Source organism: Panthera tigris, chromosome F3 (genome assembly GCF_018350195.1).
Source record: "Panthera tigris isolate Pti1 chromosome F3, P.tigris_Pti1_mat1.1, whole genome shotgun sequence".
Taxonomy (NCBI): Eukaryota; Metazoa; Chordata; class Mammalia; order Carnivora; family Felidae; genus Panthera; species Panthera tigris.
Window position 1 is genome coordinate 15855657 of NC_056678.1, and position 121896 is coordinate 15977552.

The following is a 121896-nucleotide window of genomic DNA, read 5'->3' on the forward strand; positions in this document are numbered from 1 at the left end:
CTGCCACAGTCCGCCCAGAGTTACTGGGAGAATGTTGGTTCCTGACAAAAGAGGTTGCCTCTTACAGGCCCGGGAAGCTACAGACCGATGCAGCACAAAATGGAGCTGACCTCAGCGTGCACCACTCTGGAGACCGGCCATGCTCTGACTGAAATGTGAAGGAAGCCCCTTCCCATTCCTGTTTCCTTTGTCATCTAAGCCTTTTGCCGATAGTCTCTGTCTCCACAGGCTTAAGATTTACAGAACGGCTGGGTGAGCTTTTGGGGAAAGCAGGTAAAAAAAAAAGAGAGAGAAAGACAAGAAGGCACATAACACACATGATTAAATTCTTTCTATTCCCTACATTTTGCTCCCCAGGAGTTTCCATCTGTTCCAAGTTTCAGCCTTGTCCAAATAACAAAATCAAAAATACTTTATGCATATCGACCTTTGCAAATCAACACCTGCTTTACCCAACCCCTTTCTCCAACACAGCAAAGCTGTGATACCAGTTCAGGCCCAACCAATTGCCCTCCCTAACCAACCAACCCACATAAATGTGTCTGTGTGCGTGCGTGTGTGTGTGTGTGTGTGTGTGTATAAACACACACTGAACTAAAAACAGTATTTACCTCTGGGTGGAATTATGGGGGAGTTTTGTTCCTTTTTGATTATTTACGTTTTCTGTTTTTTCTACACAGGATATGGATAATTTATAAGTTTTTCTAACTCAAATTTTAAATTACACTCAAGGCCACACATATATTCTCTTTGGATGGTCAAACTAATGGGAAATTCTTTTTGTTTTTATGAACAAATGCGTAACAAATGCGTAAATTTTCCAGAATAACCATGATCCCTTTTTAAGTGAAAATGAAAATATAACACTTTACTTTTCTGAGATATTTCATTGTGGATTTTTCTGAGAGATTTAATTGTGGATAGAGACGTGAGGCAAAGGTGGGATTGGTTCTTAGAAGTTAGTGTTGAAATTCTGGTAAAGGATAAGGTCCTTTCAGAAAGAATAAACATGGGTAAGTTTGTTGGGAAAAGAAGTGGACTGGGAGGGGAGCAGAAGAATGAATTAGAGATTGGACAGGTGGATTGGGAAGGAGGAGGAAGACTGATTATGAAGACACAGGAGAGAGGTACCTGGGTGGCTCAGTAGCTTAAGCCTCTGACTCTTGATTTCAGCTCAGGTCATGATCTCACAGTTGTGGGATTGAGCCCCCAGCCCCAGCACAGAACCTGCTTAAGATTTTCTCTCTCTCTTTCCCCCAACATACCCCTGTGCACCGCCCCCCACTCACTCTCTCTCTCAAAAAACAGAAAAACAAAAAAACAAAAAAACAAACAAACAAAAAACACCAGAGAGACAGATGATCCATTGGTGTGGTTGCATACTTGCATTTTAGTGGTAAACTCCACTAGCAATCAGTCAACTTCAAAGTGAAGTTCTTGAATTTTACAACACCTAATAAAGCTTTACCTAGTTAGCCAGGATGTAAAAACCACAAGTAAAACACGAAGTTGAAAGGTATAGTTTTAAAAGGACAGCTGTGGTTTCCGTTCACAGACTGCAAGGATAGGGTAGGAGTCTGTCATTGCACTGTGACAGGGGCAGTTGAGATGGAAGTGAAAAGAGCACAAAGGAAAGTGCAGTCAAGAGGCAGCTCACTAGCGCCTGTCTCTTCTGCTGACGACAGTGACAAATTGCGGATGAAATGCAAAAAACAACAACCTAAAGCATCTGAAAAGTAAAGAAACCCAGTCATAGTTAGGAGGGGAGTCAAAAGCTGGAAAAGCAATTTGTACAGGGATGGAGCTCCCGTTTTTAAAAATTTTTTTAATGCTTATTAATTTTTGAGAGAGGCAGAGAAACAGAGTGTGAGTGAAGAAGGGGCAGAGAGAGAAAGAGACACAGAATCTGAAGCAGGCTCCAGGCTCCGAGCTGTCAGCACAGAGCCCGATGCAGGGCTAGAATCCACAAGCAGCAAGATCGTGACCTGAGCTGAAGTTGGATGCCCAACCAACTGAGCCACCCAGGCGCCCGGGGGGCTCTCATTTCATTTCCTGTTTTTTTTTTCACAGTGATGAACCAAGGGCAGTCATGCAACAGAGCTACAATGGTGGTACCACAGACAGCTAACACCTCAAGAAAGGACCCTGTGTCTGGAAAGACTGGGAAAGGCGGTGCCTTGAGCAAAGAATATGGGAGAGAATCTGGGTTTCTTTTCCTGTGTGTGTGTGTGTGTGTGTGTGTGTGTGTGTGTGTGTGTGAAAGAGAGGGTTACTGAAGGGGTTGTGGGAGGGGGGATGGGCTAAATGGGTAAGGGGCATTAAGGAATCTACTCCTGAAATCATTGCTTCACTATATACTAACAAATTTGGATATAAATTTTAAAAAATAAAGTTAAGTTATACAAAAAAAATTTAAAAAAAAAGAAAAAAGAACTATAGATCAATGAAATAGAATTGAGGGTCCAAAAATACACCCTCTATTTATGGTCAATTGTTCTTTGCTAAAGCTGCCAAGCAGTTCAATGGGGAAAACATGGTATTTTTTAAACAAATAATGCTGAAACATTTGGATATTCAGATGCAGATAAATGCATACACACATAAATGCAAAGATAGGCCTTCATCTATTCCTCACACCTTACACAAAATCAACTTGAAACGGATCATAGGCATAAATGCAAATTAATTTCTAGAAAAAATGTTACTTGCTCTTCTGCATATGAGTCTTTTTTTCCCCCTACAAAAGCCCTGCAATTACCTAACCAGGAGCAGATACCTCACAAAAGAGAGGCCGGCCACGTTCCTTAAAACCTACTCCAATCGCCCTTGTGGCCACTAGACCCATAACTTGGATTACCTTTCAATGTGTTCCAGTGGCCTGTTAGTGACAGCAGGTGCCTCTGCTGAGTCTAGCTTCCCAGATTTGCCCCTTCCTCCAGGGAGTCACTACTTGCTCTGCAGAGCATGTATGGGCCAAGATAATCTAAATAGCATGTCCTCCCTAAATATGAAACAGCCTAAGGTACGCATAGCTTCCATCTCTTGCCTTGTTTATTTTCAGTGGTTGTTTCCTCCTTTGACCCACAGTTTCTGGCTCCAATTTAGGACCTAAGGCTGAAGTACAAAACAAACGCAAGTTTGGAAAGGAAGGTGGAAAAGTTTGTTCTAACAGAATTCGTCCACCTGACCACTGAAATACCCAGCCTAGCTTCTTAGTTTTTATTCACTGCTGTCATTAAATATTTATTAAGTAATGACAACAAACTTACTGGGCAAGTAAAACAGATCACATGTTACGTACCTATAAGAAAATACAAAGCCAAAGCCCCACCCCCCAACCCTCAAGAGTCCATTCTAGATGAAGAGTAAACACATGCCTTTATGTCTTCACAGATTGTGCTTACTGGAGCATTCCCAAACTCTTTTCAGTGGGTGACACACCTCTAGGTGATGGAATTTTCCAGACTCCACGTGGGCAAGGTAGCTGTGCACACAGAATACCCTAAAAGTGCTTCTGAGGGAAGTAGGGGTTATCCTCATGCTGGAGGATGACAAAGGTAGATGATATTTGAAGGAGCAGATGGTTAGAGCATAGCGTCCAGACCCAGGGAATTGATCTCAGTAAGGCAGCTAGCACTGCTTATCACCCCCATGCCTCCAGTTGTCCCACAAGCAGGCATTGTTAGTGACTGATATAAAATGGAGTGTGGCCCATGATGGCTATAAGAACTACCCAAATCTTCCTGATTTGAATTCACTGTTTCTTAATAGGCAGCAAATTATTTTTATTATATGCTTGAATAACCATGTACAAGAGGGGCACATGAGTGGCTCAGTCCATTGAACATCCAACTCTTGATTTAGGCTTAGGTCATAATCCCAGGGTCATGGGATCAAGCCCCCATCCGGCTTCATGCTGAATGTGGAGCCTGCTTAAGATTCTCTCCCTCCCTCTGGCCCTCTTCCCCACTCTTGCACTCAGTCTCTCTCTCTCTCTCTCTCTCTCTCTCTCTCTCTCTCTCTCTCTCTGAAATAAAAATTAAAAAAAAAACATGTAAAAGAAAAAATGGGATAGGACAGAAGAAATGTTTAGAGGAAAAGGATGAAAAAATTGAGAAGTAAGGAAAAAGCATTACACTCTAAGTTCACTGAGGTCTTGTACCAACACCTAGCACTATGGCTTGCACATAGAGAGACAAATGCTTGCTGAATGGACGAACAAGTGAATGAGGAGGGGAAAGGGGAGAGACACTACATGTATGAATAATTTAACTTGGTAACTATTTATAAATATTCAATAAGTCTCTTTAAATAGCAAGTAAATCTGCTTTTATATAAAAAGCCAACACCAATGATATTCCCTTCCAGCTCTTCCAGTCAGAAGTGTGCGCTTCTGGAGGCGCCTGGGTGGCTCAGTCCGTTAGGCGTCCGACTTCCGCCCAGGTCATGATCTCGCAGTTTGTGAGTTCAAGCCCTGCGCTGGGCTCTGTGCTGACAGTTTAGGGCCTGGAACCTGCTTCAGATTCTGTGTCTCCCTCTGTCTGCCCCTCCCCTACTCGCACTCTGTCTTTCTCTCTCTCTGTCAAAAATAAATAAATGTTAAAACATTAAAAAAAAATAAAAAAGAAGTGTGTGTTTCTTACTGGGTAGCCTCTATTTCAAGTGAATCAGCCATATATCCCGCCCAGCTCCCTTTATGATCAAGGTATTGATCCCAGAGATAGGACCATGGAACAAAGTTAACAGGTTCCCAACTAGGCCTGAAGCCATGGTTTGGTTTGCCCTGGAACTGTATTCTTAACTAACATGAGATGGAAATGAAGGCTGAATGCTTATTGACAAGAACTGACTACATACCTAAGTGAGTATGCGAAACAGTAAACTTATCTGTCCACGGGGAGTCCTGGAAGAGGCAGTCACTGATTGAGTAGTACATGTAAAGACTTTGTTGATAAAGCCTTCATTGTCTAGCTCTCTGTGCAATGAAAGAATTTAGCTTAGCGACACTTGAGCTCAGTATCTAAGGACTACGACAAACCCACATTCCTTCTCCGTGGAACATAGAGAGCTTCTCTTTCAATGGCTAAATCCCGGCCATTTGCTAAAGATAACTCAGTGCTCAGAAAGCCCAGGAAGAACAAATGGCAGAGAAAGAGAGCACTGCCTCTGCTAAACACCCCATTCTGTATGTCCAGATTTATGTCTATATGCCACCTACATATCACACAAACAGTCTGAAAGTTAAGGAAGGAGACAAGGCTGACAGGTGTGGGACTGAAAACAGTCACCGTAGATGTGGCTCTTTAGGATGAATTCTTCTATGTAAGAGACTGAAAATTACTTCTCAAATTTAGTTTTTTTAATGTTTATTTATTTTTGAGACAGAGAAAGACAGAGCATGAATGGGGGAGGGTCAGAGAGAGAGGGAGACGCAGAATCTGAAACAGGCTCCAGGCTCTGAGCTGTCAGCACGGAGCCCGACGCGGGGCTCGAACTCACAGACTGAGAGATCGTGACCTGGGCCGAAGTCGGACGCTTAACCTACTGAGCCACCCAGGCGCCCCTCAAATTTAGTTTTCTAAAACCATGGTGTTGAAAGATACTGGTTGAGAATCTTGAGTCTAAGAATTTATTGAGGTTTTCCAGGCCCATACACACTCTGCGGAGCAAGTCGTGACTCTCTGGAACAAGGGGCAAATCTGGGAACCTGGGCTGGGCACCAGTTATATTGAGAGACCCACTGCCGCCACCAGGCCACTAGAGCACGATGAAATTGAACCCCGGCTGTGGGTCTAATAGCAATAAGGGGTATTTGGTATAGGTTTTAAGGAGCATGGGCATCCTCTCTTTTGTGAGGTGTTAGTTCCAGGTGAGGGGATTACAGGGTTTGGGGGAAGGGAAGACTCCTCAGAGACTCAGACTTCATGTGAGTCTCACCAGAACTCCCTATTTAGAGTGTGAGAGTCCTATTCTTTTCGGATATTTTCTGGTTCCCTTCACACTGGAAACTTGGCAAGGCTGTGAATTGAAACTGATGTAATTCTGCAACCAACAAAATTAAGTTTTGCATTTGATTTTTCAACTCTATCAGCCTTGTGGCTATAAGAAATAAAAAATCCTTTTAGGTGGGCCATAGACGCTCTCTGAGTCTCAAACCAAGAACTGAACCAAGAGTTCAGGGACCTGAGATTTTCATTTTTCTGCAACCACTCCACTATACGACCAACCTACACTGTGGCCCTTGTGGTGATCACCACTGCCAAGCGTGGCAGCTCCCGGGGCCCCCAAAGCACATGCTTCAGTTGGGATTTCATCCAAATCAACCATGTGTGATCATCTTATTGTGATGCCATCGAATGTCAGGTGTTATCAGCATTGTATTTCCCACTGGCAAGAGGTTCAGACCAAACCAACCCCAAAAAACAATCGCTGAGTTTTTGTCCTAGGACTATTCCTGGTACCAATTTTTATTTCAGTCAGCCTCCAGTCAAGAGATGGAAACCACCAGCTATTCAAACAGGGAGAGCATAACATAAAGAACTATTCATTTGGTTCAAAAGTGGCTAGCTACTGAAAGTGGTAAAAGAGAAGTTTATGGTGTAATGGAGGTGGCAACCACAGACTACAGCTATCATACTTAGGGCTGAAGGAATGGTAAACAAGGAAGAAACTTCAAAATATAGAGAAGGGATGTACCAGCCTAAGATTCAGGCCTCTCTAGGATGGCTTAGCCGCTAAAGAAACATGCCACCCATCACTGGGATTAAGAAGAAACCTTCCAGAGGACATGTAGTTGCTGGAGCCATGGGAGCAATCCATTACCACAAAGAATACTGTTGGGGCCAGCTGTGTGCTGATCCATTCATAGTCATGTGAAGGGGGGGAAAAAAAAGCAGGAAGAAAATAAGTCCCTTCCAACCTTGAGAATTCCTTCAGCACACCCCCCACCCTTACATGGAGCCTAACATCAACCCTGCTAGCAGAGAAAAACTATAGTTTGCAGAGTACAGGTCCGGGATCACAAAGTAGGTCAAAGAAAGGTGGATTTTTGTCTAAAGGAAAATAAATTAATAACTGAAACACCTAAATCCCAGGGCTGGGTGTAAAGATGGAGGGAGGTGAACAATTACAAGATACACATGAGAGGCAGAATCACTTGGACTTCCTCTTGGGAGGGGAGTAAAAGGAGTCAGGATCACTTTCTTTTGGAGAGAAGGAGAAAACTGGGGATGCTCAGTCTTGTATCAAATGTGTTTTCATGGGGAAGATAGGGAATTAAGAATTATATCTGGGGCAGATGTTGTATGTCTACGACACACTCAGGTCAAGGCGTCAAATGGGCAGATAGGTGGCAATACGAACCTGAGGTCTGGCTGAAGATAAAAATGAGCACTATCAGCATATAGAGGTTACTTAGGGTCACAGGTCTCACTGATATCGCCACCAAAGGAAATGTAGATAGACGAAATGGTCAAGGAATGTGCCCTGAGAAGCTCCAGCTTGTAGAAATCAGAGAAGAGATGAGGTGTCAGTAAAGCAAACAGAGAAGCCAGGAGAGAAGAGGAAAAAACCAGGAGAGTTTGGTATTATGGAAGCAAAGAAATTGGTTTCCCTAAAAAGTGATCAATTTTGTCAAACACATTGAAAGTGAAGACAAGCATCCACTGGATTTAACAAGATGAGTTTTAATGGATAGAGGAAGAGAAAAAGAGAGGATCAGAGAAATGGGTGATAGCAGGAGGAAATGTTGGGACTTCTAAACTGAGCTGTCTAATATGGTAGCTACGTGTCACAGGTGGCTATTGAGCACTTGAAATGTGCCTGTGCAGACTGAGAGGCACTGTAAGTGCAAATTACACACCGGGTTTCAAAGATTTGATACAAAAAATATTAAATATTCATTAATAATTTCTATATTAATTGCATATTAAAATGATTTTTTAATATGTTGCGTTAAGTAAACTACAATACAATTCATTTTACCTCTCTTTTTACTTCTTTAACATGGCTGCCAGAAAATTTTAAATTACAGGGATGGCTCACATTATATTCCTGTTGGAGAGAACTGTACTAGAGCATGCTTGCATGCTAACAGAATGGCCAAAAGAGAAGCCGAGATCGATGATGTAGAAAGAAAAACTGTAAGCAGAAGAGGGAAGACCTTAATAAGCTTAAGTAGTGGGAGGAGGGGTGCAATCAAGGGCAGACAGACAGAAAGACAGGTGTACATAGGTAGATATTTGTCCTATCCTTTAAACAGACACCATCCATTCTTTTTAAGTTGCCACTGAAGGTTAATAAACATTTATCAAAGCCTAGGTTGCAAATAAAATCTTGATATGCTTCTGAAGGTAGAGATCAAATTGCAATAAAATAAGAAATTAATAAGAAAAAGACAGCAAACCCAATCCAATTACATGAATATTACAAAACAGTTTTCTAAATAACTTCTGGGTTAAAATGGAAATCAACACTAAAATACAAAATGTTCAGAAATTAATAAAACCAACTACATTTCAAAACTTATGGGATACCACAAAAACCTTAACTGAAAAGAAAATTCAGAGCTTTTAGTGATCTTACTAATATATATAGAAGACTGAAAATAAATGACCTTAGCATTCAATCAAGACACTTAAAAAAAAATCAAATAAGCCAAGAAAATAGGAAAAAGAAAGTAATAAAAACAAAAGGAGAGATTAATGAACTAGAAAGCATAGCAAAACAAAACTGCATAGGCCCAGTAAATAAAATAATGGGTTGTTTTTTTTTTTGTCTTTGAATGCTATGGCACAAAAACCATTAGCAAGTCTGACCAAGGGGGAAAAGGGCAAGGAAACATAAATATATATAATGAAAAAGGGAATATCACTGAAAATAAGGAGTTTCTTTTTTTGTAATTCTAAGATTTCCAATATATGCCAATAAATAGATGATATTTACTTATTTATTTATTTATTTATTTAAACGTAAGCTCTACGCTCAACATAGGGCTTGAATTCATGACCCAGAGATCAAGAGTCACATGCCTCACCCACTGAACCAGCTAGGCACCCTGAAATAGACAGATTTTTTAAAAAGATAAATTACTAATATTGGTTCACAAAGAGAGAAAATTAGCCAAATAATCGAAGAACTTGAAAGTGTAGCAAGAGATCTAACTTAAAAAAAACACTAGGTTCAAATTACTTTACCAGAAAGTCTAACATATCTTAAAAGACAGCTAATTCCTGAGTTATTTAAGTTATTCAGATAATAAAAATCATGACAAGCTTCCCAATTTACTTTATGAAGAAGTTTAATCCTGATACTGAAAGCTAACAATGCCAGCAAAAATAAAATCTTGGGTCATTTTTACTAATGAATAATCACTTAAAAATCCAAAGTATAATATTAGCAAATCTAATGTATCAGACCATCAGATATGTTTGTGGCAAGTAACAGAAATACTGACTCAAATTCTCTTTAAAAATGAGGATATTTCTTGGGGCGCCTGGGTGGCTCAGTCAGTTGAACAGCCAACTCTTGATTTCAGCTCAGGTCATGATCCCAGGGTTGTGGGACTGAGCCCTGCATTGAGCTCCTCGCTGAGCATGGATCCTGCTTGAGATTCTCTCTCTCTCTCTCTCTCTCTCTCTCTCTCTCTCTCTCTCTGCCCCTCGCCCCTGCTTGCTCTCTCACTCTCTCTCTCAAAAGTAAAAATAAAATTAAAAAATAAGGATATTTCTTGACTCAGCAGGATGTCTAGAGGTAGAATAAGTTTCAGGGCAGGCTGTAGTTCAATGATGCCATAAAGAATCCAGATATTTTCCATCTTTCTGCTCTGCCACCCTTGGTATTCTGTCACTCCTAGGTTTGTAGCACCATAACTGCAATATTTGTAAGTATCCAGGCAAAATGTCCAGAGAAAGATGAAAAAACTGACTTTCTTTGATTTTCACTCAGGATCAAAAACAGTTTTGCCAGAAGTTCTCCTAATGGGTGTTATGTCTCATTAGCAAGAACTGGATTGAATGCCCGTTCTTGAACCGTAAATGGCACGGTACAATTTTAGTCCAGAGCATCAGAATCCCCTGGAAGACCTGGTAAAATACATACCGCTCGGTCCCACCCCCAAAGTTCCTGATTCGGCAGGTCTGGCATGGGGCTTGACAATCCGCATTTCTAATAAATCCTGCACAAAGGTAAATAGGCAGGAGGGAACAGAACTGAGTAGGGTTGTTTGCAGATTTCTCTAGTGCCTTCTCTAAAGTGGTAAGAGTCTGCCTCCAGCAACAGGAGAGCTTAGGCCCTGCCTTGATGAAGAAAAGGAGGTTTTTCTGACTTTGCCACTTCTTCATTGCCTTCAGCTCAAAATAAATTTTATGTCAAAGAGGCGTATTTGGGGGTGACATTCCGTTTCTTTGCACAGGTATGCAGTGATATTAAAGCTGATTTTTTAAACCCTTATAATAAATTCATTTAATTTGGGTCAGCTTGACTACATAAAATAAGATTTCTCTCTCCTTCCTTGTCTTCTTCCCAACTTTCTATATCTATTTAGTTTTTGTCCTTTATCCTCCTTTTTATCTTTTAATTTGGAAACAAACTGTAAATAGCCTCTAAACTAGGACAATATTACTTTCCATTTTCCATAACAAGAGACATCTTCATCCGTTATATTTTTTTTACCAAAAACATATCCTACCTTATTTGCATATTTTGCCTGCAGATTTTTTTTCCTTATTATTTCTAGTACTTTTAGTTACATCTGTTGATTAGAATTTTTAACTCTCAGGAACCCTAATATTAGTGAAAACTAGGAGGCTGCCTATTGTGAAGTGTTTATGATGCACCAATGTTCTGTAGTAGATTGGCAAATGTACAATAAACACATAATTTCATAATTTCTAGGAGCATATGCTTTTTAATAGACAATTTTTTCAGTGTGGCAAGAAGAATGTGTTATTAACAGACCCAAATATCATTTGCCTCTTTAATATAAGAAGCCAAAGTAGATAAATTTATATTTAGCATTTAATGTTTCAGCATTTTATCTGACTGGAAATGATCTAGATATTCAACAAATATCTAGTATGTTAATTTAGTTTAACTTAGTACAACTTTAAAGATACAACTTGCCAAAAAGATTTTGGAAACTATTTTTAAGCAGACATGTTTTATAAAACATAATCATTGTGGAAAAGTTCATTTCTTTTTTTTTTTTTTTAACGTTTATTTACTTTTGGGACAGAGAGAGACAGAGCATGAACGGGGGAGGGTCAGAGAGAGGGAGACACAGAATCTGAAATGGGCTCCAGGCTCTGAGCTATCAGCACAGAGCCCGCCGCGGGGCTTGAACTCACAGACCGTGAGATCATGGCCTGAGCCAAAGTCGGCTGCTTAAATGACTGAGCTACCCAGGCGCCCCAAGGAAAAGTTCATTTCTAAACTTATTCCACTTACATGTGTTTAATTCACGTGTTCTAAAAGATTATGTTTAGATTACTCATGAACATTTCATGACACATTAGACAAAGTTAGCCATAATCTTAAGTTATTTCTCTTGCTGATAATTTTTGTAACATCAAACATCATAGAAGCAAAGCATCTATAAAGTTAAACATGTGGCTTCTCACTCTCTGTCTCCCTCTCTACTTCTGTGCTTAACACACATTAAGCAATTTATTTTTATTACATGTTTTGTTCTTAGGATGATTTCAAACTTTTATAATCTTAAATATCTAATAGAGACAACATAAGCTCGTTTGACTAGTCTTAATTTTTGTAAGTGCCTATTTTTTAAGCCAATTAAATAGAGCCCTTTTACAACTTATTTTTGGTAAAATACCATCTGGAGGTAGAAAAGTATCACATATATATAACATACATATGTAGACATATATAAACATACGGACACAAACAGAAATCTTACAGCTCTGATTTGAACATTTTAGGAATGAGACAAGATAACACAGAAACTCACAAGTAAAAGAACAGTTGGATCTAATTGTGTTTCTGGCAGATGGAACTAGTTAGGTTACCCACTCAGATTGCTAAAACTTTTTTACTATTATTTATGCAGAAGACTTTTAGGATTTGTATTTGCCCTTGATATGTAATCTTATGGAGGCTGTGGACTAAATTTTGGGTAAGGGAGTTTTCATAGTAGTATGTTTTCTTAAAAAGCTTCCCCCTCCCAACCTTTTTTTGTACATGGTGTAAGTTAGGGTCCAACTTCATCCTTTTGCATGTGGGTGGATGTCCAGTTTTCCCAATGTCACTTGTTAAGAGACTGTCTTTCTTCATTGAGTGGCCTCGACACTCTTGCCAAAGATTATTTGACCATGTACGTAAGGGATTATTTCTGGGCTGTCTATTCTGTTTCATTGGTCTATACGTCTGTATTTATGCAGGTACCATACTGTTTTGATAACTATAGCTTTATAATATGTTTGAAATCAGAAAAGTGTCAAGATTTCCAACTTTGAGGGTGCTTGGGTGACTCAGCCGGCTAAGTGTCCAACTTCAGCTCAGGTCATGATCTCGCGGTTCATGAGTTTGAGCCCTGTGTTGGGCTCTGCGCTGACAGCTCAGAGCCTGGAGTCTGCTTCGGATTCTGTTCTCCCTCTCTCTCTGCCCCTCTCCTGCTCGCGCTCTGCCTATCTCTCTCTCAAAAATAAATAAACATTAAAAAAAGTTTTTAACGAAAGACTTCCAACTTTGTTCTTTTTCAAGATAATTTTGAGGCTATTCAGGGTTCCTTGATGTTCCGTATGAATTTTAGGATGGATTTTTCTATTTCTGCAAAAAATAACTTCAGGATTTTGATAGGAATTACACTGCACCTGTAGATTGCTTTGGGTAGTTGACATCTTAATAATATTAAGTCTTCCAATTCATGAATATGGGATATCTTTCCATTAATCTGTGTCTTCTTTAATTTCTTCTAGTAATGTTTTATAGTTTTTGGTGTACATGTGTTTTAAATTTTAAACACAAAACTTTCAAGCAGTCACAGGAAAATAACTTAAGGTCGGTTCCTTTACAATGACTGCGCTAATGTTATTTACTTCAAATCTACTATTTAAATGCAGTAATTATTAAATGCCAGAGTTATTATTAAATGGCAGAAACTGTGCTGGAAGACAGTTTGAACCACAATGAATCTTGAAATAAATGAGGTCCACGTATACAGAGCTGACTATATGATGGAGAGTTCTCCAAATTAACTTGTATGCAGAATACTTTTATTCCCCAAAGAAGAAGTAATTAAAATGTGCTAAGCTGGAACTTATGTATACATTCCTAAAACTCAACAAGAACTGAAGCAATTGTTGACAATTGAGACCAACATCCAGATTTTTCTAGGACTGTTTTATCACCAACATTGCTTAGAAGTGCCAGATTTTGTTAATAATAACAAGCAGACTGATCTTATTACATTTAAATTCCCAGGCGATGCATAACTTGATTCCCTGTCCCTGGGGAGGTCTTCTCCCACCACTGACCTTTAGTTCGCTCCTGGCACTAGGCCTCAGAGAGTTTGCCTTCGGAAGCTAGCAGGCCAGTAGTGACTCCGTGCTTATCTCCCCTCAGCATCAGTCACCTGCCGCTCTGCTTCTAGAGTGCCTGCCACTCTCTGCTCTTCTCAGGCCCGCGTCATGGCTTCTGCTTACTACCCTCCCTGACCATCTCTCAGCTTCTGTCCCGGCCGTGAACTGCTGACTGAATCTGCGCTCTTGCATTCCAGCCACCAAGAGAGGATCCCATAATAAAACACTTTGTGCCAGGCTCCCTCACGGGCTGCTAGCCAGTTTAGAGGTTGAACTGCCTTTGGGCCAGACACCCAGACCTGTGCAATCACCAATGGCCAGAGTGGCAGGACCATGTGGCCGGCTTTCCTGTGGAGGGAGGTCCAGGCAAGGCGGGCAGGCATCCAAACTTGTTCCTCTCCAAACTTCCCTTTCTCCTTGTTTTCCTTCTGTCTCCTCCCCACCAGCTCTTGTGACTTCTGTGCTGTCCGCTTTCTCTCTTTTCTCTCTCTCTTCCCCTTTCCCCTCTTTCCTCTCTATGACAGTTTCTATGGATCTCCAGATACGAAGCTTCACAAATTCATATTCACTGCCTGCTCTGTAACAGTAATAAATTCTTCCCTATATAGCCTCGGGCCCCTTATGCTCAACTAAAAGCAGATGAGAGAACTGGCTACCAAATAAACTTAAGTTGGCATGTGGTCTTTAGTTACCCATGATTGTATGACATCTCTAAACCTAATCCTTTAACCCTTTGTAACAAATACCCCCACCCCACCCCCACCAATCATTATCTGTGAAAACTTACTAAGGAATCTCTTTCAGGGTAAACGGTAAACTTTTAGGGTGCTTTACTTGGGAAAATAAGTGTCAGAACTTACTACTCCAGAGCCCTACTGAGAGTTATTCATCAGTCTAGCATTTTACAAGCTGTCGTCCTTTCATTTTCTCTCCCACATTGGTTTCTTTCCAGAATGCAGATGTCCTATAGCAGATACAGTAGGGGAGAAGCAACTGCGTTACACAAGACAAAGAAGGGCAGTGGAGAGATTAACAGCCCTACTCACTAGCAGGTGGACTGCACTGTCCTGAATAGTAGGAACAGTTTCCTGTGGGCCAGCCTTCTTTCTATTTTTATTTCTGAAAAAGACAATCAGATTTAACACGAGAGCTTATAAGAACTGCTTTTAAAAACCCAAGCCCACCTTCCTAACATTAATTTCAAGTTTTCCGTATCTCCTCCTACACGCATAAGAATTTTTCCCTAGCTACAATTATAACTAGGGACACATTGCTCTTTTATTTCCAGCTGCAGGCAGACAGACTTTGTTGGTGTGGCTGCAGGAGGTAGACAAATGCTTCTCCAACACTTTGTGTAATCTAGCCCAATGCCCACCGCATCTAACGGGTCACAAATGTTTACCAGTAAAAAAATATGGTCAAGCCTTTAGGAGTTCACAACCTAAGGAGAGAACGAGAGAGAGAAACGTAATGCACTATTGATTTTCCAAATGACCATTGTCAATTCCTTCACCTTTTCCTTCACTCTGTCCAAAGCAGTAAAGACAGAAGAGCCTATCAATCAGACAAGAGTCAAAGCCCTCTGAAAATCCCTGCAATCCCCTTCTTCCTGTCACCAGGGAGTTACTTCTAAGGACTTCAAGATTCTCCCCAACCCTGCCAGCAGCCTGACAACTTTTTTTCCCCCTGATATCAGAGCCTCTACCCCCTCTGCAAAGTAAATCCCTCCCTTAGCCTCGTCTCCTTTTTTTCCACATTCTGGCCTCTCCCTGGAATGTCTTCCTTGCCCTGCCTCCCTTCCTCCTTTTTCCGTGGCACTTCTTCCCTCTGGAATGGCCTCAGCCCATGAAGCATCCGCCTTCCATGTAGTATGGAAGTTAGACTAACTCCCTACAAGGGCCAGGTAGGACAGATGGTGTTCTTTCAACTTTGCACATTAAGTATATGGGAATATTCTTTACTTTGACAAAGATATGCTCTATCTTGTTCCTCCTGGAAACGTATGGCCCTTGGTCAACCTTTCATTTTCACAATTTTGATAGAATAGGGATACATTAGGATAGGATCCATTTTCCTCCTAATTCTACTCTAAGAAAAACAACAGTGCAAGAATGGGGTTAAAATGACAATAGGCACTTAACGTCAGTAAGTGGCGAAGGACCTTCTGAATAACAGGGAACATTTGTACCCTTAGAAGGCTTCTCTCCAGCCACTGTTCACCCACATGGAATACGGGTCCAGTGTGGCTAGACCTTCTGCCTTTCCAGGAGACAGAAATCCAGATATTTTTGCAAAAAGAAAGAAAGAAAAAGAAAGAAAGAAAGAAAGAAAGAAAGAAAGAAAGAAAGAAAGAAAGAAAGAAAGAAAAAGATCTATCTTTCAAATGTTGTCAGCTAATTCAAAAGAATTTAAAATGCTACAAAGACAAAGCAAATAAACATGCAGAGTGCATGAGGATTTCCGGGGTGCAGTCTCTGGAGCTATAAATGCTAACAGGCGTTTATCAGATTTTATTATACGTGCATTTGCTTAATTTACAACAGACAGTTCCATGATTATGCTTTTTATAGCGATCAGTAGTCTGTTTTTGTATTCATTCTCCATATTTGTGGTATATCTGTGTTTCCTATGCTATCTCCATGGTGTTATTAATAGTGCATTAAGATAAAATTACCCTCCTTTCCCTCCTCTCTTTCTCCCTCCCCCGCAAAAGGATTTAAGACATAGCACTTTCAAAACCAAAGCCTGGAATCAAATTAGTTGAGATATCAAATTACAGTAGCTTTATGGAGTTCTCTAGAGTGGCTAGAAATTTTACCAATAATCTTACTGTAAATCCTTGTTCAGAGGAGAACTGAGTAAATCCGGTTAGCATACACACACACACACACACACACACGCACGCACGCACCCCACACACAGCACTACGATGCAAACTAAAACTGCAGTATGTGAGTCACTTCTCTTAACACTACCATGTGCCTTCCTAAGGCTAAGGAGCTCCATGCAGAGGATTTTTCCCACTTCTGAACTCCAACCATTTGGCACCCTCTCCCATCAGCATTTACTCCATAATTTTATCAAAACTGCATGTACATCTGCCTTCCCTATAAGAGCAGGGACTGCAGTCACCAGGCCTGGCACAGTGCCATGCACATAGTTGGCAAAGCAAGATGTATTGCATAAGCCATTATCATCAGCCAAATAACAGCTACCATTTCCAGAGCACTTACTATGTGCTAAGTAGTTTACCTACATTATCCTGGAGGCTTTCCCAGACCAGACCATCCAATGCAAAGCAGCACCCCAGTCACCCTGTAGCACATAACCTTATTTTATTTCTCTAAATAGGATTTACTGCTATCTAATGTGTTCTCGTTTAGTTATGTCTCCCCCACTAGAATGAAAGCTCCAAGAGAACAGTCATTTTGTCTATCTACCTCGCACTTGGCACATAGAGAGCAAATAAATGAACCTAAACTTCCCACTTTCAGCTCACCAAACTCTACACCCGAAAAACAAGTAATCCAGTGAAGAAATGGGCAGAAGACATGAATAGACACTTTTCTAAAGAAGACATCCAGATGGCCAACAGGCACATGAAAAGATGCTCAACGTCACTCCTCATCAGGGAAATACAAATCAAAACCACACTGAGATACCACCTCACACTCGTCAGAGTGGCTAAAATGAACAAATCAGGAGACTATAGGTACTGGTGAGGATGTGGCAAAATGGGAACCCTCTTGCACTGCTGGTGAGAATGCAAACTGGTGCAGCCACTCTGGAAAACAGTGTGGAGGTTCCTCAAAAAATTAAAAATAGATCTACCCTATGACCCAGCAATAGCACTGCTAGGAATTTACCCCAGGGATACAGGAGTGCTGATGCATAGGGGCTCTTACACCCCAATGTTTATAGCAGCACTCTCAACAATAGCCAAATTATGGAAAGAGCCTAAATGTCCATCAACTGACGAATGGATAAAGAAGATGTGGTTTATACATATATACAATGGAATCTTGGCAATGAGAAAGAATGAAATCTGGCAGTTTGTAGCAACGTGGATGGAACTGGAGGGTATTATGCTAAGTGAAGTAAGTCAGGCAGAGAAAGACAGATACCATATGTTTTCACTCATATGTAGATCCTGAGAAACTTAACAGAAGACCAGGGGGGAGGGGAGGGGGGAAAAAAAAGTTACATAGAGGGAAGGAGGCGAACCATAAACGACTCTTAAATACTGAGAACTGAGGGTTGATGGGGCGTGGGGGAGAGGGGAAAGTGGGTGATGGGCATTGAAGAGGGCACCTGTTGGGATGAGCACTGGGTGTTGTATGGAAACCAATTTGGCAATAAATTATATATAAAAAAACCTTCCCACTTCCTTGGGTAGTAGAGTTGACTTGCATACAGCAGACCACAAGAAGTATGTTTTAAAATGCATATGTAGATTTCAGGATAATTGTGTTGAATATTTTATGGTTCATAATGAACTCTGGGAGAGGGGAGGGCAATAAAAGTTTAGTCACATTCCCCCAAGCACTGACTGACATATGTGCTGGAATTTTTGCTGCAATACGAAAGCCACTTCCTCTGACATAAGGTCCCTTACACGTCTGGGTCTTGCCACATCCTCTGATATACAGAGTTCGTGATGGCTAGGCTGGCTGGGGCGGTCAGGATTCCAGAAGCTCACACTTAAAGAGGGGTAAGTGGAGGGGTCAGGCGACCAAGAGTGAGCGTACAGGAGGATCGCGGATTCGTCATCCCCCACCCCGATTCTCCGCCTTGGGGCTCCCCTTCTACTGCGACCCGCTTCCTTGCACCACCAAAGCCCAGACGCACTGCACGATCAAACCTTCTCACCCCCAAGCCTTCAGGGGTCACTGAATCCCACGTCACGTGAGTGGAGACAGGCGCCGGCGCCCACAGGTTCCCGGCAGGTTCAGAGGCGGGAGACCAGGACCCAGAACTGACCCGCCCTTGCTCCGCCCCTCGCTCCGCCCCTTGCTCCGGCCTGCCCCGGCCGCCATCCCACCCGCGCCAGCAGCGGCTCTGTCCTTCGGCCGGCGGCCCGGTTCCGCCCCGCCCCTCGCCGTGCCACGGCCCCGCCCCGCTCAGACTCCGCCTCTGGCCCCGCCCACGCCGCTCGCTTCCCGCCCCTCGCGGCCCCACTTACTCTGCGGCCGGCACCCACACCGCCGGAGCCGGCAAGCTGGTGACTGCCGCTGCTGCGCGTCCTCGTCTTCCCGCGTCACTGCTGCCGCCATGCCTGGAGGTCTCCTTCTTGGGGACGAGGCTCCCAACTTCGAGGCCAATACTACCATCGGCCGTATCCGTTTCCACGACTATCTGGGAGACTCGTAAGTGGCCACCTCGTAGCGTCCTCGGGTTACGCCCGGCCTCGGAGGTGCCTTCCCTATTTCTTCTACCTTCCGTCCTCCCAGCTCAGCCCCCTGCTCGCCGCCCGCCTCCTCCCCGCACCGGTTCCTGCACGTGCCTCTGGCCGAGTGGCTCCTGCCCCGCGTCGGCCGAGCGCTGCTGGGGGCCGGCCCCTCGACCCCATTCCGCCGGCGGCCCCCATGTGGCTGAGCCGGCTGCGCGGCGGGAAAGGGGGAGGGGAACGAAATTGGGTTCCAGCAGGTACGGGCACCCGAGGCCGATGCGGAGGGTTTGTTGCCTGTATCACTCGGTTTGGTAAGGGGTGCAAGGAGCGTGGCCGAGTTGAGGCGGCTGGGGCGAGGGCCGGGCTGCATCAGGGGTCACTTCCCGGGACTTGTGCCCAGGGTCGCACTCCCTCCCTCGGTGCTGGAATTTGCTCCCTGGGGGAAGGTGAGTGTCTAAGGCCAGAGTCTGAGGACACTGCTGTGGGCGGAAGGTTCGGGACGGCCCAGCGCGCCGAGGACTTGCTTGCTGCAGTGGTATTTGCAGGCTTCTCGACACAAAATGTAAAAATTTAAACCACCAGCTGCCAAATAAGTGGCTGAAAGACTTTTTGTCCAGAGCCTCCTCCTGTGGCTGGGATATGATTTGATAACAGCTTTGGGAGGAACCAAGAACATTCTGTATGTAGGTGTGTCCTTCATTCCAGAACTTGCAACACTTGAAGTGAAGGGCTTTCTGAGGTTGCTCAGTTGCAATGGCCTGTTCTTGCCGCGGTAGGCCACTGCAGGCTCCTGGACCTCCCCGCTTTTGAGACCCTTTTGTTTCCCAGTCGTGTGCCCCTCACTGCTTCCTCCCCCCACTGCTTTGCTTCCAGCACGTGGCCTTGCCGGCGATAGCCAGATCTGGCCTGGCAGTCAGACCATTATGACTAGGAGTAAATTGGTGTTGCCCAGGTTTTACGTTTTACAGCCCCTGAATCAGCAAGCTTTTAAGTTGCTTGGTTTTAATCTGAAACCTCCCAGATATGTGTCATTATATTATGGCTCTGGAGTTCCAGTGGTCCCACCACACTGGTTTTCCCTTTTTTTTTTTTTTAATTATTGAAGTATAGTTGACACACAGTGTTATATTAGTTTCAGGTGTACAATATAGTGATTAGACAATTCTATACATTACTCAGTGCCCATCACAGTAAGTAGTCACCGTCTGTCACCATGCATTATAATATTATTGAGTGTTTCCCATGCTGTGCTTTTTATCCCCATGACTAATTTATTTTATAACTGCAGTTTGTACCTCTTAATCCCCTTGATCTATTTCACTCATCCCCCCCACCCCCTCTGGCAGCCACCAGTTCTCTGCATTTATGACTCTGCTCCTGGCTTTTTGTTCGTATTTTCTGCAGTGTGGTGTTCTGAGGCTTAACAAATCCTCCATGATTTGTGTCCTTATTTTATTTACAGTGTCCAGATATATATGTGTATAGACAGAGAGAGGGAAGTTTATGACATTCATCAATGACTGGACAGGGCTATGCAGAGAACCTGGGAGGGGTTCTTAGCCACTTAGGCCTCCACAGCCCTTTACACTCTCTTAAGTCTATTTTCCAGCTGCCAATTTAAGGGAAAAGCTAAGCTTTGTGAAAGAGAGGACTAGCCTAGAAAAAAGATGAAAAATGGAACATTCAGACCTTAAAGGCAGGGAGAGATATACAGACTGTGTCCAATCTCGTATTAGTATTTCTCCTAAAGTCCATGGGATTTTTAGAGTATGTTCCTTTCCATTCCTATCTACAGTCCTCATCCCCATAGAACAAAATCTTATCAGAACTCTGATTGTATAAAGATAAATATTGACATAAAACATTTATTATAGCAATAATTATAAATGCCGTCACTATTTAAGCTAACCCTACTTTTTTGGGTTTCTTGCTGTTGTTTATTTGCCCCTGGGTCTATCCTGATTTTATTAAAAGTGGTGCCTTCTCAGGGAGCCACCAGTAGGAAGATGAGAAAAATATCTGCATCTACAAACAAAAATATAACAAGTCTGCCTCAGGTCACGCCTGGGATTGTGTTCCCTCCCCTACCTTGAAAAGAAGTTTGAGCTCTTTTTATAATTATAATACATGGTTTTGCCTAATGCAATTTCCCCAGGGACTCTGTTCTGTGTGTGATCTCAATTCAGAGGTCAGCTTTTGATCTAGGTGTTTTTTGGAGGAAAAAAAAATAATAATTTCAAACATTGCAGGTATCTGCCCTACCCCTGACAACTGGAAACAACTAAGGGGTTTGGGTGCTTCATTTGGTGAGTTTAATGAGCTTTAGCTCTGTTTCTTTGTGTATATGGTAGAAGCAGCTTCTTTACAGTACATCTTCACCAAACAAAACTTGTTTTCCTGGGGTTTTCTGGGGGTTAGTGAGTGAGGACCCTTCCCTTAAAGGAGGAAACCTTTTGTCTTTTGAAAATGAGGAAGGAAGGAAATGGGATAATGTAATTGAACTCCTCTTAAGAGCACACACAGTTAGGGAGACTTAGAGGGGAATGCAGACCATAGTAAGACATCCTCAGACTTACCCTCTTCCTAGCCATGTGGCACACTGGAGTTTGGCCTCTGAGGGGGACAGGATGTGAAGTGGCTTAAACTGAGTTCCTTAGCATGATTCAGCAAAACCTTTTCGATGCACAATGGAAAGAGTGTGTCTGACGCTTCTAATTCATCAACCCTTTAACAACTCGGGAAGAAATGCCCTGTTTTTCTCTCAACTCTTGGAAACTTTCTCGTAAGTCTCATCTGACCCTTAAGCAGATCCTTTACCATAGAATCAAAGGCCTAGATTTTTTACCCATACCTAGATTATTTATATCACAAGATGTATAGCCTTCTTACTGTCCTTTATAAAAAAGTAAACATACCACAAACCTCCAGAATCTTCAAAATATTACCTCTCTCTTCCCTGTCTTGCCATAGGGCCCTCTATCCTCATTGTAGGAAGGCTTTTCCTTTCCTGAAGCCTTGGGAGTTGAGTGGCAGATGTAGGTGGGAGGGAGGTACCCTTGTCTCTGCTTTGTTCTTTGTGCCTCAGGAAACTTGGCAGATTTTGAGAGGTCAAGCTTGGCATCTAGACTGAGTTGAGTTATTTAGTAGTTTAGGATCCTGGTTTAACACAAGTCCAGCGGGGTGTGGAGAACCCGGTGTTAAATTTTCCTTTTCAGTCAGAAGAGTAGTTCTGTTGCCAAGGAGAAGGAAATGGTATTCCAAAAGTTCTTGGTGACTTTTAGCTGGAAATATGCTTAAAAATCTATATAAAGTTTCATCCTAGGTAATGATGATTTAGATATTCATGTTTACCTAAGAATCTGTAGTTGTCAAAATCTGTGTTGTAGGCAGCCAGTTTTCTTGCCTACTTGGACTAAAGCAAAAAGGAAAAGAAACTGCAAAGGAAGAGACAGGTAAAACTCAAAAGTGCGGTAGCTTCGTCAGGGTGCAGAGATTGGGTGTCCTGCTTGGCAGGCTCGGTAGCTTTACAAAAGTTTTTATATCCACTCACTACAAAGAAGCCAAGTGTCAGCTTTAATTTTACATATAAATAGAGGATAGAAGCCTATTTATTTGAGATTATGTAACCTGTTTATTATTGCAGTCAGGCATTTGGTTGGATTGGGGCATATTGGGACATCCATTATTATAGCCTAGAAAAAAAGTAGAAGTGGGTAAGAAGGGGGGAAAAGGTATTTCAGTAAGCTTGTTGGTTTGAGTAGCACAGATTTTATGAGCTGAAAAAGAGTCAGGGTGGCCCTGTAGTTATTTAAGGAGGCAACACCCTTAAATTACAGTCTCCTAAGACATTTATCATGTGGAATTTCATATGTTTGGTTGAATCGGGCTTTCAACATAGGCTTTTCTGGAAGTCAGAAGATCAAAAAGCATTCCTCGACAAAAATTTAAAAGTAATTGTCCTCATAAGCACTTATTTAAAAAGGAAGTCATTTTTGACATAGGATTTGTGATTTCTCATTCTACATGACGGTGATAATCCCTCCAATAAGCTGTGGCTTCCTTTTCCTTCATCTCAGATGGGGCATTCTCTTCTCGCACCCTCGGGATTTCACCCCCGTGTGTACCACGGAGCTCGGCAGAGCCGCAAAGCTGGCACCCGAATTTGCCAAGAAGAACGTGAAAATGATTGCCCTCTCAGTGGATAGTGTTGAAGACCATCTTGCCTGGAGCAAGGTATAGTACCAATTGGCATGTGCTTTGAGGTTATAAATCAAGGTATAAATTATGTAGAGTAGCTTGGGTTTTTTGAGGTAAAGGTACAAGTAACTTCAAGTTCAGACTTCACCTATTATTTGAAAATCTGACTTAAACTGCACAGTGATCTCTACCTTGCTAAATGCAATGCTCGGTTTTTAGCCCTCGTCTTTCCCGGCCCACTAGCAGCCTTCAACCCACTGGTCGTTGTATATCCTGGAACATTTTCCTCTCATGGCTTCCAGACACCACATCTTGAGCTATTCCTGTTTATGGTCAGAGTGAGCTTCCTCACCCCCAACTCCTAGTTATGCTAAAGTTGCCCTGAATTCATTTATTGGACACCGTCTCTTTTTATCTATACCCTTCCCCGTGGTGAGCTCATCCACTCACATCTAAATGCTGTGATTCCCGAATTTCCATCTCTAGGCCAGACACTGCTGGTTCCCAGCCTGCTACGACCACCGCCAACTCCCATCTCCCCTGGGATGTCCTGTCATCTCACACCTAGTATGTCTGACACTGGCTTCCTTTTCTTAATCCGAGATCTTACTCATCTTAGCTAATGGACACTGCGTTTTCATAGTTGGCCAAAATCTAGGCATCATCCTGAATTCCTCTGGTTTTTCCATATCCACGTCTGGTTCATCAGTAAACTTGTCTGCTCTGCCTTTAAAATGATGCAAAATACTATTTGGAAGACTTTCCTCAGGTAGCTTTGTGGCTTGTGCCTTTCCCGCTTTCAAGTCTTGACTCAAATGCTACCTCATCAAGGCCTTCTTCCATGGCCTTCTTATCTAAAATTATAACTCCCCTCCATGTTCCTTATCCCCCTGTCGTTTTTTCTTTAGCATTGTCACCATCTAAAATAAAATGTTCTGCACGTTGCTAGTTTCATTTGTTCATTTGTCCACACCCATCAGGCTCAGCAAGGCAGACTCCTATTTTGTGCTCTGCCAAACAGTGTTTGGCACTCAGTGTATCCTAGGCAGTCAGTCTCTGTGTGTTGAATGCACCAACGGAAGGAATTGTCTACTTTCAACAAACGATTTACTTGGACAATAAATGTGGTGGTCTAAACTTGAGGACATTTTGATGACTTTGCGACGATGTGCCACTAAAAAGTGATGATAGGTAAGCTCTGAAGGATGCTTACAATGTACTAGGCACTCTGTCAAGCACTTGTCATGCAACTGAATAAAAGATGTGGTACTGACTTGTGAGCTGGCCACCTGGGGCTGCAGCCCTTGGCCATTTCCTGCTAGTTAATTCTAACTGCCCGAGATTAGAAGCATCATATACAGGAGAAAAGAGAAGGGGATTTCTCTTGCTTATGGTGGCATTTTTTTCATCCCTTACATTTGGCTGCGACTGGTAAGTGCATTTCTGCACTATGCTCTCATGTTTGCCAGTGAGAATACTTTTCCTCCCACAGAGTTGGAGGGACTTGCTCAGGGTTGGCCGGCTAGGAAAGGATGGCAGTGCAATTGGAACCTCAAACCAATGCTGTCATTGATACTACATGATAGAGAGTAGGAATTCATCTGATTTAGGCTAGAATAAAGCCAAAGCATGTGGTTCTTTGGTGTTCGTGGATATAACGTAATGCCCATCAGGGAAGTGGCAGTGTTGACCGTTTATTACTGTACAGCAGCCATTGAAACTAGAAACCACCAAAGGAAGAGTTGATTGCCTCTTGTAAAACACCTTTTAAAGTAGCAGCATGCCCGGACTCATTTTAGCCTGTGAGCCTCTGCCTTGAATTTTCAGAATTGTGAGAGCACTGAACAGGAAACAAGTCCCACCTATCAGAAGCAGTGGCCAAACTTTGGCACTCAACTGGTTACATAGGAAACTTCAGGACGCCTCTAGCACAAAGCCTTTTGATTATTATTTAGTTGTGATGAGCTGATGGGGGGCCAGTGACAACAGAAAGGAAGTTAAGATAATAAAATTAAGGAACACGTCAAAATGTGTTGTTACCCGTTTCAAAGTTCACCTGTACCACTTCTGTCCTGTCGCATCTCTGCTGAGAAATTGACAGAGGCTCTATATCCGCCATGACCTCAACCCCTATGTTACTTTTAAGGCTCCACATAATAAACAGACCTTATTCCAACCTTAAATCCTCTCTCCCACTGCTTCCTAAAGCTCTACCCAGCTAAGTTACTCACTCTCTTCTCAGTTATTTATGCTCAGACCTGCCTGCATGTTTCATTAATACTGCTCCTCTTCCCTGTGAAAAATCTCATCCATCCTTCAAGGCCCCAGGTAGAATCTCTCCTGAAGTCTTTCCTAACTCAGGAGACCTATCTGTCAGTGGGGACATTAGTATACTTCAGCATTTACAATCTGCCATGTAAATATTAGAGTCTTGCATTTGCTGCTACTTCACAGGGGAATCATCTTAACCAAAGTAGAAGTTTCTTTGAAGGCACGTGCCACGCCTCACTCATCCACATGCACTTGCCCTCGTGCTTACCCCACGGGAAGTGCTATATCATTACTTGATCAAATATGGGAGCTAGATTTTCTTTTTCAAAGGCTTCTAGGGATAGGAAAAGTAGGAATGAATGAGTAAATGAGTGAAGTTTAGTAGGGGAAGAGAGTAGAATGAGGAGGAAAGTACATTATTGTCTTTCAGTTCAGACCTGAAATGCTTTGTTTTCTATGTGGATTTCACCCTAGTGTAAATTTACCTTGGACTTGTCCTTAAAGTATATATTCAACTCTCCATTCTTGGATTTGCTTCAAATTTTATGGGGTTTTTTTTCATTTCTTAATATCTGCTGTATAGTAGCTTAATGTCTGGGTCGGGGTTCTTAGCGGGCAGGGACCAGATCTGTAGAATTATCTTTGCATGTGGCATTACTTTTAGATGTGATGGACTTAATGAACACATTATTTCTGATGGTATTTACTTATTGGGTACTCAGAGGTACCTTAGTTTGGGATCTAACTCTACAGCATTCAACTTTTAAAGCATTTCTTTCTGCTTTCCGTGGGCAGTAAAATCATGCCAAATTTTAAGAGACCTGGGCACGAAAAGGGTCTGTGGTGATAACCTAAGTACTGTACTGTACTGTTATTTCTGTCAGTGAGTGATTGGGATGAGGAGTGTTCATTCATTTTTTTTTTTTTTTTTTTACTAAAATCGCTTAGAGAAAATTATGATTGTGTTCCTCTTCCCTATCTCGCAAGATGTTCATTGATTGAATTCAGAGAATGTGCCTGGTTTAGATTTTTTTTTCCCCTTTCACCTGCATTTCAGGATATCAATGCTTACAATGGTCAGGAGCCCACAGAAAAATTACCTTTCCCCATCATTGATGATAAGAATCGGGACCTTGCCATCCTGTTAGGCATGCTGGACCCAGCAGAGAAGGACGAAAAGGGCATGCCTGTGACAGCTCGTGTGGTGAGTTGTAGAAATCCATTAGTTGTCCTCATGACTGGCCAGGCTCCGTGTACAGCTGAGTGCTTACACCGACTCGAGGAATAGGGGAATATCTCCAGTTATGAAATAATTAGGGGCAATCCCACTGACCATCCGTACTGCTGAAGCAAAGTAAAATTTTCAGCTAAATTTGATAACTTTTGGAAATGTACATAAAATAAGTAGTTGATCATAAGATATCATCTAGAATTGAGGAATCTTTTTCCCAGCTCTCCTAACAGCCCTCTCTTTTAAAGTGGTGGGCCATAATACCCTTCTTCATAAGGCAACTGTGGCTGGGAATTCCTGTTTGTCCTTACCTACTAGAGAACAGACTTAATCCGTCATCTGCAAAACTATACAACTATTTGAAGACCAGTATCAACTCCCATCGGTATATTTTTTTAAAGGTTTTTAATGTTTATTCATTTTTTGAGAGAGAGACAGAGTGCGAGCGGGGGAGGGGCAGAGAGAGAGGGAGACAGAATATGAAGCAGGCTCCAGGCTCTGAACTGTCATCACAGAACCCGACACAGGGCTTGAACTCAGGAACTGTGAGATCATAACCTGAGCCAAAGTCAGACACTTAACCGACTGAGCCATCCAGGTGTCCCCTACCCCCATTAGTATATTTTTAAGGTAATCATCCCTAGTTAACATAGTACCTTCCTGAGGCCTTTCCTGGATTCAATTTGCATATCAGGTTTTCTTATTGAGACACCCAGAACCAAATAGAATTCCCTTCTAAGTTTAGAAAAATAACATGGAGGGGCGCCTGAGTAGCTCAGTTGGTTAAGCCTCCAACTTCAGCTCAGGTCGTATCTCGCAGTTTGTGAGTTCAAGCCCTGCATCGGGCCCTGTGCTGACAGCTGAGAGCCTGGAGCCTGCTTTAGATTCTGTGTCTCCCTCTCTCTGCCCCTCCCCCACTCACACTCTGTCTCTCTCTCCTTCAAAAATAAATCAACGTTAAAAAAAAAAGAAAAGAAAAGAAAAAGAACCTGGAGAAGAAAATTATCTACACTGAAGCCACCCAGATTAACAGTTTGATGTATCCTTCTAGATGTTTGCTGAGGGCAGGGGTGGGGGCAGGGTTTTGGGTTTTGGTTTTTTTCTACACCCTTGAACATTTCTAATAACTAAAGAGCTTTCAAAGAGGCTTTGATATCAAAAACACTTAAAAGAATTATTCCTATTTATGCATCTGTGTGCTTTGCAGGTATTTATCTTTGGTCCTGATAAGAAGCTGAAGCTGTCTATCCTCTACCCAGCAACCACTGGCAGGAACTTTGATGAGATTCTCAGGGTAATTACCTCTCTCCAGCTGACAGCGGAAAAGAGGGTTGCCACCCCCGTTGATTGGAAGGTAAAGACCTTAAAAGGGCAGATACCCAGCTCACCTTCAAGGCCTAAGGGGCCAGTCTCTAAATGGCTATCTTCTGGGTCTTTCTTACTTGGGGCTCTTTTTCTGGCACGCACACACACTGGCAGGACTTTTCCTTATGGCTGAGTTTCAGATTTACTATGAGGCCATTGTCAAGGTCTTCTTTGTATTTTTATATGAAATACAAACTCCCCGTATTGCTTTCTAACTTCCATATCACTTGATCAAATTAATTGGTCAGAATGATTCCTTTTCTTTTTTAAGTTTAGTTATTTATTTTGAGGAAGAGCACGAGCAAGGGAGAGGAGAGGCAGAGAGAGAGAGAGAATCCCTTAGCATGGAGCCTGGGGCGGCCCTCAAACTCACGAAGTGTGCGGTCATGACCTGAGCTGAAACCGAGAATCGGACACTTAACCAACTGAGCCACCCAGAATGATTTCTTAATAAAATAAAATTTTTTTAAAAAACCTTTAACCCTTCCCAAAACGAGCAAAATGTTGGCAAAATATTTATAGCAAAACTTAGATTGGCCACTTGAATCATGGCTATAAAACTATTTGGTGTATGAATGTCTGGAGCATTTCACTTCTCTTAAGCTTCAATTAGCCTTTCAAACCCCATGTAGAATTCTCAGACAGGGATAATATCACAAGGGCATCTTAACATTGCTACCTTTTTAAAATATGCTCACCTGAATACCAGGTTGTGTTGATTTGTTTTTCCTGACAGGCAAATCATTTAAAGTCTATCTGTCCATTGAACATGTGTTTATTGAGCCCAGGCAGTGGGCTCTGGGCTACAGCAATGGTGAACAATATAAATATTAATGTAAATAGGAGTCCCTGCCCTCAGAGAGCTTACATGCCAGTGGGCGGAGACAAACAGTATGCAAGTTTACCGTGTTTTAGGTGGCAATAAGTGTGACTGAGAAAAATCAAGCAGAGGTGGAGACAGTGGGAGCATAGGGGTGGGAGAGTAGGTTTTATAATTGGCTGTCAAAGAAGGCCTTTCTCTGAAGGGAACTTTGGGAAGGACATGAAGAAAGCAAGGGACCAAGTCGTGCTTGTTTATGAGGGAGGAAAACCAGCGTGCCTGGAAGAGCAGGAGCAGGAGGTGGGGCAAGGAGGCACGATTCATTCACACCGGGCAGCGGTAAGGACTTAGAATTTAAATTTTAAAGTGTGGTGCCAAGACGTCACTGGGTTTAAAACAAGACCATTTCTTGTTAAGATGGGGACATTGTTCTCTCAGCAAAGTGTCGAAGATCATCCTGTGAAAACAAAATTCCTCAGAGGGGAGAGAGTGGCCAATACTGGGTTAGTCTCATGAGCACCTGTAGCTACTTTTCTGAAGCTACTTCTTGGCCTTCAGGCTTCACTGTAAGAGTGAATTTCATTATTCTCAATGTCTTTCAATAGGATGGCGATAGCGTGATGGTTCTTCCAACCATCCCTGAAGATGAAGCCAAAAAAATTTTCCCTAAAGGAGTCTTCACCAAAGAGCTCCCGTCTGGCAAGAAGTACCTCCGTTACACGCCCCAGCCGTAGTCCCTCCAGGAGGTGGTTAGCACAGTGAGCCAGGGGGCGCCGGCTGCCAGTCATGTTCTCCTGCACCTGTTCCATAACAACATCCTGGTGTGATCACAGCCAAGGCCTTTAGGTTGCTATACTACTGGCTTATTAAACAAAATGGCACTAAAAATTTCTTGGGATCCTTTCCTCTGTGCCTTCACCAGCATTCTGTTCTGTTCCTGCACCGTAGCACTCTCTGCTGTCTCTGAAATGTAGTCTGTATGTGAGATTCAAGTCTTGGATGTCTACAGGATGTGGGGTCGATGAGGTAGTGTCAGTTGATGGTGGAGAAAGTCTGTTCTGCTCCATCATAGAATGACTGTCAGGTTTTCAGCTGTTCCAATCAAATCCAGAACTTGACGTTCAAATTCCCCTGTAGATACGAGCATATAACCCAAAAACCTGTAGAGATCCAGAAATTCTCCACTCTTCAGGGTTTTGATCGCAGCGGGGGCAACAAACTTTTGAATTCTATACTTTTTCAGTAGATAACTGGAGTGGGATGAGCGGGGGAGGAATCTTTAAATATTTTGCTATAACGAAAATTTTTCGAGAAATTTCTATTAAAAAAGAGAGGCTATAGAAGAGGCTCCACTTGCCTGCCTGCCAGGGAGGTGGGCCAGGAGGTGTGAGCGATGCGACAGTGCCATGTGCCTTTCATGCAGAGTATTTCCATATGTCTGTCTGCTCTACACTGATGGGCGCGAGCAAGAGCACAACTTGGGAAGAAAGGAGGAAATGATTGAAAATGTTTTGTTATAGAACTATTCTTGCAGTGAGGGGATGGGGCTGTTTTCTGAGTTTTGCTTTTTGGGGATCAGCAAATAAATTCTTTGTTAAAACTGGATCAGAGAATTCTGTTGTCACGTTTTGAAGTACTAGTTTAGACTCCTGACCCGAAGGGCAGAGCTTCGCTCGCTAGGATCGGCATCAGTACTTTTCTCCAAAGGCAGATACGTGGAATTTCATGTGACGAAAGTGGAGGAGCAGCTGACGAACAAGCAGATTTCACCACATCTCTTGGCCCACTTCGCTCCTTCCTGTTACTTCCCTGGGTCCTTGGGTTTGTGACCCCCCCTGCTGTAAAGAGCTCTCCTAACATATTATTTTAATTGGATTTACAAGGCTTAAGAATATGAATCTTGAGGAGAGTAGTACACCTGTGCGTTTCTGGAAAGAATACTAACTACTGTGAACTGATGGTCTCTCAGACTTTTGTTAGGCTGTGCTGATAAGTCCTGGGTTTAGAAAGAAGTGTCCCATACCTAGTATATTCCCTTGCATGTAGCCCTCCATATTTCTTTATTGAGTAGAATAATGTAAAACATGATGCCTGGTGCCATATGGTAGATGAGTCATTAAGTCTTTAGTTTCCTTGAATTTTCCACATGTAAAATTTGAGTGACACCAAGAAGGTTGGGAAGGTAGTGAAAATTTCAAGTTACCCAATATCCTGAGGAGTCCTGGTCTGAAAGACCCAAGAGGAATGTGTCTTGCTCTTACCTCTTCGAGTCACAATATACTTTGCCCTTAAAGAACCAATACCTGGTCCTCTTATAGGATATCTCCTAACTAGTCCTTGGATCTTCCGTCTCCTGTCACCTTTCCAACTATTCAGTTCCTTGCTGCTCTCTTTTCTTCCTTTGGCTATTTGATGCCTCTTGTCCTTGTCTCTTGGAGTCTGGCTTCAACTTTCTTTCATGGTGACAATCCAGCATCTAAATCTCCAACGTTAATTTTTCAGTTATTCAACACTTGAGTGTTGATCTTTATTGGCGGATGGAACGTGTGCCATTGGATTTGCAAATTCAAAATCAAATTCATCAACTTCCCCCAATAAATGTATTGCTCCCCTCATCACTCAGGCACCCAAACCCTGGTGTTTTTTTGGCCATCTCTACTCTGTCCACATATATGATGCCAATACAGAGACGCTGAAAAGGTTCAAAGAAAAGGCAGCCAGGTATCCCCAAATGGATTTCTGGCTCTGTCACCATGAAGCCATGAGACTTTGTGAAAAGATTCTTCTCCAGATGTAAAATGTGACATAATACGCATTTCCCGGGTTGAAGTGATCCTAAGTACATCTTCAGTGCCCTAGTGGGCATGGAGAATAGAGTTCCCATCAAGAGTTGCTGCTCTCAATTTTCATGGAAGAACAGAATAAATTGCATTATGTGTTCAAGATTTATTAATTGAAAGTGAATTCACATTTGACAATTGTGATTATGAGAGAAGCATGAGAAGTCCATGGGACTGCCTTCTCAGTCTTCTAAGATTCTCACAGTGGTAAATCTGTGGCCCCCTGTGTGGTCTTGCCACAAGTCTGATCTCGCCTCTCACCTCCACCCTAAGTGTAGGGATCTGCGTTGAGATACTCAGCAAAGGGGCAGGGAGCCAGAATGGCTGTGTCGTTTACTCCCATTTGGCTCCACCCCTTTGGGGCAATGCGAATTGAGGAAATACAACTTTAATTTTATTTTTTTTTAACTTTTTATTTTTGAGAGACACAGAGAGAGACAGAGCATGAATGGGGGAGGAGCAGAGAGAGGGAGACACAGAATCCGAAACAGGCTCCAGGCTCTGAGCTGTCAGCACAGAGCCCGATGCGGGGCTCAAACCCACAAACTGAGATCGTGACCTGAGCTGAAGTTGAACACTTAACCAACTGAGCCACCCGGGCGCCCCTGACAACTTTAATTTTAGCTTAAAGGGTGTATTAACTGGCCAAAAGGTCATTACCACTTTTCTTGGCAGTAACTGGTTCGGAAATGGGCACGTGATTCAATTCTTGAGAATGAGCCACAAACAGGATCATTGGAGTTTCTAGAAGAATTCTATCCTGACAGCAATTGGAGACCTTTTTTTTTCCTTTTTGTCTCACACAAAACATGATTGTTGCTAGCAGCCATCTGACTACCTGTGCACGGGGAACCACAGAATGAGGCTGGTCAACAGCAAAGTGGAGAGAAAAAAAATCTGATCATCATCTTCGCTGAGTCCATCAACCATGAACCCATCTTACCTCTTGACTGACACTACATAAAATAATACATGTCCTTAGGACATAAGCCTTTTTGAGTTGGGTTTAGGCCAAACGCATGCTAACTGATGTATGTGGGAGGAATTATGTCCTAGTTGCATCAGATATGCTAATGAGCCTCTAAGCAAGACTGTAGAGCAGAGTATCTCAAGTTTCAAATGCACTAAATCCCACAGGAGTGTGAAAATGCAGAGCCCAGGGGCCTACCCCCAGGGACTGACTCTGCAGGTGGCCAGCTGGTGTTCATTTGTAACAAGCCATGTGACTGGCGCAGAGCACAGCAGGTACTGCCCTTAACCCAGTATCCACTTACCCCTTACTTTTCACTAAAACCACCCAGATCATTATTAAGGGTGGCAGAGTGAGATGCCAGCCAAAAATTCATCTTAAGGTGAGAGGTTTAGGCACATGACCGTGCTGGCCTGGGATGAGGTCCATTCCTGACTCAAAGGCAAAACCTCGCAAAGAGAAAGCTCCTTGCCCTCCTGGAAAGCAAATAGGATGCCTGGAGGTACAGATGTCACTTTGCCACCCTGGGGATAAGGCACAGGCCGAGGATGAGGAGGCTGCAGCCTAGTCCGTGATAACTTACTTCCTCAACCAGCTGCACCCATCCCTTTCTGCCTATTTCTAGATGTTTTGTTACTATAAGAAAAATGAAGCCTTTAATTAGACTAAGTCACAGGGATGGAAGGTATAGTACAGGGAATATCGTCCATGGCGTTAGAGTAGCATCGTGTGGTGACAGATGGTAGCTATGCTTGTGGTGAGCACGGCGTGACGTCTACACTTGTCCATGTTGTGCCCCTGAAACTAATGTAACCATAGTGCATCAACTGTAATCAAAAAGAGAAAAAATGAAGCCTCTGTGGTTCAGTCACGGTGGCCGGGTTCCTACGTGTGCAGCCACATCCAGTATTTGCTGACACTCAGGTGATCCGCAGTCCACGCTGAAATACTGTCCTGTTATGGCAGGTGTCCAAAAGGTTCTAATAAATAGTTAGGCCTGACTTTTTGTCTTAACGTTTTCTTCTTATTCTTACCTCTCTTAGGGTTTTCCCTAGAGTAGAGCATCAAATATCCTTTCGAAATCTTGTTGAAATGAAAAGGCATAATGGATTCTAAATAATAAACAATCAGACCATAACATTCAACTTTATTTGACTTTTAAAAAGAAACTGAAAAGTGATATCAAAGAGTATTATGCAATGCAAGACTATTAACCTCTCCTAAACTTTGCTTTCAGCAACTAAGGTTAGAGAACATAGTTCCATTTTTCAACATATACTAAATTGGGGAGGGAGGGAATAACTTTTCACTGGAAAATGTTAGGGGGTCATTAACAACAAATCAAATTATATAAGTCGTATGCTTCAGTCAGTAATACATTAAGTGTACAATGCTTCTGATTACTTGAACTCTCATAAATGGCTCTATTTGGTTTCATTTGGTAGGCCATGAATTATATTATCATCCTGAAGAATTTTGAACATCTCAAGTATAATGCAACTGCTTAAAGTTAGAGCTTTTCCAGCAGCTCAATTGCTTGTGAAATAAATACAGCAGTATTTATTAGCCATTTCAGCAACTTCTGAGTAACCTCCTTGCCAGGTGATCCTTCAGCACGTGAGCCAGGATATTAGCTCAGTCTTTTACCTGACTCCACATATCACCTTAGCACCATTAGTATTCCTTTTTAAAATAGGGTCCAGTTTCCAACTATAAAGGAAAGTCAAAAGCAAAATATTAGACTATGAGCATTTCAGGAAAAAACATGAACTATCAAAATGCAATCAGAAAACTTAACTGAAAATTCACATTTTATTATCTGGAACGTTCCCTCTAAAAGATCTTACATATTAAGGGCTTTGAGAGATCAGTTACGAGTAAATACATATGCATCTCTGTGCTATCAAGCATCACCTTGGAAAGAGATACTACATTATTCACTAAGAGTAGTCAAACAAAGGTGCACTTCAGGAAAAGAGAAATGTCAGGAGAGTTGAATTCCGGGTAACTCTGTGACTGATTCCCAGGTAACCGGAAACTTTGTCCCTAAATCACAAGGAGAAACTTTTTAAAATAATGGGGCCTGGAAAAGAACAGTGAAAATGAGGAGTCAATGAAGCCAATTACTTGACCCCCCATTAGGTTTCCCATTTGTGAAACAGGGTCCTTTCCCATTTGTGAAAGAGGGTCCTTTCCCATTTAGGAAGGCTGCCTAAAAAGAACTGAGTTGCTCTCTTTAAAGGAACCACTAATCACACATTCGGTCAATGCAACTTTCCTTCCCCCAACAAACACTCTGCACACCACTCTGACGGTCATAAATGACAGTGCAGGCCCCGAATTTCTGTTAAAAGGGTCTTAGGAGGACTCCTTGGTTGGAGATGTGGTGGCCCAAGGGTCTTCTCTTGAAGCCGCGCTTACACAGCATACCATTTTCCCTTGGAAAACGTATTTACGTGGGGTGACTTCGCAGCTGGGAGACAGAGGGTGCTGGAGGCCGCTGAAGCCCATCCTTGGCCCCATTCGCTGCTCCCTGGCCCACCTCTGCATTCACCTAGTGCCCCGTCGCCCTGTCAGAACAACATTCTCCTCTACTGTGCAGGGGGCTTGGGCCCAAACGACCTCTGTTAGGGGCCCTGACAGCGACTCCTTGAGTAACTAGGCCTACAGACAGGTCCCCCACTCCCCAGACTTCCCTCCATTCTGTCCTGGCCTGATGTGACCAGCCCTCCCCCCTCCCATTCCAGACATGGACTTCTCAAAATTTTCCAAATTAGCCCTGATTGCTGAGGAGAGTAGGAAAAGATGTCAGGGCAAAACCTGAGTGACCCTCCATAATAAAATGGCCTGAAGTCTTCTATTTTATCTTAAAAATTCATGCAAATTTGTCATCCTACTCCATGTGTGTTTTAATATAAAACATTTTAAAGAATCTAATGGTTAAATGAGTTTCCTCTGTTTAAAAGAGCACCAAGTAAAACTGATACTCTAGGAAGATGCCCTGGATCAGCCTGTGGCTGCACATCCCCCGGGCACAGCACCCACATCCTCAGGGAATACACACTCCACACGGAGAGGCACAGGCCTGTGGATGCTAACATCTAGTTTGTGCGCATGGCATGACCCTCCCCATCCTTAACCCGTAGATCCCTACTACTGAGCTACTGGGAAGGAGGTGCACAGGGGGGAAACTGAGCCAGAGGGTGGGGGCAGCCCAGGGCAAAATCACATCTTCCAGAAACATTCTATCATTTTCATCTTTAAATAATTCAGGTGAGGGACACCTGGGTGGCTCAGTCGGTGAAGTGCCCGACTTTGGCTCAGGTCATGATCTCACAGTTTGTGTGTTCAAACCCTGTGCTGACAGCTCGGAGCCTGGAGCCTGCTTCGGTTTCTGTGCCTCCTTCACTCTCTGTCCCTCCCTGCTTGCGCGCTCTCTCTCTCTCTCTCGCTCTCTCTCTCTCTCAAAAATGAATAAACATTCAGGGGCGCCTGGGTGGCTCAGTCGGCTGAGTGTCCGACTTTGGCTCAGGTCGTGATCTCGCGGTTCATGGGTTTGAGCCCCGCATCGGGCTCTGGGCTGACAGCTCAGAGCCTGGATCCTGCTTCGGATTCTGTGTCTCCCTCTCTCTCTGTCCCTCCCCTGCTCACGTTCTGTCTCTCCCTCTCTCTCAAAAATAAATAAATATAAAAATTAAAAAAAAATTTTTAAATGAATAAACATTCAAAAAATATTTTTAATAATCCAGATGAGTTTTATCCCAATTTTTCTAAATTAATGAGCTGCCACTATGAATCTCTTTTCTTACCACCTACATTTTGCTACTTGGCTTCACAATTGATTCCAGCTATGTGGCTTAATATTCACAGTAAGACAAAATCTAATCCATGTGTCAAGTTTCTTACCTCCTTTTTTCTCTTCCAATTATATTCTCTGTGGGTTGTTCGAAGACCAGTGTTGACTGAACCAATCCAAATACATGCATCAGACAGAAAAACTAAATTAGGAATTTAAGAGTAAAGGTAGCAGAAGAATATTCTGAAATGTCAATTTGCTTTCTCTCAGTAGGTCTCCCTTCCCCCCCTTTCATATGAGCTCTTTACTTTCTTCCCTTTCTTCCCTTAAGGGCGTTTGCTCTTAGGGTCCCCAGAACCTAATGGAAGGGCCGACAAACTCAAATGAGAACAGGGAGGTCACATAAAAGAGGAAGCAGGCCATACCTAAGACAAGAGGGTGAGGTGTGGACTGTGGCAAACTGCACATTATCTGCTTCCCCCACAACCAGCTCTGAATGTTGCTACATACAGGAACGAGGCCCAAGCGTTAGCAGACTTTCTGAGTTTTTCAGGAAAAGCTCAAAATCTGGATTTTTTTTATGTGAAATTTGTCAATGTTCATCTTTTGCAACTTATTCTAGATTTTTAAAATTTTTTTTTAACATTTATTCATTTTTGAGAGTGAGAGAGACAGAGTGTGAGGGGGGCAGGGGCAGAGAGAGTGGGAGACACAGAACCAGAAGCAGGCTCCAAGCTCCAAGCTGTCAGCACAGAGCCCGGCGAGGGGCTCAAACTCATGTACCACGAGATCATGACCCGAGCTGAAGTCAGATGCCCAACCGACGTAGCTACCCAGGCACCCCTGCAACTTATTTTAAATTTTTAAAAGAAAACATATATGTGGGCCCAATCCAGTGCACTGACCTACCATTTATGATTCTCGTTCCAAATTCATCGGGAAATAAAGCATGATATATTACCCTCGGTCTAAAAGTGATTGCAGAGAGCCCGAAGAAAGAGAGAGGCCTACAGGCCCAGGAACAGAGGAGGACCTGTACCCTGCTTCTGGCAGTGCTAAGATCTCTGACTCAAAAGCCCTCGGGGTGCCCCAAGGGGGCTGACGCTAGGCTCTGAGCTCCAAAGCCTAGACCCCAGTGCCCCAAGAGTGCTGTGAAAGGCAAACCGAAGACACTGTGAGGGCTAGGGGTAACGACTATCTCAGTGTTAAGCCAGCTTGGACAGGAGAGCTGGGAACACAGAGAACTCCCCCAAATCAAGTGCTGCACGTGACCCAGAACAGGGCCTAGAAAGTAAGCTACAAGAATGCCTGAGGTTGAATTTGCTGCTAGGGCAGAAGTGGAATCACTTATTGAATGTCTGTCTCTCCTCCTCACAAGGGCAGACACCTGGTTTGGCTTGCTCACCGCCTAGCGCTTGGCACAGTGCCCAGCACACGATGGGGCTGCGTCTTACAAGAATCGTGCAAATGAGAAATGAGGTATAAAATATTAATAAAATGCACTTTCTGCACGCAGTTTGAAATCATGTAAGCCCCTCCCCCCGAAGTAACAATTCGTGAAGAACTGCATAACCTCTAAGCTAGCAGATCATGCGGGTCAGAAACACCAGGATGGTGCCAATTAGAGAGGCATATTAAGGCTGCCTGGTTCCGAGCTCGGGCAGTTGGGGAAATGAAAACACTGGGCTTGGCAAGGCAGGGATGCCGAGCACTACGTGAAAGATTTCAGCGCATTTTCTCTAGAGCAAGGCCTTGCTACCTCATCTGCTCAGTAATATTGCTTAGCACCGTGATACATGCAGCGGGGCACTAATACACGTTTAGCGATTGTAATTAGGTTGTAACTATGGAAGCGCACCTCAAGACAGCTGAGTTGTGGCTGTGACTGGTTTGGAGTAGTCAAAGAGCCTGGTTCAGGTTCCATATTCCCCTTGATTGTTGGGAACACACCAGCTCTCCACCCCTGGACGCACTGTGAGAAAGTCTATGCCCGCCCCATTCCTGCTTTACCCCCAGCAGCACGGTGGGTCTCCAGGCCGCCAGGACGGGAACAGAGTACCACACAGAAGCTGCTCTACACCAGCTGTGAGGGAAGGGACGGGAGAGAGAAAGGCTACCTCAGCGTCTGGAGGACTCAGGTGGCCTCCCAGAAGTAACATGGAGGCCAGGGTGGGCCCAAGGATGGAGACTGGTGATAAACCCACGCAATACCCTCAGATCATTTTCTTAGAATTAGATGAATGTTTCATGGTTTTCGTATCACGGAAAGGGCTACTCCTTACCCATGACTTTGGAGTCATTGGTATTTTTGGCAGGCTTGGATGCTTGGATAACCAGCAGCTTGCTTAAATCTGAAGTTCCCTGAATCTAAAGAAGAAAAGAAGTTAGTCAAAAGAGCAGACTTTGATCTCTAAGCTGGCTGCTTCCTAACCTTTTCAAAGAATATAAGAAATAAGCCAAAACTCAGAACTGGGCTTCAACCCTAAGCTCTCTTTTTCATTTCAAATCCCCTCTAACATGGTTTCATGAAGTCTTGGCCCAGAAAATTACCTTTTGCACATTTACAATTATCAGGAAGGAACTTTCCACACCTTACTTGTAACCAGCTGGAAATTCTGTTTGGGAAAACAGGGAAACCCCCAACATACACTCAATTTACTTTTATCCCTACATGGATGTCCAAGGGCTCAGGGCCCTGCCGTCCCAGACAGCAGGACTGTCTTCTTTTCTCAGAACTTTTGCCCTGTGTGTCCTCCAAAATTTGCCCTCCCAGAAGGCAAGTAGGTTGCAAGTAACAATTATAACTATCATTTCTAGATACCAGGTCCCCTCTCCCTGGATCCTCACAAGAACCTTAGGAGATGGCCTAAGGTTATCCTAACTTCACGAATAGGAAACTGAGGGTCAGAAGGCAGGTCACCTATGGCTCCCACACTGGTGGGCACAAGGGCCAGGCTTTCCACCCAAGTATGCCTGATCCCAAACAGCTCCTGCTGTTCCCTGCCTCAAAGCTAAAGCGATTTTCATTTTCTATTAGAAAAGCATTTAAATTACCATCATCCTCGGAATTGCTGAGAGGTACAAAATAATAATGTTGTGAAAGGGACGAATGCACTTTTTAGGAGGTTTACCAACTTCTCCAAGACAGAAATTTTTCATTTAGTTAACAACCTCTCATTTAATAAATGAACCGGCAGAAAGGGTCTCTCCTCAAGAGGAGAAACGTCCTACCCAATTAAGGACAGGTCAGCTCTTCTCACTCCCTCTTCCTCCTCCCCACTCCTGTGCTCCACCTTCCTGCCACCCCATCCTATCACACCCTTGGTGTTCACACTCTTCTCCCTCACAGATCCATGGAATGGTGATATCCAGGGCCCACTGTCAAGGTATGCTCACAGCCCCTCACGTGGCAACAAAGTGATGTGGCCCCTACTCAACTTTCTTCTTACTAACCAGTGCAGACCCCTTCAGAGCCACACTAGCATATGGTGTCATTTCCTCGGTGTGAACTAAGGAAAAATGTCTCCCATCCTTTGGGAAGTACAACCCTACTCCAGGGCAAATGGCTTGGCAAGCGGAGAGTAGGCAGATTCCAGCTCTTGGTTCCCCCCTTGGGCACACTCTTGTGTAGGGCCCAACCCTCACAACTGTACATGGGAAGCCCTCAGCATGCTCTGTTTTGTTAAGGGCGGTAAGAACTACAGGTTAAATTTCTTTTTAGGGTGGTCAGTTGAGTTTTAAAGTCACTTATGGGGCACCATGGAAAGCAAATGACTCTTTAGAAATAACGGTCCTTACCTGCTCACAGGTTTTAGGCAAAATGCAAGGTGCAAGATATTGTACCTCTGTCTTAGTATCAATCACACTGCCATACACAATAATAACGAATTTCATAGTCACATTATCGATGACCATTTCGTTATAGCTTGATAAAGTCTCCACATATGCCAGATTGGACGCCGCACACTTCTGAAACTCTAAGTTCTACAATAAAATGACATTTTTTCTATGAATCATACCAGATGACACATGGAATCAAGAAGAAAGCAAACTCACTGATTTACAGGCTTGTCAAAAAGCATATGGACCCTAAGACCAACAGAAATAATTTATTTAGAGTTCAGAATGGCCTCTGACAAGATTATAACTCAAGAGTTTTTACATCATTACTACTAGTGGCCCTGATTTACAGGCTGGCATGACCTCTCAATCAGCCTCAGCAGGGTGGTCAGCTATGCTTTGTGGATTCAGTTTTACCAAGCAGTAAGCAAACACCCCACTTAACAAGTGAACAAACAATAGCAAAAAGCTAAAACAAAACAAGGCAATATACTGAGTCTGAGTCATACTTCAAAGCTCAGAATTGTAGTCCTCAGAGCTGGAAGGGAGCTATTATGTATGGGTTGACTTGTGTCCCCCAAAAATTTGTATGTTAAAGTTCTGACCCCCGGTACATTAGAAGGTGACTTTGTTGGGGCACCTGGGTGGCTCAGTCACTTGAGCATCTGACTTCAGCTCAGGTCATGATCTCACAGTTCGTGAGTTCAAGCCCTGCATCAGGCTGTGTGCTGACAGCTCGGAGCCTGGAGCCTGTTTTGGATTCTGTGTCTCTCTCTCTCTCTCTCTCTCTGTGCCCCTCCCTGGCTTTCACTGTCTCTCTCTCTCAAAAATAAATAAACATTAAAAAAAATTTTAAATAAATAAAGAATGTGACTTCATTTGGAAATAGGGTCATTGCAGATATAATTGTTTAAGTTCACATGAGGTCATACTGGAGTAGGATGAACAACTAATTCAATATGGCTGATGTCCTTAGGGAGATTTGGGAGCTCCTGGCTGGCTTAGTCAATAGAGCATTCAGCTTTTGATGTCAGGGTCTTGAGTTCAAATCCCACTGTGGTTATAAAGCTTACTTTAAAAAAAAAAAAAGGCCAGGGGGAGATTTGGACACAGGTACACATACAGGGGGACTCCATGTGGGATGAAGACCGCCATCCCCAAGTCAAGGAGGAGGCCTAGACTAGATTCTCCCTCCCTCATACCTCTTAGTAGGAATCAACCCTGCCAACGCCTCGATTTCAGATTTCTCCTCAAGTACTATGAGACAATACATTTCTGTTGTTTAAGCCCCCCAGGTTGTGGTACTTTGTGACAGCAGCCCCAGCAAACTAGTACACCTGCTTAGAGGTCAGTCCCATGGTAGGAATCCCCTGGACAGTGCCCTCACTCCGTGCACAGCTATGTGACCCTTCCCTCAGACCTTGGTCCCTAATGGGCAGACTGAACACTTAACTGCTGAGAGCAGCAGCTCACCTGGGGCATGAAAAGCATAAGAAAATTAGCAAATATCCAAAATTTTACAAGGAGAAAATCTTTAAAAAATAAGCTTTTTGGTTTTTTTTAATGTTTGGTTTTTTTTTAAGTTTATTTATTTTGAGAGACAGAGAGTGTGAGCAGGGAAGGGGCAGAGAGAGAGAGAGAGAGAGAGAATCCCAAGCAGGTTTCACACTGTCAGCGCAGAGCCCAATGCGGAAGTTTGAAGCCACGAACTGTGAGATCATGATCTGAGCCAAGATCAAGGGTTGGATGCTTAACCACCTGAGTCACCCAAGCTCCTTATTTTGGCTGTTAAATGCATGTAAATTTTGAGTTCTATGATTTAGAGGAGGGTTTGCAGCATAAGCTTATCAGTGTTTCTAAACCTCTTTATATAGGTTCTAAAAGTCTTAATTGGCTAGTTCTTTGATGGGAAAAGACTAGAAGGAGATAAGCCAAAGTGTTAGATAGAGATTCTCTGGGGGAGTAAAATCAGGCTAGAAAGTTATTACTATTTTCTTATGTTTTGTATTTGTATTTTCTAATTTAGATAATAAATATGCATGGCTTTCAAATTGTTTTCTTAAAAAATGAAAGGAGGGGCACCTGGGTAGCTCAGTCGGTTAAGGGTCCGACTTCAGCTCAGGTCATGATCTCACAGTCCATGATTTCAAGCTCCGCATTGGGCTCTGTGCTGACACCTCGGAGTCTGGATCCTGCTTCAGATTCTGTCTCCCTCTCTCTCTGCCCCTCCCCCGCTCATGCTCTGTTTCTCTCTCTCAAAAATACATAAACATTAAAAACAAATGAAAGGACATTCACCTTATTATTGAGTCAAATCTGACTCTGTACGCTTTCAACCTATTGGTCTTAATTCTCTCCTCTGGAGTTTCATACTAGACCCTAAATGTGTCCACCTTCTCATGAAGAGGCAAAGCAAAAGGAAAGGAGAAGAATCTAACTCTTTTTGCCCTTCCACTAAAATTTTTCTGAAAATTATTGCCACATAGTAAAGAAACATGACTTCCTTAGCATGACATGCTAATTTTTAAAGAATTTTTTAGAGTGGTTTTAGGTTCACAGCAAAACTGAGAGACAGGTATAAAGATTTCACATATACTCCAGCCTCCACATGTGTATAATTTCCCCCACTATCAATATCCGGCACCAGAGTGGTACATTTATTACCACTGATGAACCTACACTGACACATCATAATCAGCCAAAGTCCATAGTTTTACTTTAGGGTTCACTCTTGGTGTTGTAAATTTTATGCATAAATGTGTAATGACATGTATCCATTGTGACAGTATCATGCAGAGTGGTTTCACTGTCCTAACATCCTCTATTTATTCGTCCTGCCCCAACTCCTAGCAACCGCTGATCTCTTTATTGTGTCCGTAGTTTTGCCTTTTCCAGAATGTCCTACAATTGGAATCGCACAGTGTGTAACCTTTTCTGGTGGCCTCTTTCACTTGGTAATATGCGTCTAGGTTTTTTTTCCATGGCTTTTCACAGCTTGACAGTTCATTTCCTTTTAAAAATGTTTTAAAACTCTTTTAATGTTTATTTTATATCTTGAGAGAGACAGACAGACAGAGAGACAGACAGAGAGAGACAGAGTACAAGCAGGGGAGGCACAGAGATAGAGGGAGTCACAGAATCCAAAGCAGGCTCCAGGCTCTGAGCTGTCAGCACACAGCCTGACACGGGGCTTGAACCCACGAACCGTGAGATTATGACCTGAGCTGAAGTTGGACACTCAACCAACTGAGCCACCCAGGCGCCCCAAGTTCATTCCTTTTTAGCACTGAATAATATTCCATTGTCTGGATGTGCCACAGAGGAATGAATTTATCCATTCATCTACTAAAGGACATTTTTGTTGGTTGTTTCCAAGTTTTGGCAATTACGAATAAAATTGCTATAAATATATGTGTTCAGATTTCTGTGTGAACATAAGTTTTCAACTTCTTTGGGTAAATATCAAGGATACTGATTACTGGATCATATGGTAAGAGTATGTTCAGTTTTATAAGAAACCTCCAGACTGTCTTCCAAAGTAGCTGTACCATTTTGCATTCCTACCAGCAATGAATGAGAGTTCCTGTTGCCCTATATCCCCACCAGCGTTTGGGGCTCTCAGTGTTCCAAATGTTGGCCATTCTAATAGGTGCATAATGGAATCACAATGTTGCATTTTTCTGAGGATATATGATGTAGATAGAACGTGTTTATTTACCATCTGTATATCTTCTTTGGTGAGGGGTCTGTTAAGATCTTTGGCCCATTTTTTAATTGGGTTGTTTGTTTTCCTATTGTTGAGTTTTAAAAGTTATTTGTATATTTTAGGTAACAGTCCTGTATCAGATGTGTCTTTTGCAAATATATATTTTCTCCCACTCTGTGACTTGTCTTCTCATTCTTTTCAGACGTGCGAATCTTTTAACCCAACATTCATATCCAGTCTCATTTTACTGAGATGCAACAAACATTGTTGAACTCTGGTCTGTCACTTTCCCAGTTCCTAACTTATAATAGGGGCTCAAATAATTATTAAATAGGATATAAATATGGATTGTAAATTATGCCAATGCTATTACTTGTTGGAGAAAAAGTTCATAAAAGAGGCTCAGTCACCCCAATAAAGATTTTAAAAAGACAGTAGATTCATATTAACATAGGTAGAGGAGACTATAAGAAACACCACCCCAGGGATGCCTTGGTAGCTCAGTCGGTTAAGCATCCAGCTTCGGCTTGGGTCATGATCTCACAGTTCGTGTGTTCGAGCCCCACGTTGAGCTCTGTGCTGACAGCTCGGAGCCTGGAACCTGCTTCGGATTCTGTTGAGAAGAAAAGCTAATAAAAACAAGATAAAAGGGGCCAGCCAGATGTCGGAAGCTGGATACTCCCCTGCATACTTTTGGCTTCTGCAATCTTGTTTGCCTCCTGTGTCCATGAACTGCCCAGATAGCACCACTGATAAGTGCCCCCTCCCCTTTGTCTTTTGTCTCTCAACCTGCTACCATCCCAGCCATAATAACAGGCTGATGCCAAGGTTCGGGGCTCAGCCTTTGGAGGTGACTCTGCTGGGCCAGGATCAGTGCGCAGTAAACAGTCTTTTCCTGATTCCCTAAGTGTGCGTGGCTTGTCTCTTCCTGGGCACCAAGTATTTGCTGTCACACTGTGTCTCCCTCTCTCTCTGCCCCTGTTTGTGCTCTATCTCTCAAAATAAATAAACACTAAAAAAAAATTTTTTTTAAAAGAAAGAAACACTATGCCAATCAGTCCTCACACAGATCATTCAAAAAGCTGCATAGAACAAGCACCCAGTCCGAAGAGGAAACTCAATTAGCATCTACCTGGGTCTGAGTAGATTGGCTCATAATGCCGGGGATTTCGAGCTTGAAAGCAGAAGTCATTATGTTTCTGTATATTAGTGAAAAGGAACCATTATTTCCTCCAGAAAACTGCTATTCCTCTTGTATTCCCTATTGACAGAGTTTAGAGCAGTGTTCTCATCCCTGGATGCACATTCGAAACACCCGGGGGCTTTTTAAAAAATGCCAAAGTCTGAAAGCACACACAAAATATGAGTTCCTAGTTCTTGGGAATCTGCCTATTTCATATTTGCTGAATCTGTTTTTTTAAGGCATGACTGCAGGTAGCCTGGAAAATCAGCTGTGACAAGAGAACTGAAGATCTGCAGGAAGTCAGAACAAGTGTGGTTAAAATTCTAGAATCTCATTTTAGAATATCAGATACAACCTTCCTTTCTGTCTGTCTCAAAAATATGATATGCATTTCATAAAAAGTAAATAAAAGTCCATTCATATTTTAATCCCATAACTTACCTCATCAATGAGACTTGATTCAAAATACTGATAGGCAATACTGAGTGCAAGCTTTAGCCATATTTTATATTCCAAGGATGGCCAGAAGACATCAAAGCCTTCATACAAATCCTCCAGGGAGATAAAGCAGGCCTGAAACCACAAGATATCGAGCAGCAAGCTTGATTCACAACTAAATTATAAGGCCATCAGGAGACAAGGTGCCTATAGATTTAATCTTCACCTGACCCCTTAGAAAAACCATCAACTCTAGTAAAATTATGACACTCTGCCATTTAAAAGCATTGTACTGTGGAGAAATTGTTTGGTATATATAAGATGATAAAATTTACAGTTCAATTAAAGCATACACTTAGTGATAAGCCAGGAAAATATATACCAGTCAATAGCTATGGTAAAGGATACAGCTCATGAGCCCAAGATTCAGGAAGTAAGCCACATAAACTTATTTATTTTACTGCCACAGTAGGTGAAGTGGGCTCAAAAGAGGACTCCTGCTGCCTCAATTTTGACCTCAGACTTATAGTTGGGTTTTTCTTTCCAGCTTGTCTCTTGGCTCAGGCTGAAGGCCTTGGGGACAAAGCATCCTTAGTTGGGAATGAAACTACCCCCTCAAACAATAGGAACTGCTCTGAGCCAGCAAGACCCCACCTGTGATTAACTCTAAGACAGTGATGGATTTGACCTTCACTGTCCACCTGCTCATACCCATCCACCTTTGCCCCACATTTTCCTTATATAAACCCAGAAGTATTTCAGCACATTGGAGATCATCTTTGAGCTGCTAATCCACTATCTTCCTGGTGTTGGCCTCACTGAAATAATTTTTTTTCTTGATTCACCATCCCTCATGTCTCTCTGCCTTTGGATTTTGTCAGCAGTGGGTGGTGGAACCTGACTTGGGGCCCCACTCTGGGTGCTCTTGTACCCCTGCATGTTGGCTATATACTGATTCACAGGATTTGTTTCCAGAGGCCAACTGCTTACCTGAATATGGAAGACTGCTCTTTAAGAATTCAAGCTACATGGACTTCAGTGACTTCACTTCAACCTTGTGACTAAATTCATGCCTCCTGTCCTCTTCCAGAAACTAAATGGTATGAAACTGATAAAGCAACATTCCCTTCTGTCCCACGCACCCCTAAGACTCTGGACCCTGCCCCTCCCAAAGCTGAAGCTAAAGCAAAGGCTTTGAAGGCCAAGAAAGCAGTGCTGAAAGGCATCCACAGTTATAAAAAAAAGATCTGCACGTCACCTACATTCCGACGGCCCAAGACACTGCATCTCTGAAGGCAGCCCAAATATCCTTGAAAGAGCACCCCCAGAAGAAACAAGCTTGACCACTATGCCATCATCAAGTTCCCCCTGACTACCAAGTCAGCCATGAAGAAAATAGAAGACAACAACACTCTTGTGTTCATTGTGGATGTCAAGGCCAACAAGCACCAGATCAAACAGGCCGTGAAGAAGCTCTATGACATTGATGTGGCCAAGGTCAACACTCTGATCAGGCCCGATGGAGAAAAGAAAGCATATGTTCAACTGGCTCCTGACTATGATGCTTTGGATGTTGCCAACAAAATTGGGATCATCTAAACTGAGTCCAGCTGGCTAAATCTAAATATAAGTTTTTTCAACATAAAAAAAAAATAATAATAATAGTACATAAATAACAATAAAAAAAACAATAGGGGCACCTGGGTGGCTCAGTTAGTTAAGCAGCCAACTTTGGCTCAGGTTATGATCTCACGATTTGTGAGTTCAAGCCCCACATCGGGCTCTGTGCTGACAGCTCAGAACCTGGAGCCTGCTTTGGATTCTGTGTCTCCCTCTCTCTCTGCCCCTCCCCCACTCGTGCTCTGTCTCTCTCTGAAAAATAAATAAACATTAAAAAATTTTAAAAAAAACAAGTATTCTTTAAAAATACTTCTTTCATAATGGTGGCCATTTATTGAGTGTCTATACATGCCATGCACTTAGACATTTTCCTAATCTTCATAACGTCAAAGCTAGACATTCTCTCTTTTAATAAACAAGGATACTAAGACACAAAGAGATTAAAATATCTCACTCCAGGTCCCACAGCCAGGATGTGAGACACTAAATCTTTTCTCAGCTAGTCTACACTGCTTCACAATAGCTGGGTAGGTGGCTGCATAAGATAACGGAACCCAAAGGAAGAAAAGATTCTGGAATTCCTTATTTACTTCAGGAAGAATTAACTAATAGCCCACAATACAGACAGAACCAGTTTCTTACCTGTAAAATAGTTTCACAAATGGCAGTATATTCAATTTCACGCTTAAGCAGACAGCTCAGCTCTCCAATGATGTCTCCACTGGTACAGTATTCTGTAAACATGGTTTTGAACTCTCTATCAGACCTTAGGCTACTGTCTATTCCAAAGGTAGGAGGTGAGCTATGCAACTGCAAAGGGAAATACAAAATTAGAAACCTTTCACCAAACCAAGCCACAGGAGCTCCCACTGTTTCTTTCAATTATTAACAATGGAAGAAAAAAGATTCTTTTTCTAAAATTAATTAATTAATTAAGTTTTTAATTTGCACCCAAGTTAGTTAGCATATAGAGCAACAATGATTTCAGGAGTAGATTCCTTAATGCTCCTTACCCATTTAGTCCATCCCCCCTCCCACCACCCCTCCAGGAAGGAAAAGATTCTTTATTACACTTTCAGGTGTGAAAAAGGAATTAAGGTACCCCCCCCAAAAAAATCACAATTTTCTTTCACATTTCAATTCTCCAAAGGAAGGATCGTTTCTAATCTTTATCTTCACAGATGACCCTATTTACATCTTTCTACTGACTGTTTACACCTTTCTACTGACTTACATCTTCCTTCTATAAAAATCCCACCAAAAGTAGTGATTGCTGTCTGCAACTAACTCAACCAGCCATTTCGAGTCTATTAGAAATTCTTATTATAATGAGCTAGTGCCTCTGGTGGAAGAAGACTAAATCAGACAGCATGAATTAACATGCCTCCAAATCAAGCCATGATTTCAGCACAACCTAGTCGCCCTTTAAAATGGTTAGTAATTTCCATGGGACATCAACAGAACAAGTTTTTAGGGAGAATACAGACAGGGTGACTGAGTCACTTTAAGAAAAGAACTGATAGGCATGGGTGGGGGAAATAAAAAAGCTATCAGATTTCAGGAGGAAGCTGCAGGAACCGACCAGAAGGATTACAGAATTTTCCAGAAAGTTGAGCTGTGCACATCAAAGAGGAAGGCTATTCCCCAATGTTTATAGCGGCACTCTCAACAATAGCCAAATTATGGAAAGAGCCTAAATGTCCATCAACTGATGAATGGATAAAGAAATTGTGGTTTATATACACAATGGAATACTACATGGCAATGAGAAAAAATGAAATATGGCCTTTTGTAGCAACATGGATGGAACTGGAGAGTGTGATGCTAAGTGAAATAAGCCATACAGAGAAAGACAGATACCATATGGTTTCACTCTTATGTGGATCCTGAGAAACATAACAGAAACCCATGGGGGAGGGGAAGGAAAGAAAAAAAAAAAAAAAAGAGGTTAGAGTGGGAGAGAGCCAAAGCATAAGAGACTGTTAAAAACTGAGAACAAACTGAGGGTTGATGGGGGGTGGGAGGGAGGGCAGGGTGGGAGGGAGGGCAGGGTGGGTGATGGGTATTGAGGAGGGCACCTTTTGGGATGAGCACTGGGTGTTGTATGGAAACCAATTTGACAGTAAATTTCATATATTAAAAAATTAAAAAAATAAAATAAAATAAAATCTCTGGCTGCAGAAAAAAAAAAAAAAAAAAACAAAGAGGAAGGCTATTGTTCAGGACACAGGAAACAGGGAATGGAGGGTCACTGAAGAAGTTGCTAGGAAAATGCCCCCTCCGCCAGTAATCACCATTCAAACTTTTAGAGGCATTCATGCTTCCAAAGGACTTTGACATTTTTCTAATTTAATTTTGAATGCAATTCAAAGGCTCTTTGAGCAGTGAACCCTATCTCGGCTTTTTACCAACCAAGAAAAGAAGATAACATCTATAGGCAGAATTTAAAGACGTCCTTCCAAGATTCCTGTCTCTTTGTTATTCAAGCAAACATTGATCTAGGTAGCGCTTGGGAAGGGACTTGGCAGAAGGAACAAAGGTTACTAATCAGCAGACTCTAAAGAGAAAATTCTGGATTATGCTGCTGGGTCAATGTAATCACACAAGCCCTCAAAAGTAGAAAAGGAAGTAGAGTCAATCAGAGAGATGCAGCATCAAGAGAGGGATTGGCTGTACCTCAGCTCTAAGATGGTGGGGGTGGGGGGGGGGCTGCATGCAAAGATGGAAGGGAGGTGTGGGGGCTGGAGGTGGATCCCGCCTGATAGTCTGCAAAGAAGCAGGGACGTCTGTCCTCTAGCCATAAGGAACTGGATTCTACCAACAACCTCAATGAATCTGGAAATTGATTCTGCCCTCAGAGTTTCCAGAAGGGAACACTGCCCTACTGACCCTTTGATATTGGCCTTGTGAGATTCAAGCAGAGAAATCAACTAAGCCCATAGGACTTCTGAACTATGAGATAATCTAAACTGCTAAATTTGTCCTGAGTTGCTATGGCATAGATTAAACACTAATAACATCCCCAGCCCAAATATTGTTGGACTTATACTTTAAGAAGACCTAACTAGCCCAGTCATTGCAGGAAAATTCCTCAAAGGAAAATGTACGTTGCAGCTTTTAAGTGTTTGATTCGACATACTTAATAAATACAGGTAGCAGTGTACTTTTGCTATGATTCTAATAGGAACATGACACATCTACTGGAAGCAGAATAGAATAATGGCTAAGGACTGAGGCCAACTCTATGGGTTCAAAGCCTTTCTCGACCTGTTACTACGTGCCATTGCAGGGGCAAGCGAATTAATTCTCTGTACATCAGCTTTTTTCTATGGAAAAAAAAGGTTATTATAAGGATTAATTGCATAGTATATTGCCATTTTGACCACCCTTTAAAAAATTACAACTAACTTCTTCCTCTCTCAATCACCTCTAACATACTGTATATCTAACGGCTTATTTTGTTCATTATCCCATCCCCTTCTATGCCTCTACTAGAAAGTAAACTCTAAGAAGGCATGGATTTTTGTCTGTTTTGTCAATTCTGTGCCTAGAATGAATAGTGCCACTGTGTGGTGGTAATGAGGTAAATATTTGTTGAATGAATGAATGAATGAATGAATGAATGAAAAGTGCCAGACATTTAATAAGGGCTATATGTGTTAGTTAGTATTATAATATACTTACCATAACAGTTTATTTCCATGATCAGTTTTGATATTTTTAAGGTCTGAAATACCCCTTCCAAAAATAGAGAGCCAGATATAGTATGTGTATTATACTAAGGGTTTGTCACTTGTCACCATCATTTGGGATCTAGGAATGATTTGGGCCATAAGCTGGGGCTCACCCATGTATTCAGCTACCAGCATTCAGATTCTAAAGAACTCTTGTCCCCCTCACTCTACTGACCTCTTTCTCTCTCTGGTCACCAAATGCCTCCTACTGGTCGGGTAAAAGTCATATTTTCAAACCTCATCCTATTTGACCTCAGTAAGGATCTGACATTGTGGTCCATCCCATCATTCTTGACTTTCATTTCCTTGAGATAACTCAACCACTCCAAGTTGTTTATCAGAACATCATGGAAAAGACTGCTTCCTCCCAGAATTGCCACAAGGAATAAGCAAAGACTATAAAAACATTTTGTTAAATGAGGAGCACCTTTCAGATGTTGGGTATTATCATTATCTCTCAGCTGTAGTGTTCACTCTGAGCAGAAATGGTTTCGTTTAGAAATTATGTTAAAAATATGAAACTTTCCTGGTTCCTAAATTTCTCCTTATGTTAAAATCATATATATTTCAAAGTACATTTTTAGTAAACAATGAATAGTCCCTTACAATTGCCATTCCTGAAATAATTAAGTAGATTCCTTGTGGCATTTCACCTTCTTTACAAATGACATCTCCATAGTCGAAGTAGGCAAGTTTGGCTCTTTCCTGAAAGAAAAATAAAAAAGGAGTCAACACAAAATTTCATAGCCTACTTTTCTAAATAGAAATAAGATGTTAAAGCTGAAATGGGTTTCAAGTAGAAAAAAAAGACTCCACAAATTGTATGCTTTGGTTTGTTAATGAATTATAATATGCTGACATGCCTCATCAATTTTATTTTAAAAGAAAGGAACAAGCAAGCAAATTGTAGACTTTGTGATTTGTACCGGGCACAGTGACTGATGGAAACATCCAACAAGTGCTCAGTTGAGTAGATGTTTACAATAAAGTGTGATACTTCTGATAAAGGAGACAGAAACAGGATGCTCTGGAAAAGTCCAGAAAGGCCACAGGACCCAGTATTGGGTGTCCAGGGAAGACTTTAAAGGGGAAAGAACAGCCAAGCTGAGGCCTGAAGGAAGGGTAACAGATAGCCAGGATACAATGAGTTGAACCCCATTCAGGGCAGAGGATTCGGCATATGCAAAGACCCAGAAGCAAATAGAGTATCTACAGTTGGGGTAACTGTAGATTTGGTATTCTGTGGCCACAGCAGGGTGGGGTGGAGACAGGCTTCACTAGGCATAGTGCCTAGGGTTCCCAACACATTAGGGACTCATAACAGTATTTTCATTTATTTTAAAATCAGAAGGGAATAAAAAAACTTTTAGGTGGAAGAAAATGCTTTAATACTAGAACATTTAATACTAATATATTTATCTTTATACTAACACTGTCGTAAAGTATAATTTTTGTTTTATATGGGGGAAGAGGCCGACTAAGGCAAAAGTGCCAGGGCCCATGAAAAGTCATAACACAGCCCCAGTAGAGAAAGGACTGGAGAAGTGAGCCAAAGCCAGGTCTTGAAGAGTCTTGTAGGCACATTAAAGAGTTTGGGCTTTTCCCCAAAACCAGAAAGGAGCCATGGAAGGGTTTGTAACTGGGGAATTAGGGTGACAGATCTGCATTTTATAAAGATATATGGGAAACATATCTCGAAATCATTCATAGTGGTTATCTCTAAATGTGGGGTAAGGAGTGATGAGTTTTCACTTTTTACTTCATGCACTTCATGGATAACTTCACGATTTTTTTAAAAAGGTCACATAAAACCAATTAGCCAGCTTATGTATTATTCAGACCCTTATTTTCTACCATTGACTTCTGGCTTCTCTTTATAGACTATTAGGTTTCTAATTAACCACACTGGCTGGAGAATGAAAGAAGGGAGGAGTAGTTAAAATTAACCATTGTAGCTGTGATGGAAACCACACTTGAAATCACAGTCTACCATAAGGGGTGTTATTTTGTTTACCCTGTGGATTTTAGCTAGTTAGCCACACAATCCCTGGGCTGTGTACTCCCAATTCATCACAATTTTTACCCTGGTAAAATTGGATTGAAATGGCTATCAAGACCCAACATATTAAGGAAAGGGTGCACATAGAGTAACAGAAGTCTGTAAGGGGATAGAGAGGGTCCAACAGCCTTGCAGAGGCATGGTAAGTCAAGGATGGGAAGGAGGTTATGTTGTGGTGACAGATTCACCTCAGGTGTCTATGAATCATTAATCTATAGAGTTAGCTTCTTCTCATTGGTTTTGGCATTCCTCCCCATTCACTGCTGGGTGGTCAGTTAATTACACTTGTGAACATTATTACCTACAAAGAACAAAATTCTAACTGTATCTTAAATTGGATTTTAACAAAACTAAGGAGAATGCAAATTATAAGAAACACTTTAGAGACACCTGCTTCCCAGTCCAAGTCCATCACCCACCTCCCACGCACATTTATTTGCAATCTATTCTTCAAACTACCCACTACAGCCCTTGGCCATCACGTCAGGTTTCTTCCTCCTTATTGCAGCCACACTTGTGCTCCCCAAAGCAGGACATCAGATCCAAGCTAAGCCAGTTGGACTTCTTTCTCAAGAATTGGAACTGAGAGACGAGCCTGGGAATTGAGAACTGAGCCATGATATCCAAGTGCTGGAAGAAGGGTCCACAAATTCCCACCACTGATATTCCTAAACTGGCCTGAATCCCACCCTGCCCATGCTTAGTTAGCTAACTATTTCTTAGTAGCTTCTCTATACCACCACCTTGTCTTTTCAGTCAACTTCCCCTTTGCTTAAACTAATTCAAGTAAGCTATTGTTACTTTTTTTTAATTAAAAAAATTTTTTTTTTAATTTTTGAGAGGCAGAGAGCATGAGCGAGGGAGGGGCAGAGAGAGAGAGAGACACAGAGCCCAAAGCAGGCTCCAGGCTCTGAGCTGTCAGCACAGAGCCCAACACAGGACTAGAAGTCGTAAGCCAAAAGATCATGACCTGAGCCAAAGCTGGGCGCCCAACCGAATGAGCCATCCAGGCTCATCCAGCTACCCCCTAGCTCTTGTTACTTTCAACCAAAGGAGTCTTAATTCAGTACATTTGAAATCAATTCAGAAGAAAAATTCAAAAATTTCTGATAGGAAGAAAACATTGGTATAGCAAAAAAGGAATCAGATATTCAAAGCTCAGTAGAACTTCATTATGATTGCTATCTTTCTAGAAAACAAGGAAAATGTCCTCATTGTGGACAAATAGATGCCTTACATATCTACGTGCCTAGATCACAAAATATGGTACAACCAAATTTATGGTAAAACAAATGCCATTCTTTCTCACAGAGTCTTCCTGATTCTAAAAATCTAACAGAGGGGCGCCTGGGTGGCTCAGTTAGTTAAGCGGCCGACTTCGACTCAGGTCATGATCTCACGGTCCGTGAGTTCGAGCCCCGCGTCGGCCTCTGTGCTGACAGCTCAGAGCCTGGAGCCTGTTTCAGATTCTGTGTCTCCCTCTCTCTGACCCTCCCCCGTTCATGCTTTGTCTCTCTCTGTCTCAAAAATAAATAAACATTAAAAAAAAATTTTTTTTTAAATAAAAAAAATAAAAATAAAAATCTAACAGAGGTTTTAACAGGTTGATGAAAAAGTTATAAATCTTATAATTTATACTATAGCCATTTAAAACTAGAACCACAAACTGGTGGTCTATGGGTCACATCCAATCCAAGGATGTTTTTTGTTTGGCCTGTGGGATATTTTTAAATTTTTAATGTGTGCAAAATTTTTAAAATTTGGAAATTTCGCATAAAAATTCAGATCTAAAAAATCTGACCTCCACATTATTAAATCTAATAGTCAATTTCTAATCTTCTTATTTGATCTCAGCCTCATTTGACATGGTTGCTTACTTTCCCCTTTATGAAATACTTTTTTCACTTGGCTTCTGGAACACCACTCTCTTTTAGTTTTCCTCCCACATGATGGATTACTCCTCAATTCTTCCCCCCCCCCCCGCCCCCAGTTTTATTCAGATGTAATTGACATATAGCCCTGTTCAGGTTTAAGAAATACCACATAATGACTTGACATACATATATTATGAAACGATTACCACAAGTTTAGTTAACATCCATTACCTCATCTAGTTACAAAAACAATTTTTTCCTTGTGATGAGAACTTCTAGGATTTAATCTCTTAGCAACTTTCAAATATACCATGCAGCAATGCTAATAACTATGGTCATCATGTTGTATAGCACATTCCTAGTACTTGTTTATAACTTAGAAGTTTGTACCTTTTGACTAACTTCCTTCAATTTTCCCTGCCCCTATCCTCTGCCTCTGGCAACCACAAATCTCATCTCTTTCCTATCTGTTTTGCTAATTCCTCCTCATTTCCACTCTAAATGTTGGATAGCCCAGAACTCAATCCTTGGATGTCCATAATAATTCCTTAACTTATCTCACCAAGTCTCCATATATTAAATACTATCTCTATGCTGAAAACTCCAAAATACCTATCTCCCGTTTGGCCTGCCACCTGAATTCCAGTCATGTATCTTACCACCTACGCAACATCTCCATTTGGATGTCTCAACACTTTCTCAAATTTAACTCATTCAGAATCAAACTCCTGTGCCCTCCATATAAATCTTCTCTTCTGCACTTAAGTCAACAGGAACTCCATTCCTATTTTCAGACTAAAATCCCAGAAGTCATCCTCTCTAACACTCCTTCCATCAGCACCTATCAGCTCTACCTTCCAAAACACATCAAGAGTCTGACCACTCGTCACTTTCACTAATCCAAACCACCATCACTCTTGCTTCTGGCTTTCCCTTGACCCCTTACCAACCTATTCTCAACATAGCGATAAGGTGGTCTTTTTTTTTAAGTTTATTTATTTGTTTTGAGAGAGAGAAAGAATACACACATGTGTACACACACATGCAAACCAGGGAGGGTCAGAGAGAGGGAGAGAGAGAGAATCCCAAGCAGGCTCCACACAGTCAGTGCATGAGGTCATGACCTGAGCCAAAATCAAGAGTCAGACACTTAACTGACTGAGCCACCCAGACATCCCCAAGGTGGTCATTTTGAAATGTACGTGAGATCATACCACATCTCTGTTCAAAACCTTCTCTTAAGTTTTCATTGAATTCAGAGTAAAAGCCAAACCCCTTACAATGGCCTGCAGAGTTGTACAAACTCAGGCTCCATTACTTCTCCAACTTCATCTGGTCCTGCCATCACTGCTTCTGCCACAGGGGCTCTGGGGATGTTCCTTGAACACACTGAGCACCCTCCGCACCAGGGCACTGCACTTGCCTGGAATGCTCTCCTCCCAGATATCTGCACGGCATGCAGATCCCACTTCAAATGTCACCTTGTTAGAGCAGCTTTCCCTGACCACCTCATATAAAATAGCTCCCCAACTATATTCCCTTTTCTCACTTTTTCTCCATAGCATTGATAGATCTAATAGACTACGTATTTGTGTGTTTATGTGTTTATTGTTTAGCTCTAGGCGTATAGTATAAAGTCCAAGAAGGCAGGGACTTCATTTGCTTTATTCACTGGCATATCCCCAAACCTAGAACCGCCTCTGGCACAGGGAGAAGATTCAATAAATATTTCTTGTAAGAGTCTAAATTTCCATAACAGTTGACTTTAGACAGAGCATGAACTCTGGAATATACCACAGTTCTTGCTGTTCCCTATAATACTATACAGCTTCTTTTACTTTTATATTATCTACCTTGCCTGTATAGTAACTTAAACTTGAAACCCTTGCTCTAAAAAAAAGTAGAAAACTGGAAAACTGGGTTTTGCTGGGCCTCCATTTTGGCTTACGCTTCATTGGCCATCACAGGATTCTTGACTTGGATATACTTTTTGTTAATCTTGCCTTAGGGAGTGGAAAGTAATTATCATCAAAAGTGAACCAGGATAGAAGACAGAATCTTTACCTTGAAGAACTCAATGAGAACATCTTTATTTTCCAGCCAAACAATATTATGAAGATATTTGTCAGGGGTTGGTGGTGGGATTGCCATTGGAAAGTCATTCAGTGCCTTTATTTTCCTAAGAAGTACCTGAAAACAGTCAAAATAATGGTGATCAGATCCTATAGCAGAAAAGAGATTTATGTAAAAATTAAGGAAATCTTTAAACACTATTGTCATGTAAATTTATTTTAATTTTGACTCATACTTTCTCTCACCCTATTTAAATTATCCTCTAACCTTTTTTGTCCCTATTCTTCCCTTAACTCATTGAATCTATGAATTGATATATATTTTTAATGTTTATTTTTTTTTAATTTTTTTTTAACATTTATTTATTTTTGAGACAGAGAGAGACAGAGCACGAATGGGGCGGGGCAGAGAGAGAAGGAGACACAGAATGGGAAGCAGGCTACAGGCTCTGAGCCATCAGCCCAGAGCCTGACACGGGGCTTGAACTCATGGACCGCGAGATCGTGACCTGAGCCGAAGTCGGACGCTCAACCGACTGAGCCACCCAGATGCCCCAAATTTTTGAGAGAGAGACAGAGCATGAGCGGGAGAGGGGAAGAGAGAGAGGGAGACACAGAATCCGAAGTAGGCTCCAGGCTCTGAGCTGTCAGCACAGAGCCTGACGCGGGGCTCGAACTCAGACCATGAGATCATGACCTGAGCGGAAGTCGGACGCTCAACCGACTGAGCCACCCAGGCGCCCCTATGGATTGATATATTAACTCATATTGAATTTATTATCTTTATAATTCAGTTAACACTGTAGTCCACTGTGTTAATTTCAGATCATCTAAACTTCTCAGTTTGGGGCACCTGGATGGTTCAGGCGGGTGAGCATCCAACTCTTGATTTTGGCTCAAGCGATCCTACATGGTATTGAACCCCATGTCAGGCTCCACACTGAGTGTAGAGCCTGCTTGAGGTTTTCTCTCTCTCCCTCTGCCCTGCTTCTCCACTCACACACTCTCTCTCTCTAAAATGAAAAAATAAAATAAACTTCACAGTTGACTACTGTACAATTTAATGCCACATTTCCTCAAATCTTTCTTGTATGTATTATTTGCTTCCCTAAATTCTTCTAATTTTGAAGGATATAGTTTCAGTTTTATGGGCTCTCAGAAACCTTCTCTGGCTTCCCACACCAGGTAAGAGATAATCACTTGACTGACTGAATGAATAAAGGATTAAATCAAAGAACGAGAAAGAGCCAGTGGACTTTGGGGTCATCGTTGTATTAAGTATCCAATCTCCCCAAGAGTCCATAACACATAGTAGGTATTCTACATGTATTTACTCAATTAAATTGAATTAGCTAGGTAATTCCTTATGACTAGCTCCTTATGACTTAGAAGATAATTATATCTCTTTGGCTGACAATTAGGCAATTAATATGCATTCAATAAGTAACTGTTGAATGATTGATTTACCCATTACCTTTCTAAACAAACCTATAGAAAAAAATAGCCTCTCTCCTTATAAGGGCTATTATTTATTTATTTTAATTAATGAATAACAAGAATTCAATTGAATCCTATATAATCTTCAACTGATAAATGAAAAGAATAGAATACAAACCACAGCGTGTGTAGAGGTATATACAACTTGAAGGATACTGTAAAGTAGCCCTTTTCTTCCCTCTGTCAGACACTAAGAAGAAATCATATAACCCATTTTGTCCTTTGCCATAATATTAGCCTAAAGAGATAGAGCCTCAGAAGGGAAAGCTGGCCTGTCCCACACCCATTTCTCTTTGGGAATCATGGAGAGGGGACTATGTCCAGGGAATGACCAGAAGCACAGTGCATGTGACCCTTGGCTGGGAGCTGCCAGTGACAAGGAAAAGCATATGATACCCAGAAGCAGCTTAATCAGTGGTCAACACAGACAGAAGGTAGGACTAGAACTTCCATATTTCTGCTTTCTGTTAGGAAACTGACAGGTTCTTGCAGAGGATAGGAAGAACAATATTTGCACAAATGCACAGTCTAGATGGTGGATGTGATAGAGTGATAGCATTAAATATTAAATATGTTTTTCTGTCATATGTTCCTATTTTTTTTTGCAAATACATTTATCATTTTTCAAAAGTCCATTTATCAGCTAACCAATTATGGTGTCTTCCTGGGTCCTCCTCTCTCAGAACTGCACGCCCAGACTCCCACCAACACACACAAGCACACACACACCCACACACACACACACGCACACACGCAAGCTGATCCTTTCCCTACCATGTTAACGTTATGTGACTCCCACCTCCCTTGTCACAGCTGCCTGGCCTGGGCAGTACACATTCCACCAGTGGATAGACAAGCAGAAAAATCTAATGAGTTTGTAGAGGGAGCCAAAAGAAGAGGCCACAGAGGGCAACCCTCACAGGAAATGGAGAACCCAGAAAGCTTTCCAGGTCCATAGTCAGGTCCCTTCCTCAGGCATGGCCATATGGTCTGGCTACCATGGGTTTGGTTAGGCACTCTTATGTCTTTATAATAAACCCCCCAGCCCCATTTCTTGGCAAGGTCTAGCTCAAGTTGGTTTCTGTTACTTGCAACCAAATAGTTTTGACATGGTGTATACCAGGTCGCACTGGCACTAACTGCCACTGGCATTAACAAAGGCTCCAGGCAAATTACAGCTAACACCCGATTTAATCTCCCTCACTCCTTACATTCTGCTCAAGTAACAATGCAGCCTCGGGTGTTGGGCTCATGGAATCAAGCAACGTGGATAATTGCTTTATTACCTTATTCATCTCGATGCCCTCATGTTTATCAATAATGCCTCTTGACCAAAGGAAGGTGAGGTTTTTCAGAGCTTTAGCAATCACGTTCCGGATTGCCTGCCTAGTCTTCAAAGCAATGACAACATCACGACCCTCGTGCTCTATGAGTCCTGAAGCAAATATAACCGTCAGTAAGCATACAATGCCATAACCATGATAATAACTAATATGTGTGTAATAGTTTGTAAATTCCAAAGTGCTTACACAATATCCTTTTATTCCTGCTTCATACAGAACACGCGAGGCCGGTAGGACTAGAGCTATTTTCATCTGCATTTTATGGATGAGAACATTGAAAACTGGCGTCCCCCACCAGCTAGGAGAGAATCACTCTCTCCTCTTTATTCCCATGGCATGTCCTACATATCTCCATTATGGAACCTACTATAGTGTGGGATTTTGGTCCTTACTTATTTGATCCTTCACATCATATAACTTTTGTTGGGTGAACGCATAAATGGCTTCATGAAAGAGACCCCTGGCTTCAGCTGGTGGGGATTTCTGAGATCAAATGGCATAGCTTTTCCTCTTTAATGAACACAGGAAGTCATGACCTGGACTGGAAGACATGGCGAAAACAGCGTCTCTTTCATCTTTGTCATCCTGACATTAAGCAAAGTGCCTGACATCCGGGGCGCCTGAGTGGTTCAGTCAGTTAAGCATCGGATTTCGGCTCAAGTCATAACCTCACAGTCCGTGAGTTTGAGCCCCGTATCGGGCTCTGTGCTGACAGCTCAGAGCCTGGAGCCTGCTTTGGATTCTGTGTCTCCCTCTCTCTCTCTGCCCCTACCCCACTCTCTCTCCCTCTCTCTCTCTCTCAAAAATAAATATAAAAAAATTTTTTTTAATGCCTGACATCTGGAAGGTACTCAAACTTTTTTTTTAAGTTTATGTATATTTTTTTGAGAGAGAGAGAGAGAGCGCACGCATGCATGAGTTGGGGAAGGGCAGAGAGGGTGGTAGACAGAGAATCCCAAGCTGGCTCTGCGCTGTCAGCGTGGAATCTGACGCAGGGCTGGAACTCCCGAACGGTGAGATCATGACCTGAGCTGAAATTAAGAGTCAGACTCTTAATCCCCTGAGCCACCCAAGGTTGCTGCTCAAACTTTTTTTTGAACGGCCATGAGCTGGCCGCTAAAATGAAGGATAGCGTGATCACGAACAGATTTCAGTGTCAGGTGCACCTGGGCTCGAGATCTAGCTCAGCACTTACCACCCACATGCCTTGAGGCGCATTAAACTTTCTAAACCTCAGCTTCATTATCTATAAAGTGAAGACAGTAATAGTATCTGCCTCTTGGAGTAATTACAAGGATTAAATGAGATAATGCACATAAAGCTGATAACACAGTTCCTGACATAATTAGCATTCAATAATCAGTTGCAGTAACCATGTGGGAACAGGCATTCCCTTTTACAGGACTGAATCAAGAAAACTTTGTAATATTCCATATGAATCTAAAGCATAATATGAGATAGCAGCTCCTACACCCCTAATCTTTAAAAGCACAGAAATAGGGGCACCTGGGTGGCTCAGTTGGCTGAGTGTCCGACTTTGGCTCAGGTCGTGATCTTGCGGTTCATGGGTTTGAGCCCCGCATCGGGCTCTGTGTTGACAGCTCAGAGCCTAGAGCCTGCTTCGGATTCTGTGTCTCCCTCTCTCTCTGCCCCTCCCCCGCTCACGCTCTGTCTATCTCTCAAAAATAAACATTAAAAAATAAGTAAATAAAAGCACAGAAATAAAAATCTATCTCTATATGTAAAGGCAACAATGGGTCCTGGGTTATCTGAGACAGTGCCGAAATATTCTGACCTATTGTCTCCAAATTCACAATGTCATTCATTAGGCCATGTTCTTCTAATTTTGATTTGGAAAGTATGATCCTCATAAATCCATTTGGCATCTTACAATGTGGCTATGAGTACAAAGTGATTTCACTTCATCTCTTTTATAGTAACATCCGTTTATCAAGAACCTACTATATGCCAGGGCTCTCTCCCAGATACTTTGGCACACACTCACAGCCTGCCCCACAGCCCCTTATGAGGAGAGCAGACCCAAGAAGCTTTGTATAAAACCCTGCTTCAACGCAAGCTGTGTGCTTCAACGCAAGCAGAGAGACTAGAAATGTCAAGAGATTGTAGCCCCACATTCCTGAGTATGCTTGTAAGCAAAGTAGAACAAAACAAAGCACCCTTTGTCAAATGTAATCGCCTTGTGTCTTTTTCTGACAGCCTTAAGGAACCTGCCATCTTAAGCCACTCTCCACACCCCTCATTCTTTCCTCTACACTCCCATGGCCAGTACAAGACCTTCTCTAACTTTCTGCAATTATCCATTGATATTCTCATACCTTCCGCCTGGCTCTGCATTTTTGGCATACCTGGACTACTACTGCATTCAGTAAATGCTCACTGGATGAATAAATGAGTAATCGAAGATGAGTATGAACTTGGCTTCCCGTGGCTAAATGATGGGATAATAGCGTGTGATTTCAGGAAATCAGATACTCCAACTACTTACCAAGTTCTTTGATGGCATCTCGTTTGTTGGTTTCCAAAATTTCATATAATTTCTGTAAGAAGTTAAGAAAGACATTAATTTCTTATTATGGCAAGTGCGTGTCTGCCTTTAAAATCTGAGAAGAAGAAATCCCACTTAGTTTGTGACTTGGGGAAGATGTTTAGCTCAAGTCTTCCCTCTGTGCCGAGTCTGCCGCTCTCCCCATGCTCCTCCTCATATTACAACAAATACAATGCAGTCAGTAGCTTACATAGCTACTGGACCTAGCATTTCGCAGAAAAGATTAGTGTGTTTAAATGTTTATTTATTTATTTTTGAGAGAGAGAGAGAGAGCGCGCAAGTGGGGAGAGGGCAGAGAGAGAGAGAGAGAGAGAGAGAGAGAGAATCCCAAGCAGGCTCAGCACTGGCAGCACAAAGTCTGATGTGGGGCTCAAACTCACAAACCGAGAGATCACGACCTGAACGGAAATCAAGAGTCAGATGCTTAAGTGACTGAGCCACCCAGGTGCCCCAGGAAAGGTTGGCGTGTATTCCACTCTGCACCAAGGAGAATTCTCACAGATAGTGCTCCGGTTTGGGATAGCCAACTGAGCAGCTGTTTGGGCAGCCTGTCTATCAGGAGCACAAGACCAAGTAGAATAATGAGAAACTATGGCTTTTGTTAGTTGATGTTTCCTACAGAGAACTCCTGACATACCTAGGAAATAGCTCTACTCCAAGGATTAACCATGGTGTAAGCTCTGTTCAATCATACAATAGGTCTTGGTCAAATGCCTGCCATGTCCCCGCTACTGCTCTTCGTGGAGCTTATTCTCCACCTTTAATCTTTCTGGAGCTTGCACTTGGCCACACAACAGCCCCGGGACCACACAACTGACAATTCCCCAGGATTGTAGGGCATAGATGACTGAAACTCTGTGCCCAAATAACACGTGGCATAGTGCTATTTACAGGGAACGGTAGCTAACACGGTGCTATTTACTGGCTTATTATAAAGTTTAAGTAGCTGAAGTTAAGTTTCGTTGTTGTTGTTGTTTTGGTTTAGAAAAATCACATGTAAGAAATCTCTCATTTTGAATATAAGAACGAGATATACAATTTTTATTAAGTTGTTTCTTCTCACTTGAAAACATTGAATCAATATTGGGAAGGTGACAAATTAATAGCTGGCACCCACAAACCGTGGTCCCGCCCTGCTTGCACAGGTGCACAGCCCCCTTCAAACTGAACTGGCTCCATAGCAACTCTGTAAAAATGCCAGAGAATGACCTGCGCGAGACAGCATAGGAACCGATGCCTACCTACAAATAGAATATAATCACTTAAGGCTGGGCACATGTGACTCCTCTAAACGTGAGCTGTCACTGGTCAGTTTTTGAACCACAACACTTTCAGAATACACACGAGTTTAATATCTAAATATCTCAAAAAATATTTAAGTCAGTACTGAGGTCGCCTTTAAAAATTCTAAAGGAGAATTTGTTTCATCTCTTACACTTCGAGGCCACGGCCCCCAAATCTCTGCCTTCTCCTCAACTCCTCAAAACGCATTACCTCCCACCACTGGCAGCTGTTTTTCTTCTCTCCTATTCCTCTTTCTGAAATCTTTTCTCCTATGAAGAGCTCTATCTTCTTTCTATTATAGATCAATCTAGACTTTCCATAGTTCTTTTAATTGTCTTATCTAATATTCGAAGTAAATCAACAAGGTAGGATTCTATTGCACATTTGATCCAATGCTCAATAATTCTTTGATAAATCTAGATAATAGTTCTCTAGCTTATCTATAAAGATGTCATGAAAGATGTCAGATGCCTTGCTAAAATTCAGCTATTCTAGAGTGTTCCCTGATTATAAAAGAAAATCTTAAATTCTGAAGATATTTAACAACTAATCTTTTTATGTATTTTAGAAATTAAAATTAAAATATTAAGGTAGGTATCTTCACAGCCTATTTTCCTCTCCTGAATTTCATTCAGAAAAAGCCTCTCTTTATTGGCTGAGGGCCTGAGGTAACTAACAGTCATCACAAAAAATTAGGCACAACAAGCAGAAGACATAACCCCCAGGCCATCCCTGATTTTATGTACACACACAGATCATTAGATCTAGGTCCTCAGTAGTTAGGATTTAAATTCATTGTCAGGTTACAAGTCAAGAGTCTCACTTAGGCTGAGAAAATACTACCAAAAGTCACCAAACACTGGGCAGAGGAAAACAGAATGAATGACAAGCACCAAGCATGACAAATATAAGAATGAACCTCAACGAAGCAGAACTACTACAGGAAACAACAGCAACAACAAAATTTAAATAAAGAGATTCAAGGGAATATCACATTTGTTTAAAAAAAATAAAGGAACTAGTTTCAATGAGAAGAAGCAATCACAGTACGTGGAGATAAGAAAGCGTTCAGTCAAGAAAAGAAAGAGAATGTAATAGATGGGCTGAATAGCAGAATAAACATAGCTACAGACTAAATTCGGAACATGGAAAATCAAGCTGGGTGGGGGGTTCTCACTGCAAAGAGGAAAGAGTAGGAAGTTATGAGAAAACATGAAACAAGGACTAAATCCAGAAATTCAAAACTGTGTTTAAAAGGGTGCTGGGCGCCTGGGTGGCTCAGTCGGTTGAACGTCCGACTCTTGATTTCAGCTCAGGGCATGACCCCAGGGTTGTGGGATCGAGCCTGGTGTAGGGCTCCACGCTGAGGATGGAGCCTGCTTGAGATTCCCTTTCTCTCCTTCTGCTCCTCTCCCTGCTCACACTCTCTCTTTCGAAAAAGAAAAAAAAAATTAAATTAATCTTTTAAATAAATAAATTAAGGTTGCTGAAGGAGAAAATAGAAACAGGGGAGGGAACAATCAAAGAGGTGATGGAAGGAAGATGGCAATCTTCTAATTATGAAAACTCCACCAAGTGCTGTGTGGGATCACGTTTTTACATTTATTTTTATTTTTTTACTTTAAAAAAATTTTAAGTGATCTCTACACCCAACATGGGGCTCCAACTCACAACCCCAAGATCAAGAGTCACGTGCTCTTCTGACTGAGCCAGCAGCCAGGCACCTCAATAACTTTTTTTTTAATTACATCTAGACACATTCTGGTGAAATTTCAGAACTCCAAGGAGAAAATCCCAGAAGCCTCTAAACGAAGAGAAAAAAGTCACCTACAAAAGCACAAGTAAAGTCAGACTTGTACCAGCAATGCTAAAGACGGATGGCGATACCTTCAAGAAAATAGCTTTGGAGTCCATAATTCTAAGAGCAAGATACAAAGATTTTTGCACACTGAAGCCCATACATCACCTATGGAAAAAACTATTTATGGGCATAATCTAGCATGATGAAAGGAAAGCAAAAAGGAGGCTCGCATGGGACTCCAGAAAGAGTGGCTAAGGAATCCATAAGCAAAAGAAAAGAGGAAGATAGTTTAAAAAAATTTTTTTTAATTAACCATTTGACTGTTTCACTCAAAAGAGTGTCTTTTAAGTAGTAGATGTTTAATGATATTGATCATATTTCCTTTGTTATGGGTTGAATCCAATGGTAGTTTCTACAATGAATAATATTTATACATAATCATAACAAAGTAAAGGTTGTTTTTTTGGTTTTCCATGTATGGAGTCATTTCTTGAAAAGAATGAAGACTTAATTATACTTACAGAATAGAATGTAAATGCTATAAACCTTTTCTATGTAAAAATAATGGCTCCAAAATTTAAGACAGGGAGAAAAATAAAAGGCTAAAGCAATGTCTTAATCTCCTTATACTTCATGGCAGAGAGTCAATAAAGTCTGTTTAGAGATAATGAATCAAGAGTTAAATACATGTTATATTATTAAAATTATCGTGGCAAGCAGTAGAGGAATTAACACGAGAACGGTTAATACAGGGCGGTCTCTGGGAAGTGGGGCGCAGGGAGGGATACTTGTATTTCTCACATTTTATTATTTTCAAGTTGTAAAATTATGCATGATGATTTTTTACCATCTTTTCTGTGTTTTCTCTTCTCTACACCCACATGCACACCCACACCCATGTACATATACACACACACACACACACACACACACACACACACACATACATATTTCGGTTCAAAGACCTTACCCTTCGGGCCATGCAGAGCCACTGAATACTCTTAAAGCAGAAAGTCACATATGAAACTTGAAATAGTCCTTTAGGAACATTACTCTACTGAATTGCAGAGGGGCCTGGGACAGACGGCTTGGCATGAGGGAACCTAGTTAGCAGGTGATTCACTGCATCTTCAAGTACCTAGTATGCTTACGTCCTCGTCTCCCACTTGGTACTTACGTCACACTGCCTGCAAATAAGGAAGGTCTTGAACAATTACATACGTACATACATACCACAACTCGGCCACTTCTCGGCACCAGCATTTCCAGCTTTCACTGTCAAATCTTTGTTCTCTTGCCCTCTCTCTTCCTCCCCACTTTAGACCTACCCTTTCTTTGAAGGCTCATTCGAGTTTTGATTCCTGCAGGAAGACTTTTCCAACTTGCCCTACCTTTTAGAGAGGGTTACAAAGACAGACGGATCTCAAGTCTGCATTCAGAAAATAAAAACAAAGAGATAGATTGTCTTCTATGAAGATCATAAATGAGCTTGATAAAGATACCTGAAAGGTAAAGAGCAAAGACTGTTCTCTGTGGCACCTCAGCGCCTCGGATAATGTAATAAACCATCGAATGGCCCTTTACTTGCTACAATTTATCCATTGGGTCAAACACTTATAGAAGTAAGAGCACCCCGGTGGCTCAGTCGGTTAAGCTTCTGACTCTTGATTTTGGCTCAGGTCATGATCTCAAGGCTTGTGAGTTCGAGCCCTGCATTGGGCTCTACACTGTCAGTGTGGAGCCTGCTTGAGATTCTCTCTCTCCCTCTGCCCTCCTCAGCTCCCTCTCTCTCTCAAAAAATAAATAAGCTAAAAAAAAATTTAAATACATTCAGAAGTAGTGTTAAAAGACATACACCCAAACGACTGTTTTCCCAAGTGAACAGGGCTTGTCTCTCACCTGATATATTGATTCTCGGCTGGAAATTTGTTTTATTAAAAATTTGGTATCCTCTTGACTTTTGACATAACCTTTTGTAATACTATACATCAAGTGGAGGCGCTTTTTGATCTGCACATCGACAATATTTATCAGTAGTGGTATTATTATCTGGAACAGTGAAGAGAAAAAAAAAAAAAAAAAAAAAAAGCCTGAACATTTGATGAGGAAAAGCACCCTCCACGGTGGGCATTCTCAAAGTGTCATCTGAGGGAGCAGCGGGCACTACCCAGAGTCTTGTCAGAAATGCAAATTCTCAGGCCTTCCTCTAGACCCTCTGAACCAGAAACTCCGGGGCTGGGCTCAGAAATCTGTCCTAACCAGTTCTCCAGGTGAGTCTATCTATGCGCACTCAAGTTTAAGAGCCACTCTTCAAAGGAATGAAAGGTCAATGCATACCTGGTGAGGGAAGTCCTCACCACTGCCTTTACCCCCCATTCTCCACACCCCCAGATTTCAGGAGACAAGCGGTCTCCTAACCTGCATGATAGTCACCGACTAAATCAATCATCCCTCTGCCCCTCAGTTTCTTAACTTGCAAGATAAGGAATAGTGGGTATTAAAGATACTTCTCAGCTCTAAATTTCTCAAATCCTAAGCTGAAACAAGAGAGTGTGGTGATTGAACAGAATGCGTTTTTTGTTTTGTTTTGTTTTTAATGTTTATTGATTTCTGAGAGAGAGAGACACAGAGCATGAGTCGGGGAGGGGCAGAGAGAGAGGGAGACACAGAATCCGAAGCAGGCTCCAGGCTCTAAGCTGTCAGCACAGAGCCTGACACAGGGCTTGAACTCACAGACTGTGAGATCGTGACCTGAGCCGAAGTCAGAGGCTTAACCGAGTGAGCCACCCAAGTGCCCTGAACAGAATGGGGTTTTAAATATAAACCTTCCTAGGCTCAAGGACCAGCTCTACTATTCACCAGCTCTGTGACCTTCAGCAAGTTACTTGCAACCTTGAGGACTCAGTCTCCTCATCTGTAAGATGAGGATAATAATACTTAAGTACCCAAAGTCCAACTGAGCTGCTCCTCAAAAACCAACGCAGTCAAGGGGCTCCTGGAGGGCTCAGTCCGTTGAGCGCACAACTTCGGCTCAGGTCATGATCTCGTGGTTCGTGAGCTCGAGCCCCACGTCAGGTTCTGTGCTGAAAGCTCAGAGCCTGGAGCCTGCTTCAGATTCTCACTCTCTCCCTCTCTGTTCCTCCCGACTTGCGTGCTCTCTCTCAAAAATAAACAAACTTAAAAAAATAAAAGAATGCAGTCAATTACAGAAAGAGTCACATCAGACTGCAGGGCAGATGGTGAGGAACCAAGTAACAAAGGAGGAACATGAGAAGAAGAAAAGAACATCATAGCAAAGGAATTATAAGAGCAGAGAAAGAAGAGACTTTTAGCCACTCTGATAGTTGTGTAACTTTGGGCAGAGGGAGAGATAGAAGAGGATTTTTACAAAGTTTCATTCTGTGATGCACTAATCCCCCCATGAGCTGTTCCTAAGAGGATTTAAAGTAAAAATCTCCATCATTCTTCCAAGCCTTCCAATACAGGTTTCTTTTGAAAGCCACATTGTGCTGAGGACTGGCTATTAGAGCACCTGACTTTATATAGTGGTAACACCTACTTCACGGAGTTATTGCAATCGTTTAATTAGATCACGTACGTACAGTTCTTTGCACACTTCCTGGAACATAGTAAGTGCTCAAGAGAAAAAGTTGATCCTGATTATATTAATTCCTTAAATATACTTCATTGAGATTTGTCAAGTGTGCTGGACAGAAGCAGCAACTGGTTCATACTCTGAATAGATTTGACTTGTACAATAACACATCTTTAAATCTTTACTTCCCTCAGAGAGACATTTCCACAAAGTATTACTTCCACGGTGATTGTTTTACCTTCATCTGCATACAGTCACTGTATAAAAATGGATGACATAAGGAAACTTCTCCCTTCCATTAAAAAAAAATTTTTTTAATATTTATTTTATTTTTGAGAGAGCAAGACAGAGTGTGAACAGGGGAGGGACAGAGAGAGAGGGAGACACAGAATCTGAAGCAGGCTCCAGGCTCTGAGCTGTCAGCACAGAGCCCGACGCGGGCCCTGAACTCAGGAACCATGAGATCATAACCTAAGTTGAAGTTGGACGCTTAACTGACTGAACCACACCCAGCTGCCCCTCTCCCTTCCATTTTAAGACTTGGCCTCATGCTACATATCCTGATTTCTAGAATAGTCTGTGTTCCAGTGGGGTTATACCTTAGGTGGGCACTTGGCTGTAAACTCAGTCATAGAGCAAAATCACGAATAATCAAAATTACCACTTAAAGCAGCTTTTGTATATACAACTCTGTGTAATAACTCTTATGAATGCCGAGGCTTGGTAACATTGACACAGAATCAAGGAAGGAATAGAAAATAAAGTCTACAAGTGCAAGTCTGAGCATTCAAACAATTCTGTCTTTAAGAGGACTACTAAATTTCTTGGAGAATGGGAGCTACATGGAGGAGATTAATGAATGCCTTTTTCACCAGGGTTTACAGCAGGTTTTGAAAAAAAAATTAATCTTTTATAACTTCAGTACATACCAGTAAACTCACTTGACAGGATAAGAATTCAACCACTCAAAAAAAAAAAAAAAAATACAGTGGCAAGCAAAACCATCTAAAGTTCCCAAGTTAAGGGGTGCCTGGGTGGCTCAGTCAGTTAAGCGTCCAACTCTTGATTTCCGCTCAGGTCATGAGTTCATGGTTTGTGGGATCGAGCCCTGTGCCCGGCTCTATGCTCAAAGTGCAGAGCCTACTTGGGATTCTCTCTCTCCCTCTCTCTCTCTCTCTGCTCCTCCCCTGTTCTCTCTTTCTCAAAATTAATTAATTCATTTAAAAAATAAAAAGGTAGGGGCGCCTGGGTGGCGCAGTCGGTTAAGCGTCTGACTTCAGCCAGGTCACGATCTCGCGGTCCGTGAGTTCGAGCCCCGCGTCGGGCTCTGGGCTGATGGCTCGGAGCCTGGAGCCTGTTTCCGATTCTGTGTCTGCCTCTCTCTCTGCCCCTCCCCCGTTCATGCTCTGTCTCTCTCTGTCCCAAAAATAAATTAAAAAAAAAAAAACGTTGAAAAAAAAAATAAAAAAAATAAATAAAATAAAATAAAAAGGTAAAGCTCCCAAGTTAAAAGCTGTATAAGACAACTCCATTGGAAAGAAAGATGGGAGGTTTAGGAGCTGAGACTGGAAATCTGAAAATCTACCTTCAGAATCAAAACCAGAAGCATAGAAAGAAGGACTAATATCTGTTGCAGAGATTGAAGGCCACAGTAAAATCGAATTCCATAGGCGGTATGCTATATAGACATGGGCTGCAGAGAAAATAACTTTCGTGCTTCTGCACAGTTAGGGATCTATGAGCAAATTTTACTAAAGCTTGGAGAATTTGTTTCTGGGTCACCCTGCTTTAAGTGGCACCACCATTTTCATTCATTCACTCAACAAATATCTATTAAGAACTCACTACATGCTAGGTACCATTCTAGAACCGGACGTTACATCAGTGACCAAAATGAAGATCCCTACCTTGTGGAGAGTACACACAACATACAGTACAAAGGTAATGAGTGCTATGAGGAAAAGCTAAACCTTAAGCAGGTACAAGAGCATCAGAAACATGGGGTGGAGAGCTGGCTGGGGTGGGGAGGCAGGATGCCATTTTACACAGACTGGTCAGGGGAGCCTCTGTGAGAAGATGAGAAAGTGAACCATACAGACACCTGTAGAGACAGCATTCCAAGTAAAGAGAGCTCCTTCTCGGGGCGCCTGGGTGGCTTGGTTGGTTAAGCGTCCAACTTCGGCTCAAGTCATGATCTCACGGTCTGTGAGTTCGAGCCCCGCGTCAGGCTCTGTGCTGACCGCTCAGAGCCTGGAGCCTGTTTCAGATTCTGTGTCTCCCTCTCTCTCTGCCCCTCCCCTGTTCATGCTCTGTCTCTCTCTGTCTCAAAAATAAATAAACGTTAAAAAATTAAAAAAAAAAAAAGAGAGAGCTCCATCTCTGTTTCCTTCAAGATAATGAGGTTTGTTAACACATCTAACAAACAGTGTAGGACAAAAACCCCAATATTTAGAAATGTGACATTTTACCTTGATGAGAGGAATAAACCTAAGTATTCTGAAATATCCTAGTATTACTGTAACCTGAATAAGAACAAAATTGTCTTGTCTCAATTTGACAAAGTATATACAAAAGATATCAATGATTCCAAGGAGCATGATAAAAAAGTCCAAAGTATTCCAATATTCACGAAAATATTTCCTTTTCAAAATTATTATCTATTTGGAAAACAAAGAGAATGTATGTTATTTCATAGCACCTATACAGTGATGTATACAGTGATGGATCTTTGACATTAACAGTTAAATCCTCAACTACAAGTGAGTTACATTCCAAAAGTTGAGTTTTAAGTTATTCATTTAGAATTTCAGAAAAATTATTTTTAATCTCCAACATCAGAAATTATAATTTGATTCAAAATATAATCTATAATGAAGTTGAAGTGCCAAAAACAAGCAGTTAAAAACAGCAGTAAACAGAGTTTTTGCAATACTATTAATAATAAAGTATGAAAACACTGGTGCTGACAAATGATCTTTGAAGCATTTATCCTAAAAAATGGTTCTCATCTTATGACAAGGACCTAGCAAACCAAGTTGGGTTTATCCCCTTATTTATTTTTTGCATATGACAAAAATAGATTAAAAATATCTGAATTATTCTTTTTATTGGATACATTTCTATTTTAAACAGTACCTTCAGTGCTGATTGAAATATATATAAAAATACAAAATAGTAGTTTATTGACATAAGTGCCGACACATTTAACTCTCTTGCCATTGGCCATAGATGCACTATCATGGGATAAATGTATATTAATGTTATAACATGTCCTGCATATTCAAATTCTTCTGAAAATACAATGTGATATACAAAAAGCAGAAATTTATTATTTCTGAAAAAAAGAGACCAAATACAATGTTAGGTCACTTTAAAAATATAACAATTAAGATCTGAAGTTCAACATTTGTTTTAACAAATCATTAACATTAACTTGAAGAAGAGTACACAAACATAAAATAAATAAGCAAAAACCTAAAGGATACTTTCTATACACAATAATCATAATAGAAAAAGATAAAAAATATAGTTCTTACTAATTTATATCAGGATGGGGAGGATTTTTTAAAATCAAAGCTAATAGTACATAGGAAACAAGGCAAAGATTCAGACATCAAAAGCAAGAAACAAATAAATTTAGAGAAAAACATCAGCATCATTTAAAATAAGAACAGGAAAAAATATTTTATTCAGTAATTATAATGTCATTTTGTTTTTGTTTTTTTCAATCCATCCTAAGTAGAGCCCAAGAAAAATAGGTTACCTGGATATATGTCAAGACCTTAGGATTTTAATTTCTTATATTTCTCTTCAAACTTAATGGAAAAAATTTTTTTTAATCATCAGAATTTGTTATGAAATGTATGTCAATGCCCACTTAAAATTTAGTAGCATTAATATTTCTGGCATTTCTCATGTTGACATCTTTCGTTAGTAGAAAAACCTGTCTTCCTGCTCTAAAAAGTATGTAAGTTCACAACTTATATACTAAAGGGAAAACTTTACACAAGTTCAGTGAAATCTGTATCTTGTGACTGTTTGGTTACAGCTATTGTTGGTAAATTGGTTACAGCTATTATTAAGGCCATGTTGTGTTTTTCCTAGTAATGGACATCAACAGAGCCACCCCTTGGCACAGATGAAATTGAGAGGAAGTTACAGACCATGAGTTTGCTCTTTCTCTCCCCTGATCACTGTTATACCCAGAAGAATACCAGAAGGATGTGAAAGCAGTCCAGTTTGTAATATGACCTTTAGACATGGCAGTTAACCCTTAAAGAGTCCAAATGTGACCATTCTTTTATTCTTCTCCCTACCTACTCTCTAATGGAGATATCAGCAAAGTTGCCAAAACAGAGTGGGGAAAGAGAAGCAAGAACTCTGCTCCATCACCACTCAATCAATAAGAGTTGACCAGGGGCGCCTGGGTAGCTCAGTCGGTTGAGCGTCCGACTTCGGCTCAGGTCACGATCTCACAGTTTGTGAGTTCGAGCCCCGCGCCGGGCTCTGTGCTGACAGCTCAGAGCCTGGAGCCTGCTTCCGATTCTGTGTCTCCCTCTCTCTCTGCCCCTCCCCCATTTATGCTCTGTCTCTCTCTGTCTCAAAAATAAATAAACATTAAAAAAAAAATTAAAAAAAAAAAAAAGAGTTGACCATACTATTAGTTGATTTTTCTTAATAAGAAAATCAATGTAATCAATGCTGACAATGTAGAAAAGGTTATATGTTTGTCTATCACTATTACGGTTTATAATACTTACCCATATAGAATAAGAAGTGCCTTATCTTTATGATATTCCAAAAAAGTTAACATGTTTTTAAACTTCATAAGCCAACTTCTAGCTCTTACATAAGTTGAAACATCGTAAATACTCATGAATCTAACAGAGAAAAATATACACATATGTTATAATAAAAGTCAAGTGCTGGAGGTACCTGGGTGGCTCAGTTGGTTAAGCACCCAACTGTTGATTTTGGCTCAGGTCATGATCTCATGGTTTGTGAGTTCGAGCCCCATGTGGGGCTCTGGGCTGGCAGTGTAGAACCTGCTTGGGATTCTCTGTCTCCCTCTCTCTCTGCCCCTCCCCTGCTTGTGCTCTCCCTCTCTCTCAAAATAAATAAATAAACTTAAAAATATTTTTTAAATGCACCATCCTGAGCCTCTGTATCCATCCACCTACCCACTCATGGTCACAGTACAGGAAACTCTTCCTGCCTCTGTTCATTGAACCATGCTTGGCTTGAGGTAGCACATAATTAAAGCTTCTCCAGACCAATTTTTTGGGGTCCAGAATCAAGCCCTCCTTTGTCATGCCTTGCCTAACCCAAGCCTCCCCAAGGCCCTGAAGGCTCTACCCTTTCCAAACTTTAGGAACTGATGTTAGATCTCCCAGATAGGTTACCAGACTCCTGAAATGTTAACTATCACCCAGACAGAATTTCCTATCGTTGTTGCCCCCACAAGCTTTGTCTTAGATCATCCATTAGCTAATTTGTACCAGGACTGTGACCAGATATTGACATATCTCTCAGACACCTGAATTTTTCCCACTAGATTTAACTCCATCAGTGGGGTCAGTTCCTTCAAGACTTGCTCCACCTGAGGAAGCAGCCTAATGACAGGCTCCAGGCTTCCCTACCTACCCTACCCAGTAACTTAGCAAATATGATAGAAAGATGGGATAATCATAATAGTATCTGAAACTACATAAGTTCCATTTATGGCTCCCCTAGTCTCTTATCTAATTACACTTCTTCCAGAATCTCCTAATGTCACCAAAGTTATTAACCTTCCGGGGAAAAAAAGGTAAACAAGTAAAATAAGGGGATGGATAGATAGATGGATGGACAGATAGATGAGGATAGGTGAGATAAATTGATCAACCTGGACATTTAACTCTCAGCTTTTAAATTTTATTTATCCATATACCCATTTGATTTTGGAAATAACAATTTAAGAAATATTATACTTACTTTCCTTGGATGGGGCAATAGCTTTTGGTTGCACCGATCAATATCCGGGCTGCCTCTACACTGAGGGTTCCATCATTACACTGTTTTTCAAAGCTACTCTAAACATACAATTTTAAATAAATATTACAAAGGACCAAAACATAAATGTAATATACTCTACTTGACCTTTACATAGCTGTCACTATTATTATTACATTCATTATAGAAAAATATACTTTTAGCAAAAATCTCCTGTAGCAGGAAATAAATTCCATTCAATTTAAATATTTACTAAATATTCATTTTTTGCAAAGTAATATCCTGGATGTAATAAAAGATACAAAGTTTCCTAGCTTCAGAAACTCAAAATCTACACAACTCAAAGAGTTTTCCTCAGTAGTATAAATAGTATCACAGTGTCATCTTTCTACAGCAGGATAGTACAAAGTATTAATTCAAAGGTTAACTAATCATCTCAACCTCTTAAGAAACTACCAGGAGAGAAAAGTGAATTGTGTTCTTTTTTCCCCCTTTTTGCCAGGTTTATTGCAATATAATTGACACATATTGTATAAGTTTAAGGTGCACAATGTAATGATTTGACACATGCATACATATTGCAGAAAATGTTTACCACAATAAGATTAGTTAACACATTCATCCCTCACATAATTACAATTTGTGTGTGTGTGACTGTGTGTGATGTAAGATCCACTCTCTTAGCAACTTTCAAGTATGTAATACAGAATTGTATAGTCACCATCCTGTATATTAGAGCCCCAAAACTTATTCATCTTATAACTGAAAGTGTGTACATTTTAACACCTCCTTCATTTCCCCCACCTTCCAGCCCTGGAAACCACCATTTCACTCTGTTTCTATGAGTTTGGCTTTTTTTTTTTTTTTTTTCAGATTCCACACACAAGTGAAATCATATACTATTTGTCTTTCTCTGTCTATTTTACATAGCATAATGCCTTCAAGGTCCATTCATATATTCACAAATGGCAGGATTTCCTTCTGTTCTATGATTGAATAATATTCCATTAGATATAGATAAATAGATAATATATAGATAGATAAACATTTTCTTTATTCATCCATCAATGGACACTTAGGTTGTTTTCATGTCTTGGCTATTGTAAATAATGCTGAAAGAAACATGAGAGCCCAGAGAGCTCTTTGAGATCCTATTATCATTTCCTTCTGACATATACCCTGAGTGAGGTTGCTGAAATATACAGGACTTATGAATGGCTAAAATCAAAACTACAGTGAGGTTGCTTATCTTAAAAACAAAACAAAACAAAACAAAAAAACAACTCTCAGTTTCATTGATTTTTTTTCTGTTGTCTTTCTTGTCCTATTTCATTTATTTCTGCTTAAATATTTATTATTTCCTTCTTCCTACTAACTTTATGAAAATGGGCCCAAAGAACAAATTCTTCTTTTCCTGATGTGTAAAGTTAGGTTATTTGAGATCTTTCTTTTTTCTTAATGTAGGCATCTATCACTATAAATTTCCCTCTTAGAGCTGCTTTTGCTGCATCCTATAAGGTTTGCTATGTTGTGTTTTCATTTTCATTTGTCTCAAGATATTTTCTGATTTCCCTTTTGATTTCTTCTTTGACCCACTGGTTTTTCAGGAATGTGTTATCTAATTTCCATATTTTTGTGAATTTTTCAGTTTTCTTCCTGTTATTGATTTCTAGTTTTATACCATTTATACTATTTTATACCATTGATTTCTAGTTTTATACCAACTTTATAATGATATAAAGGAAATATACTTGACATAATTTCAATCTTCTTAGATTTGGTAAGGCTTGCTTTGTGACCCAACATATGATCTATCCTGGAGAAATTTCCCAAACAAATTTGAGCATGGAAACTTTTTGTTGTTGTTGTTATGCAGTTCCTATCAACATTCTGTGGATCAGAGCAAATGTTTTTTGGAACTCACTTAGGAAAATGCTGTGGGACCTGATGAGCCATTGTAGGGTTTTAAGCAGGAAGGTGGTATAGTCCTATTTGTCTTTTGGATAAATCCCCGTGATTTGACCGCAGAAAAATTGGAGGTAGAGAGATCAGTTGAAGCTTATTATTCAGGAAAGAGGTTATAATTTCCTAAATTAATAGACACAAGAATGGAAAGGGGCATATTTGACAAATATTTAGAAGGTAAGAATGATAGAGCTTGGAGAGGGAGAGAGAAAGAGGACTGACCTGAGTGATCACATAAGGTAATGAGCCCATTCACTGAGACTAGGAATACAAGAGCCAGTTTGAGATGAGTTCAATGTGGATTTAGGTGCCAGCGATATGTCTAAGAAATGTCTAGCCACAGTTGAACTTATGAGTATAAAGAGATGGTGGTGAGAGTTTGGGAAGGAAGAATATAGATTTGAGGAACATCTGTGGATAGCATTGAAATGAGCGTAGCTAAGGAAAAAGAAGGAGAGATTACAAGGGAAGAATGATGGACAGAGTTAACTGTTCTGAGGAAAACATTAAACATTAATCATGCTCTGAGGAAAACATTAAAGAGATAAAAAGAAAGAGAGGAGCTCATGAAAGAGACCAAAAAGGAAAGGGGTCACAAAAACAGGGAGGAATGCCGCTAGAGGGCACTCTCAGGAAAGCCATTAAAGGACAACATGGAGTGGGCTACTACATGGGATTGTTGGCTTAAAAAAGTAAATGTGGTAGGTCATTACAGAAACAGCCCCAACGTATCCATGCCTTCCTGTGTCCGTGCCCCTTTGCAACTGACGCTACTGCTTCTCCTAAGAGATGGAGTCCACTTCTTCACTCATTGACTCTGGCTAGCTTTGTGATTTGCTTTAACTAATAGAATGGGAGTAAAAATGATGATATTCAAGTTCCAAAACACAGGATTTAGAGGCCTTGCAGCTTCTCCGCTCACCCTGTTGGAACCCAGAGACCACCATGCTGCGAAGAAGCCCAGTCCACTCTACTGCAAGATAGAAAGAAGGCCATATGGAAGACCACCAAAGTGCTCTGAAAGGCAACCAGCATCAACTGCCAAATTGGTGAATGAGGACATTCACAACCCCACTGAACTATGAGATGACCACAGATACATGAGTGCTCCCAGCCAAGATCAATGACAGAATCATCCAGATTGCCAACCCACAGAACTGTGAGAAATAATAAAACATTATTTTAAGCCAGTAAGTTCGGGGGCATTTTGATATACAGAAAAGGCTAGCCAAAACAGAAGTCAGTACCAATTATTCAAAGCCTACATAACAAAGGCTAAAACATTAGCTTTAGGACTTGGGGGTGAGTAGAGTGAGAGAACAGTACAAAAACTGGTATTGGAGGTGGGAGGGAGGAAGCTGTGCTACAAAGAGCACCACAATGGGCAATACTGTCACCTGAGGACACTGCGAAGGTGCAAAATGTGCCCAAATAACTTATGAATCTGGCTGCTAAGAACATTTCTAGACTTCTAACATTCTAGAAATATTAAAACTATCAACTTTTAAATTTTTTTAAATTTTTTTTTATTATTTGAGAGAGAGAGAGAGAGTATGAGCAGAGGAGAGGGGCAGAGGAAGAGAGAAAGAATCTTAAGCTGGCTCGACCCTCAGTGCAGAGCCTGACGCAGGGCTCAATCCCACAACCCTGGGATCGTGACCTGAGCCCAAATCAAGAGTCAGACATTCAACGCACTGAGCTAACCCAGGCACCCCTAAAACTATCAACTTTTAAAGCTACTTATGATAAAGTATGGGAAGAGCTAGGGAAAGCAAAGAGAAACAATTCAATCTGCAGCAGAAATTAGCAAAAAGACTCCACGATTTGCCAGGTTGAAAACTAAATTTGTTTCTCATTGCAGTCTTTTCAGCTGGCAAAAGATCTAAAAGTAAAGATCAAATCTAGTGTGCTGACAGTAAAATATGGCCTCAGGTTCCAGATCAAATCAAGATCAAAGACTCTTTGTTAAGACCACTGAAAGACTAAAAGTTGTTACTCAGTCTATCTTCTCAAGCAGACCAAAGGCTTTCTCCGACTCTTATGACATATGGCCTATCTGAAAAGGAATTGTGGAGTGGAGTGGACTATAATCAGATTGATTGAAAATACACAAGTTTTTAAGTAAATTGTACCAGGTTGGACGAAAAGAGACAGAAACTATTCTAAATGAATAGAAACCTCCCAAGTTTCTACTGACAGAAATCAGACTGAGAAGGCCAGTCAGTTACAAACATAGATTATTTTCTATGGAAATGTAAAGAATGAGGTGCACTGGTTCCTATGCCCAGTGGGATTTCATAATTGCCATGGACCAGTGATTAATCAGTACTTCCTGTTCTTCCCCTTCTTGAACAGAAGTGTCTGTTGATCAGCACTAAATGGAGAGGGGGTGGGGGACAGATAACGTGTTTCTTAGTTCATAGGTCTCTAGATCAAGAGGAATAATACTTAAGGAGATACGACTAAGGAACCTCAGCATACCTAGACCAAATGCAGATCATGAGATACTAGACTTTGAATATAATGCCATAATAAGATGAAGCTTGGTGTAGGGGGTGCAGGGGGGTGTGTCTTAGAAAAGGATGAGTGTATTTTGTTTATAGGAGGCATATGAATATTTGTGGCCAGTGAGCACAGTGTAGTACATTAAATATGGTTATACCCTAATTCTTTTTTCCTTTTCTCCTTTTCTTCTTTTTCTTACAATTATATGAGAAGATGGATGTTAGCTAAACCCATCGTGGTAATCTTTTCACAATATATGTAAATCAAACCATCACAACTCTATGCATTAAACTTATACAGCAATGTATGCCAATTATTACTCAATAAAACTTGGTTGGGGGAAGCATCCAAGAAAAAACAAACAAAAATATGGTCACAATTCTTTGCATCTCCTACCATTGAGAGTTTGAGTCTATTGCCCCCACCCTTTTAAATTAACATTTATTTACAAGTCTGGTAGTAGGGTACTGACTCTTGGCTGTGTGCCTCAGTTTACTTTTATGCAGCCTCTCATTCTTCAGCTCACATGATAATCTCAGGGCAGTATTCAAAGTAGAAGGTGGAAGCTGTAAATCTTCTCAAAGCCTAGGCTCCAGAACATTCCCAAAGTCACTTCTGACATACTTTTGGTCAAAACAGGTCACAAGAACAGCTCAAATTCAATGAGGTGGCGGGGGGGGGGGGGGGGGTGGAGAGGAGGGATATAGGCACCACCTCTTAATAGGAGGCTCTATCAAAAATTTATGACCATACTCTACTGCTCCTGATAAGAAATTTTCAAACTCTGGGAATATTTTAAATTAAGTTCAGAAATGTTTAAAAGAAGAAAAAAAGAATTGTTTAAAAGAAGGAAAATATGGTATCAATTTTTTTGCATTAAGGAGAAGTATGTTCTTCAACAGAAAAAAATAAGAGAAGGAATTTATAGATTAAAAGAGACTTAAAGGACTTATCCATTAATTACAATGTGGGAACTGTACTGGAATTCAATTTAAAAATGTGAACTGTGAAAATACACATTGATCATATTAATGAGAGTTGGAAGTTTGATCAATCACTCAATGTTTGATGTTATTATTAATTTCTAGGTATAATACTAATATTTTGCTATGTTTTTTAAAAGACTTTGAAACTTAGAGATCTGTAATTGAAATATTTACAGATGAAATAATATAATATCTGGGATTTGTTTCAAAATGATACGGAAGGTGGGGTAGTGAATGAGATTGCAGGTGGGGCAAGGTTTCTCATGTTGGTTTTTAAGGCTGGGTCATGGGTACATAGGGATTCATTACACTATTATATCTACTTCTGTATATGTTAGAAATTCTTCATAATAATAAGTTTTAAAATACAAATAAGAAAGATAGACTTGGCTTAACAAATATATGTATATGTTTTTGTGTGCTTGCAATAGTGAATAAAATGTGTCTTATTAGAATATAACCCCAATTTAAAATGTGCAATTTGATAAGTTGATTTAAACTTGATTTTACCTAGTAATCTTCCTTACTTTAAATATAAATAATACATAACATAATAATATATAAATTTAAAGATATAATCTTTCTTATATTAAACCATTTAAAACTTAAATCTTAAATATTTCAAGAGAATTTTTGGCTCACTAGATGTATTTTAATTTATTAAATTTATAAGAGTCAAATAAGCACTTAAGAGAACTTTATATAAAAGAAACTCAAATACATTAAGTTTATAAGAGCAGTTTTAAATATTTGAAGATATTTAGTTAAATAGGTATGTAAATAGCACCAAACATTGTTCAAAGTCCCCTCAAAAGTGAACGGTCAAAAATTACAAGACGTAGAACAGGATAATAAAATTTGTGACTTGAACTTAAAGCCTCAGACATTTATTGTTATTTTTAACGTCTATAAATCAAACAAATTTTAACAACTACTATGCTATCCAAACTGAAAAAATAGGGGCACATGGGTGGCTCAGTCAGTTAAGCATCTGACTTCTGCTCAGGGCATGACCTCACAGTTTGTGAGTTCGAGCCTCACATTGGGCTCTGTGCTGACAGCTCAGAGCCTGGAGCCTGCCCCGGATTCTGTGTCTCCCTCTTTCTCTCCTCCTCCCCCACTCAAGCTTTGTCTCTCTCTGTCTGTCAAAAATGAATAAATGTTTAAAAAAAATTTTTTAACTGAAAAAATATTTTTTCTAGTCACCTGAAAGCCCTGAAAGAGGCATTCTAGTCAACTGAAAGAGGTAAGAATTGAAAGTATTGCAAAAATTAAAAATAAATAAATAAATAAATAAATAAATAAATAGTGGATTATGTGAACTGTACCAACCATTTGTATTATAGCAACATGCAATCTGGCTTCTTCTATTAAAACTTCTTCTGTTGGGGACTCCTCCGTTTCACTACCACGAGAAACGTGGGAAAACTGAACAGTATCAGACTAAGTTTAAAAACATAAAGAGATAAAGTTAAAAATAAGCTAAAATAAGTAGCTAAAACAAGCACTTCACTCAACAAAGATTCTAATAACTTAAATCAGAACGGTTAAAAGGAAGGGCTATGCATAACTGGGTATGCTCTCCACATGAGAAATGTTGCTTTTAATTGTGTGCTTTAAAAGTCATAAATTCGGAGAGATTTATAAGTCAGATTCTCTCCCACACCTGTCTTTGCTCGACTGCTCTCTGAAGCAACCTGTGTTTCCTGCTTTTTGTAGTAATGTGAGGGCAGGTGGCTCAGCTCCTCGAGCTGAAACATCAGCTTGGCAGAGGCCATGTACAGTTAGTCAACCAGCCATGTAAAAACACCAATTCTCCTATGTTGGCAAACAAAGCTAAATTACCAAGACCTTCTCTTTAGAGAGAATTCAAAGAAGTCTTTTCACCCACATAGCAAAGCTAGTAAATATACCCCCGACTCCTCAGTTTTCTGACATTCCATTAGCAGAATAGAGGTTTTTTTTAATATAATAAACTAAAGCAAGAAAGGCAGACCCAGGAAAGAAAGGAGGACTTTTTTTTTTTTTTTTTTTTTTTTTTTTTTTTTTTTTGCCAGGTATCAACTCACAGGAATGGTGTATTCAATCTTTGTTTTTTCTTCTACTAAGGTCCAATTAACATTTGTCAAAATTTTTTCTGTTTTAAATAGCGTTATTGTGTTCTGTATTATCTCCTGAATGTGCTTAATGGCATTCTGCATGGCCATTTGCCTTGGGAGGGAAATAGCACACAAACCTGTGACAAAGAAAAGCAAGGATCTTAATAGAATACAGCAAAGACTCCAAGAGGCAAAACCCTGCAAGATGTAGTGAAATCTTGTTGGTGCAGTCAATCACTCGCATAGCCAAACCGGAGTGCTCAAAGAAAAGCAAGGACCACCTTTGGTCCAAAATTTTCCAAAAAATTACCCAACTCTGTTTCTCCTGGCTGTATAACTCAACTTTATCTGACTCAATTGCTAAGGAATGCTTTCTTCGTTTCCTTTCATTCCCTTTACCTAGAGACATGACTTGCTACTTCAAGGCACCCAATCAGTATTTCTCGAAGTATAGAAAACTACTTGTGTCTTCTACAGAGGAAGGCTGCCTATTAAACTATGCAAATTCCCCGGATCCAACCCATACCCAGAGAATCAATTGGAAATTGCATTTTAACAATTCTCCAACTGATTCTTCTATAAAATTTTAAAAATTTAAAATATTGAGGTCACTGCAACAGAGATCCCTCAAATTTAATATGTATCTGTTTCCTGGCCAGCAGCAAATCCACATGTCTCAAAACTTGTAGCCATTTGTATTTTCTTGAGGTATGGATTTGAAGTTACAGCTATGAGGCTCACTCACTGAAAAGAAGAATTCAATTAGTGAATGAGCTTAACCTGCTCACTTGGAATCCCATCTCAATAAAACTGTTCTCTTTTTGTAACTGCATGTGGAATGTTCCATAAAGAGTCCAAATGAGTTCCAAACGTTTAGTTAACTTTACTGCATTCTTTATGGGACACTGTGTGTAATGACAGTATTTGAAATTTCTGGGATCCCAAAGGTCTGGAGGCATATCCCTCTTGGTTCACTATGGTCCAGAGCAGAGACACATTTGACTGTAGGCTTAAGTTAGAAGTTGTCAGCTTTGGATTCAAAGCTGTATGGCTGAGACCATACAGGAAGAAAATTTTTTTCATTTGCCTAACTACATCCTCCCCATATGATGGAGAAACAAATACTTTCCAGTTGCTCTGGGGAAACATGAGTATATGTGGACCACTTGGTGGCACCAATACATTTGAATGAATTCTCTGTGTTTAAGATGATCCTGGAAGAGTGTGAGGAGGGAATCTGTTAAAGCCTTTGACTAGACAGAAGTAGTTGGTTTGAAACTCTTACTGATAAAACTTGAACTCTGTTAAGTGTTAAATGTGTGCCATGTAGTATTTCTAGAAAGGATGAGCATAGATTCTACAAGAAGAAAGTATTTACCATATACTTTTGTTTTATAATGAAAATTCCGAGGTTTAACTACTACAATAAAAAATTTTGTGGGGCACCTGGGAGGCTTGTTAAGTTGGTTAAGCACCTGACTCTTCATTTCAGCTCAGGTCATGATCTCACGGTTGTGAGATCGAACCCTGTGTTGGGCTCTGCACTGAGTGTGGAGCCTGCTTGACATTCTCTCTCTCCCTTTCTCTCTGCCCCTACCTCTCTCCTGCTTGCACATGTGCATGCTCTCTCTCTCTCTCTCTCTCTCTCAAAATAAATAAATAAACTTTTAAAAAGTTATAAGGGAAGAAAAAGAGGGGAAAAAAATATTACCATAACAGTAAAACCCCTTGTTGATCTTGCCTTTGAGTATCAGAGTAGGAGGAATCACAAGAAAAGAAGCATGGGAGAAATCCAGATGTGATATCCTAAGCAAAGAGAATGGAGTGGGTCTGGATCCCTGAGAGTCAAAAATAAATTGTTGAGAAGGGAGGTGTGAGAAAGCCTTCAAAGATCAAATTAACTTCGGTCACACTCCAGCGTAGGCTTTTGCCGACCAAGCATACATTTCCACTGAGAACAAGAACAGATCCATAACTAGGGGAAAAGAAGAGCTACCAGAAATCTGCCCCACTTAATTAGCCCAGTTCACATATTGGAGCCCTTGGCTTTGAAGGGCACTGTCACAGGAAGTTCTGCTGTAGTGCTGGCGGGGCGCAGTTTTAGAAATGGGCAGGACTGCGAAAAGACACAAGCAAAGAGGTAATGTCTCTCATGGGCAGGATAGGGAAAATTCACCAGGCTATTCCCTGTTTAGAAGAACCCTCCTTCAACATCGTCCTTCCATTGACCTCTCATTAGTTCCATGCTTTCCAAGATACCTTCTGATGACTAGTTTTGTTTATCAAGGAAATTGGTATTTAGAGGTGAATACCCTGAATAATGATCATGATTATTTCAGACATAGAAAGAAATCATCCTCTTTATAAATTAACTAATTGATTTTCTGCTTTATCCACATGCTCCTGTGAGTGCTGTATATCTCCAGCAGTCTGATCAATTTTAGATACCCTGAAAGGATCATCCTCTGCACCAGCTTAGCTGAGGATCAGGCCATGGGATATTGAGAGATACTAAGGCCCTATTCGAAGACTTTGTGTAATCCCATCCAGGCTTCTCCCTCCCCACTTGACTGTACTGCCACCAACTATCTTATCCTAGATTTCTCTATTGACTACGTGTCGATTTGTGATTTTATCAAACTTATGCACTTTATTATCAATGGCCTCAAATGTTTTCTGGAAATAAGCAACTGTGGCAGAGCCTGCTGATTATCCCCCAATATCCATTTTCTTTTCTTTTTTTACAATCTTAAAACCTTTTTTTTCCTTTATATTTATCAAGCCATGAATTCATAGGGAATGGGTTCCAACAGCTCAGGCTCCTTTCTGTTGGTTCTCAGAAAGTGTGCTTCTTTGGGTGGGGCAGACTGGCTCTTCAGTTGAACCCAAGTACCCTTCTCTTTGGCTTTCTTCTTCTTCTGATCATTTTCTTTCACACACTTCAGGAAGCTATCTCGGCTCTTTAAGTGCTTAATATGTTCAATACGTGTATTCATTCTTTTGGCAAGAATCTTGCCCTTAACTTCTTTGTTTACAACAATGCTAATAGGATGCTGGGTAACATTATAGACTCTTCCAGTTTTTCTATGGTAACACTTGTGGGGTATTCCTTTTCAAACAGTCTCCATTCCCTTGATATCTACACTATCACCTTTCTTGTAGATTTGCAAAGAAACTACTCCATGTTTTCTAAAAGGCCTAGAGAACATATAGAGGGTACCTCTCCTCTTTCCCTTTGTGTTGGTCATTTTGGCAAATTACTGGAAGATGGTGGTTCCAGCCAAAGGACTCCCAATATTCATTTTCCCCTTCTTCCTTTGCCATAGAATCTCCAAGTCTTGGCTGAGCACATGGCCAGCCATGGCTCCACCATTATCCCTACATTATCCCAGGTAGGGATAATATTTTATTGCTTCTCTTACCCATGTGTGACCATGTGACTAAATTCTGACCAATGGAATGTGAGTGCTGATGATATATACAATTTCTAGGCTATGCCCTTAAAAGGAAGCTGCTTACTCTCCATTTCCACCCAGCTCCCCATTTTCTCTCTCTAGTTGGCTGGATTGAATATATAGTGGTTATGAGTCAGCTTCTACCCTCAGACAAGAGCAACATTCCAGAGAGGAGCAACAACAAAATACAAGGATCCTGGATCTATGGACAACCCCGTGAAGCAGAACCATCCCACTCTTTTGGACATTTTGATGGAGAGGAAAAGAAAGTTCCCTATCTTGTTTAAGCCACTGAGAATGTGGTTTCTGTTAAACTGGCTAAACCAATATTCCAATTAATTCAGCATCTGTAAATAATGAATGAATGAAAATGAATGATTTCATAATCAATTCCTTGAGCTCCTTAAGAAATGTCCCCATGACTCCCAACAACAATGTGTTTGCATTATTCTCTCCAGTTAATTAATGAAAGATAAATATACTTTACCTAATGTCCTGGCTGAATGAGTCATCATGTATGAATTTATTCCCATAGTCATTAGTGATATTACCTGTACATACAATAAAAACTAAAAAACAAAACATACAAATAGTTAGAGCCAAAAAAAAAAAAAAAACCCAAATGAATAAGTTCTCCAAAGGGAATCATTATTCAATTAACCACCAACAAAATTCTATCTTAATCCACATTTTAAAATCTTGCTTCTGATAGATAAGGCAAAGGGTTGTTTTGTGGACAGTGCTTGAATATAATATACTGGAGCAGAAATTAGTTTTCAATGTGCATGAGAAAAGATTTTGTAATTTTGGGAAGGGATAAGAATACTGGTCAAAGAGCCCTCCACTGTTGCTGCTTTCAGCAGGAGCCACACAAAGCCAGGAGGATGGTAGGCATCACAGACACTGCCATGGAGCCTGCAGGGTTGGGGAGCCACCAGCAGATGGTGAGTAGCAGTGGTGACTGTGGAGACAAGGGAAAGTGTGTCTGCCACCAGCATTTACTATGGCTGCTCAGGAGGCTCGGAGCCTACAGGAGCTGTGGTGGGGTCTGGAGAGACACCTCACAGAAGCGGAAACACAACCACATTTGCTGGTCTTGACTCTACCACTTTAATTAGCCATGTAATTTGGGGTCAGTAGACTTAACCACTCTGAGCCTCAGTGTCCTTCACTAAAAAACGGAGTCAACAGCAGTATGTTCTCTGGAGAGTGTTTCCCAAACTTGACTGATAACAGCACTGAAAGTGCTTCTAAAAGATACTGACTTCAGGTTTCTTCCCTGCAGATTCTGATTGTGTAGGTCTGGGGTGGTGCTAAAGGGATCCATGTAACATCAGACAGATTTGAAAAACACTGTAAGTGATACTCAAATGCTAGTTAGCATTTCGTTGACTTGGTTTTAGGCGAATTCCTTGCACAAAAGAAAATTGAAGGAGCTCAGACGTTGGTTATGATACTTTTCCTTTGGGGCATGAAAGGACCCAAAGTCTGAAAAATTACAGGTTTGTTTGAACTCCAAATTAATTCCCAGATGATGGCCATAGATATAAAGTACAAATTCTCAGGAAAGATGGTGAGGAATATAGTAGTCCATTTTGAAAAAGCACTTCTTCTGGGAGTTAGGGCACCTGAGTTCTTTCCCTAACGTGCTATTCTCTTTGTTCTAATTTCTCTACATGCAAGATGGAGAGGGTGATAACTGATCCTCCAAAGAAGATATTCTAAAAATATTGTCTTCTGGAACAGGGGGGAAATGACAAAGAAGAGAAAATCCTGAGCTGGAAATTAGCCAATATCAAGAAACTCTGTACATTTATCTGCAGATTAAAGTTCCTTGGGAGGTGGGCAGATGTTCTTAATTCACATTATTCAGAAGCAACCCTCCCAGAAGCAGGGTTGGAATTCATCTGACTGGGAGGTGGGGGAGGGGGGTGTCCCAGGGATTTCTAGCAACTTCTCCAGCTAACTCACACAGTACTGTTACAAATAACAAGGGGCCCTAACACTGTCGGCAGATGTACTGGGGTCTTTGGATCTTCCCTGGATTCTCAGTACCACAGACACTGCCACTACCAGATTGGCTTTGAGGGAGAGTTTGTAACATTTATTGAGCATTTGCTAAGTGGCAGACACTTTACTAAGTATCATCTCAATCCTCAACTGGAAATTGAGGTTCCACAAAATCTGGAGAACTTGCCCAAGGTCACCCAGCCTGTGACGAGGGGGCCAGGATTCAACCCCAAGTCCATCTGATTTCCACATCCTACACCATTACTTCACTGTTGGTCCCTTTCAGACTATCAACATAAACAAACTTTCCTCTGAAAGTTCCTTTCTTCTTAAAAGAATGCATTTTTCAAATCTAATTTTAAAAATGGTTAACCTCGGGGCACCTGGGTGGCTCAGTCGGTTGAGCGTCCAACTTCAGCTCAGGCCATGATCTTGCAGTTCGTGAGTTTGAGCCCTGCGTTGGGCTCTGTGCTGACAGCTCAGAGCCTGGAGCCTGCTTCCAGATTCTGTGTCTCCCTTTCTCTCTGTCCCTTCCCTACTCATGCTCTGTCTCTCTCTGTCTCTCAAAAATGAATAAACGTTAAAAAAAAGTTTTTTTTAATTAGGTTCACCTAAGGAGAAGGGAGAAAAGATGGTGGAGGAAGAGGACCCTAGGCTTGTCTCACCCCACGAACATAACTAGGTAACTATCAAATCATTCTAAGACTCCAGAAATCAACCTGAAGACTGACAGAATGAACTCCATAACTAAAACTCTGGAGAGAAGAAGCCACATTGAGGAAGGTAGGAAGTACGGAGATATGGTTTGGAGGAGAAATGGATCACAAGTGCTGTGGAGGGGAGGGAGCCCTGGTCACAGACAAAGGAGAGAGAGAGAGAAAAAGAGAGAGAGAGAGGAGCACACAGGGGAATGCACAAGGAAAACACTTCCCCAAAACCATTGGCTGGGAAAACATAAGGGGCTACTTTTTGTGAGTTCTTGCAATCAGTGGGGCCTGAAGAATGGAGTTTGAAAGATCAGTGGCCTTGACTGGGATTGTGCCCTGAAGATGTTGCCCTACTCCCAGAGAGAAGGCAGGCAAACTAACTGGGGCAGATGATGCAGAAACAGTGATCTGAAAAACGCCTGGAGCAGACAGTGGGGAAATTATTCACTCTTCTCAGTGTGCTTCCCTGAGAGGCAGATATCATGGAGATGCCTCTCTGAGGACAAAGGAGCTGGTTGGAACCATTTCCCTTCCCTGCCCCTCATCTTAAACACAGAGCCACCTGCAGGAAGCAAAGTAGCACCCACAGGGCTGCCTAACTGCTTACACCAAGTCCCACACCTGTGCATTCTGGTGGGACTGCCCTTCTTGATCAAGCTTGCCTCAGTGCCAGCTTAGCCAGCCCCTTCCCCAGAAGACCAGCAGAAACCCCTGCCCACACCATGTCTCCTGATCAGAGAGTTCTACAGGGCTTCGGTTCTACTGGAAGCAGTATCAGGTATTATTTAACAAGCAGACCAGAGCACATGTAGTTAAAACTCACCACACTCTGACCAAGGACCAAAGAGTGGCCACTGCGGGCAAGGAGAGCCTCTGCAGACAGCTGACCCGAAGGATAGAGCAGCCAAAACACAACAGCAGAGCTCACGCAACATGCACCACAGACACCCCGGGAAGTGACAGGTCCTGGACACTATATGACCTCTTCTTCATAAAGCCATTACTCTCAGGAGCAGGAAACTGGCTTTTCTAACACAGAGAAGAAGACAGTGAAATAAAACAGATGTAAGTAACATGCCTGATCGAGAATTCATAGCAACAATCCTAAGTATACTCTTATGAGAAAAGAATGGAAAGACTTCAGGGAGACCCTTACCACAGAGACAAAAGAGTTAAAAAAGAAACTGTCAGAAATGAAAAATTTAATAACTGAGATTGGAAACAGGCTTGATGCAATGAACACAAAGCTGGAAGAAGTAGAGAAACAAATAAGTGATAAAGAAGACAAAATAATGGAAAGCAAGGAAGCTGAACAGAAGAGAGAAAATAGGTAAAATAGGTGATGGGGATTAAGGAGTGCACTTGTGATGAGCCCTGGGAATTGTATGGAAGCGTTGAATCACTAAATTGTACGCCTGAAACTAATATTACACAGTATGTTAACTAACTGGAATTTAAACTAAAAAAATTTGTAAATGGTTAACTTTATTATTGGGTACTATGACAAGTGCTACAAAATAAACAAAATGAATAAATATTATGAGATGATTTTTCCTACCATTTGTGGTGATTCTATTTTTTGATCAGCCAGATTATGAATTTCAGGAGCCAAGAGTAAACTAAAAACTCCTTTAATTCCAGACCATGCTATAACAATTCCCCATCTCCAGTTATAGTCATAATTTATACGCATCAGAAGAGGGCTCACTAACACAATAGTAAGCAACCTGTGGAGAGAAAAACATTTTTTTTTAAGTCACACCTTATGTATTAATGTTATTCATGGTTGACACTACTAAAAACTAAATTTCATAGAAATTTTTTTCAGGAAAGAGAAAATAATTCAGTTTATTGATAAATTGTTCAACTTTTCTGGGATGAACCAAATCTACTGTCTAAGTTTTTCAGATAATACTCAAGTCTCAAAAAACAGTGCTGGAAGTTTTAATATACTATTTGGATTTGGGTAGTGTATTTCTGAGAGAAATTTCTTCAAATAACGTTGACAAGCTCATCTATTCCCTGGAAGACCATGACTAGATCAGAAATGAGGCCAAGAGGACACACAGATGATGGCCGAAAAGTAATTATTATTGTAGGCACATTAATAAACTTAGCTTAATCAAATTTTTCTTGAGCTTCCATGAGAATCATAAATTAAATGTCACATAAATAATTTCAATCGGTGCCTATTTTTCTACAGATCATTTTTCTTTTCTTTTTTTTTTTAATTTGAGAATAGTTGACCCACTATCAACATAGTGATCCAACAACTATTCTTATGCTATGCTCACCACAAGTGTCTACCAATAATTTTTCTATAAGACTCTGTATCAAAAATGTAGAATCTATCTTTAGGGGATCTTCACCAAAAGAATATCAGTACTATCCTTCAAATGAGATTTCAGCAGAAATAAAACTGACATGTTCTTAGACTCAAAAAATATATTGTGTATCAGTTACTCAGCTGGGAATTTCACAAGACAGTTTAGATAATTCCTATCACTGAGAAACAGAAAATCTGCTATTACCATCTATAATGTATATAATGAATTTGGGTAAACCCCTCGGCCTTCCATTCAAGCTTTTTGCAAAGCAATTCTTACCAAACTTTTCAGCCTTACTAAATGATCTTTCTCTGAAATACCATTGAGTCCAGCCAAAATGGAACAACTCATATCACTGCCTGATACCAAAACCAGAAAGGCAGTGTCGCAAAGGCTCTGGAGTCAATCTACCAGGGTTCAAATTTAAGCTTCTTTCACTAACCATGTAAACTTAAGTTCTTTAACCTCTCTAAGCCTCAATTTCATCCTGTAAAGTGGAGATAATCAATAATAATAATTGTACTTGCCTCAAAGGATTATTGTGAAGTTTCAATTACATGGGGCAACATTCATAGGGCTTAGAATGATATTTCAAATGTGGTCAGCACTCAAAACATGTTAGCAATAATTATGTCTTATGTAATTATGTAAGGGGCCTTAGTTTGGCACATCCTCTAAAATGTTTTTCTCAACAAGTCTCTTATGGAAAGCTGACCCATACGTTGAGGTCCCCTTAGGTTGACTCCTTCCATTAAAGCCTTTCCTCTGGGGAGGTGGAACCATAAGTTCCCACAAGATCTCTAGTACTTCCTAGCCACTTGACTTTGGGCAAGGTACTTGGCCTTTGTTGGCCAGTTTCTTCATCTATAAAATTCTCATTTCCTAGTGTTTATGAAATGAAATGAGATGCCAGATGTGCAGCTGAGCCAAACAAAGGTTCAAAAAGCCATTTATCTTTCTTCATTTTCTGTGACCAATCTCAACTTGCACATAAGCCTCCATGGTAGAAAGAAACAAATTGCATACACAGCCTTCCGTGTGAGAGTGACTGAGTGGCGTGCAGTGACCTCAGAGTCAGCAAAAGCAAGGTCCCATGAGAACATCTTACAAAGTAAGCTCGTTGGCCAGGCCTGTCCTGAGTGGGAATGACAATGTTTTCAGAGACACTGTCATGAATTCTTATTGAAGACATGACCATCATGAGTGGGCAATGGTGTTCGAGACAAAATGTGCTACTGGGGGTCAAGTTTAAACCCCAATTCTGCACTTCAAGATGGGCAACTCTAGGCAACTTTTTAACCTCCCTGGGCTTCATCTGTGCAATGATGCAATAACACCTACTTCATAAGGTTGTATTAGTATTAATGGCATAATGTACGTGGTAAGGGCTTAACAAATGGCTTTATCATAGCTATAGGTGATAATAAATGAGGATGAAAGTCAACAAAAATGTTAGGAGCCATTAATAAGGTCCAGTGTTGTTCAACCATTAACAAACATGTTGAAATGGCTTCCTGGATCTCATCTCCAGAGATGCAATTCAGTACATTGAGATGGCCCATGAATTTTCATCTCTATAAAGTTCATGAGTTGTGCTGATACCACAGCCCCTTCTCATTTTCCAGATGGGACCTGGAAAAGTAAACAGACTTCCCCCAATCGCATAGCAAGTTATTGTCTGGGCCTTGACAACAACATGGGTTTTCTGACTCTACATCCAAAGAGTTCTTGTTGCCCTCACCAGTGGGCAATTCTTATTCTGGGCTGAAGAACCTAAGTCCAGTAAGCAAACTTTAAAATATAATTCCTACCTTACAAAATTCACTGTTGTAAATAAAATGAACATGAAAACCATACTGTGAAATCCCAAATACTTGTTTTGTCCACATCCAATTACAATGCCAAAGAAAGTATATATTAAATGTTGGTATACAGTTGAAAACATTATTAGGAACCTAGGATGAATGGAAAACAAATCACGTTTTAAGCCATGTGTTTTTAAGATAGTTGCCTTTGCACATAAAAGCATGTATCACATTCTATGATTCTTGTCTTAGCAGAGGTCCTTGCCTCCATCACTGTTGCAGTCAACATTTAAAAATATTTTGTTGGAATTAAAATACACCTAGCTCCATATTCTCCAATACCCTCATCACACCAATGCCCATGGGCTGCCTCTCATAGGAGAATAGTAAAAGCAAGGCATAATATTAAGAATCTCCACCCCCTCTTCCGGTTGGTGATGGGGCAGTTTTGCCAAGATTAGCCGGCATCATATCAAACTGTTGGGGCTGCCACAGCTGAACCCAGAACCACCTGGTTAACCTTGACTTTTCGATAGCTGACTGGATCACTTCAGTGCCCTCTGCAGGATTTCTCCCTTCATGATTTTCTTGAAAGTCTCTTACCTTGAAAGTCTCTCCAGTCTGCTTTCCCATCTACTGAATTCCTAAAAATCTTGTAAGGCTAATTCGAATCCTGTGTTCTTCATCCTAAGCACTCTCGTTGGAAGTGATCCTCCTTTGAATTCCTACAGTGCCAATTCTCTATACCACCATAGTTCAGAAGCGGACAAGTGACTTAGAATCCCCCTTATTGCTTCCCAAACAGCCACACACCTAGCCCGGCTCCCCAAGATTCTTACTGAGCAGACTAGAACACAGTGGTTAAGGCACAGGCCTGTTCTGGTTCCGTGCGGTAACATGTCTGCATTCAAGCCAGGTTTGACTTCTACAGGCAGATGTCAAGTTCCACTTGCTCTTGGGCCTCCCTCCATTGGGACTTTCCCTTTCAGCTAACTAGGCAAGTGGGTCTGTTCCACAAACCAGTCTCCCTCGAGGTGGGTCTCAAGATCTACACTTGGAAAGAAGCATTAGGAAGCCTCATTTGGGCTGCAGATGGAAACCATGTTCTCTAACACTGCATTTCCCCAATTAAGTAGATGGTCTGATTCTCTCATTCCCAGCTCTTGATTCATCAGATTTAGAACTCAGAGAAAGGAAGGGTATGAGGGGGACCTCTAACCCCAAAGCTTAGTTTTCTGAAATTCAGAAATGATGGAATAACTGAGTAGAAAACTTGTTCAAATGTCTCCATAGAACCTAAAAAACTGCCTTACATATAGTAGGATCCCAATAAATATATAAAATTATTCACGCTTACTAGCTTCTTACAGAAACATGCCCACCACTTAACAATGAGTGCATTCTGAGAAGGGACTCAGTTACAAAGCCTCAAACCTAAGATACAATGTCCAGGTTATGGTAAACATTAAGAAAAGATTGGTTTAATAGGTTCAATAATAAACAATTAAATGAATCATAATGAGTAATTTATAATGATACTGACAGTATGACTGAGCTCAGGAAAATGTCCAAATTCAGACAAAAAGTGTATGTTCTGTGAACTATTTATTCCCAAGCTTCTGGATTCTAAAGACCAGTTAAGTGTCATTCACCTAACACAAAATTAGAAGAGTTACAGGTGCCAATTTTTTTTTTTCCAAGTGAAGTTATTTTTCTAAAAATAAGTACCTTCTTCTATCACTGGGATTTCATAAAAGAATGAACATTTAAACACCAAAAATGTAGGCAAGCCATAATTTCAGAACAATGGATAGTCCTCTACATTTAAAAAAACAAAAGAGAGAGAGAATCTGGGGCACCTGGGTGGCTCAGTCGGGTGAGCATCTGACTGGCTCAGGTCATGATCTCACAGTTTGTGGGTTCGAGTCCCACGTCGGGCTCTGTGCTGACAGCCCAGAGGCTGGAGCTTGCTGCAGATTCTGTGTCTCCCTCTCTCTCTGCCCCTCCCCTGCTCACACTCTCTCTCTCAAAAATAGATATTTAAAAACATTTTTAAAGTTTTTTAAAGAATCTTCATGGGAAAACTCAAAATTATGGCTTATTTTTCTTATTTTAACATTTGCTTTCATTCGATCCACACTAGGCTATGACTTGGTGTGAAATAGCTCTGAAACAATCCTGTAATTTAGCATAGTCTCTCAGAGACAGACTAATTCATTTATCTGAGAAGACAAGCAAATGGTTTTTCCCTCCATCCAGAGATGTTCATATGACACCTTGCATTACCAAATGTAAAAGGCAAGTAAGAGTTTTGCTAGTGTTGCATCTTTCTGCCACTTTTCTTTCCCAGCTCTTCCCATATTAGGATGCTGTCTTTCATGTACCTTATGAAGGAAACAAAGGAATGCAGTCTTTTTTAAACCTCCCACAATCCAAAGTAAATTTTTTTTTTTATCAAAGAGTTATGTATAAAATGACCACAGCTTCTGAGCCACGGATACGTTATTCATAAAAAGAATATCCATCGATGGGAATGCAAGCTGGTGAAGCCACTCTGGAAAATAGTATGGAGGTTCCTCAAAAAAATAAAAATAGAACTCCCCTACGACCCAGCAGTTGCACTCCTAGGTATTTATCCAAGGGATACAGGTGTGCTGTTTCAAAGGGACACATGAACCCCAATGTTTATAGCAGCACTATCAACAATAGCCAAAGTATGGAAAGAGCCCAAATGCCCATCGATGGATGAATGGATAAAGAAGATGTGGTATATATATATATATATATATATATATATATATATACACACAGATGTATACATATATATATATATATATACAGATGTATACATATATATATATACATACACACAATGGAGTATTACTCGGCAATCAAAAAGAATGAAATCTTGCCATTTGCAACTACATGGATGGAACTAGAGGGAATTATGCTAAGTGAAATTAGTCAGTCAGAGAAAGACAAGTATCATATGACTTCACTCATATGAGGGCTTTAAGAGACAAAACAGATGAAAATAAGGGAAGGGAAATAAAAATTATATAAAAACAGGGAGGGGGACAAAGTATAAAAGACTCATAAATATGGAGAACAAACAGAAGGTTACTGGAGGAGGTGTGGGAGGGGGGATGGGTTAAATGGGTCAGGGGCATTAAGGAATCTACTCCTGAAATCATTGTTGCACTATATACTAACTAATTTGGATGTAAATTTTAAAAAATAAAAAATTTTTTAAAAATCTCAGATATAATGTTTGTCTATTTCTCCTTTAAAATTTGCCAATTTTTGCTTCATGCCGTTTGTAGTCTTTTTTGTTAAACGTGTCGATGTCAACAATTGTTGGTACCTTAAGTTCTTTCAAATATAACTGGTAATGAATTTAAAAAGAAAAAGGTGAAAAAAGTTATGAAACGTGTCCAAGAAGGCAGAACCACTTAAGCACTAAACTTCTAAGATATCTATACCAAGTATACAATAGGAGACTTACTTAGTAATTGTTAACTCAATCCTCGGTTTAAAGCTTAAGGAATCTAAATTCAGTCCTACAGTGACTAACGCAATCATTCCTGACATTCCCAAAGATTCCACTGGAGAGAAAAAAGTGAACAAAATTAGTTGCATTCAAATCTGCACACGGAGGTACTTTATCTTGAGAAGAATTGGTGAGAAACTGAAGAGTCCTATTTCTTGGAAAATTGCCTCAAGGGATTGGCCTAATCCTGTAGATTAGGGGTCAGCAAACTTTTTTGTAAAGGACCATATAGTAAATATTTAGTCTTTGTGGACCACATGGTCCCTGTTGCAACTACTCAGTTCAGCGGCTATAGTGCAGAAGCAGCCATAGATAATATGTAAATGAATGGATGCCTGATAAATAATAGACAGAAATTTGAAGCACTTTGGAGCAAGGCAGACCTGACTGCTCTGAGAATGTGACCTCCTTTTCCTCTATTAGCACCCCTGCATCTGTAAAATGGGTTTAAGAGAATAATACCTCATAGAGTTGTTGTGAGGATTAAATTAAATAACATGAAAATTGCTTGGCACCTCTTTAAATAAAAAAAAGTATATATATATGATAGTCACTATTATTATGCCATTGTTTTTATACATCCGCTTTACTGCTTAGTAAATTAATACTGTTTATTTGAAGAGGATTTTATTATTCCTTTGGTGTATCTAATCACTTCAGTCCACTTTAGATTTCTTTTTTTTTTTTAACGTTTATTTTTGAGAGAGAGAGAGAGAGAAAATGAGCGAGGGAGGGGCCCAGAGAGACAGAGACACAGAATCTGAAGCAGGCTCCAGGCTCTGAGCTGTCAGCACAGAGCCCGACACAGGCTCAAAACCCATGAACCACCAGATCATGACCTGAGTCGAAGTCGGATGCTCAACCGACTGAACCACCCAGGCGCCCCAGATTTCTTTTTACCTTCTTATCTAACTGATATAATATGAATAACAAATGACAGTAAAACCAGTAGTGCTCAGAAGTGTGCTGAAAGGGAAATTGTCTCTCAAAATCTTAGTTCCCCTGTCCCATAATTAGTATTACTGTATTTTGTTTTTTATTTTATTTTTAAAAGTTTATTTATTTATTTTGAGAGTGAGAGAGAGAGCATGAGCAAGGGAGGGGCACAGAGAGGGAGAGAGAGAGAATCCCAAGCAAGCTCTGTGCTGACAGACCACGAGGGGCTCAATCCCACGAACCGTGAGATCATGACTTGAGCCAAAACCAACTGAGCCACCCAGGTGCTCCAGTATTACTGGATTTTAAAGCTCATCTTTCTCAGTAATAGACAGTACTTGGAGACAACGTCTGCTATGAGGAAACCAGTAAATGACGTTATTTAAAACTGATGTCATTGGGACGCCTGGGTGGCTCAGTCGGTTGAGTGACCGACTTCGGCTCAGGTCACGATCTCGCAGTTTGTGAGTTCGAGCCCCGCATCGGGCTCTGTGCTGACAGCTCAGAAGCTGGAGCCTGCTTCCGATTCTCTGTCTCCCTCTATCTCTGCCCCTCCCCCGCTCATGCTCTGTCTCTCTCTCAAAAATAAATAAACATGAAAAAAATTTAAAACTGATGTCATCTTATTTCATATAATCCCAATGTTATAGGATTACATGGTATGAATGCATACATTAATATATGTATGTGTGTTTATATGTATTTTTTAAAGGCTGAGGACATATACCAAAATGTATCCATAGTCTAATTTATAACATAGGTTTATTGGTGATTTTTTTTCTTTGACTTTTCATAATTTTTCCAAAATTCTACAATAAACATGCATTACTTTTATAATTAGGTGACATTTTTACAAAATTACAAATGCTATTATATTCAATAATATTCTAAGTGTTCTGAAGGGGGGCAAAATCATGGACCATGTAATAAAGAAAGTAATTTTCATCAGCACGAACCCCAGTAGTCATATGGAACTCAATGTTTTTCTGACTCAATGGAAAAAACTACCACAGAGAACTGACGCTGTGGACAAGTGGCTCTCTCAATCTTTGTCTCTCTCTTCCTCTCTCTGGTTTAGAAAAAGTGAATGTCCCCCTAAAAGGAGAATCAAAGGGAAATTTTTTTTCCCTAAAAGCACCAGGATTCAAGACTGGATGTATTTCTAACTAAAATATATTTGGATGATGACAGAGGGCCTTTATAATCTAGACCAATGACTATACAAAGAGACACTGGAGAGCATCAGCACAGGCAAGAAGGAGATGCATTGTTTGTAGAGAGTTTTGAAACAATGAAACTTTAAATGTTGTCTGCTCTTTATTATCTTCATTCCCCAGAAATTGTGAATAACATCACTTGATATAATATTCCTCATGCTTAGATTAAGCCCCTCTCTTGGTACACCTCTGGCTTTTATAAAACCTACCATGTTTCATGAATTATACACTGACTCTTAAAGTGCCTTTTCTGTCCTAAATTCAAACTTTCTTCCATGGGCTGATATATGAATATTTCCAACTGCACTACCTGTGAACCAACAATGTTCCAGAAGCATTGTGCCTTTTGTGAGGCAATGTCTGTGCCATTTGTTTTGTTTTTTGTTTTGTTTTGTTTCATGGAAAAGAATGAATATTTTTATACAAGTCCAGGTTTCATGAACTGAACACAACAGAGACAAAAATGGAAATTACTGTATGTGCTCAAAGAGGTGACATTGTAACCTCAATCAGAGGCTCCCTGGGCTTTAGCCCGTTGACCGAGTGTACATTAGTGAAGGGGGGGAAAAAAAACAAAATTAGATAACATAACAGAAATGTAACATTGGAGAGTGTGTGCATTAGAATTTTATCTGTGTTTAGCAATGGAATTTCTGGCAATGGAACTTCTCGTGATAACATGTCTATCACTGAAATAATTAAACATAAGAGTAAAGGACCACCCAAAGTGGTTTTTTAATCCCTGAAGCAGAGGAAAGTGCAATGGAGGAGGGAGAATATCGGTTTCCTGGCGCTGCTGAAAAAGAGTTCCACAAACTATCTTAAGCAACAGGAATTTATTGCCTCACAAGTTCCCGAGGCCACAGGTCCAACATCAAGGCTCCGTCAGCAGTGGCTTCTCCTGAGACTGAAAGGGACAATCTAGTCCAGGCCTCCCAAGCACTGACCAGAAGCACCTCCCTCTTTCAGAAGGAAAGTGGAAGGGAACCAACGTTTGTTAGCTGCCCGAACTTGAGTTCAGTGGTGAGCTAGTAAATGTTTAAAAGCAGCTCTCCGGAGGTTAAACGAGTTTTTAAAAGTCCCTGATGGACAGTGTCGGCCAGTTTCCATGGTGTAAATACTCGCAATATGACCAATTTCAACATGATGTCACCTGAACAGAGCTGTGAAAGAGATGTGTACAGTCAGCTCTCGCAAGCGGCTAAGAGCTGTCTCCAGCCTATCAGCATGAGCAAGTCATCGGACATACATTATCTTGTTAGTGCCAAGAGTACCCCTATAGGTTAGGTGTTTCTATATCACTTTTATAGATAAGGAAACTAACTAAAGCTTAGAGAGGTTAAGTAATATTCCAAGGTCAGCAAGCTAATAAATTGTGAAGGTGGGGGTTGAATTCAAGTCTGCCTAACTCCAAAACGCTTCAAGGGCTAGTATCAGTGTATTCAACCAACATGTGTCAAATTACTTTCAGGCATATAGGAAGCACTGGGGTTGGCTGGGAGAACACAGAAAAGAGAATAAATAAAAAGATGAAAAAGAGACAGCTTCCACATCAAGGAACTCATGATCTGGTGGAAGAAATGGAAATACTAATTTTTAAAATTTTTTTCTCCAGATATTTAAGGCATCCATAAAAGTTTCACAGGGAGAAGAAAAAAAATAAAGAAAATTAGGAATCTGAAGGAAATGACCATTCAGTGAATGCCTTCTGTACTTTTACTGATTCAGGGCAGTAAGCAAGTCCCAGGTGGCAATCTACCTAGAGCGGAAGCAGAGCTTTTAGGTAACTGGAGATGACAAGAGTAATTAAGCTTTTGATGCTTGAGGTCTTTCATGGGTGTGAGTTGCCCCACTATGTGGGGTGAGAGCAGAAGCAGGATTTGACTGTTTCGATGCAGTTGCTATGGCTCTTGGGGACTGGTTAGCTCAATCAGGCTGGTAAAAATCCTTAATTGCCAATCTTCTGGACTAAGCTAGCAAATTATTGCAGGTCTACCAGTTAGGCACTTTGACTCCTACGATTATTCTACTTTCCTGCTTCTTTTCCAGATACAGGTATACCTACCTGATTTCTCCCTCTACTCTCCTGCCTCCTAGCCTCTGGTGAGGGCCGCCATTCCTACAGGCCCCTCGTTGTGAAGCCCATGGAATGAAAGGCAGCTGAGCTGCAAAGACCTCAGGAGCATCTCTCCTGGTTCTCTCATTTTAGAGATGGGTTGCTAAGGGTCAGAGCAGGAATCAGCACTGAGCTGATTCCAGGGGACTGCCAATGACTAAATGTAAGGTCAAAAGGTGGAGTTCAAAAAGAACAAGAGAGGGGTGCCTGGGTGGCTCAGGCAATTAAGTGTCCAACTCTCTTGATTTTGGCCCAGTCATGATCTCGTGGTTGGTGGATTTGAGCCCTTAGCTGGGCTCTGCGCTGACAGTGCAGAGCCTGCTTGGGATTCTCTCTCTCTCTGCACCTCCCTTGCTTACTCTCTCTCTCAAAATAAATAAACATTTTTTAATTAAAAAAAAAAGAGCAAGAGAGTAATTACATAGAGAAATAATGCAAAGGGAAGGGACGTGAGGTTGAAATTAAGGAGATGTTAAGAGAGAGTAGGAAAGAGCTAGAAGTAGCAGAAGAATAACATGACAAGATGCACAGAGGGGCTGCAACAAGGGGGAAGCAGTTAGGAAGAAGCAAAGGATTCAAGATCAACGAAGAAGAAAAGTACATAAAATTCACTTTGAGGGCAGCATTTTTTTGTATTTGTTTCTGCCTTACCAACGTAGAAAGTCAGGTACACCATTGAAATGCAAAGAATGACACTAGTTAGTGTATTGCTAAAGAGGTCAGTCAATATAAACTGAATGATTCTTGCACACGAATATCCACATATTATGCTTCCAAAGATGCCCAAGCAGAGGCCCGTGATTACATGTAAGTCTAGAAAAAGAAAGTAAGAAAGAACAGAAGTTGAACTGTAACTTTCGTTTCTTTCATTGATGGCAGATGGGTCTATGTGCTTTGGTTTGCTTTTGAGATTTTGAATGGGGACCTTGTCCTTCAGCAAGTGGGAGTTTCAGGAAAGCCTGGTAAAACAGACTTTCTGGGGACATTTCCCTAATGGTCTGTAGCTTGAGGTTTGCTTATCCAGGAAGAGCAGACTCAAATGTCCTCAGAAGCCAGGCAAGTGAAAAGCCTGTAACAAACTAGAAAGTGAATCTCTGACCAAAAAAACATCCAAATTCAAACTGTTTACACACTATATTAGGGCCAAGCAAATCGTGTCCAGGGTCCCCACCAATCTGAAGTCCATTTGTGACCCCCAGCCCAAGGGCATTTGGGAAATGGAGAAGAGAAATTTTCTGTAGTCACCAAAACTGGGGGCAACAATGGCAGTCAGCGAGCGGGTGTCAGACAATGCCAAGGTCAGTCCTAAATAACAAAGATTGTCCCACCCCAAATGCCTATAGCTCCCCACTGAGAAGCACTGCACACCCCTCTTTATCACCAATATTTCTTTCTCCTTTTAGCACCTCTCTCCTCCTAAAACTATCACATTCTGCCTTCACCCTCAGGCTCAAATCCAGGATCAAGTCCATTTTTTTTTCTTTTTTTAAGTAGGCTCCACACCAACGTGGGGCTTGAATTCATGACCCTGAGATCAAGAGTCAGATGCTCTACCCACTAAGGCACCCAGGTGCCCCTAATCAATTCTTAACATCCACTCACTGAGATCCAGATTGATCCAGGAAAGCAGTTACTTTGCGCCAGATGATGTGTGTGTGGTGGGGAGAGAAACTAAATCATTTTTTTTACCATTCTTTCCCCCATACTGTCCAAGAAAACATATATATGGTAATTATTTTCTTGTTATCTGATATATGCTATTTTAACTGGTCCAAAAGTAAAATATAGAGAATGCAGTAAAGTTAAGACATCTTGAATGTATTTTAACTTTGGTGTGAATTGAAATGCATCATAGAAGAATGATTTTAGAAAATATGCAGAGGAGGGGCACCTGGGTGGCTCAGTCAGTTAAGCGTCCAACTCTTGATTTCAGCTCAGGTCATGACCTCACTGAGACCTTTGAGATCAAGGTCCACGTTGGGCTCTGTGCTGACAATGTGGAAACTGCCTGGGATTCTCTATCTCTCCCTCTCTCTCTCTCTGCCCCTCTCTCTCATGCACACTTACTCTCTCTTTCTCAACATAAATAAATGAACAATTTTTAATAATGCACTCACATCTTAGAAAATATTCACAGGAAAATAAATGCTCTTACCTCTAAGTATGGAAATGTGGAGTAAGTTGTTCCGAAAAAGTCCAAAAAGTATGGATGTGAAGCCACAAATTATCATTGATTCTCCTCTTATGATATCAGTATACATTTTGGAAATGCCTGGAAAAGGAAATATAAAATGTAATTTAATTTGGTACATGAAAATGATGCTCTTGCACAGGAAACACAAAAATAAAAGAGAAGGAATATGCTGACAAAAAGAAAACAGCCATGACTGGGATGGGCCTATAAGGCAACCACCATTTTTAATTTCTCCATGTGCTTTTTTTTATATCTCCAACGACAAGGGAACATGACAAGAGCATTCTCTGAAGTGTCCATGGCCTCAAACCATGCTTGAGTTTTAGAATGAGACAAAGTACTTCTCAGCGTGACACAATATTTAGTTTGAATAAACAGAAGTCATTCGACTCCACAAAAATCACATTTTAGAAATAAGTACAAAGGATGGCCCAGCGATTCTACTTCTAGACATATGCTCAAGAGAATTGAAAACCTACGTCCACACAATTTTACATGAATGTTCATAGCAGCATTATTTGTAATAGTCAATCAAATTATTCAGCCACAGAAAAGAAGGAAGTACTGATTGATACATGTTACAGCATGGATGAACCTTGAAAACATTATAAAAAGGGAAAGAAGACAAACACAAGAAACACATATTGTATGGTTTGACTTGTATGAAATGTCCAGAATAGGCAAATCTATAGACAGAAAGTAGATTCGTGGTTGGTTGCCAGGGGCTTGGAATAGGGGAATTAGATGTGACTGCTAATGGCCAGGAGATTTCTTTGATGGTGATAAAACTGCTCCAGGGGTGTCTGGGTACCTCAGTCAGTTAGGTGTCTGACTCTGGATTTCACCTCACAGTCATGAGATCACACCCAGTGTGGAGCCTGCTTAAGACCGTCTCTCTCTCTCTCTCTCTCTCCCTCGGCCCCTCTCCCCTGCTCGTGTGCTCTCTCTCTCAAAAAAAAAAAAGTTCTAAAATTAGATGGTGATGATGGTTGTATAACTCTGTAAATATATTATAGATCACTGAAGTGTACACTTTAGAAGGATAAATTTTATGGTACATGGATTATATTTCAAAAAAGTTGTTTTTAAAAAATTTTAATTCAGTACAAAATCTTATTGGCACTTAGCATCCACAAGTAGTTAAGTTTAATGGAAAATATAATCAAATTAATTGCTTAGTGATACACAACTTATGAGTAGGGTGATAGTGACTGGTACTCGCCCAACCAGTATCCATCCTCTGTTCTTGGTAACAAAACTGGTTTTATCCAGGGTGGCACTGTGTTCAGCAAAATGACCATTTCCCCTCACATCCTGGGCTTCAAAGAGTAGCCACTGAGATATAAGTGGAAGTTACCAAGTTGGACTCTGGGGAAATTTCTTGGAGGGAGAAGTGACTTGGTTGAAAGAAGCATCTCTCTCTGTCCCTTGCCCTTTTCCTCTTCTTCTTGCCTGAAATGTGCGTGTGATGACTGGAACTTTAGCAGCCAACTTGTGATCCTGAGAGTAGAAGCCACACACAAACAATGGAGGAGCAGAGAAATAAAACCCAAGGTAGATTGCTATCATTGTGGCTTTAAATATTATACTTTAAATAGATTTAAAAATAAGGAAAAAAAGTCAGGGGCACCTGGGTGGCTCAGTCAGTTAAGCGGCCGACTTGGCTCAGGTCATGATCTACAGGTTCGTGAGTTTGAGCCCCACACCAGGCTCTGTGCTGACAGCTCAGAGCCCGGAGCCTGCTTCGGATTCTCTCTCTCTCTCTCTCTCTCTCTCTCTCTCTCTCTCTCTCTCCCTCCCCCACTCATGCTCTGTCTCTCTCTGTCTGTCTCTCAAATAAATGAATAAACATTAGAAAAAAATTTTCTTTTTTTTTTTTTTTTTTAATTTTTTTTTTTTTCAACATTTTTTATTTATTTTTGGGACAGAGAGAGACAGAGCATGAACGGGGGAGGGGCAGAGAGAGAGGGAGACACAGGATCGGAAACAGGCTCCAGGCTCCGAGCCATCAGCCCAGAGCCTGACGCGGGGCTCGAACTCACGGACCGCGAGATCGTGACCTGGCTGAAGTCGGACGCTTAACAGACTGCGCCACCCAGGCGCCCCTAGAAAAAAATTTTCTAATAAAAATAAAAATATGAAAAAAATATTTTCCCATATGTTTACCAATTACAGGGCTTTTCATTCCTTTATGTAGATCCAAATTTCTATTTGGTACCAGTTTCATTCTTCCTGACTTCCTTTATCATCTTTTAATAGTGAGGATCTGCTAATGATAAATTCTTTTAGTTTCAGTATGTTTAAGAAGGTATTTTACCTTTGCTTTTCAAATATATTTCCACTGAGGATTCTAAGTTTTTATTTTAGTACTTTAAAAACATTGTTCCACCATCTTCTCATTTGCATTGTTTCTGAAAAGAAGTCATTATTATTTTTGTTCCTCTGTATATAATGTGTCTCCCCTTCTGTCTGCCTTTAAGATATTTTTAGGAACTTGATTTTTATATGTCGTAGTGTAGTTTTATGTTTCTTGGGTTCCTGTAGGTTGAGCTTCTTGATTCAGAATTTTTCATCCATTATTTCTTCAAGTATTTTTTTGTTTCTCCCACTCTCTCTCCTCTTTTTTGGGGACTTGTATATCAAACCACTTGAAGTTGTCCCACGGTTCACTAATGTTCTTTTCACTTATTTTCTCCATGTGCTTTGTTTTGGATAGTTTCTATTGCTGCCCCTTCAAGTTCACTAATACTTTCTTTTACAGTGTCTAATCTACTTCCATCTAGTGGAATTTTTGCCTTAGGTATTGTGTTTTTCATCTCTAGAAGTTTGATTTAGGTCTTTTTTTATATCTACCAGTGGTATGCTGATAAACCACCTCTCCAAAATTAAAACAAAAACAAAAACACCTGATTTGTAGCATTTGCCAATTCCATGTATAAACACTTCCATCATAGCCAATTTGAAGTTATTGATGGTTTAACAACTGGCTTGCAAAGTTTGTGATTATTTAACAATGGGCTCTCACAAGATGACAGGAGTAAGTTTTACCCCAGCCTTAATCCTTCCTCTAATTTTTTGAATCTACAGAATAGAGTTACAATAACTGCTTTAATGTTTGTATCTAGTAATTCTACCATCTGCCTCATTACTGCATCTGTTTCTACGTATTATTTTGTACTTTTTATGACTCATATTTTCCTGCTCCTTTGCATGCCTGCTAATTTTTTATTACACATGACAGAAGTGTATATTTTACCTTATTAGGTGCTGTATATTTTTGTATTCCTATAAATATTTTTTGTTCTAGATCAGTTATTGCTTGGAAATAGCTTAACCTTTTATAACTTGCTTTTAGGCTTTGCTACAGAGTACCAGAGCAGCCTTTAGTTTAAAGGAAAATTTCCCTGCTACTAAGGCCTCTACTTGATGTCCCATGAATTATGAAGTTTTTCCACTCTGGCTGTGACAAACATGAAAGGGGTTGTTCCCTCTGCTCCTTCAAGAGTTTTCCTTCCCCATATCCACAGGAATATATAAACAGAGAGACCCAGTGTCCCTGATGAGTTTGTGGAGCTGGCATAACCCCCAAATTTAAGAACATATGACACACAATAGTACATTATGCATCCTAATATAATTAAAAATTGATATAGAAAGGATTGCAAAAATACATATTTTCTAAAAGCATCTGTTTAATATAATCCCATTGCATCAAATTCAAAATGATCACAGTGACACTTTTTTAAAAAATCCAGACAGAACTGGATCTGATTAAAATTCTAATTTTTTTCTTTTGGTGTTTTTGAAACACATAATAATTAAATATATATAGCTGGGGTATTATTATTATTTTTTTATTATTATTATTTCTAGAATACTATATGTAGTTTGAAAGAAAGAAAATCTCTGCTTTCCAGTGTTTGATCTGAGGATATGAAACATCAGAATATTCAGATTCTATCCATCTTTCCCAAAGTCTCCTGAATGATAGGATATACAGGATTATACAGAATTTCTAATTAGTCAGTGTCTGCCTGTGGATCAATGTATTCAGGCTGTTTATTTCTGTTCTTCTTGCTTCATTATTGTAGCCAATAAAGAAAGCAAATGGCAAGATAAGTTATAATCCTCTCGTTGTTGGGAACGAAGATATGACTGGCAGTTGACCTGCTGACTTGGACCTGGGTGATTAGAGGCTCCTCAGCCCCTCCTCAGCAAGTGGAATGTGAGCTCCACTTGCCTTTCCTGCTCCCAGAGGCTGATCCAAGGACACGGCCTTGAGACAGTGATGGGTGTTCAGAACCCCCGCACAGCGTACATGACTGGACTCTGTTGAGGCCAATACATACATTTTAAGATGTGGAGTGCAGGGGCAGGGATGCTTTCATCTTGTTGCTACCCAAGACAAGCCTTGTATGTAAGTTTCTTCTGCTTATAAAAACCTACCAACCTGCCTCTTTCTTCAGTCTCTCCCTCCCGTCTGCATATGGGGGTCAGTTTCAAACTGCACCTGGGAAGCTCCCAAGAGGGTTGCTAACCAATATTCAGTTTACTACTTGTTGCTAGCTTTGACTGTGACAGAAGCCACAAAAAAATGCTGGCAAAACAGATTTAGAGATTATTAGCACATTTGATTTAGCTGCTCATGAAATCCTTTTATCCTTCCCTCAAATTCAGGGACCCAACCTGGAACAAGTAAAATGCAAGGTCTGAAGTATGAAGCATTGAATTTGCCTTGTAGTTGTGTTTAATGGCAAAATACCACAAGAATTACTCCCTCATAATGTAGAACTTATATTCACTAATTCACTGAAAAATGTGAAAAAGGAAAGAATAAAACAAAAGCCACCTAACAGTTTCACAGCTCAGATACAACTTTAATGTTGAAGTCTTTTCCTAAGCGTATAAACTTTTCACTCAATTGAGATCATACCAAAACTTTGTGTTTTATTCCTTTACAAGGTCCTATTTCAGATTTGCTTTTTGGGTTTTTAAAAAATATTTCATGTTTTTATTTAAATTTTAGTTAACATATAGTGTATATTAGTTTCAGGAGTAGAATTTAGCAATTCATCACTTGTATATAACACCCAGCGTTCATCCCAACAAATGCCCTCCTTAATACCCATCCCCAATTTGGCTCTTCCCCCCACCCACCTCCGCTCCAGCAACCCTCAGTTTGTTCTCTACGGTTAAGAGTCTCTTATGGGTTGCCTCCCTCTATGTTCTTTCCCCTATGTTCATCCATTTTGTTTCTTAAATTCCACATGAGTAAAATCACATGGTATTTGTCTTTCTCTGACTGACTTATTTCACTTAGCATAATACAGTCTAGCTCCATCCACATTGTTGCAAATGGAAAGATTCTTTCTGGTGGCTGAGTAATGTTCCATGATATCTATATCTTACATCTTTACCTAGTTGATGGACATTTGGGTTCTTTGCATAATTTGGCTATTGTTGATAATGCTGCTATAAACACAGGGTGCATGTGCCCTTTCAAATCAGTATTTTTATATCCTTTGGATAAATACCAAGTAATGGAATTGCTGCATTGTAGGGTGGTTCTATTTTTAACTTTTTGAGAAAACTCCATACTATTTTCCAGAGTGGCTGCACCAGTTTGCATTCCCACTAACAGGACAAAAATGTTCCCTTTTCTCTGCATCCTTTACAATATCTTTTGTGTCCTGTGTTGTAAATTTCCAGATTTGTTTCAAAGTAAAAATTGTTTGAGCCCAATGCATTCTTTTCAAACAGATAATGAACAGACAAGTTCCTTTTCACTTGCATGTGAATGAATATCCACTACTTTTTCCAGTAGGTCAGGCCACCCAGACTGTGCAGGATTTACAGTACCCAAGGGTATCACATCAAAAGAAGCACTATTTGCATTGTAGGAACTAGTTTTGTATATTACGATAATTTTAGGCATATGGCAGAAAATATTTTTCCTTAAAAAATTACTATGACAATTAGAAGTAAACTGTTTTGAAGAAAGAACCATTTATCTAATTCACATATATTGCCTATATGGTGACTCTGCCAAAACCATAAATAAGCAAGAGTGATATTTATTCCCCCCCAAAAAAAATGAGTCAAATTTGTCTTATTAGGAAAAATTGTTATTGGATCCAAAACCCATGCACCACCTTGAGCATTAATGACATAAAGAAAATATTAACTAAGAGCCAAATACCCTCACTAGTTTTTCTTTTTAAAAAATAGAAGACTTTCGGGGCACCTGGGTAGCCCAGTTGATTAAGCATTTGACTCTTGATTTTGGCTCAGATCATGATCTCAAAGTTGTGAGATCGAACCCTGTGTCAGGCTACACACACAGCGTGGAGCCTGCTTGGTATTCTCTCTCTCCTTCTCTCTTCCTACCCCATTTGTGCGTGTGTGTGCTCTCTCTCGCAAAAAATAAAAATAAAAATAAATTATAAAAATTAAAAAAAAAAGAAATAGAAGACTTTCTATTATACTTCTTTTTTGGAAAAAAATTGAATATAGAAACTGCAGTAAATAATTAAAGTTTATAGTTTGTTATAGGCACTTATAGTCAAGAGTTTCAGAAAAGGGAGCAGGGAAAAAATGAGGTGAATAAAACAATTGGGAAATACAAATGGCTGAAAGAGAAAGACAAGTAAAGGAAAAATAGAAAACAAGATTGTACTTAGAAAATAGAGAGAGAAAAAGGAGCGCCTGGGTGGCTTAGCTGGTTAAGAGTCCAGCTTCGGCTCAGGTCATGATCTCAAGGTTCATGAGGTCAAGTCCAGCGTCGGGCTCTGTGCTGACAGCTTGGAGCCTGGAGCCTACTTTGAATTCTGTGTCCCCCTCTCTCTCTGGCCCTCCACTGCTCGTGCTCTGTCTCTCTCTCCCTCTCAAGAAAATAGAGAGAGAGAAAGAAAAGAGGACAGGATCAGACTCTTGGAGAAATATGACAATTTAGGGTATTCCCACCTTAAAAATCGATGTTCTCCCAATAGCAAGTGTAAATGGGTGTAAAATCGGGAATATCACTTATCGGATTGGTTGGAGGTTTCCAGTTCCAATCATAAGGCAATATATTTCCATTAAATATAACCAATACCTTAAAATTGGTTAGGAAAATATTTCTTTGTCAAAAACTGAAACCAGAGCACCTAACCATTTCATGTTTTTTACTGCTGTGTTAATAAAACATTACAACAGGGGGATATTTCCAAGTGAAATCATCTTTTACCAAATAAGAGGGGAAGTACTGAAGGTCCCCAAACCCTCTTGGGAATAAGCTATTACTTTTTTTTTTTTTAAGTTTATTTATTTTGAGAGAGAGAGAGAGAGAGCATGCCAGCAGGAGAGGGTCAGGCTCCACACTGTCCATGCAGAACCCGATGCTGGGGCTCCATCTCACGATTCAGAAGGTCCTGAGCCGAAACCAAGAGTCAGATACTTAACCAACTGAGCCACCCAGGTGCCCCAGGACTAAGCTATTATTGAACATGTTTGCCAAACTATGATCTTACTCATAGTAAGATCTTTTAAATAAACTACACACCCTTCCACTACCTGCTTACCGTTAGCTGGTCCAAAAGGGAGGCAGTTCTAACAACAGACAGTAAGGCCTCAGAAGAGTTTCACTGGGGGTATGGCAGAGTTTCTACCTTGAGGGTTAGAATTCAGTGGAATGGAATAAGAATGCTAATTTTCATCACCTTCTAGAAAGGTTACTTTTCGTCTTGAAAAAAATCCTTTGAGATTACAATTGGTGTATTTATCCCAGATCTTGGATTGTCTTATTTGCATTGCATCTTTCAAGTCCATCAATGCCCCATCGCCAAGAAAAATAGCATAAATATCTACTTGCCAGATGCACAATTTGTGCAAAAAAACAAAAACAAAACAAGATCCAAAGAAAAATAATTTATCCTCATATCTTCAATGTAAATTGACAATAAATTTCATATTTAAAAATTTTTTTTAAATGTAAGAGAGAGAAATAAATCTGACATACCAATAGTTTTCAGTGAATTCACAGAAAAAATAGGATCTGTAATGCCAAGGGTCATGCTAAAGAGTAGGCAAGATTGCAAATCCCATGACTCTTCATTGAATCTCAGAACTACATATCCAATTACGATGAATGCCACAACAAAGCTTATTAATCCTGTTAGGAAGACCTGTGAAACCAATTCATAACACAGTATTAGATTTAACATTTAAAGATGGCACGACTACATTTACTTAGGTAAGAATCAGACCTTGGTTATGCATTTTGTACAGTTACTCTAAAAAATAACTTTGAAAGGTATTCAGGGTTACCTGCCTCAAAGAAACCATCCCTTCCAAACAAAAGAGATTCTACTTTACTGTTACAAGAACAATTCACTAATCTTTCTTGTTGTCATTCCGGCTTAATAGTTCCCAACATCAAAATGTTCTTAAAATGGAATGCAAATGTTTCCTGCTTCTGTGTAAAACATTTCCTGGTTTCCTTGGTGTTGATCTGCAGGGCTCCACGCAGAAAGAAAGGTAAAAACAAAGGACAAAAACCACATGCCAGCTGATTTGGCCCTCTTATTAAGGGCTTTCTAGAAGCCTCATTCAACAAACTTTTGTGCACATTTCATTAGCCACACTATTTTCTGAGGCTACATAGCTACCACTTGCTGAGAAACAGAATATTTCACACTGGGCCCACCACTATACCAAGCAAAATCCAGTAAGTTTCTGTTAATGAGAGAAAGAGAGAATGCATATCAGATGGGCAATTAGCAGTGTCTGCCTCAGAAATAGAAACAATGTAAAACTCTTAAACAAGAAGAAGGAATTAAAGAATAACGAAAACTGACTCAACTTGATTGAGAAGGCTGAAGGAGAAGCAAAGGTGAAGTATGGCAAATGCAAAGTACAAAACTACATGTGAGAAATAAACCCAAATCGATTTCTTTTGATTTTTTAACTTATTTTTAATTCACATGCAGTGAAATTCATTCTTTTGATGTGGAGTTATAGGTGTCTTGACAGATGCATGCAGTCATGTGACCATGACCACAATTAAGAAACAGAACAGATCCATCACCTTAAAAAAAAAAAAATTGTCCTTAGGCTCCTCCTTTGTACTTAATTTCTTTCCCTATCCCCAGTGCCTGGAAACAAATGATCTGTTCTCCAAACATACTCTTTTGGCTTTGCTAGAAGGAAGGTCTATGAATGGAATTATACAATAGGTAGCCTTTTGAGTCTGGTTTCCCTCTCTTGGCTAAGACATTTGAAATTCTATGTTGTGTCTATTAAAGCTCTGTTCCTTTTTCGTTGCTGGGTGATATTCTATGGTAAGATGTATCACGATGTGCTCATTCATTCACTAGCTGAGGAACATTTGAGGTCTTTCTAGACTTTTCAGATTATGAAAAAGGCTGCTACAAAGATTCACACAGAGGTTTTAGTGTAAACATAAGCTTTCATTTCACTTCAGTAAATACACAGAAGTAGAATTACTGGGTCATATGGCAAGTGTATGTTTAACTTGGTAAGAAACTCCCAAACCGTTCTCCAAAGCGGCTGTACCATTTTGCATTTTCATGCATTCTCACCAGCACTTGCTATCATCAAGCTTGTTATTGTTTCTGCTGTTGCCATTCTAATAGGTATGTAGTGGTACCTCACTGTGGTTTTAATTTGTATTTCTCCAATGGCTTAACAGTGTGGAACATATTTCCAAACACTGTTTTCCATCCAATCTTCCTTGGTGCCTCAAATCTGTTAAAATATTTTGCCCTTCTAAATCTATTTTTAATCACAATAAATATTAAGCTAGTTTTAAATTTTTTTTAATATTTATTATTGAGAGAGAGAGACAGAGACAGAGTGCAAGTGGGGAAGGGGCAGAGAAAGTGGGAGACACAGAATCCAAAGCAGGCTCTAGGCTCTGAAGCCGGACACCAGCTTGAACCCACAAACTTTGAGATCATGACCTGAGCCAAGGTCAGACACCAACTGACTGAGTCACCCGGGTGCCTGGTAAAACAGCAGAGATTCTCAACATGGATAAAATAACAAAATCTAAGTATATATTATCAAAAAAAATCTAGACATAAGGACATCAAAATCTTATAAGTGGAAGAATGGGAAAATTATATCAGGAAAATACTAAGCAAAAGAAAGCTGGTATAACTACAGTAATACCAGATGAAATTGATGTAAGGCAAAGAGCATTATTTAGGATAAAAGGGTAGCTAAATAATGGGAAAAAATTAACTAGGAAAATAATAATACTTGTAGGCACTTAAAAACAGAGTTTCTACTTACATAAAGTAAAAACCAGCAGAATTGCAAGCAGAAATTGATAAATCCATAGTTATAATGGAAGCTTGTTATATTAAATTGAAAAACACTGGCAAAGATATAGAAACCAGACTTCATAATAAACAAAATAATCTACTGAACTAATTTAGACCCCTGCACTCAACAATGGGAGAATGTATATTCTTGTAAAGCAAAGAACATTTTGGAAAAGTGAGATACTAGGCCACAAAGCACATCTCCACAAACCACAAGAGTTGATATACAAAACACATTCTCTAGTCATAATGTGATAAAATAAGTAACGATAAAAGACCATATTTGGAAATTTTAAAATAACTTCTAAGTAATTAATGGGTTAAAAACAAATAATCCAATTAAAAATGGGCAGAGGACCTGAATAGATTTTTTTCCAAAGAAGACATATTGATGGCTTGTAACAGACACATGAAAGACAACATAACAAGTCACCAGGGAAATGCAGATCAAAACCACAATAAGCTATCACCTCACACCTGTCAGAATGGCGAGTATCAAAAAGGCAAGAAATGGATAAGTGTTCACAAGGATGTAGAGAAGAGGGAACCCTCTTGTGCTGTTGGTAGGAATGGAAATTGGTGCAGCCACTGTGGAAAACAGTATGGAGATTCCTCAAAAAACTAAAACTAGAAGTACCATAAGATCCAGTAATCCCACTTCTAGGTATTTATCCAAAGAAAACAAAACACTAATTCAAAAAGATATATGCATCCCTCCTTACTGCAGCATTATTTATAAGAGCCAAGATATGCAGGCAACCTAAATGTCCATTGATAGATAAGTTGGATAAAGAAGATGTGGCACTTATATAGAGACACGGCCATAAAACAATGAAATCTTGCCATTTGCAACAACATGGATGCACCTATTACACTAAGTGAAATTAGTCAGAGAAAGACAAATACCATATGATTTCATTTATGTGTGGAATCTAAAAAACAAAGTAAATAAATAAATAAACAAAAACCAGAAATAGACTCAATAACACAGAGAACAAACAGAGGATTACCAGAGGGCTGGAGGATGTGGGCAAAATAGCCGAAGGGGCCAAAGAGGTACAAGCTTTCAGTTATAAAATAAGTAAGTGACAGGGATAAAAATACAGCATAATGAAGATAGTCATTAATATTGTAATAACTTTGTAGAATGACAGATGGTAACTACACTCATCATGGTGAGCATTTCATATGTACGTGATTGTTAACTCACTGTGATATACTGAAATTAATATTGTATGTCAACTACACTTCAATAACAAATAAATAAACAAACAAGTAAAATTCTTCCACACATGAAGGAAAAAAAAATCAACAGGTCAAAGAAAAAAGTATAGTAAAAATTTTAGATAGGTTTGGGATGATAATGAAAACACTAAAAATCAAAACACGTGGGTGAAGCTAAAAGAGTAGTCATAGAAAAATTTTAAACCTTAGACGTACGAAATACAAAAAAAAAGAAACCTAAAAATCAATCAACTAATGTCTACCTCAAGATGTTAGAAAAAGTACAGAATAAAACCAAACAAAATAAAATATTCTTTGAAAGAAAAAATAAACTCGTCTGGAAGCATGATTAAGAAGAAAGAGAAAGCCACAAATAAAACAATTTTAGCAGTGAAAACGGGCAAATCTACAGATATAGTGGAGATGAAGAATTCAGGTTCTGCCATTTATCAGCCTTGTTTGTGACCTCTAAGCCACAATTTGTTGATACATAAAATGGAAATATTTACTCAGTGCCTTATCACACTGGTCACTCAGCAAATACAGATTCCTTCTCCCTTCTCTTCAATTCCCTTTACTTAGTGGTTCCACAGAAGAAGGAGGGTAGAACTAAAAATGTGAGATTTGTGAATTATTAATCTTCTTTATAGACAAAACATATTTTCTGCTAACATAAACAAGCAAGACTGACCATAATTTGTTTTAAGATGTGTTCTTACCTGCCAAAGCATATTCTTGAGTATATAAAAGTCCACATCCAAAGCAGCCATAAATATAATTATAGGTGAAAAATAACAATAAAGTGAAAAGCTTGGTGTTTTCAGAAGAGGGTAGACAATTTCGTGCACCTAAACTAACAAAGATAAATATGAAATTAGCTGGCTGCCATTTTTAGGTATTAGAAATTAGAATTAGGTAATTTGAGGTATTAGAAAGTGATGCTATATCAATCAATATAAGTTTTAGTATATTCCAATATGCAACTAATGAGAGATTATCTACAAGGTCAGTTTTGAGGGTCTTGTAGGTTTCACGATCTGTCCAGATGAGTTATATGTACAGTCCACTGTTCATCAGAGAATTGTGTGAGTTTGGGCTACACAAACACTGCGTGTGGTAAGTACTGCAATGAGTGTTTTCAAAAGTGATACCCCTGCCACTAGTGATCCCTGAGAGCATTTTAGATGTTCACAAGTATTTTTTATTTGACTGTTAGATGTTTATTCTAATTGGCGTTGAGACAGAAAAGAGAACCTTGCACAGTACTTGTGATTTCACAAACATTTGCTTAGGATTTTAAAGTCCTTCGGTGAGGGACAGCTGGGTGGTTCATTTGGTCAAGCATCTGACCCTTGATCTCACAGTTCATGAGACTGAGCCCTGCATTGGGCTCTGTGCAGAGCCTGTTTGGGATTCTCTCTCTCCCTCTCTCTCTGTCCTTCCCCGACTCATTCGCACTCTCTCACTCTCACTCTCTCTCAAAAGTAAACATTAAAAAAGAAATGCTCAGGGCTCCTGGGTGGCTCATTCGGTTAAGTGTCTGACTTCGGCTCAGGTCATGATCTCACAGTTTGTGAGTTCAGGCCCCACGATGGGCTCTATGCTGACAGCTCAAAGCCTGGAGACTGCTTCAGATTCTGTGTCTCCCTCTTTCTCTGCCCCACTAGTGCTCTGTGTGTCTCTCTCTCAAAAATAAATAAACATTAAAAAAAAATAAAAAGAAATGCTCTTGCCTTAAAAAAAAAATAAAGTCCTTTAGTGAGTCAAGTAGAGAAAAATAATACATAGATAATAGCACATATTGTGAATATAAGGCATAAATCATGAAGGTTGTACACAGATGAATGGAAGAGATAGCAACAATGATTGAAAAGCTGGAAATATTCCCTCCTAAAAAGTTTTTGGCTCAACTAATAGTTTAATCTCCATTACTTAACCTCTCTGTGCCTCAGTTTCCTCATCTGTAAAATGGGATACAGTACCTACTTCCACTGGGTTTCTGTGAAGACCAATGAATTAACTCAAGAATTGATGATAAGCTGAGCACAGCATAACACATAGAGAAGTTGAATCACTACGTTGTACACCTGAAACTAAGGTAACACTGTGTGTCAACCATACTTAAATTTTTAAAATTAAAATTTCTCCATATTTCACTGGAAAAAAGGAAATATTACTATTTCTTACTAATTCTACTATTTCTATAACTTATTACTAATAAATTAATAAACACAAAGCACTTAAAAGAGACCCTGGCACATAGCAAACACTCAAAAGACGTTAGTAGTAATGGTGGTGTTTAGAAGAGTAACAGGAGGTTTTTACAATCCTAGAGAGGTACAAGCATCATCTCCATTTTTTAAAAATAAAAGAATGAGTGGAGCCAAATCGTTACTGATCACACTGCTATGCACTTGAAGTCAAGAGTTAATAAATAAAATTTTTCTTGTATCTGCATTATATATTACATGACACATTTTGCATTTAATCTGGCAGTCAGAAAAGAGTAACCATGCTTCATTATGACAGTAACAGCTGCCTTTTATAACTAGAGGCTCCACAGGTATTGAAGACTATTCCACAGGGGTGCCTGGGTGGCTCAGTCGGTTGGGCGACCGACTTCGGCTCAGGTCATGATCTCGACCTTCGGCTTCGGCTCAGGTCCATGAGTTCGAGCCCCGCATCGGGCTCTGTGCTGACAGCTCAGAGCCTGGAGCCTGTTTCAGATTCTGTGTCTCCCTCTCTCTCTGACCCTCCCCCGTTCATGCTCTGTCCCTCTCTGTCTCAAAAATAAATAAATGTAAAAAAAAATAATAATAATGAAGACTATTCCACAGATGAAACCAGTATACAGAGAGGGGAAGGAAACAGGAGTAAGGCTCCAAAGGCAGACGATGAAGAACCCAAGAATGCAGTCGAATTTTCCTTACTTCCATACTAGCATTTTATCTTCTGCTTCTCTAATATGTCTCTTATACTGTATGGTTTTTCATTTTCAAAATTTTTAATGGCAGATGAATTCTTTTCAGTACCTGTTCAATTTTTTAAAAATTCCATACATTCAGGGATAGCGTTGAGAGTGGACCTTGATTTTGGTTTCTGTTCTTTCACTTACTAATTTATTGTACATACATTACCTGAACAAAACTGTGAGCCAGTTGTCCTATCATAAATCCTGACACAGAAAGAATTATCAAAACAATGACTTCAGAATTCCTTAGACAGGTCTTCAAAAATCCTGAAGAAATACATGTATGTGTTATTTATACAAAATGTATAGTTTCAAAACAATTTAATATCCTCTTTCTCTAGGTACTTAATTTCAAACTTCCCGAGTGTCAGGGTGCCTGGGTGGCTCAGTCGGTTGTGTCCAACTTTGGTTCGGGTCATGATCTTCCAGTTCATTAGTTCGAGCCCCACATCGGGCTCTGTGCTGACAGCTCAGAGCCTGCAGCCTGCTTCGAATTCATCTCCCTCTCTCTCTCTCTGCCCCTCCCTTGCTCATGCTGTGTGTGTGTGTGTGTGTGTGTGTGTGTGTGTGTGTCTCAAAAATAAACACTAAAAATTTTTTTTAATAAACTTCCTGAGTATCATATCGCTATGAATAAATAATTGATAGCTGTTACAAATGCTGTCTCTTTAAGACATACAAAATGAAGCATCTCTCACAGGTAAATTTGGAAAATACTGAAATTCCAGCAACCTCCCATTTGCCCACCCAGTGGCCCATTATGATCACTGTACAGGTATCTTATCTGTGGGTCTGATGATGAGAAATTATGAAAAGCCAAACTTCATATCAACCTATTACACCTTTTATTAGTACTCATCCTAAACTACAGCAATATATATTCTATAGTTTTCCTAAAAGCCAGAAATACTTTTAACTGAGCTCTAACTATGGAGAAAACTGGCTTCACCAGACAAGTAACAGAAGACATGTGTTATTCTCTGCCTACATGTATTATCTTGCCTTGAAGCTCTCTCCTCTGTCCAAGATTATTCAGTTCTTATCTCCAGAAGGAATATATAGACTATAATCCAATTAATTTATGCCTAGGGCAAGATTCTGGCATTCCATTCACTGCCTTCCAGCTACAGGTCATGCCAAGTTGGTAGATATTAATTGAATATTTCTTTTGCATAGGGCTAAAGAAATGTTTCTTGAACCATTTCTGTAATGCCCTTTATTGCTAGAGCACTTGTCCCTATGTAATTATCAAGGATCTGGAGCTGTTGAAATTCATGGTCACCAGCGCCTCTTAGTACGACAGGAGACCAATGTCATTAGTGTGTGTTTTAAAGATTCACCCCAGAAAAGGCAATTTTGCTCCCTGATATGATAGGTAAAATTGAAGAAGGTTTTATGAATGTTTGCTTCATTATTTCTTTATACTCTTGCTAATTCAAGAAAGGATTTTAAAACAGCTGACCTTTTTTCCCAAAGAAAAAAATGTTAAAGGGGACTAGAATCTTTTCTCCAATCACTAGTGTTGAATTGTGGAATAAAGTACCTGTGTTTTTTAATATGGTATTTTATCTGCATGAATATCATTAACCATACCTATCGAATTCTTTAAAAAAATTTAAGTTTATGTATTTTTAGAGAGGGAGAGAGCATGTGCATGTGTTGGGGAGGGGCAGAGAGAGGAGAGAATCCCAAGCAGGCTCCGAACTGTCAGCGTGGAGGCTCAAAATCACGACCAGTGAGATCATGACCTGAGCTGAAATCAAGAAGCGGACACTTAAGGGACTGAGCCACCCAGGCGCCCCATACGTATTGAATTCTTAATTATCATTTAAGAGGACTTTCCTTGTGAAGTCTCTCCTAATTGCCCACTAGGGTGTGGGGTGGATGGCATCCTCCCGGAAGGAAAATCACTTCAAAAGCCATGATAGAATGGACAGAAGTGATGACATCAAGTATGCAAATTGTGAAACGTATGTGTGGGTCTTATTTGCCCCAGTCGTCGTCCCCTCATCCCAGATTTATTGGTCAGGTTAAGCCTGGCAGGCAGGCAGCATGAGGCTCTCCTCCACGTTACCAGAGATTCTGGACCACAACTTTACAGTTAAACTAACCACATTGTATTGTAATTATTGTTTGCCTGTCTCCCCCATGAGGGGACTATTTCCGCTTCTGCCTACCATTCTGCTGTGCTCAGCAAATGTCACCGAAGGAAGGGACACAGTATAGATGCTACTTATAATTAAAGGAAACTAGACTGTCAGCATTCACTCACATCTTACAATTTCATTGGACTTCTTCTTTATGGAAGTTGTGATCACTTTCTACACTAAGAAAGGTTCAGAGGGCAGAGGAAAGATGAGATTTAGAAATTACTTCTTACCTCCCAGGACAATCGTGAAACACACAAGCATTGTGAAATGCCCATTTACAATAGTGTAGCCAGCTGTCTTGCCGCAGAGTAATTCTGTCCTGCTGCTGTTACCTTCTCTTTGCACCCAGAAGAAAGAGTTCATTTTTGACACTGCTTTTTCAGTCCTAACTTGATGAATTCAGATGTGAGTTACTACTTTCACTACCACAGACTAACCTGTTATAAGATGCAAAAAGAAGACAATGAGACTTGCCAAGTTCCAGCACATCCACATTCTTCCTACCTAAGATTGTACCACACTCAGCTCTCAGCACATTTCTTCTTGCCACAGGGCACACATTGATACTGACTGTTCTACCTCTTGCTCCAAGAATGTTTCAAATTTTTAATGTTTATTTATTTTTGAGAGAAAGAGAGAGAGCGTGAGCGGGGGAGGGGCAGAGAGCAAGGGAGACACAGAATCGGAAGCAGGCTCCAGGCTCTGAGCTGTCAGCACAGAGCCCGACGCGGGGTTCAAACTCCCAAACCAATCACGAGATCATGACCTGAGCTGAAGTCGGACGCTTCACCAACTGAGCCACCCAGGCACCCCATCCAAGAACATTTTATAGGAACACTAACAGCAGTGTGTTTCTTCCTCACACTTCTACACATGCATGGAGGCGTGACTCCATTGATTTCTGCACTTAACCATCATATGATCTAGTGATGTTATTTGCCTTCCACATTGGACAGTGAGTTTCTCAAGGGCCAGGGCTGAATATTATTTTTCTTACACACAGTACAAGGCACATAATAGGCTCTCTATAATATTTGATGAAATGAACTTTTTGAGGGGGAGCTCTTCCTCCATGGGTATAAATGATTCTGGAATTCCCCTTTACTATTTCAATCCTACATCCCCTTTTTCCTCTCTTGGGCCCTTCCAAATCCAAAATGGTTTCCCATTTTGGGAGGTCAATGTTGAGTCACACCGATAAGGTAAGGCAGGGGAGGAGGGTAAATAACATAAAAACAAAGGAAAAGATTAAATTTGAGGTTTTATCATATGGTGCCTTTAAGTGAATTAGAAAAAGTCCCCCTTCCTGATGACAGGGCACATGGTTTGTGCAGGGATTTCAGCCCCAGTACCTACCCTCAGCTGGTGCCCTTGTGTAGAACATAGCCTACACAAATCTATTTCGTGGTCCTGAGAAGGACTCATTCTGTTTTATTTTTCCTTGCAGTTAACCTTAACCTAAAAATTCCTAGAGATTCCTGAAGTATCCCCAATAATATTTAGAGTTAATCTTTGGTTCTTTGTTTTGCACCTGTCTATAAGCCATATTCTGATGTGAAGCAGAAATGAGATTCAAAATGCTGCATCTTCAAATCACTTCACATGTCCCTCAAATAACCCTCCACATCCCTGGCATTCTCACATCTTGCTATCCCCACCTGTCATTACAGCACCGCTCTCAAATCAAGTTCTTCTCCAAGCTACCAAGACCAGAGATACCATCTTTCAAGACTAAGCTGGTTCAGAGTGGAAATCAAGATGAAGGCTCTTGAAAATCACAAAGAACGAACGACGCTCAGCTCTGCGTCTGTTTGCCAAGGACAGTACTGCCAACTGATATCACACTGAAAGCCATTTCCATACCTAATTCCCATTGGTTGCTTGCCAACTTACTTTCATTCTGATTGGCTACGTATATCATCCCCCACTCCCAATCCAGAAGCAGCTAAGTGATCCAGTTCCAGAGAAGCTTGCATTTCTTAATGCTCTATACCCACAACTGTTTTAACTGATTTTCTTTGCCTGCCATGGTCATACACCATGTAGACAGAACCTCCTCCTACATGTTTTTAAATATATATTCTTGTTTTTCTTTTTCCAGCCCTAATCCTCTTTAACACTGCCTGGTCTCCCTTCTGATTTTTTCATTTATCCTTTTCCATTTTCTCTTTTTCTACCTATCCTTCCTTTTCAATGGGAATTTCTCACTTTTGGTACTTAATTTGAAGAAACAATATTACTCTTCATAGGAGGACAAATGTATCCCAAATTATGCGATGCCAAGCTTAATAGATTTTTGCCTCAAATGTAATCACTAAAAACAAATACAGTATAAAT

The 121896-nt window shown here is 40.5% G+C and overlaps 3 protein-coding genes and 1 pseudogene across 7 annotated transcripts; 2 read left to right on the forward strand and 2 right to left on the reverse strand.

Moving 5' to 3' along the window:
- The first annotated feature begins 18691 nt into the window (after positions 1-18691).
- Positions 18692-30413, forward strand: PRDX6 (peroxiredoxin 6). Its single transcript, XM_042975658.1, has 5 exons — positions 18692-18901; positions 23001-23157; positions 26450-26596; positions 27831-27977; positions 29414-30413. Exons 1-5 carry the CDS (start codon positions 18807-18809, stop codon positions 29540-29542), a joined length of 675 nt encoding a protein of 224 aa, XP_042831592.1. The 5' UTR covers positions 18692-18806; the 3' UTR covers positions 29543-30413.
- Positions 30414-33735: 3322 nt separating this feature from the next.
- On the reverse strand, positions 33736-121377 carry SLC9C2 (solute carrier family 9 member C2 (putative)). 5 transcript variants are annotated; one of them, XM_042976312.1, is made up of 28 exons: positions 121218-121377; positions 119790-119996; positions 117576-117676; positions 115158-115286; positions 110886-111051; positions 102851-102967; positions 101347-101508; positions 96382-96481; positions 92883-93026; positions 90303-90471; positions 86515-86596; positions 82543-82709; positions 81806-81916; positions 75000-75097; positions 73787-73906; positions 72162-72360; positions 71495-71683; positions 67331-67480; positions 62287-62338; positions 59724-59872; positions 56933-57058; positions 51542-51640; positions 47844-48011; positions 45585-45716; positions 40213-40398; positions 38697-38781; positions 36525-36580; positions 33736-34328 (listed from the first exon to the last, which is right to left on the reverse strand). In XM_042976312.1, the coding sequence occupies exons 2-28, from the start codon at positions 119920-119922 to the stop codon at positions 34293-34295; spliced, it is 3426 nt and encodes a 1141-aa protein (XP_042832246.1). In that variant the 5' UTR covers positions 119923-119996; positions 121218-121377; the 3' UTR covers positions 33736-34292. The 5 variants fall into 5 exon arrangements, with proteins under 5 accessions (XP_042832246.1, XP_042832244.1, XP_042832247.1 ...); XM_042976310.1 differs by having other exon boundaries at positions 36525-36616; XM_042976313.1 differs by lacking the exon at positions 115158-115286 and having other exon boundaries at positions 36525-36616.
- On the forward strand, positions 46259-47193 carry LOC102956284 (60S ribosomal protein L23a-like). The gene is given in 2 exon segments (XM_042976841.1): positions 46259-46334; positions 46672-47193. Coding segments are annotated over 2 exon segments (585 nt in total). The 3' UTR covers positions 47181-47193.
- On the reverse strand, positions 85240-85820 carry LOC102951776 (annotated as a pseudogene).
- Positions 121378-121896: the final 519 nt, after the last annotated feature.

What these genes read in the sequence shown, in the direction of transcription:
- PRDX6 (XM_042975658.1), top strand. Translation starts at nt 18,807, where the DNA reads ATGCCTGGAGGTCTCCTTCTTGGGGACGAGGCTCCCAACTTCGAGGCC. An exon ending in ACCATCTTGCCTGGAGCAAG is followed by an intron (nt 23,158 to 26,449) that starts GTATAGTACCAA and finishes CCTGCATTTCAG; the next exon opens with GATATCAATGCTTACAATGG. An exon ending in CCACCCCCGTTGATTGGAAG is followed by an intron (nt 27,978 to 29,413) that starts GTAAAGACCTTA and finishes GTCTTTCAATAG; the next exon opens with GATGGCGATAGCGTGATGGT.
- SLC9C2 (XM_042976310.1), bottom strand. Translation starts at nt 119,922, where the DNA reads ATGAACTCTTTCTTCTGGGTGCAAAGAGAAGGTAACAGCAGCAGGACA. An exon ending in AGATGCCATCAAAGAACTTG is followed by an intron (nt 59,873 to 62,286) that starts GTAAGTAGTTGG and finishes TATTTGCTTCAG; the next exon opens with GACTCATAGAGCACGAGGGT. An exon ending in TTATTTCAGGAATGGCAATT is followed by an intron (nt 48,012 to 51,541) that starts GTAAGGGACTAT and finishes TTCCCTTTGCAG; the next exon opens with TTGCATAGCTCACCTCCTAC.